Source organism: Panthera leo, chromosome A3 (assembly GCF_018350215.1).
Source record: "Panthera leo isolate Ple1 chromosome A3, P.leo_Ple1_pat1.1, whole genome shotgun sequence".
NCBI lineage: Eukaryota > Metazoa > Chordata > Mammalia > Carnivora > Felidae > Panthera > Panthera leo.
In genome coordinates this window covers 127,231,230-127,375,408 of record NC_056681.1, presented here as the reverse complement: position 1 = coordinate 127,375,408, position 144,179 = coordinate 127,231,230, and the positions used below count along the sequence as shown (strand labels likewise).

General features: G+C 46.0%; 1 protein-coding gene across 7 annotated transcripts; it reads right to left on the bottom strand.

Moving 5' to 3' along the window:
- Nucleotides 1-31,917: 31,917 nt before the first annotated feature.
- On the bottom strand, nt 31,918-138,925 carry CYRIA (CYFIP related Rac1 interactor A). Of its 7 annotated transcripts, none has more exons than XM_042933630.1 (14): nt 138,874-138,925; nt 96,308-96,349; nt 94,459-94,609; nt 83,497-83,593; nt 63,174-63,253; nt 48,026-48,147; nt 46,690-46,795; nt 44,716-44,852; nt 43,957-44,034; nt 43,659-43,775; nt 43,489-43,568; nt 41,916-42,042; nt 37,510-37,580; nt 31,918-35,234 (listed from the first exon to the last, which is right to left on the bottom strand). In XM_042933630.1, exons 5-14 carry the CDS (start codon nt 63,241-63,243, stop codon nt 35,171-35,173), a joined length of 972 nt encoding a protein of 323 aa, XP_042789564.1. In that variant the 5' UTR covers nt 63,244-63,253; nt 83,497-83,593; nt 94,459-94,609; nt 96,308-96,349; nt 138,874-138,925; the 3' UTR covers nt 31,918-35,170. The 7 variants fall into 7 exon arrangements, with proteins under 7 accessions (XP_042789564.1, XP_042789565.1, XP_042789566.1 ...); XM_042933631.1 differs by having other exon boundaries at nt 94,459-94,606; XM_042933632.1 differs by lacking the exon at nt 138,874-138,925 and adding an exon at nt 110,984-111,546.
- Nucleotides 138,926-144,179: the final 5,254 nt, after the last annotated feature.

Here is a 144,179-nt window from a genome sequence, read left to right as displayed (position 1 = left end):
CATCCGGCTCTGTTTTGACTCAGGTCATGTTCCCAGGGTTGTGGGATCAAACCCCTTGTCGAGCTCCAAACTCAGTGCGGATTTTCTCTCCTCTGCCCCTCCCCTGTGTGCTCTCTCTCTCTCTCTCTTTCTCTCTCTAAAATAAAAAAAAATGAAAATATCAACTAACATTCATATCTAAACTGTTGTTCATCACTAGCTATCATAGGTTGGTAACGGATACGGTAATTTGGCAAACGTCTATGAAAGCATTCTGTGAGAACGACTTGGCTGTGTGAAATGTACAATAAGGAACATTATATATTTTCTTATTATTTGTAAATTGTGTACTACAATATTTTACATTGGCAAAATTTATAATCAACTTATGTACGAATGCATATATTCATATATAGGCAACTTGTGTGTGTATATATACACACATATATATTTTATATACATATATTTTTTCCCTAGAGAACTTATTGGCAGATATTTATCAGCATACCACTGACTCTTGGAGTCATCACCTGACTGATTGGAAAACGGACACTCATACACAATGTCACAACATTTGTAACATTGGGCCCAGATAGCACTGAGCCCAGAGTAGATACTCTAGTTACATGACTTGGAGACTATATCAAGATTCCATAATGTTACTAGATTATATGAAAGTGCTCTATTCTTTTCATTTCCAATGCTTTCTGTTGACTTCCTAACATAGCCTTGCATTCCTTATCTCCAAATAAAACTTTATGACAGTAGTCTTGGACACGGAGGACTTCTAGCAGGGTAGAAACATGGCACGCAGGAGGACCCAGGGAGTACAGCCCGGGAAGGAGGGCGCAGGCTGGGAGCTTTCTCCTTTGAAAACTTGGGTGCCCAGGGAGGGAGAGTCCATGCCAGAACAAGCCGGCGGATGGTTTAAAAGATTAGATGCCTGGAAGTTCAGTCACACCCACCTGTTTACCTCTAGCTGAGTATACACTAAGCACTCCATAAATGCAGAGTTCACAAGAAGTCAACACAAAGTCGATCAACCCAAAGTAGCTACTATTTATGAAGAGTGTGCTCTGTTTATTCAGTGCTTGATGTTTTGTATCCGTTATCTTTCACTTTCGCTAGCCCCCTGCAGCCATTGGTATCATCCGATTCCATTTTATAGATAAGTAACCTGAGGAGCAAGGATGTTAAGTAATTTTTAACAACCAACTTTTGGCAGATCTGATTGCATTCCTTTGCGGGGCTCTCCAATCCCAATACCTATCTTCTTGCCCTGTACCAGGGTGAGGGAGGTAGGGAGGTAGTACGTGAGAGCTGGTGCGTGGGAAGGAAAGAGGAGCACACACACCCCGTGGTCTGTACTTGAGTATAAAAATGAAGTACAGAGTCCACGCCACCGGAGGCTCTTCTCAATGCGTCAGAATGACGTAAAGATCCTCCGGAAGGACTGTTTTCCGGGAAGCTTCCCTGGCAACACAGAAACAAGAGCTATCGGAGAAGCCTATGGGGCCACGACGTGTCTGAGGTTGCCAGGCTGTAAAACGGGGGAGTGTCCAGAAGCCTCCTAAATAATCCACTGCAGTGTTGGCTGGAAAGTCTAGGCGGGCTTCCCGGTTCGTATCTTTAATGAATTCTCTGAAGGACAAGAATGAGAATAAGAGTAAAAACGGCAAACATTTATGTAGTATTGATCAGGTGCCTGGCACTCAGGATTCACATATATTAAACTAACTTCATCCTCAAGACACCCTACAACGAAGGTCATACATGGCGACAAGATTGCTGGATGGTTCTGTGACCCGTTCCCTTCTTCCTGGTGCACAGCTGGGACTGTTTCTAGTTTTCCCTGGGTTAGGTGTCTCACACTGCTCGGCACTGGCCAACGGAAAGCGAATGGCCGGGACGTGTGCCTGTTCCAGATCAGGCCATGGGGTTCCTGTGTTCCTCTTCCTCATGGGGTCTTCGGAAACCAGATGTTGCAAACAGCAGAACAACTGTCAGACTGAGGCTTCTGAATGACTGGGACAGGATTCCCTGCGCATCTGAAACTACCCTATTTTGTGAATGAGAAACTTTTCTGTTGAGCTAATGCACGTTTGAGTTTGTTACCATTGCCGGGTCTACTCTAACGAGGTTGTATACTGTCCTCCTCCTCATCAGTATCCCCATTTTACAGATGAGGAAATTGAGGCACAGGTAGCTTGCCCAAGGTCGCACATCTAGACGGTGGTACAGCTGGAATGTAAACCCAGGCAGTCAGCTCCAGAGTTCACGCCCTTGGTCATCACATTAGTACGCCTCCTTCTGGACTGAAAGAAAGTGGTCTCTGAGAAATAGACTGAGTTGGGGTGGGGGGGGAGGCACTGGTCACCAGGTGGGCTCATGCCCCTTCTTTCAGCTTGCCTGGATGGGTAAATTGAATTCTTAGGAGAAGAGGCTTCCCCGAGATCCCCCACAAGGTAGTCAAATAGGTAGGATTAAGGTTCATGTCTCCAGATCCCCCAATCTGTCGGCCGCATCGCTCAGCCTGCCTACGACACGTAGTCTAACACTGTGCATTCCTACAAAGCTGCCCAGACTCCAGCAACATAGCTTAGCAAAACCTCCACATTTACGGATGGGGAATGGAGTCTTGGGAAGATGAACTGACCAGGTATTAATGGGGTAGGGCTGGGGTTCAAACTCAGTGAGACTTGGGACTATTTACTTAAGGAGCACCCCATGGGCCTAGTGGCACCAGGTGGCAGGGAGTGAGAGGCTGGGAATCGCCACCCTATCACTCAAAGTGAGATAATGGGAGTCGTGAACGGGGCTTTGAAAGCAAGTGTATTCACCCTCATTTATCGGTAATAACAACGTTCACAGCCTCCCCACGGTTTTCTGGCATGTCCACAAGCTTTACCCGACCTGCAGTCAGTCCCTCCTCTCACCGTCCTCTCTCAGGACACGTGTCTTTGGAGGTCTGTGGGTTTGGCATATCCAGGGCAGGCCTGTGTCACAGGCAGCAGGGAGCTGCCCGCCGGCACGAGCAGGAGCACGGGAAAGGTCTGCTGACCGTGGAAGTGAGCACGACGGGGTCGACGCCTGCACGCCCATTTTGCAGGTGGGCAGGATGAAGGTCACAGAGGTGACCTGCCAAAGCCCCCGGGCTGGCATGGCTTCTTAGCAGTTACCGGTCGTGTCCCTTGCAGCCCAGAATCTGGGGCAATGATCTGCGAATGAGTGACAGCGGAACCTGACCTGGCAAGTGGAACCACCGACGGGGCCTTGCCTGAAGGAGGGCCTCGTGCTCCAGGTCCCCAGAGACGCCCCGGAGCGCTCAGCCCACCTGCTTCCCTGCAGGGGTGGGTGGTAGCGCAGGTGGGCCGGCGGCGCGGCTCAGACTCCCGCACGCCCGGGCTCAACCGCTCCCGCCGAACGCGGGCGCACAGAGCAGCGGCTCCCCCTTCGGGGGAGCGAAGGTCCGCCTTGCAGGGGTCCCCGCGGGCGGCCCGCTCGACGCGCCGCCGCCCCAGCGGGTCCTTCCTTTGTCCCGGCCCGCCGTCTGCCGCAGCCGCGAGCTGGCTGCAGGCGGGGCGCGCCAAGGCGCTGCCTGGTGCACCAGCACCATCTAGGGGTGGTCCGGGTCGCTGGGGTGGTCCGGGTCTCTGAGCATCCCGGGGCGGGGGTTGGGGTCACCTCCAGGGCTTAGGCAAGTCGCCTCTCCGGCCCTGTCCTTGGTTTACCGCATTCCCGTAGAGGGGACACTGCTACCGACCCCGTCAGCTGTCACGTACTCTCATGCCATTGTACTCCCAGATCGTGTTGGATCATTTCAACAGCCACTGGCACGTAAGGAGAGACGCCGAGGCTCTGAGAGGTTAAGTACCTTGTCCCAGAGGGCACGGCAGGGTGAGGGAGCACCTAGAATCCAAGCCAGGTGCTTTTGCGCCCCACACCCGTGCTGTCGTACCGCCTGGCTGCGGGCAGTTTCTGTAGATACAAAAGTCCACGGGAAAGCTTATCTTGCGCCTTGTCCTCCACCGGCTACCTCCTGTGTGATCTTGGCCAAGCCACCTAACCCCTCTGAGACTCAACTGTGTCGTTCACCCTCAGGGACCATCCGCAGCCCTTCCTTTGCCCCTGCTCACAGGGGCGCATCTGCCTGCCACGGGAAGGTTCCTAAGTCAAAATGCACTCCGAACGGGAAAATCAGACGTTGTGAGTCATGTGAGGATCAAGAAGTCTCTCCGGAAAAAAAAAAAAAAAAAAAAAAAAAGCTAGCTCGCTCCATAAATACATGAATTACATTCCCACACACACAGGGCTCCAGAGCCGTCCAGCCGGAGGCAAACCTTTAGACCCTGGCTTGGAGGTCTGCAGCCTGTGTCATTATCTCCATTTTACAGCTGAGAAAATCGAGGCGCAAAGAGCTACAGACGTTTTCTCAGAGCTGCTGTCAGAGGTGAGCCAAGACTGAGGTCATTGCCTGCTGCCCGCTCAGGTCCCGTCTCCCAGGAGGGGGGGCGCCCCTCCGAGGATTCTCAGAAGGGCTGAAAGCACAGGCTCCCCTGAGGCCCCCGCTGGAGGGTGGAACCCCGAGGACACTCTGCGTCAGGAAGGAGGACGTGGGAGGGTCTGGTCTGGAAGAGAGAAGACCAAGAGGAACACGAAGGCTGGCTCTAAATAGCGGGAGGATTGACACACGGATGAGTAAGCAGAGGAGCGAGGCCGAGAAGGGATACACGGGGCGGGGGAGGGCGGGGGATGGGTGAAGGTTGTAGCAAAAGGAGGCGCAGAAGCAGAGACGGAGGGAGCCCTGCCACCGAGCGATCTGTGCGGTAACCTTCCTCCCAGAGCTGTCTGGAGCCCAGGCCATCTCCCTGAGGCCACAGCCCGCTGTTCCTGAGCTCCTGGGGCATTCTCTCTCACCTTATTCTCAAAGGTAACCTGACAATAAGCCTGCGATTGCCAAGAGCAGGTGCACGACTTCAGAAAGCATCTTTGTCCTCTGTCCTGAGAGGGCAGGTGTGCGGTGACGTGCAACATAGCCCAAGCCACCCTGGGAACTGCTGGGCCTGTCATTTGTGTAGGCTCCCCCGACTCTGGTCGGCTCCGCGTAGGATCGCCATCACGTCAGGGAAGCAGTGAGTTTCCGTCTTATCACCCAAGGGCCTAACTGATGCGGGTACCGCCATCCGTCTTTTCATGGAGCCACGGCCTGAGAGTGACTCTTGTTCGCTGGGACCGGGACCTCCAGACTATTTCCCTCATTCTCTGCCCCACACACCCCACTCCTACCCCAGCACGATGCCAGTGAAGAGAGAATTTTCTGGAAGCACTGTTGAAGCGATAGCACTTGAACCCCTCCCTGGCATCTGTTGTCACTCCAGCGGCTTCCTGCCACTGACACGGCCTGAGGATTTGCCAGACCTGGGTGGTGCACTGGCAGATGCCTCCGCCCCGCCCCCCATACAGGCCCGTTGCACTAACCCCACCACCCACGTGGCTGATAGGAGCTAGCTTGCCAGGAATGGGCACGGTCAAGTCTTTCTAATTTTCCTGGTCAATGTCCAAGCCCCACTTGCCCAGCTTAGCAGAAAGGTTTTCAACCCCTTTGACGGCCAACCCCTACCCCATCTCCAGTTGTCTACCAGCCTATGAAGGATCTTTAGGGCTTAGTCAGACTGAAAGGATAGGTCCTGTTAACACATGCGAGATGAAGAGACAGCTGGAGTATGGTAGGTTCAGAGTTCACTGTGGTGGAAACTGGTTCTGGACACGCTGATGAGTCCCTGGCCACTGTTTCTATGGTGCCCTTATTGGCCTCTGTCCTGCTCTAGCCCCCACACTCCCAAGGTTATAGCTCATGGAGTTTCTACTCACATACTCAGCCATTGTAAATAAACGCCATCATCTCCTGGGCCACGAAAGCTGGGTCTGCAGGGACTTCAATCCATCCTCAGCCAAGATCTCACCTTTCCATCATAAGGCACCTAGCTTTGACCCTGGCCCACCCAGACCCTTCTGCCTTCCTGTCAGTGGGCTGCATAGGTGCTCTCTCATTCTTCCAGAGAAGATCCAATAGCAGAACATCTCAAAAGAGGAGTTAAGACCCAGCTCCTTTCCAGAAGGTTCCTTGCCCCTCCTGCTTTCCTTTTAATCAACTCTCCTAACCAAGACATGTTATCATATATCAGAAGACAGTAGCTTTGTTGCACAAGGCCAGGGAAAACCTTATCACTCCTTTCTATCTGGGGTACAGACTAATGTTGCTAATTTGTAAACAAGGGGCTGGGGTCCAGATCGTTGAGATGTCTTGCTCAGGATCACTTGCTTGACGGTGGAGCCAGAACTAGGATCTAGACCTTGTTAACAGGGAGGTGTTTATTCCAGTTGCCTCTCCTGGCCAGGAGTGAAGTGCTAAGAAGGTTGTCCACCTTACAGACGGAGGCTGCTTTTCGACTCTTTCTGTGGAGGAAACGGTGACATTTTAGTACGATTTCAAAGAAGTTGAGACCTCTGGGCACTGGCTCAGCAAGAACCCAGCTTGCCTCCCACCCAACACCCCCTTGCCTTTTGACCACAGATTACAGCAAGGGGAAGTGGACTCAGGTGTCAGAAAAACTTAAATTAAATCCTGACCGTTTATCTTACCACTCATGTGATCTTAGCCATGATTCTTCAAACCAGAGTGCCATTTCCAGTTTCCAGAAGCTAATAAATGTCTCTGCTTCTTGGCCCTTGCTCCCTGATGCTAGCTGCATCGTCCGATGCAATTTTCGTGTCTATATTTAGGCCTGGGATTTGGATCGAACACTCAAGGTGCCTTCCTCTAGGTATGAAACTCGGGTTGGCATTGTTCCTGTCCGATTTTCACTGGGAACAGAGGTCTCTGAGTCCTGGCTGCCAGTACCTGGACCAGGCCTTCATTAATTTCCAGTTCCAAAGAGGCATATTAGAGTATCCCTGTGGAATAACCCCTGTGGTCCACACTTAGGATGATTGCTCAGCCAGAAATGACCGCCCGTGGCTGCAGTAGCTGCCGCCGATCTTTGGGGCCTTCTAGACTGTGATTTCCCTGGAGACTCTGCCCGGGTGGGGCTGAAGGCAGCTCCAGGATGCTTGCTCAGTGCTAGCTCATCCACCAGTCACAAAACATGTTATTGTGCACGCTTACATCAGAACAGGGATTGAGCCTATGCGCAAGGGAGACCATAAAGAGATCGAAGGCAAATTAAAAGGCGGAACTGCACTTGGACTTGAAGAAGGAAAGCAGAGCGGAGGAACGAAGTGAATGGAAACTAGTGATTATGCATAACTGAGCGACATTGTAACTTATTTTTTTAACTTTGCCTTGCAAGGTATCTGCATAAATAAGAGGCTTTTAAAAACGTTATAGTTAGCTAATCAAAAATATTGCACTTTTTAAAAGGAAAGGCAAGTAATCAGTTCTTTTGTTCTGATCTGAATCTCAGCTTGACGTCTATAAGCATAGCAGCCAATCAAGGTTGGTGGACCCTTCTGGACGTTGCACTAGCAACCATAAGCCCCTAAGTTCATTGCGTAACTGTTGCTAGCTTGTTTATTAAACATCTTCTAATATGATTTTTTAAAGGGGATGGGAGGCCGACTGCACTGTATATGCAATACCCTGGGCAGGGCCCGTCCCACTCTGGGGTATGAGGAATCAAAGAATAATTAGCAAAACCACTTACTGAGCCGATGTTCATGTTCCTTTGGGGAAGGGTCATCTTTCGTTAATTCAAGTAGAACATTTGATGTCTTGATCCTAAGTGTCAGTATCAGAAAGTCTTGGCTGAGCCTTGGTCCCTCTTGAGCAAGGCAGGATGTGTGAACTTCAAATACACATGTGCCCTGTCATCTTAGTCCCTCTATTGATTGTCCAGAAATGAGTTTAATGAAGACAGAATGTCTCCTGTAAACAAATCATTATCCCTGATCAAGGAAGTGTAAACAGAACCGGGCCTGGGAAGCAGGCTCTTTGTCTCTCCCTACCACAGACATGTGAAACGCCTGGGCTCTGGGGATTTACCGGAGTCTGGAGTCAATAATGGAACTTCCTGGAGCATAGGGGGAAGACCCAAAAGACAGACACACAGAGCTCCAACAGTGTCTTCAACATCAAATCTTATTCTAAAAAATTGAAAAGATGGAATTAAAGCAAGAATAGGTGAACTTTATTTAAAAAAAATTCAAATGACCTTCAATGTTTAAAATGCTGATATAAAGGGGATGGAAATATATCACAAAGCATTTTTTACAAGACTACTTTGAATGATAGAACCTAGAGTGAGATCGAATATACTTAATCTCACTAAAATCAACATTTACTTTCTCCATGCTCCTGGATAAATCATTAGAGCCTCTTGATTCTTCATTTATAATACATACTTCATCTTCTTTGTATTTTAATATGTACTCTAGGAACTTTGTTTTGTTTGTTTTGTTTTGTGATGAAGATAAAGCTGCTTAGATAATTGTGAAGGACGGGGTAAATATGAGGGGTTATATTTATACAATGCCCGGCACACTGGTCCTTAATAAGTGGTTGCTCTTGTAATTTTTATTCTAATTATCGTGATCACCATCCTTCTTACCATTTAATTACCTCTGTGCAAAGTGAAGGATATAAGCATGTTCGAATTAATAATGTAATAATGGATACCTCTTATTGATTGTAAAACTATATGCCAAGTCCGTATCCATACAAATTTTGCATGCGAATTAACGTTTTAGTGATCCCCAGAACATGGGGAGAACGGCATTGTGATCATCACTTTACTGAGGCTCAGAGAAGTCAGGCATCTTTTTTTTTTTTTTTTTCCAAGTTGCCCAAGTGATTCTCATTGTGTAGCCAAGGTTAGGAGCCATCGTTCCAGAAGTCCCGTGGTCATCAAAATGGCTTGTTAAAATGGATCTAGCTCGTGTTCTTCAGAAAAGGAAGCAAGAGAAAAAAACCCACCACCTGCTTTCTACAGGGCTGCTGTGGCAAGGAATAACTCTAGGACACTGGTACCCCAATGGGTGAGGGGTTCTGCACTTGGATCTTTTCATTACATCGCACTCACACCCAACCACTCAAGTCCCCTGATCACCCCTGCTCAAGATGAGTCTGCTGGCCATGCTGGGAGGTCTAGATACTTTTGAAAAGAGGAGGCTCGGATGTGACAGGCAGGTTATATTTCTTTAACTCACTGCCCGGTCCCGTCTGTGTCACTTCCAAACTCTGGGCCTCTGTGTCTTTTGTAAAATGCAGATCCTAGCTCCTGTCTCACTAGGGTGCTGTGAGGTTCAAAGCAGACCATGTGGATGGAGCCCCTCTGTGGTCTGTAATGGATAAAGTGCCTATCCCCACGAAGGCGGTGGCTGAGTGAGGGAGGAGGGAGACTGCTTTGCAATGCATCAGAGGGAGGGAGGCAGAGGGGACAGACTGAGGAGCCCAGGAGAAGCTGAGCTAACCTGGGTGGGCTTTCCTGAGATTCGCCCCTAATCCCCCTACCTGTGAGAACCCCATGCTTTCCCAGTTCCTCCAGATGGAGTCTGACCACATCAGAGCCTCCCTCTAGTGGTTTCGGTGCTAGGCAGCCAGACTTCCCGATCCCACACTGCCATCCGAATTCCTTACAGGTATTGGCCTCGCTTATAATTCCATCCGGGGGATCAGAATCTCCACTTTATCCCCTCTGCTGATTCCCTTTCTGTGAACTGGAAAAAACACCAACGTATGAAATCTACCAGCTCTCTATTTTCTTCTTCTCCTCTCCCCCACCCCCTTCAATCCCCTTCCTCCTCCTCCCCCCCCCCCCCTTTCAAAAACAGGTCTTCTTGTCCCACACCACAGCTAGGGGCATAACTCACAGTTTCTGTTCTTTCAGCTTCTATATCCCTCAAAATGGGAAGTTAAGGTCAAAGTGAGATGCCTGCGGTTATGTCTTTCAGAACCAGCATCTAGATCCCCCAGATCTGGTGCATCTGTTCATTGATTCCTTCATTCCTTCCTTCCTTCATTCATTGAATTTGTTGAATGAACATGCAGTTCCAGGAATATGGCAGCATTTGTTGAATGGGCACTTGCCTGGAGTCAAAGGACAGACAATTGGGAAGCCGAAGGGATCCTATCATACCTCAGCCCTCCCACCATTCCCATCCTGTTCCACTTCCTAAATCCTCTTAGTTTCCTTCTTTTCTCTTGCTCGCCTCCCAGGCTGGTGTCAACAAAGAAGTCAGTGTGTCCTTTTTAAAATGCAATTTATAATAAGTCACTCCTCGTTCAAAACTCAACAATGACTCACCATTTCACTCAAAGTGGAAACCCAGATCCTTACTATGACCTATAAAACTGCCAGATCTTCCTCTGCCCGACTCCTACTTAGCTTTCTGGCTTCTGTCTTCACATTCCCCTACCCTGGCTACCAGGCTTCTCACCCTCCTCCGACACAACAGGCACTCCTGTGCATGGGCTGTGAGGCTTCCCTGCTCTTCTCTCTCCTCTTTGCTCATTTCTTGCATCCTAATCCAGGGTTCTTGGCTGCCCAGCCCATTTAAGAATGCTGAATTCCCAGCAGCCCCAGCACAGGAGACAATGGAGCGGTCTGGAGGTTCAACATGTTAAGAAACACTAGTCTGTTCATTAAGGATTTCCTAGTCTGCTTCTACCTGAAGCCAAACATCTGGATGGAATATGCAAAAGCCAGACCACATAGTTGGGTGTTCTTCACATGTGAGTATTTGCCAGCAAAACGCAGACCATCTGGTGACTGCCGCTGTTTCATTCTGTATCCTTAAGTTCAGGTTCAGTGACTTTAAATTCAACAAACATTTGTTTACACCAACCCTTTGCTGGACCCTGTGCTGGTGGCGGGGGATCTAGAGAGGAATGATTCCCACTATGGACGAACTGGCAGGCCAGGAATGGGTGCCAAGGTCACAGTTGATTTTCTCCAAGGCAAAAAGTGCCACATGAAGGTTCCAGATCTGAATCAAGGGGCTGATCAAGGGGGTGGGGGGTGGGGTTCATAGACAACCAGTGAATTGGAACTTTGGAAGCTGCAGCCTGTCAAGGCAAGGAGAGAACCTCGCAGAGCTTCAGTTGTTTGATCTGTAGAATGGGGGAGACATCCTTGGGTTGCCCAAGGCTAGAGTGGACAGTGAAGAAAAGAATATGAGGTCCGTGGTGTAGGGGCACTGCCATCTTCTCTGCAAATGGGGGATGTGAGCATGTAATGTAATGTAATAAAAATTCTTCCCCATGTTTGAAAGTATAGGTTAAACTATGGACCAACCAAATACAGGAGTTTTGCCTCTTTTGAAAGTAGCTCCTCCCCCTCTCTTTACTGCGTAAACATTTACTCACTTAAGACACAGACGCTTGCTCCACCCTCCTGGAGAAGTCTTCTCTGACTGCGAGTACGTGAGCCACTTTTAACTGTCCACGGCCACCCCTCGCCTGAGTAAGCTCTGCCACAGTTCCTATCCCCCCGTGTTCTCATCGTCTGAGTCCGGGACTCATACAGACCAGATGGAAGGGAACACACGCCCTCCTCCCTGGACACTTCAGAGCTCACTGACTTTCACACGCCAGGGTGGTGCCTTCTCCAGACACTCTACAGGGAGCAGGTCCTGAAGGGACCATGAGGAGCGGACAGAAGGACCCTGGATGGCTGGGGTGGAGGATGATGGAGAAAACGGACGTTGCCCGGAGGCAAATAGTGCCCAGCCCTTTGCCTTTTTTTGTCAGCTGGGGACACAGAAGACATTTCCTGACATGCACAATTCTGCCATAAGTGGCTATGTCATGAGGCTGGTGTCAGGATGCTTGGGAGGGCTCCCTCTCCCTTCTTGCTCCCCTCCTATTCATTCCACATGGCTTTATGTTTTTCCTTTCTCTTGCGTCCTTTTTCCTTATTCCTCATTTACCTTTACCCCGCCTTTCTTTTCCTTTTCCTTTCTACCTACCCATCTTAATTCCCATGACTTAGGAAGGTTGGGGATCCCGTAACTGAGGAGGGACTAGGTCGGCAGAAGGGGAAGCCCTACTGAGTTGACTGTGGGCTCAGCCTACCTCGCCCGATTTCATGCTCATCATCACTCTGTCGGCAGATTTTTCTTGTTCCTCCTTTGCAGATGAGAAATCTGGGGCTGGAGAGATCAAAGGATGTTTCCGAAATCACACATCTAGGCCAAAACCACACGTCACCAGGCCACTCTCGGAGCACCAACTACACACCAGGTCCTGCGCAAGCCCTGGAGGGTGAAGATACACATGTCATTTTCTGTCAAGCTCTCCTACTCCGGCAGCAGCCGAGCGCCTGTGATTCTGCTGTGATTCTTCGTAACACGCTGCTTGGCATGATCAAATCACAGGTTGGGCAGAAACATACAAAATAAAAGTGGGTGGCAGTTACAGATGAAGCAAGAATGGGAAAATGTTGGTGCCTGTTGAAGTTGAGTGATGGGTATCTCGAGATTTATTGTACTGCTTTGTTATGCCTGGTTAATGTTTGAAAACGCCGTGTTAAGTGGCTCCTAATTATGTCTTCTCAAAACAGACAACCACCCCACCCCCAGCCCCGGAGAATCCCTTCTGGGAAGTTAAGACTCCTAAGTACAGACACCTTCCCAAAACAGATTTGTCCCTGTAAGCCCTTGTTCTTGCATAGGGTTGTCTGGGTAAAAATGGCCCTAGTTTGGAAAGGAGGAGCCAAATCACACGAACAACATATACCCCAGCTGTCTGTGGGCACAGGCAGGACAATCACGTGGACTGAGAAGCCTCTGTCCACCTGGGACATCATGGAGTGCATTATCCTCTGTTTTATAAGCCTTCTGTGATACACGCACTATTTATCACGATTGTTTAGAAGACACTAGAAAAAATTATGATCCTCCCAGACCCATGAACCTTTGTTCTTTTGTCTTACAGGAAACCATTCTCTTCAACATCAGAGTCTCCATTTCTGAGAAGGCAATAGAATAATCAATTTCCTACAATGTTGCTTTGCACAGGAAAGAGCTTGATTGAAAACCAAAGCCACTGATTGTATCTCCCGTCTACTCTGAGGAGGCTTTTCGTCCTGGTTCTTTGAGATCTTGGCCATGATGGCTTGTTGGCAGATGGGTCCATCTCTATATTGGGCGTGGTAAAAGGCAGGGTCCTGAGTTAATGGCACATCTCTTCCCACCCCAGAAGTGACCATGTAACAATCTCAGATAGCCGCTCCTCTGGTTCTTTCTGGATTTAGAAACTTGTGTGAGCTGCGGACGTGCTGCTTCTCCTGCATGTATAATCTGGATCCCGAGTGTGACCAAAACCCGTCTCTGCTGGTGGGTGAAATCTGTTAGGCTGTGGGGAACGTGGGGTGATTGTACCAATCTGTCAGTTCAGTGTTTTTCCCTGAGTACATTCTACATGCTGAGGCTTGTGCGAGGAGCCTGGGAGAAACAGAGGGGAACGTGATTGTGTCCTTTCATGTGGGAGCCGGGGAGACAAACAACGTAATTTAAACTGAACGTATTCCAAAGCAAGATTCTCTCATTTTACCCAAAAACTCACACCTATTTCTGTGAATGATCCCATTCACCCCCCACCCCCTGCCCCCATCACTCTTACCAGAGACATGGGATTCATCCTAGATTGTTTCCTCCTTCCCACCCTCCCACACCCCATATAACATCCTAAATCTTCTAGATTATTCTTCTGCTCCTCCTTTCCCATCTCATGAGCTCTACCCCATTGGCTGTCTTGCATGACCTCCCTCCCGAGTTTCCCCGGGCCACCCCTTCCCAGATGACAGATCATTGACAGGTTTACTTTTGAAAACCTGTCAATGGCTTTCCATCTCCTTTCAGGTCAAGCCTGTCAATCATCTGAAAACCAGGTGCTTCCCAAGATGCTGACTCACGAGACATTTCCCATCCAGTTTCCCACCGTTTTCCTTTGGGAGTCGCCCAGCCAGTTTTGTTTTTTTTGCTCCTTCTGGGATTCCATTCCATTTTCCTGATGGCGCCCCTTCTCCCTGACTTACATTCTGTCTGACACGTATCTCCCCCTATTTAAATGCTACCCATGCTTCCCGCTTACTCCAATGCCACCTCCTACATGAAGCCTTGCCTGATCTCCCAGTCTGAAGTCACTTTTCATCTCCAAATCTCTCAGAGAAGCATTGTGGCTAGACCAATGCTTGAGATACAACAGGCTTGGACTTGAAATTTGATTACGCCACTAAATAACCAGGTGCTATTAGGGAGTCAAACTCTCCAAGCCCCAGTCTTTCTGCCAGTGAAATGGGGACCAATCATTCCTCATATTTTTGTTGTGAGGATGAGAAACTACGGTCTTAGCACAATGCCCATAGCACGTGTTTGCTAAAGGGGGGGTATCCTTAACATCATTCATGGCCATTATTATGCTCTGTCTTTAAGTTGTGTGGGCATTGGCCAAAACTCCCACACTCTGAAGTGAAGTGGGTGAGGGTGATGGGTGAGGGCTGCATTTACCGTACGGTGGGGGTCTGCTCTGGCGGCCGAGGGCACTGAGCGGTCAGGTCACGGAATGCAGCAGGCTCGGGGCCGACACTACCAAAGCCCCTAGGCCCCGCAAGGACCAGCTTGTTTCATTAAAACAAAGGGAAGGGTTTCCTTGGAAATCCTATTTTTCCCCAGATTTCCCTCTTGGCTGCTTCTGTGGCCACACATGTTTCCGATGAGTCCACATTCAAATGAATTTCAGCCGACAAATAACTCGATACAGCTCTTTGGTGGGAGAGAATTCCTTCGGGATGAGGTCGTGGTTTGGCTACAGTAAAATTAAAAATAACCCAGAACCCCCCGCCGCCCAGGCTGGCATCAAACCAGGACAGTGCATTTGGGAACCATTATCGGGTTTATCGGGGTAACATATCGCAGAAAACCTGCTTCTGTTTATAGACCATTTTATTATTCCGTTTTGACATTTCCCTTTTTTCTTCAACCTTTTTCCCCCTTAAGCAAATATCTATTAGACTGAATTGAAATGTGATCCAACCAAATATACTGTTTTTCAACTTCAGGCTAAAGCAGGTCTGACTAGAAGCAGAAACGCTTAAGTGAAAAGTTATGATTTACTTTCTTTCTAAAGGGAAACAGTGTCAGAAGGAGAATTTTATGTGACAAGGGAGCTTATGGAGCACGGAGCAGGGGGCTGGCGGCTGACGGGGGGCCTGGGAAAGCCCTGGAGCTTAGAAGGCCAGGAACGACCCTGCCCGAGCACCCCTGGGGGGAACACTGGGAAGAGTGCACAGGCAGAACCTGCTTTTTCCAAATCGGCAAAATCCCCAGATTGGATGGTACGTATGTGAAGGGTCAGATCAGGAAGAAAACCTAGGGATGGTTGACCTCCCTCCACCCCTGTTATCTTACTATTGGGTAAACTGAGGCCCACAAGGCTGCAATGACTCGCCCAAGGTAACTACACTGAGCTCTGGAGCTCAGCACATGTGAGTTTGAGGACCAGCTCTACCACAAGACCCTGGGCAAGAGACTCAACTTTCTTGTGTCTCAAGTCCATTGTCTATGAAATGGGGTGATGACTGTTTGTGCCCTGCCTATGTCAGACAGTGATGGAAAGATCCAAGGGAGAAACAGCCAATAGAGCAATTACTTCCTGAGTGCTTTTTCTGTCCTGTGCGCCGTCCCAACCCTTCACACACCCACCTGCTACTCACAGCAATCCTACCAGGTAGATTCCAGGATGGTCCCAATCCTGAAATAAGAGAGCTGCGTGAGGCTCAGATAAGTTCAGTGACACGACCACAGTCAGGTCGTTGGAGGACAGTAGATGCTTGATTTGAACCAGGAGCAGATTCTGATACGAGAGTCTGTGCTCTTGACCTTGACGTGAGCGGGTCTCTGTGACCCCTTAAATCAGAACCCCGATTCAAGGGTGAAATGTGAAGTCCATGCTCAGCCGGGACAGAAGCCCAGGTCTTCTGAGTCTTGACCCTTTGTCCTGTGTCCTTTGCCAGGGCCCGAACTGTCCAGCTTCCATCTCCAACTGGGGAGAAGGCCAGGCTGCTTTCTTGCCCTTGTTGTCAGGCCTGGAGCAACAGATGAAATGATGGAATGGAAAGGTGATTTGGACTCTCCGCGAACGCAACAAAGTACAGACCCGGAAGGAATGTGTGCTGGCGAGTGCTGGGGGCTCCAGAGGCGGGCCTTCCCTGAAGACTGACATGCACGTAACAGCATTTCCTGGGTAAGGCTGTGAGGTTGTGAGGTCCCCGTGGTTGCTGAATCGCGCTCTGCCTTTGTGTCTGCTCTCCTCCCTCTTCCTCCTTCCCTTTGACTTCTGATTGTTCCCAGGCATGACTGCCTCCTGGCTCCCCTCTTCATAAGTGCCTGAAGGTCTGATGCTCTAACTTCCTCTATCATATCCATGTTCCTGTCCCGTTTGCTGTCTGTGTTCCAGCTCCACTGCTGTGTGTGTGTGTGTGTGTGTGTGTGTGTGTGTATTTTGTTCTGACTTCTTGGATGCACCAGGCTCTCCCTTCCCCCGGGGGCTGTTGCCTTGGCCCAGAATGCTCTGCCCTCCACTCTGCCCAGCTAACAACCCACCCTTCAGGCCGAGGTCCCAGTGTCCTTCCTCAGATATAACCTCCCTGATCCTCTGTCTTAATCTCTCCCTACATCTCCTTGTTTTTCTCTCTCATAGAACCATTCCTTTTCCTTTGTGCCTTTCTGACACTGCACTTATTTCGTTTTTTACCTATCTCTTTATCGAGACCGGAGCTCAACAAACTATCTATCACTGTAATAAACTATTGCAGCCTGTACAGCCTGAGTAGAAATGATTTTTACATTGTAAATGGCTATAGAAGCACCAATATAATATCCTTGATTTTGCTTCTTTGCCCTGCAAAGCCTAAAATATTATTACTTGTATTTATCTTTTAAGATAAAGTTAGCTTACCCTGCTCCAGACTGTAAACTCCATGAGAGCATAGACCATGTCTCTTTAATCTACTCCGTGTACCGATTACCTGATTCAGTGCCTGGCATATAGTGGATGTTCAGTCAAAATTGGTTTACTGAAATGATCAATGAATTCTCCCCTCTTTCCAGCTCCCCCAGTGGAAGGCCGTGGGTTTGGTAGGAAGAATTCACGTGGCATCCAAAAATCTCATTTGAACTCCAACGCTACTGTTTGTTAGCTGTGGGGCTCCGGGTCGGTCAACATCTTTGAACCACCATTTCTTCATCCTTTGAATGAAGTTAATAATGGGAGGGGTGAAATAAGGTTATAAACATAAAGGTGACTTGACAAAATGTAAAGACCATATAAAATGTTAACTATTGTCATACTAATTGATGCTATTGTGCCAAATATCAATTTATTGCCTGTTAGCTCCAAATTCACCTTTTGCTGCTTGCTCTGTGATGATGAAGGACCCTGGAAATATTTTCCCTTTGTCAGCTCATGCAATGTTTAGCTTTTCCAGTAGAGGGCGCAGAAGGGACAGGTCAAGAAGAAGGGACTTCACTCTGGTGGGCTGCTTCCTCCTCCTACCGTTCTGCTGCCAGGGTCACATTTAGGGGCATCTAGTGGGGCTCCCCCTATCAAGTTGTGGTGGCCACCCTATGGACAATTTCCCTTTGACTTTCAGTGCCACCTCTAAGGGCTCACAGGCTCTCCAGCGGCCAGCTCCCAGCTTTGCCTGCATCACGGTAGGTTTCCGGCTTGTCAGTCATGCCTGTGGTTTCTTGCCTCCCATCTTTGGCCCGCAAGCACCACGGAGGAGCCTTTCTTTCTTACCAATTCCAGCTGTGGGCCCCTGCCCATCTGTCTCAGCCTCCTTATACCTGGGAGGGGTATTTCAGCTGTAGTTCCCTGTCCACCACCCTCGTCCTGGTGTCTGGGCATCAGCTTTGACCTGGGACAAGCCACTGAGCTTCTCTGCTGTCCACAGAGTACAACCTACATCTTCTCCAATGAGGAGAGTCCCATCCTTGGAGAAAGCCCTCTGCCTTCCCAGTTTATTTCTCCCACAGATGCCTTCCATCAACCTTAGGGAATTCTTAGGTGACTCACCACTCCTTTATAGATGAACTGTGGCTATTGTCCTGGTTAGTCATTATTTAAGTTACATTTTCTCTGTTCAAATAACTGTATGCATTCTGTCTCCTGATCGTGCCCTGGCTGATGGAAAACTGTTGTGGCAAGTAGTCTCAGGAGATAGACCCACAAAGATGAGATTTAAGGATTGGTTTGGTTGTGTCTTTAAACTTGAATGTAGTGCTGGGTTTTTTGTTTTTGTTTCCTAATGGGAAATGAGAAGCTAGTGGTCCATGGCATGCAGTGGCCTGCTGGTTAGTCAAGCTGTCACCTGTGGTTGAATGTGGTGAGGTGCCAACTGAAGACATGCCTTGGGAGCCCAAGTGGCTCCTGCACATGACCATTTGGTAGTAATGATAACCACGGGAGCTGTGGTGTGGGAGGACTCTTCTGAGTACAAGCGAGCAATTACAGAAAAAAAAAAAAAGACAAACTCTAGTCCTTTAACTATCGACTCAAGTCATATGTTAAGGATCAGAAAGACCCTAAAATATGCCGTTTTTTCTTATAACCACAGGGCTACTATTAGGAAAATCAACAAAAAAATGTATTGGGCAGGTTGCTGAATTAAAATGGCAGTTGCATTCAAAGTCTTGTCAAGTTTATCCCGTGAAAGTCAGGGCATTTATTGGGAATTACGAAGATACGAAAATCTGGCATGAGAACAACTGGTTGGATGCAGATGATACTGACGATCTTGAGCCTCCAAGTTGCTCCGAGTCCATTTGTCACTGAAATTGACTTCTTGGAGACTAGCCTTCCTTTACCTGAAAACCTTCTCATAAATTTACCTGGGGTAGGTTATTCCTGTCCCCTGCCTTAATAGAGGCTGATTATTTTCTTCGAAATCTACCACAACCACGTCTGTTGCCCCTGGATCCATAGCCAAGGTCACATCTGTACCGGCTCCGGCAATAAAAATACCTACCAAAGCCCGGGTGGAAATAGTTTAAACCGAAAAGGATTTAAATTTCTGCTAATATATAAGTAGAAAGCAGGGCACATGAGTGGAAGCTGATTTGGTAGATGTTAGACCAAAGAAGGTAGAATATAACAATAGAGTGGGCCAAATTCATTTGATATTACTAAATATTCCAGATCATGTGCTAACTCCTACATCTAGCGGTGGCTCTCCTAGCTTACTTGGGAACTATGAACCTGCTGGAGAGGTGCAGTTTGTAGAGTGAGGAAATGCAGAGGATTTCCAGCCTCCTCTCTACCCTCCAAAAGACCAACTTTGCTGGGGAGAAAACCATATAGATCCATGTGAAAAGTGAGTCAGAAACAATCTCTTAGGAAGGCAGCCACCTGGGAACAGTGGGAAAACAAGCAGCATAAATAGCCACAACTGTGGTGTTCAGAAGGGTGGGCTGGAGGAGTCAGAAGCCATTCGTTGGAAGGGAAGGGCTTTTGTTGGAGGTGGAGGGATGCCTAGGTGTGGGGCGGTCATGACAATGGAGTGGGGTAGCTGAAAGAGAGAGGCAGGCTTTTAGATCAAGAGTGAAAGCATGGCCACAGAACAGGGTCTTCAGATCTGTGGAGTCTGACAAATGTCCCACAGATGCTTAGGGAAACTCAAGGTCCCAACAACAGACTGACTCCCATGTGTAAGTATGACCTATGACCTCAGCATCTTTGGCCTGTGTCTGGGGCTGTGGTGCTTCCTTTCTAGATCCAACTGGCTCATAACCACAGTAATAGCACTTTGATAAGATGCAATAGTATTGCGACTGGGATTTTGGTAAAAAAAAAAATATGGCTCAGTTCTTGGGCAAGTGGCTTCCCCTTGGTGAATTTGCCTTCCTGCCTAAACGATGAGCAACTTTCACTAGGCCATCCCTCAAGCTTTGAGAATTTAGGATTCTTGTCTTTATGTTTTTTAAAGTTAAGTCCATACAAAGTGTCCTATTTGAAGGTCTAGAAACCAGTAAGATAGGAACAGAGGTACCAGTTTCTCTGAGAAGAGACTATCCACATCAGCGTGGAAAGAAAAATCAATGGGCTCTACTTGTTCTGTCTTCCAGACTCTGATGTTCATAACGTTGCTTCACTTAAGGCTTCTGAGCATTTGTAGTAGTTGGTTAATCAAAAGCGCCATTAAAAGAACTACAATCCTATACTTTAGCTGAAGATAAAGAATATATTAAAAATCAATGTTAAATGGTTAATTGACCAGTGTTTCTTTAGAGGTATAAGCTCCCCAGCCCTGGGGTGTGCAGGTATCAGCAGAACGACTCTCTTCTAGGAGTGTCACAAAAGGGCGTTTCTGAATGACATAGAACCCAGAGAACACGTGCCAAGCTGTCACTGTCCAGATTTATGCTGATTAAGCTATGAGATAAATATGTGTGCTGGTCACTTGGGGTTGGCTTACTCCACCTATCACAGCAGAGAAGGAAACACTTCCTTTGTTCATGGGTCTATTTCTGAATTGCATGGATATTACAACCCTGATATATCGGTACCTTATGCTTTTTTCTTAACTAAGGAAGAGACTTGTGAAAAGAAATAAGAGAAGACACAGAAAGCTGGGTGACTGCCACAAGGCTAAATTGGATATGTCATGAATAATAAAATAAAGATGAAATATGCCTTATTATTTGCAAATTTAACTAAATCTATGAGAAATATTTAATTATAGCTATAAAAGTTGTCATCAAAATGACCTACCCTAATATGAACATAAAAAGAGTAGACAATGAAATCTTCATTAGTTAATTAAAATTTCTTAATTTAATGAAGTAAATGTCATTCAGATAGATGAAGTTAAACAAACATGGTATGCCCTGTAGTTTACAAATGAGACCCTGAAAATAAAAATGGTTAGAAAAGTAAAACTCTGTCTTTGTTTTGTGAACTTGTTCATTCAGTGCCCTCACTATAGTCTAATATAACATGCATGTTATCAAATGTCAGAGCTGGAAGGATCCAGGACAAAATGGATGGGACTCGGTAAACATTTCTTTTTTTTTTTTTTTTTAAATTTTTTTTTCAACGTTTTTTATTTATTTTTGGGACAGAGAGAGACAGAGCATGAACGGGGGAGGGGCAGAGAGAGAGGGAGACACAGAATCGGAAACAGGCTCCAGGCTCCGAGCCATCAGCCCAGAGCCTGACGCGGGGCTCGAACTCACGGACCGCGAGATCGTGACCTGGCTGAAGTCGGACGCTTAACCGACTGCGCCACCCAGGCGCCCCTAGACTCGGTAAACATTTCTGCATGCGTGGATAATCATCTGCTCCAGCACGCACAGGGAATTTAGAGGAAGAAACACCTGGTGCCAGAAGCACTGACATTGGACTAAGGATAAAATACCTCTTCTACAAGGATATAGCAGCAATGGTGGCTTTATAGACACTATCCGACATCTTCGGATGAATTGCTCAGTGTACATGCCAATGACGGTATTAGGTTGAGCTGGGGGTGAAAGAATGAGGACGATCGGATGTCTGTCTCTCCCACTACCGCGTGGCAATCATCCTTTGTAGATCGCGAAGTGAGTTTAAAAACTTCATTAACCGATCAAAGTCCCAGACCAGGACTTGTTGAGAGGAATGTATCAACGTTGGCTTCTGCAGGAAAAGCAGGCCAAGCTCAGGAACCCAAAGGAGACAATATTCTGGCACTGGGATGTGTGCTATGTTCACCAGCCAGTGTCTCCAGACCCGCTTGATAAAGGATTCCCTTGTCCCCTCTATGCAAATCTGTACTTTGAGGTGATAGTTGCACATACCTCCTAAGCTATCCTAGATCTAGTCTTTGAAAGATCAGAGATTGATTGAAGTCTCCATTCCCCGATGCTTCATTCATGTATTGTTACCCCCTCCTGAAGCTATCATTTCCTTTACTCCGTGACATATCAGTGCCTAGGCTGTGGAGTCCCCAAGTCCCGAGATTCAGCTTTGAAGTTTCTTAGGGCCAAAACAGCTGCCCCAAACCAGCACGTTGTGGAGAACCCCGGGAGAGGTGTGATGGGAGCCATGTAGAACTGGTGGCTTGGAGAGCAGTGGTATGACCCAAACCATCCCTTCCCATTGACAACAGGTGAATTGTCACTGATCTTGGCTTACTGGGGAACACTGTGACCTTTAAACCTTTGTACATATTAGCTGTGCAAACACTCGTATTCAAAATATTACCTATGTTTCCAGCCTCAGTTTATGCACCACAGCCCCTAGAGAGATAAGACTCATAATTCCATGTTCACATCATCTACCTTCTCGTTCTTTAGGGAATTAGACAGAACCTCAGAGCTCCTGGGAAACTCCCATAACTTCTGGACCAGAGTTTCCAAAATGTGCGTTTCAATATCCTTGGTCTTCAGTGTTCCATGAATGTCAGGCAGTGAGCAAGTAGGCATCCAGACCCACCGTCCCCACCTCTTCAACCAGCTCTGGTTGTCTGCGTTTCATGGTGTTCTAGGTAAGCTTTTGTTTAAACACAGGGATTTTTAGGCAAAAATGTTTAAATTACCTACCTACAGCCACTGTTGTGAAGAGGAACTGAAATAAACACTCCTGTGTGCTTAACACATGGCTTACGGGTATTGAGTGTGCAAGAAGGTTCACGTTTCTGAAGCACAGTGATTGAGAGCATGAGCCGTGGAACTCAGCTGCCTGGGTCAGAATTCTAGACCTGCCACGTACAGCTCCGCGAGCTTGGAGCATTTCCTTAGCACCTTTGTGTCTCAGTTTTCTTCGCTGTAAAAAATGAGGATAGAGAGGTTAATCTGCATAACATACCTTCTGGGCCCACCTCCTGGTAAGTGCTATTCATAAGCATTTATACTTACTTGTATCCTCACTATAATTGTCGGTTCCCTCTCCAGTTCCCTCCCTTCAGTCCATATTTTCCAAATCATCTTCCCATAGAGCCATCAAAATAATCTCTGGAAGGCATAAATTCAGCCATGTCGCTTCTTAGTTTAAAATCTTTCCCTCTCTTCCTATCAGCCTCATATATTTTTGCCTTCTTGTCCAGCCTCACCTTCTACTGGTCTCCCATCTTTTATACCCCCAGGGAAAAAACCCATGTGCACCAGTTATATGAAGTCCTTGATGGTGCCATGCTCTCCTGCCACATGCTGTCACTTCTGTCTGATATAGTCACCCTCTTCTTCCTGCCCCTATGTCTGTCTCCCTCTAGTCCTCAGAGCTCAGCTCAGCCACCATCACCAGGATGACTTTCATAATTATGTTCTTAGCAAGTAGCGCATGGTCTTACACTCAGTATAAGTCATCGGATAACTGAAAAATGGAATGAAAAAGGAGTTCAGAGAAGAGATGAAAAATGTTTTCATTTAGAATTTCCTCCCTTTACCCCTGGGCCAGTGCTCTTCCCTTATCACCTTGGGAATTCAGAGATGCTAACTTGAAAAATCTCTGAAAAAATCGTGCATGGGCAACTACAGTTCTATAGGTCCAGTCTAGCTATCTTGAGGGCACAAAATGAGTTAATAACAGGTAGTTCAAGTCAACATGCCATGCATGGCTGCTTCTCAAACAACCCAACTCACTCTAAGGCTAGAATGGGACATTTATTAAAAACACTGGCAAAATCTGTCAGAGTGAGACCTTTCATATCCGTAATTCCTACCATCTGTAACATCTTACGTTACATAAGATCCCCAATTACCAGTAGCCGTGTTAATCCATCATCTGTCCTAAATATTTTTAGCTGTTCTTTCTGTTTTTGTAAGTGTATGTGTTTTAGTCGCCACAATTAATTTTATGCTGACTTTATCAGATTATGCGACCATCCAAAATCTTTTGGGAGTGATTTTTCAGAAGTATTATAAAGTGCAATAACATCTTATATTGAAACCAAAGGAAGAAGGACAAGTCTCCTAATTAAGGAGAGGCAATCAAGATTTCCTCTCCTTTCATAGAATATTAAAAATATAATTTCTTACAGAGCTGTTATTTTTATCTAATAAGAAGGCACTCCATAAGGTCTGTGTTACTATTTTGTGAAAGTAATAAAAATGCATCTTCAGGAAATTATTCATGCTAATGAATCTAGAATGCATCTTTTATCTATTCTTCACGAGTACTAGAGTTATTTACTCTTCAAGTTCCAGTTGGACATAAAGAAAATCTTCCTCAAATAAATATGAGCAATGGTTTACCATTGGTTGATTAAGAGGACGATGTAGAGCTCTATCTCTATTTCTTTTGGAACGGTAGTACTCTTGTATGTCCCTAAATAGTATTGTCTGCTTTGTGAAGTATTGGGCTTCTTCTTTATACAAATATAGAAGCCAAGACTGGAAATCACACCTCAAAGAGGCTTAAAAATGTCACCTTATCGTTGGTGCACTTTGCAAATAGAGATCATTTTATGAGCACTAGACAATATGGGTCCCCACACCTGACCCCACGGGCCTACCCGTGATGTCAGAGGCCGCTCTGGCGAACAGTTCTGCTGCTCATTGTCAATGGTCTGCTCAGGGGCTGAACTCTCCCTTTCCCCATGTTTTTGTTTCCTGCTTTCTCTGATGTCAAGGAAGCTTGCTCAACCCGTGCACAGGTGCAGCCCAGGGATAAAGCTCAACTAATTGAGGGGTAGGGGGGAACTGTGGGTGAATGCTCCAGCATCCAGCCCTTCAGTGAGAGGCAACTGAGGAGTTTCCCCCACAGTTCTGTAGAGGGTTTTGACAGGACTGTGCCTCAGTTGCCCACATAAAGTAACTTGTTCAACAAGGGATCAATTGTCAGGTGCTCCTCTTTCCCTGTCTCCTTCTCCCTCTTTGCTTGCTCCTCCTGTCTGGTTTCATCTCCTCAGTAAACTAGCTGTGCCTAAGTGATGGGATCGAGCTCTGTTTTGGGGGGGAATTCAAACTAAGATTAGGCTACAAAGAAAAACTGGATGAATTCCAAGATGGTAGTGGTAGTATAATTTTTTTAAAAAAAATGTATCTTTATTTTTGAGAGAGAGAGAGAAAATGTGAGTGAATGGGGGGCAGAGAGAGATGGAGACACAGAATCTGAAGCAAGCTCCAGGCTCTGAGTTGTCAGCACAGAGCCCGATGCGGGGCTTGAACTCACAGACCACGAGATCATGACTTGAGCCAAAGTCAGACGCTTGACCGACTGAGTCACCCAGGGGCCCCGGTAGTGGTAGTATAGATCATACATTCTGGTCATGATACAATAATACCAATATCAATGACAAAATTAGAGCATGAAACCCAACAAAATCCTCAATTGCTTGGATATTTAAGATCACTCCTAAATAACACTTAAATGTATTAAAAATTATACCCAGAGCATAAAACAGCATAGTAAAAATGGTAATGAGATGCAGCTAAAGGTGTTGCCACAGGAAAATGCATTTCCTGAGTTTTTCCATACACTAAGAAAAAAGCACTAAATATTCCACACGTTATTTAAAAAATCAGTTAAAAAGTTAATAAATGAAAATAAGAAAGTTTAACCAAGAGAATACGAAATAATGAAGTAGTTGTAACTAAAAATTAATGATCGGTTGCCATATACAAAGCCCTTTGTTATTTTTAGTAATTAACGTCATTTCACAGGTGGCAAAACTGAGACACCAAACTGCCCAAGATCACGCATTTACTAGGTCATGAGAGCTGACTGAAAACCCAGGCTGCTGTCGGAATTTAGAGCTCTTCCTCCCCCTCTTAGGCCACGTGCTGCTACTCGGCAGCTAGGTCATACAGCGCACACACATACACGTACGCGGGCACACGTACAAACAGATAAGGCATGCGTTTGTCTAATCGAGGAAAAGAAGGAAGAAACACAAACTCAAAAACATTACTTCCACGGAAGTGTCTGTAACTACAGATAAAGAGAAAACAGTGAAACAATGTATAATTAATAAAAATTTTTGCAAAATGTTTTCAAATACAGACAAAACATATCCCTTTCTACAAAAACGTAAACTAAAAATCAAAAGAAATGTACATAGTACGTGAACAAGGCTCACACATATGGAAGAAATCAGTAATACTGAGTGCGAATGCCTCCCTAAAAACGTCAGTTGAGATAGTTTCTTGAGTAATTTGTTTCAGGTCGTCAAACAACACATAAGTCTTTCCTTTTTTTTTTTTTTTCAGTTCTAGAATTAATAGCAAAAAATAAACAAATCTCTCTGATCTTTTTAAAGATCCTAGAAGAAACTCTATATACGGATTGTGTACCTGCATACTTGTACACATACCCACACATAACAGACCAGTATCACTATTAATATTGAGAAAAATGCTAAATAAAACTAAACCGAAGAGAAGGCAGCTATAGACGATACCACACTATAAAAAAGTATACAGTATGACTATGTAGAGTTTAGCCCAGGATGTAAGGATGTAAGAAATTTGTCAATATTATTCCTGACACCATTTTATCTCACAGGAAAAAAATACAATCTTCTTACTAGATCCTTAATAGGGCATGTGTTTAAAAAATTAATGTACTTAACAAGGAAGTTGTTCAAGCCCACCACGAGCTACACAGTATTATTAGGCGATTGTGATAGAATTGTGAGCAAGCTGGAGAAAAACTCTGACTGCATGAAGCTTACATCTGGCCAAAAATTAATGGTAATAAAGCAAGTATAAACATAATACATGCTATGAAAGAGTAAATACAGTGGATTATGCTACATATACCTAGGAAAGATGCAAAAATCTAAGGATTTAGATAGGGCTCTGAAAAGAAAGTGATCCTTAAGCTAATATAAGAAGACTGGGAAAGAATTAAGTAGGTCAAGGAGTTTAAGGAGGGGTGAATTCTGTCCAAATTCCTCCAAAAATTGCAGAGGATGGAAGACTTCCTGACACATTTTATGAGGCCAGAATTATTCTGATATTAAAGTCAGGCAAAATCATTACAAGAAAAGTAAACTAAAAGCCAATATCCCTTATGACCATAGACACACAAATTTTGAACAGGTTTTTTTTTTTTTCAAATTTTGTTAATGTTTCATTTATTTTTGGGGGAGAGAGAGAGAGAGTGCAAGCAGGTGAGGGGCAGAGAGAGAGGGAGACACAGAATCCAAAGGAGGCTCCAGGCTCTGAGCTGTCAGCACAGAGCCTGACGCAGGGCTCCAACTCACAAACTGTGAGATCATGACCTGAGCCGAAGTCGAACACTTAACCCACTAAGCCAACCAGGCACCCCTCCACAAGTTTTTAAAAAAATCAAAAATAAAGATGTGTAAAAGGACAAAAAATCATGAATAAATGGAGTTTACCTCAGCAATGCAAAGTTGGTTTAACATTCAAAAACCAATCAATATAGTTCACCGTATTAATAGACTAAAAAGAAAAGCAAAGATGTGATTTTCTCAATAGATTCAGAGAAAGTATTTTCCAAAATCCAACAGTACTCTTTTTTTAACCCCTTAAACATATTATTAGTAGCTTTTAAAAAGTTTTTGTGTGCTAATTTTACCATCTTTGCCATTTATGGATATATTTCTATTGTACTGACAAATTTTCCTTGATTCTCTGCACATCAACTAAATTTACTAAATGTTGTACATTGTATATGCTATATTTTTGAGAAACTAGTGTGGTGAATTTGTGTGTGTGTGTGTGTGTGTGTGTGTGTGTGTTTTATTTCATTTTATTTATACATTATCCATCTATCTATTTATCTATCTTTTTAAATTTCAGTATAGTTAACGTATAGTGTTATATACGTTTCAGGTGTACAATATAGTGATTGAACAGTTGCACACATCACCCAGTGCTCATCATGACAAGTGCATTCGCTTATCCTTATCTTCTATTTCACCCATCCCGCCCCCCACCCCCACCCCTCTGGTAACCATCAATTGGTTCATTCTAGTTAAGAGTGTGTTTCTTGGTTTGTCTCTCTTTCTCCTTTGCTTTCTTGCCTTATTTCTTAAATTCCACATATGAGAGAAACCATATGATATTTGTCTTTCTCGACTGACTTATTTTGCTTGGCATAACACTCTCTAGTTCCATTCCATCCATGTCATTGCAAATGGTAAGATTTAATTCTTTTTTATAACTGATATTATTTCATTGTATATATATATACCACACCTTTATTCATTCATCAATAAGTAGATACCTGGGCTGTTTCCATAATTTGGATATTGTAAATGATGCTGCTATAAACATAGGGGTGCATGTATCCCTTTGAATTAGTGTCTTTGTCCAATATGTATTCTTAATAAAGTTTTTCAGCAATTAAAAGAGATTCTCAATCTGACTAAGGGCATGTACATATAACCTACAACTAACAGCACTCTTAATGTTGAAAGATTAGATGTTTCCTCTTAGGATCAGGAACTAGAGAGGAATATCCATTCTCACAGCTTTTATTCAACATTGTGCTAGAGGTTAATTAGTGTTATAGGGCAAGGAGAATATACAAAAAGGATTCATGTTGAGAAAGAAAAAGTAAAGCTATCTTTATTCACAGTTTATGTTAAACATCTTATGAAATCAAAGAAGACCTTACGGGGAAATTTACTATATTCACAGATCAGAAGACTCCCTATTTTAATATGTCCATTCTTCCAAATTGATGTGTAGATTCAAAGAAATCTCCATGAGATCCCAACAAGTTATTTTGTGTGTGTAGAAATCAACAAGCTGATTCCTATGCAGAATATGCTGTACCCTCCTGTGGAGATTTACAATGAATAAAAAAATCTGGTAGTAAAAAATAGGTAAGTAAAATACGTTTAACCGTGTTTCATAAGTACTTGAAAATTGAAAACTTTTTTTGATGCAACATCAATTAACATCTCTGAGAACATATTTTAGAACACGTGCTAAAGGTTAATAGTATTATATAAACATGGTAAGATATATGTCATGGAAAGAAGAACGTTGGCTGTTTAGAGAATGGTTTAGAGGGAAAGTAAAGGCTGGATGATCTTCTAGGGAAAAGATGATGAAAGTTGGAGGAAATAAAGAAAAATGAACTGGGGAGAAATTGATTTTGAGAGCTCCTTAGAAAGGATAATTGTTAGGACTTAACGATGAGCTGAAGGAATTAGGGTAAGGGATAAGGAAGGTCATTCCTATGAGTTTGGCTTGAATCTAAAAACACTATAAATATGAAAACTCAAGATGATACCTGGCCATTTCCAAAACTATCTTCTGCCCATCTTATGTGATATTCAGAAGTCCAAGGACAAATAAAAATGCTTTTCAGCTACCTAGCAACGTAATTTTTTAAATGAACATATTATCTTTTATAACCAGAGTTCTAGAGACAAAGATGAACCAAGTAATAGGACTTACAGGTTCCAGGATAAATGGCTATGGACTGACTGTTGGACATTCCTAGATTGCTATCCAAGGTGCTGAACTGATTTGTCTAGTTATTGGAAACTACTGCTGTTGCCCTCAAGCTTAGTTCTCTGATGGAGTATCAGCCTTGTCTCAGACCAAGCTAGACTTCATCTGATAGCATGCCTGCCCTGAGCAAGACTAACTGACTCTGACTTTTGATTGAGGCAACAGCTTGATTTCTCAGTTGGACTCCTGGCATATCAGCTGCAAGCTGCAAGCTCTATGTCCACAGACATTAAAAATATCCTGGCAGGTAGGTAAATATTTTCTCCAGGAATAAAATTGACCAGCCAATGGAGCAAGTAATTTGTTAGTGTGGATGGTTGTGAGCTATAGAAATTCTCAGGGTTTCATTTCAGCACATTCAGGTGTCAGAATCCTGAAGTTTTCCCTTTACAGGCAGCTTCTGTTGGCTGCCTGCCTATGTTGAACTTGACCCTATAAGGGACACATTCTCCTCCTTTAGGCACTTAACATCTAGTATAAAAAACAAATATATAAAGTACTGTTCAGTGGCCTATATTTAGCATCGAATAAATCAAATGCATTAGAGATCAAGACAGAGAGAATTAGCATGGATTGCAGTAGTTGGGGAAAGCTTCTGGAAGAGGAGGAGTAAAACACAAGCCTTGATGTACAGGTAAATTTTAGATAGGCAGTGAAGAAAAGGGGGTACAATATCACAGGGGTGGAAATGCCCATGGCACATGAAGGTAGTGAATACTCAACTGGTTCAACCTAGAGCTCCCTCTACTTTTATCTTCTCAACCCACATTCACGTATAACACTATCCCCTTTCTTTGTATCTCTCCCCATAGTGATGGCATTATTTCTCTTACACAAAAGGAAGAAAAACCATATATATTGACATTTGGAAGAAAATAATTCTATAATTTCCTTCAAGTGCTTTTGATATTTCCTAGTGACATGCTTCTTCAATGTGTAAGGAACCTTTTAAAACTCCTGGTCCTCAAGTCACAAGATTGAAGACTCTAGCTCTTAGGAAGAGTAGGAATGGCTAATAAAATGTAGCCCCTGGTTTGAAACAAAGCTGTCATGGTGCAAACAAGGACAATTTAAAAATGAACAGTAAGTGCAGGCAGAGAAAAGGAAGAATCTAGGAATATGCAACTTGTAGGGAAAACTGGAAGAATTCATAGGGAAAAGACATTCTTAAGTGAGTTTACAAGATCTTCCAGCCTACATGAGTCTAAACAAAATTCTGAGTCTTATATAGAATCTTTCTTACCACGATTTCAAAAAGTACTTTGATAGAACTTGGAACCTGATGTGACCAGGGCAGAAAAACTCCCTTCTTTGGAGTTTGACTTTGAGCTAAAGAGATAGAAGACTCAAGACCTCTATTTATAAGACGAGTGTGTGGTTGTAATCAGCAAGTTTTTGTTTGTTTTACCACTACACCAAGATTTTGGCATTGGATGGAACAATGTACTTAATGAACATGAATACTTTAAGTAAATTGATCAATATTATTTAGCATTACTTAATCACTTAAATTGTGATAACTGCATATAGTATAGACATTTCCAACAGCAATGTCTGCCTGTAAAATCGATCTACTCAATGTTACCCCAAAGCAAGAAGTTAGTGTGAATACAGATTGCACTGTACTCACACGTCACCAGGTTTCATGAATGTGGCCAGCTAAACTCTTCATCTCCATTCTTCCAAGAGAACCCCAATTAACAGCCAACTTCTTGACTATCATGAAGGGTATTCCTCACTAGCTATATTCCTCTGGACAATCACACACACTCATTTTTTCATTTCTCTTGACTCTCAACACTCATTTAATTAGGGTCTCTCTCTCTCTCTCTCTCTCTCACCTCTGGTCCCTTTCCTTCTTTCTCCTTCTGGCTTTTGTCCATTTATAATCTGTCAATGTTTCTATTTACAGAAAATTTCCCATTTCTACTCATTTCCCTTTGAGCTCCAAATCATCCTAATTATTGTGCCTTTGTCTTTGTATAGGGCACCATGGAAGGTCTTTTTCTGACCTATTGATAGCACACACAATTAGGTCTCAGGTGAAAAGCTTAAAAGGTGCAGGGATGTCCTAAAAATTTCCATATTCAATTTTTAAAAGAATTGCATTAGGGCTTAAGTTGCCTGAAAATTGTACTTATATAGAATAAGTTAATGGCTGACTTTGCTGAATCCATAAAGTGTTACTGCACTAAAAAAAATAGAATACATGGGTATTTATTAGGAATTCTTAGCATCCTTGAACAAGTAGGTCTCATGCATCTCTAGATATCAATCGTGTCTCTGTTTATTCTATGTCTTTTTTATAATGAATGATCTTTGCTGAAATGAATAAATATAGCTGGTACCAAGAGCAGAACATTGTAAGTATTTTATGTTGTATATGATGAAGGCGAAAGGCAGATGGTGTGATTTGCTGGTACCCAAAGCAGGTATTTAGCAAGTACAGATGTTCAGCAAATATCTATGATCATGTGCTTATTACCCACTCAAACTTGAACATCATAAAAATAGAGGTATATTTTTAAATATATGTACCAAACTTTAATTTTCATTTCACACTCAAAACTTCTGTACAAAAAGAGGCAAAGCAGGCGAAAAAAAATCACAATGACTTTAGCAAACAACATATGACAATTTTAAAACAGCTTTGTGTATGCAACAGCCTTGATAGATGTAATGGGGAAATTGGGTTCCAAAATTTTTGTCTCTTTAGGATAAAATTCCACTCTTTATCGTTAATATTTTTTTTTAAAGTTTGTTGCCGTTTGGGTACAGGATTGAATAAGAATTCTCTGAATTCTGCTGCACAGTTGGATTCCAAGATTGGGTAGGCTTCTTTTTTCTTTTGAGGAAGCATGATTTTTTTTTTTAACCTAAATGTGATGATGTATAAAAACCTCAGTTTACCATTAATGTCTTGATATAATGATGATGAGTAGAAGCAAATGATGAAGCATGATATTAACTAACAGTTAAGAGATAGTATCCAAGACTTTCTTTCTGGTTGTTAATCAATACTGCAGCCCTAATGGGCTACCACAATTCAAAACACTCACTGCCACTTGCTTTCTATTAGTAGTTGTTAGTGATGGATGAAAAATTTCTGCGAACATAGTTATGATGCCAAAGCAGCAGTGCATCCGAGAAATGTAATTTTCACCTGTTGCCTGCCCAAAAATAAATATCTGAGTAATGGCAAACACTGTTTACTTGAAAACTATGAAACATCAAATATGAAATAGAATGAACACTGACATGGATACTGTGGCTAGCACTTTCCCCTAAACCACCCCATGGATCTTGAACACATGTGCATGCAGCACACAAAAAAAATCATGATTGTTTAAGGACTCCTAATGCCTGGAGGACAGTCTGTTAAAAGAATTTGTCTCCCACAGTAGCTCTGGAGTGGACCGGAGATCCATCACCTCTTAGTGATCACAGACATTCAATTAACTTGTCCTCCTGATAATCATAGGCAATAGTTCAGGCCCTGGACTTTTGAGAATCCATGTACGGGTGAATCTTAGCTTTGAAACAAGGCAGCCTGGCTAAACTGGGGCAGGCCAGCAGCCCCTCCCATATGTTTGGTCCCACTTGATAAAAAGTCTAATTAAAAATTATAAATATGCTCAACTATTTACTCTGCAAGTCCTTTCCTCTCTCCAAGACTTAAGCTCCTCACCCGATAAAGGAAAAAAAATGGACTCCATGATGATAAACATTGAGCGCCTCTATAATTCTTGACAGTTGTTGCCCAAAGATAACACGTGGCTGCCAAATAGAAGATTTCTTAAGCTGAATAATCAATGAATTTGTTCATCCATTGTTACCCCATTTTCTGGCTTCCTCTAAGGTATTAAAATCCCTAGGCTTGAAAAGGTCGTGAAGGCCATCTAAGTGCATTTCTGTTCTGATGAGAGAATCCCCCCATCTAGGCAGCTGTACTTGTTCAGCTTGAAAAGCTCCAAGGAAAAAGGTCTTTTCTCTCTCTGTTGACTGATATGTAGATATAAACCAGAGAATCTTTTCTGCCGCTTGACTGGGTTTGTTGTTATTGTTAAAAATAAAATAAAATTAAAAAAAAGTATGTTTCCCTTTTTTTTTTTTTTTTTTTTTTGGAAGACTCAAGAGAATGCCATCTGGACACTAAAGTCTGGAAATCAATTGTGTCTACAAGTTATTCCTTGGAACATGGTGAATGAAACCCTGATGTACCCAGGCCCAATTTCTGGGATTATCGATCACTGGGCAACTCTCTCCTTCTATCAGAAATAGGCAAATAATAATATAAACCAGACTTAAGGCTGATTTAAAAGTGTCCAGTCTCATCTTATAGTATGTATGCATAGGCCACATGGTGAACAGGGGAAGATTCAGGAGTGAGGTATCCTGGGTTCTAGTCCTACATGGAGTTGATCCTCTTTGACTTCAGCCTTGTCTCATTTCTGTACCGGAGGTTGAGACGGGAGATTTCTAAGATTCCATTCCAAGCTCTGATCTGCAGAAAGGATGACTCTAGGCCTTGCCATATATTCAAATATATTCAATCATCAAGACAAGATGGGGTGATGCTTCCTGGCCTCTGTTTACTAAGGAAGCATGTAAGAGTCAGCCATTTTATTGGCTCATTGCCTTGTAGGGCTCTTGGAGATTGTTTTAATTGCCCATTTCATAGATGAGAAAAGTGAGACACAGAGCTTAAGTGTATTTTCAAAGCTCACACCATGGATCAGTAAGGCTGGGACTCAACCCAGGTACTCAGACCAAAGGTTTAAACATTCCAACCAGCCAGCAGTGTGGTCAGGGAGGAGCTGCCTTTTAAATATTAGGGAACTGGAAAATGCAGGGATTCCCCTCTCTGAATTCCCCAGTCTCCTGGTAATCAATGAAGTACCCTAGGCCTCTGTTGCCATATGGATGGTCCCCAGAGGACAGGGCTCATTTTAGGAGGGACTGTGTACCCAGCACCCCACAGACAACTGGAATGTCATCAAAATTACTACAGTTTCACAGCCAAAGGGTTGAAGCGGAGAGGTGACTGTCCTGTTGCCTGTGTGTCCTTCCTCCCAACCCGTCCCCCACTTCCCAGACAACCACTTTCACAGCTCAGCTATGACAGCACATCTGTCTATTCTCACTTCTCTCTCACAAACTGATTCAAGCACAGGTGATTTTCCTCTTGAAGGATCAAAAGGGAACGTTAGAGGAATATAAATCCAGAATAAATACGTGCAAACAAAAAAGCTGCACATGTGGTCTGCAGTCTGAGGAGAGAGAGGGGGCGTGCTGAATTCGAAACACTTGAATCTGTGTCTTCACATGCATTTTTCTTTTCTCGGATTCCTCTCTCCCTCTGTCAGGATAACAGTTGTGTTTCTTGTAGCCAAGCTGACACAGGAAATCAAATACTTCGTGTTTCTATAAGTATACTTCCCAGAGAGATTACACATCTAGATTTAAAACACTACCACAAACTATTAGGAATTTCAGATTGTTACAGGTGTAGTTAAAGGACTCCAGTAGTAAAGATCGAAATCTCCACATTTTGACTTTGGAGAAGGGGGTTTTGTTTTAGACATCAAAGGTAAGGCTCTCAAGTCAATTTATGCTCTGCTGGGTCGAGTCAGTCAGGATACAAATTAAGGTCCGTGTATTTCAGTGACAAGGAGAAAACGGTTATGTAAATACACAAGTATTAACATCAATCTGTATTAAATTATGTAAACATATACATCTTCTGAGGTCAGTACATAGATCCTCTTCTTTGAGCAGAGCTCTACTGAAGCATTGCTCGAATCTGTTTGGAAGTCGATTCATCATTCAAGTGCTTTGTAGTGAACCTGGATGGAGAGAAAACACTGGGGGTCAGTGTGTAAACAGCACCTGCCAGAGTGCCAGGGATGACTCTCAGCCCATCTTGACCTTGAGAGACACAACTGATATTTATAAATCAACCCGGGGCTTGTGCCTTAGACAACTAACCACACTTCAATGCCCAGAGTATTCTCAGACAGACTTAATATTTGATTCTTCTTTCCAAAGGAATTTTGTATTGTGGTTTATTCAACAAGTAGACTTTTGTCTAATCAAAGAATTACACGGGGGAGATATAAGCTATTCCATTTTCCGGGGAGGTAGATGTCACGTGAATGAGTGCAGGATCTCAACCATCTAGGCTAACCCTGCTGAGTTACAAATTTCAGCATATGGATCGGCTAGCAACATTACCCAAAACTCCAACGTCTATGGTTTTCTACTTTCCTGGGGACTCCTATGCTCACTGCCACCACAAGAGGGCACAAACGCAGGTCAACAAACAAAACCAGGCAGCACATCTGCACCCTCACATTAAGCTGGTATAGGAATGGTTTATGAAAAGGGAAGAAAAGGGAACTAAATTGGAATCAAACCTTGACCATGTCCTAGACATTTCATGTCAGTTTTCATTTCACTCACTAACTTTGCAGGAGAGGTTACTGCCTCCACTTTACCGACGAGAAAACTGAGATTCAGAGAGGTTTAAATGACCCATTTCAGACCCCAGATCTGACAACATGTGATTTGTGAACCATCCGTGGTTTCTGATTTGGACCCAAATGAGTCTGCCCCAAAAGCCTGTGCTCCTTTCCTTCACTGCACCATCTACAGAAGCCACAAATGCCAACACTCAGAGGCGACTGCCCTGCTTTTCACAAAACCCTGCTTGATTCAATGAAGCTGGAAAGCTAAAAAAAATAAGAAAACATCAGAGGCGCCCGGGTGGCTCAGACGGTCGAGTGTCTGACTTCGGCTCGGGTCATGATCTCGCAGTTCGTGGGTTCGAGCTCCACGTCGGGCTCTGTGCTGACGGCTCAGAGCCTGGAGCCTGCTTCTCATTCTGTGTCTCCCTCTCTCTCCGCCCCTCCCCCACTCATGCTCTGTCTCTCTGTGTCTCAAAAATAAATATAAACATTAAAAAAAATTTTTTAAAAATCAGACGTGAGAGTCTCACTGTGTATGGGAAGCCCTCCTGCTGTGAAGTGGGCACCAGTGGAGAAACGCTTGGTTCACGCACAGAATCTGGAAGGCTCCCGTGGTAATGTTGCATCTGCTCTGAAGAATGATGACCTAGCAACTCCACCAAATAACATCAACCTCAGTTTCATTCATTTCACGTGTGGCTGTTTCTTCATTTATTAAATGGGGATAATAGATCACCTTCCCTCTGAGTTGTGATGATGAACGTGCTCGGGAGTGGAGAATAAGACGTAAGTGTTGTATGTAGGTAGAAGATTATTGATCCATCCCACTTATACTTATTGAACATTTACTGCATGCACAACACTGAGTGGAACTCGGGAAAATCAAAGATGAATAAGGCAGCAAGGACCATAAACCTTCCAGATTGCAATCCGGCACAGGAATGATTTACACAGTAGTGTGATTGCACAGATTCCTGTAGATGTGTCATAGCTAAAAAATAAGCATCCCTTCTCTAGAGTGTATTAATAAGCACACGTATCCTTGGGAGAGAGACTGCTTGGGCATTAGTGGTTGGCAGGGAGAAGCTGAAAGGGGCCACCGCTGCCAAAAACTGGGTATTAAGATAGGGTAGAGCAGGGTTTTCATTCACAGCTGTGTATGCAAGGCTCCTAGGGAGCTTTAGAACAAACACAGAGTGGATGCCCGAGTCCCCACCCCGAAGACTCGAATTCATTCGGTCTGGGTTGGAAACTCTGCCTCAGTGTTTGCAAAAGTCCACCACAGTTCTCACGCGCAGCCAGGTGAAGGGGAGAGTGAGACTCGGGAAGCTTCTTCCGGTGAGTCCCCACTTACCATAAGGCAGCGCGGCGGCCCACAGTTAGGCCCATGACCCGTGGGGTCACACAGGCCCAGGGTTAGGTTCTAGCTTGGTGTTCGGCCGGGTGGCTTTTGGCAAGTTATCTGATTTCCCTACATCTCAGTTTCTTCCCTCTGTAGAAAGGCTATGATACAAACGATGCTGACTTCAGCTGGTTGTTGGAAAGATTAAACGTGTGAAGACATGCACGAGGTTCTGCCTGGTGCTCCAGTGCTGGGTCCCTAACAGCATCTAGATTCGCAGTCTCTCGGAAGGGGCGCAGGGTTGAGGCTCACCTGAGGGCATTCAGCAGCCCCTCCACACTGTCCGGGGCCTGTTCCTTCAAAACCTTTATGCAGCCTTTCATCTAGGAGGAGAAAGCACCGCATTTTGTTAATACTACAGCAATTGCGTCCATGACAGTATCTGTTCAAACAACCATGTGTGCATAATCAGATCACATTAGTTCTGCCTGGAGAAATCACACACAGAAACGACCAGCAGACCTTCCTAATCCCTCACGTTAGCGAGAGGTCACCTCTGGGCACTTCTAGAAGTTGTGTATCCCTTCTCACACTCTACTGCCATTGAACGTTTCACGTGTGTGGCATTGAGGCTGTGACCCTGGCATTGAGGCTGTGATCTTGGCATTGAGGCCGTGATCCTGGCATTGAGGCCGTGATCTTGGCATTGAGGCCGTGATCCTGGCTTGCACTCCAGAGCCACATGCAGGGCACTCCTCTCAGTGGTTGCTCGGTGCAGACTGACAGCCTGAAGGACAAACCTGATGATTTTTCTGCCATCCCACTTTCCACGGTGCTTTTCCTCCTTTAGCTGATGGACTGGCAAACACTTAATTTTTTTTTTTTTTTTTGCTTTCTTTTTCTCTTTTTTTTTCAAGGACACAGCTAAAGACCAACACCAGGAGGCCTCATCTCACCTCACGACCTTCACCAGGTAGAAGTAACCACCACCTCTTTGTGTTCCTAATAGTAGGCTGGCATTTATCAGGGAGCCTTGGAGACTGAAGCACCCAGATCAATCTGCCTCCCTCACTAGATCAGGGGAGGACTGGTGAAGGCCACAGGTTAAGAATGTGCGTGCTTGGAGGCAGGCTCCTTGGGGTTCCTCCATTCTTGCGTATTTAGTACCTGCGTGGACCTACACAAGTTTTTGGTTTTTTGTGTGCCCTTGGAATATAATTTATTCATAATTTGGGAAGTATAAGAAAGATACATATATAGAGATCACATTCCATTATGCATAGCCTAAAATTTTTTTTTGACAAAGGAAGTATCTCCCTGCAAAAAATACAATCACTCATCTTCAACTCAGATGTTCACACTCTGTATTAAATTTGGGGAGACTAAGGAGCTCTTTTATAATGGTTTCTTATAAATATTTTCTGTGGGTATGCTTCTGGTATGTAGGAAGCTTTATCTTATGGCCTAATGGACCCTGATAGCTTGATGGAGGTAGCCAGAAGCACAGGGTTGAGAATCATTTGGGAGTCACATATAGGCTCATCAGGAAAGAAATGCCATGGGCAATCAGAGATGTCTGTCACGGGTGCAGGGTGGGGGTAGGCTACAAACACGCCCGGTATGTGTCACTTGCAAGGATGGAATCAAGCTCAGGGATGCACAGATTTGGTCCCTCTCCCAGTGGAGTTCATGGTCTAGTGGAAGAAGGGAGAGAAATAGCTCATCAGCAGTGTGAAAAGTGTTCTTGTAAAACATGCCTGAAGAGTAATGATGACTTGAAAAGGGGAGAAGAGCAGTAGCTGCTCTTTGGGAATTTCTAGTTCTGTCTCAGCCTGATTATAAAGCCTTGGGTGTGAATACGACCCAACCAGGGATGTAGTCGGGCCCAGATCCAGTGAGAGTTTAATAGCATGTTAAGGAGTTGGCAGGCCTTTGCCTGTGGAAAACACCCCTGGCAGGTGTGAAACAATCTAGCAATGTCATCAATATAGGAAGGGATCAGAAGGATGCAAGTCTAAGGATGGAAGGGTCAGTGAGAGCCCCTGAGGCTGTCGAGCGTGAGAGCAGCAGTGACATGGGAATCATGGGGAGGCAGGAGTATGGATCCGAGGTCCGTCCAGTCCACGGGACCCGGTGACTGATAAGATATGGGGGCAAAGAAGAGGAAAGAAAATAATTCCAGGCTCCAAGGGACAATTCCTGGTTTCCAGCTTAGATGTCGGGTCAGAAGATGATGAAACACCTGAGGCAGGAACCCAGGAGAAAAGCAGGTTTGTAAGGGAAAGGATTGGCTTTGATTTGGTGCCCGCCATGTTTCAGGTGTGCAGAGGAGGTTGGGTCTGGAATTCTTGGTGAGCTTTGGGCTGGAGACTGGGGTTAAGGAGTGATTCCTTATCAGATTATTACAGAAGTCTAAGGAAATCAGCAGAAAACACCACCTCACTTCAGCCTGGCTTCCTGGAACCCAAGGATAGCATCTGTTCTCTCAATGACCCAACCCCTCTGGGCCTCGGTGACTTTTCTCTGATGATTCATTCCTCCAGAAGTACTCTTCCTTCCCTCTTTCTACTTGGGAAAATTCTACCCCTTTCCCAAGATCCACCTCAAACATCACCCTCTGTCTCTCCTCTAAGCGGAATCAGCTTCTCCCTCGTCTGGGTTTCCAGGGCATTTTCTTCGTAAGTGCATATAACAATATGCATCTCAGGGTTTCACAAATAAATGCTTGTCTTTTCACAGTTGATGATATCCTAAGGATTTATAAACCCAGTGCATGTAACTGCTGGCTTAGCAGCAGACTGGCATCTGAAGGAGCTCCTTTATGTCATCAAAGAAAATGGCCCATGTTGAACACATGTTGCGTTAGGTAAATCTGAAACTTTCTCGGAGAAACATGCAGACTTCAGTAGGAACAAAGCTTTCTTAGTGAGATCGAAGAACAAATACATTTCATGAAGACTATGTGTGGTTAGATTTAACATTATATCATATTTACGACCTCACCAGACTCAGTAAATGACAAGCAAGGACAAGCTATTTAAAGGTTAGGGTTACAAGACATAATTGTACCTAGTATATTTTTATTTTTTGACTCTGTGACAAGTTACCAAATGGCACTGGTAAATGAGAATGTCCCGTGAGTTACCACGTAATAAACTCCATCCACATTCAAATGATATTCATGGAGTTATTAAGAGTTATTTATACTCAGTCCATAGTATAAAAAATGTTAAGGCCTCACAAAGAATACAGTAAAAATATTTATTGGTATGAAAAAAAACCATGCTATACTGTTATGCAAATAAATGTTTTAAAAGAGCATTTATAGCAGGGTGCTAATTTGTTAGGTACACACATGCATCTACACAAACATCCATATAAAAAGAAGGGACGAAGATATGCTGCCATATCGACAATGGTCAGTGGTAAGGTTACTACAGATACATTTAACATTCTGTATTTTGATTTCCTAGATTTTCCTATTTTTTTATACTAAACACTTTTTTTCTTGGCAAACACAAATCACTGCCCTAAAAATAATACTCTATGAAGACCCATGACTAGCTGTGCTAGGAGGCGAGAACTGCAAAATGAGTAACCCAAGTTGCATTTCTAACTGATAAATTTCCTTACATCCTTCTGACTCGTGGTCCCTCTGGGCATGAAGACTTTCTGTTGGCACAGCACTAAAGCATCAGAGATGCTGCTCTGTGCAGATGAGTAAAAACAGAGTGTGCTGCCCAAACTTAGCATTGTCAGAATAAGTTAGTACCAAGAGGTCCCATTCTGACCTTAAAAGGCTTTATATGTATTTTTTGGTTTGTTTATTTGGTGGGGGGAGGGAAGTAAAGAGAGAGAGAAAGAGAGATAGAGAGAGAGAGGGAGAGAGAATCCCAAGCAGACTCTGTGCTGTCAGCACAGAGCTCGATGTGGAGCTCAAACTCACGAACATGTGATCGTGACCTGAGCTGAAATCAAGAGTTGGATGCTTAACCGACTGAGCCTCCCAGGTGCCCCCAAAAGGCTTTATATTAACACATGAGATACACTATTGGGTTGATGCTGCAGACAGAAAATCCAGAATGCTAAGTGCTCTGGGGCCAGAGGAGAAGGGAGGTTCTGAGCATGCAGGGCACAAGAGATGTGCTCCTGGATGAGGTGACATTCGTGGAGTGTCTTAAAAGAATCCCCACATCAGAAAGAAGGGACGGCACTCTGGGCAGGGCAAAGGGCTCAAGTATATCCCGATGACAAGAAAAGGCATGGCATTTGGGTGAAGCCACCAGTTGGGGGAGGCAGGACAGGAAGTTGGAATACTGTTTGAAATGTGACCATATCTTGCCATGTCTTGCAATGCAGTATCTCCCAATGCCGCTAACTTTAAGATGCCTATAACATATAAAAATATATTCATATGGCACATCGGATACGTTGAAGGGGAAGTTTGCAGCTAAGTGACTATTCATCTGCTCAGCTCCTCTACCGGCTGAGGGGATTAGTGTCTCTGTGCTCCTGCTGTGCTTTTTGATCGGATGTCTGGCTGTAAGCACATGAAAAAGATTGGGCTTCTTGCTATGAGGACGGCTGTCACGAGGGGGCTTGCCCCTGGGGAGAGATCCCTCTCAACGGGGAACGGAGGAGAGAGAGAGAGAAGCAAGGTCTGTTGTACAACACTCACGAGCTCTTATTTAGAAAGCAGAGTTCATAACTATTCTTACATCGATCTTGGATGTCTTGCAGAAAGCTCCCACGGGATGGACGTGGTCATAGAGGATGATTACTCCCACCATCACCCTCATGCAGAACATCAGCGTTTCTTCGCTTGTAAACCTACTCCTGTACTCCCTGGAAGAGAGAAGAAATGGCAGCTGTGTTTCTTCTTGCCAGAGCACGTTCATTTCTGGCTACTTTAGACTCCTCCAATCATCTCTTGAGAGCAATCCCATACCTGCAACAACCAGGTTAATACGCTCTTAAAGAAACCCATGATGATCATTCTCCTTGAATCTATCCAATCAGCAATTCAGTGTGAAAATAAGGTAAATTAGAGGGCAGTAAATTCTCTTCTCTTCTGCCCTTCAGCGGGCCAGCTCATCACGTACATCACTCCCCCCACCCATCAATCTTGAATATTTTATAGCAGGTCCCTCTGGCTGTCCAAGATTATAGAGAATAATGGCTTCATTATGGAGAGAAAGAATCAGGCTCATTGCTACAGAGCAGCGATCATGTCTCCAGTCAGAGTAACTTCCTTTGTTAAGACACAGGCTGCAGATTGAATTGGATTGGCAAAGATGCGTAAAAGAAATTATGTACCATTCACTGGGCCGGGAGTACTTGTGGAGTGTGAATTTTGTTCACTTACCTTGACAGGGTCCCTGATGATTCAGATAATTCAAGATAATTTTAGAGGCTTTCTTAACATCTCTCTCATTATGAATTAGGCCCGCAATGAAGATGATTACTATTTCTGTCTTGGAACAAGTCTTAACTTTGGTATAAGTGAAATATTTGAAATTAACACCATCTTACATCTGAACAGAGCATCACATTTTATAAGGTGCTTTTGATGTCTTTGGCCCTCCCAAGCCCTCTACAGCACAGATGACATTATGGGAACTTCATCGGAGGAGGAAACCGAGGTCCACACAGGCCATTTCGCTGGTCTGCCGGCACACAGAAGTAGCTAAAGAGATAGCTGGAGCCCTGACTTGTGGGTGTGTATTTCCTCATTACTGTGCTGCCTCACCATTAACGACCTCGGCCATTTCTAAAATCTAGCAACTGGTTTAAGCACAAAGAAACTAAGAGAGACAGACAGAGACAGAGAGGGAAGGGAAGGGACAGAATGAGAAGGATAGATGGAGAGAAATCTCCATTATCACCCTTGCCGCAGTCCTACCGCTCCTACCCTTTGTTCTAAATCTTCTGTCAAATCTTTTCTCCCACATACTCATAATAATACCCAGTCATTTAGGCCAACCCTCCACGTGGCCCTTCCACATCTTCCACAGCATCTTTGATTTGAGTCACAGTTCTGCCATCTAACAAGCTATGCAGCATTTGGGAAGTCAGTGAACCAATTTGGACCTCAGCTTCTTCAACTACAAATTGGGGCGACTTACACTTAGCATCCAGCGTTCTTTGTGAAATGGATTCAGATCATATACATGTCCATGTTAACGTGTTGACCCAAATGTTACCATCGTCGTCACCATCATAATCGTCAACATATGAACAGGCCCTCTCTAGGTGAACCCCGACCATGAATCCACCACCGATGGAACTTACGGTGTTTCCAGCATGACTTTACAAACACTTGTCATCGTACTGAGGCAGTCTGTGGTGTTCTCTATTGGCAGGGTTTTGTTCTAAGAGGGAGACACAGAAGTAGGTTAGTCCTGCTAGCAGCTTTTACGTGTAATTCAGAAAAAAGGACCTCGGTGCGTAGTTTCACTCACTTCGGAGACAAAGTGCATGGTGGCGTTGCTGAGGGTTTTCAGCATTGGCGTGGCTTCTGCGTAGAAGAGGGACATTCGATTGGCCATCTCATTATTGACTTCATTCTCAATGTCTAGCTGATGAAAGTAAGAAGAGAATATGCAATTGATAAACAGATGGTCAAAAATCCTGACACGATGTCTGCTGTAAACGGAATCACAGAAGAGGGCTGGCTTCTCCCTGTGCCCTGCCTGATGCAGAAATCAGAGGAAGACATGGGGAATGGGCACACACAGACCAGGGGACCCAGGGGCTCACATGCATGTTGTTGATGCGGTTGCGACTTATCGTCCTTCTGTAGTAGCTGAAGTCATTCTGAATGGCTGGGTTCCTCATCTGAAATTCAGAAGAAGGGAAAGAAGGTCATCTCTCCACATCAGATGGGGGATGCGCATTAGGAGCCCAGACACCAGACTATATAAACGTAATAGGACGTCTCTTGGTTGCAACAGTCAAAGCAACTTCTGATTAAAAATAAATACTCAGAGGGGTGCCTGGGTGGCTCAGTCAGTTGGGCGACCAACTTCAGCTCAGGTCATGATCTCACAGCTCGTGGGTTCGAGCCCCGCATCAGGCTCTGTGCTGACAGCTCGGAGCCTGGAGCCTGCTTCGGATTCTGTGTCTCCCTCTCTGTCCCTCCCCTGCTCACACACTGTCTCTCACAAAAAAATATACATTTAAGACAATTTTTAAAATCCTCAGAGCCTTATTATTTTATCGTATGGCTACACGCTAGATTTCAGGGAAAGAATCCTTGTTCTCCATCAAGATGGAGTCCTTCTCCACTTGAAAAGGATTCCTCTTATTGAATTTGGCAGATTTTGAATTTCTGTTTACAAACCACCGACCTACATCACTTTTACTGTAAGGAAGGCAAATTCTCAGCTTACATGTCTCTGTAGGGAAGGAGACACCTCTGACTCACTGATTCCCGACCCCACGGCATTAGCAGAGTGCCTGTACACGGTAGGTACTCAGGACAAGTTTGTTAAATTGTCTGAGCGTGTGCAGTCTAACCTTGAGCTCATCAAATCGAAGGGTAAAATGAAGAATTTCCGCAAACTCCTTCGCCAGGGCCTGCTCCCTCTCCAGGTGTTGGGTCGGTGTGTAGGGCGGACAGGTCAGAGATTCTAATAAACTCTGAAGAGCTTTTTCTGAAAGTCAAAGTGAGTAATACACATTTGAGGTGGCCCATGGAGATTCTTCAAAAAGCATAGTTCTTAGGTCTTGCAGACATTCTCAGAGATAACCTTTCTTCTCCATGCCTTTTGCCATTACTGTGTGCAGGGTGATGTGTGTGGATAAGAAGAGGGAGCCCATCAGCCTGAGCAGACTGCCTCCCCTGCGACCCCCAGGGCCACACAGATTCATCCGAGTCTCTCAAAGCTCGGCTGAACTCTCCAGTGCGCACAGTGCTAACTCCTGCCACTGTTCAGAAACCACAGATGCGTGTTTTTGGATCATGTGTAGGAGAGAGCCTTTCATGACAGGGGAGGAGATGAGGTGGCCCAGAAAACATGCCTAGATAACCTGCACTGCAGGGAAAGACTTGGGGTCCCTTTCCAGCTCGTCTCTGCCCCTATACTCCAACCTGATCCAGGGGAGCTTTCTTGCAAACCCATTGTGATACTGACCTCCATTATTGTCCCCGAAACAGTCTCATTAAATCCTCTTGTCCATTTCCAAACATTCCCTCCAGTTTTTCCTTCAACGTATATCTAACAATGCCAAGTCGTTTAACCAAGACTTGACAGCAAGGGTTGGAACCAAACTATGGCACACAGGCCAAATCTGGCCCACTGTCCACTTTTGCAAATAAAGTTTTATTAAAACACAGTCACACTTTGTTTCTGTTCCTTAATGTGTGGACCATGGCTACTAATGTCCTACGATGGCAGAGTTGAGCAGGTGCAACAAAGATAGGAGGGCCCAGGAGCCTAAAAGATTTATCATCCTCTCTTTACAGTAAGGTTTGCGGGCACCTGATCTACGGTTTTTAATGGTCTTTTACAGCATCTTTACAAGGACATCTCTTGCCGTTTCCGTTTATGGGAATGCCTGGCCTTCTGAGTCAGCCAGTTCTACCTTGGTGGTATCTTTTGCCTTCTGTTAAAAATCTGGCTCATTAAGATTTCAGTTCATGGGGTGTAGATACACACTTTGAAGAAACAGAAAAAGGAAACGGAGAAGAAGCTATCTGAGAGTCTTCAGAGGCTCTCTGTTCTTACAAAACTGTTTTCGCTCATTCAACCACTTCCTTTGGGTCTTAGCTTCAAGTTCTCTCGACACCATGGCTATCATTCTCCCCCAATTTTTTTTATTTCTCTGTTTAACTCTTAAAATATGGCATTCACTTACAGAAAAAGTAAAGTAGAACATGACTACCCGTTTCTTCTTTCTAGATATATTACATTAACTGATGGAACCTCAGAGAGCTGTATCCTGGGGGGAGTGGTTATATCACATAGGTGGACGCATCAAGCTTCCTGTCAACCAGACTTGACTTTACTCTTGCTTCTGCAAAGCCATTCTGAACCTGTACAGGTTGCTTTTCAGGCTAAAGAGCAGAATGTTGTTTGTTTTTCCTGTGTTTTACTATATTAAATTTATCACATGACTCTAACCAATCAAGTTCTTTTTTGGATTAGCCGGTGATCTGTTTGTTTCAACTCCCCTGTCATTTAGAAATGTGGTCAGACCACAACAAAACTGTGACGAGTGAGACTTAGCTGAGAACAAGACTAGAGGGACACCCAGGAGCAGAGACACCCCCAATGTGCCGAGAACCTCAGAGGAAGAAACTCTGAGATGAATTTAAGGGAATGAAAACCACACGTGTTGTTGTCCATGAGTGGCCTCTCCTAAGACATTGCAGATGGATGTGGGACATCTCTCAGGTCACTGAGCTAGCTCTTCCTGCTTCTTTCTCAAACTCTGTAACATAACACAACTCCGTCACACACAGGATAAAAACTACACGTACGTACTCACCTAGCCTTATGGAAAATTCATAAAATCTCTTTAGCCTCACAACCAGAGGACACACTGCATTCCAAGCTTTTTCTTGAAGCTGGATGTCGTTGGGATTTTGAATCGCCTACAAAAACGCGACAGCATTGTCTGTTTAAAAAAGAAGCAATAGCCTCCACATCAAAATGCCTCAAGACTGAGAAAGTATGGTAGTGGAAGAAAACACAAGTCCTGATCTATTTTGCTAGACATCGGTTCATGGGACTGTCCTCCAAGATGCTCAGTTACAATGAGATTTTAGCACTTGACCATAATGCAAATGACCCTACAATCAGATCCTATATCATCTCACTTGTTTCTCTTACTTTAAATGCAAAAAAAAAAAAAAAAATGTGAATCTGATTGGAAGCAATTCAGCCTTCCTCCATCACGTTTTGATTCTACTAAAGTCAAGCCAGTGCTTATTAGAAAGTGCAGGTCCTGAAGATGTCTTTCTTTCTCTACGATACGTATTACGTTCCTTCCGTTCTGTGATGTTACCTAAATTACCTAAATTAATGGGGACCACGACGTAGAATAACCACCTTTGAGAAGCTGTCACTTTCTCAGAAATGCTGTTTTGTCTGGGTTGCAGCAGCTTAAGGACTAGAGCGTTAGTGGTGTTTTTTCCAGAAGGATGGCGGCAGTGGCCGTAAACTGTGTGTGTTAAGTGAGCCTGTGTGCACATTTGTGTATGTGTTGATGCTGCCACCAAGCTAATTATTTCACATAAAAGGAGTATCAACTTTCTTGCCTTTAAGGCATTATGCAGCCTTAAGAGCCATGTTGGCAATTTTGTCTTTTGGTTGTTGTTTTTCAGGTATTTATTTTTTTTTTAATCTCAAGTCATTGCAAGATGATAGACCCCCAGGCTACTTAAAGCAAGGCAGCTCATGGCTGTTGTTTCTGATACTGTGGAACCTGCCAAAACTATTACAAAATGCTGGAAGTCTGTGCAAACCCAGACCTCACGACTTATGCTTCAACTGTTGTCCATAGGCTTTGTATGGACGTTTCCCTTAAATGAAGTAATATGCCGATCTATCGTTGTTTAAACGTCAGTCCTGTGATAACAAATGTATGACGGAGAAAAGAATGGCTAATATTTTACACGGTCTACCGCACCGTGTGTTCAGATTAATGTACTAGAATAAAAGGGGCCATTCATACTTTTTTAGAAAACACATTACCCTCCTTGTTCTTCCTAGTACACTAGGAAATACTAGGGCTATTACTTAATCTTGCTGGGTGTGTGTGCGTGTGTGGGTTTCCCTTCTCCTCCGAGGGTGCTGTCAGCTCAGTGTTATCATTGGCATACATCTCGGATCTCTGGCCCCGCGCCCTTGTAAGCTTGCAGGTCTGCGAGGATGCTCTCAGAATCCTGGAGGACGGCGCTGATCTGGTTCCATATTTCCCTCTCTCCTTCCGTGGGCTGGGCATCTGAGCAGAAGGGAAACCAAAAGACACAGACGGCTTGTGTTTACAGACAGCTTGGGAAGAAGATTAGCATTCAGTCTACCTGATAGACAGTCCTATTTGATTCCTACAGGTTTGGTCTTTACTCGTTGACATAATAAGCTTCTAGGAAAGGAAACTAACACAATTTCTGTATGTTACTTAGTTCGAAACAGTCATCGGTCTCTCTGCGCACGTCAAACCAAGCATGTTGGAATCACTGCGGGTACTGTATTTGTTTGTGTAGAACATGCTTTTTGCACACTGATTATCATGTGCCAAGCGGTTAACTGGGTGACAGAAGAAATAAATATTGCTTTTGGGGTCCACATTTAATAGGAGAAGCTACTGAATATTTCTGTTCTGACTAAAAGCCTGTGAATCTGAGTACAGATGGGAAAAGCAGTCCCCCTTACATTTCCATATAAAAAATAAGCTTAAAATATTAGATAATCCTTCAGAGCCATGACGGAGATGTATCTTTCTGGAACACAATGACACAGAGAAAGCATTGAGACTTCCCATTGAACATGAACTCAAGAAGTACGGGAGGTTTTTTTTAAAGAGACCTGTACTGTTCATCTTTGGTCTTGACTGTAAATGCTATTCACAAGAATAAGTGACACATTCAGGCTTACATAAATGAAGAGCATATTCTGATAACCACAGAAGCATTTCCCTTAGCTCTAAATTCCCACTTGATTACATTCCTGCAGGTAATACATGTTCTTGTCCCTTTGAGTATTTTGCGGGGGTTGGTGGGTGGATTTTGGTGGTAAATCTCACAATACCTATAAAATAGGTTGCGTGCCTGGGCTAGTGAGGAAAGTAGCCTCCATCCCAAACAAAGGCATTGCTAATCGAAGGGGGATAGATGTCACCTCTTAAAAATTTGTTTTCAAAAATCCCAGTCCTAAGGTAGTGAATTCTCTCAGGAGACCCCACTCATGAAAAGGTAAGTTAGAGTTATATCTGTTATAACATTCCCCAGATCAAATCCCAGTTTTGACAAGTCTTGGTGGGAGCACCAAGGGTTGATCCTGAGAAAGGTAATAATTCACAGGTGTTACTCTGGGAGTATAAGAGACGGAATTCCTGAGCTAGGTGACATTGAAGTAAGGTGCTGACCAAGCTGATGGGGCTTACAGGAGGGCTATCAGAGTAAGGGTTGGGCCAGATGAGGCTGCTTCTGCTTTGGCCGCCACCTGCTGGACCTACGCTAATCTGAGGCCAGAGCTTTGAGAAAAGATGCCCATTTTTAGATCATTTTCCTTACCATGTCTTGCTAAGACCTAAGAGATTGGTAGAGTTACCTGGGAAATGAAGGGTGAAACTCATCAGAGTATGAGAGTTCTCTTTAGAAAGAAAAATCCCAGGTCCCTATAGACTATTCAGATATTTTGCAAACTCTGCCTTTTAGGAAGGAGATGGATTTCAATGAGAGAAGGGGTAAGGACTGAAGTGCACGTGCACCAGGATTCAGAGAAGGAAGAGACAAGTGTGGTGTGGGAGGAGAGACAATCACTCAATATAAAGGATGGGCTTGAGCTGGCTGGCTGGCTGGAAGGCCGAAGGGAGTGCGACCTGAAGAACATGACAGAGATCTGGCAGGTTATGGTACAGATCCTAGCCTGGGAGGCAGAGGGGCAAGAGGAAATGTGTCATTCCTTTATCTTTTTCTGCCCTTCCACTGTTTCCATAAAATTCTTTGGTGCGATGATATGCACGTTATTAATCACTTTGTAGGCTATCCTTTCCTGCTTTCCCAAACTTTTCTCAAAGGATGTCCTAAATAGAAACCATTAAAACCTCATGAGCTAGGAAGCCTGTCCCTGAAGACAGCATTTCAGTGAACAGAATTCCAGGGCAATATCTGAGTAAGAAGAAAGTCAGGGAAGAGAACCATGTGACAAAAATGCAGCACAGAGGTCCCAGAAAACAAGGAAAAACAAAAGCTCATTCCCTCCAACCCTCTCCTCCTTTGGATGAATAAACTGAAAAATCATCAGCCAAAAAGGCAATTTCCTAGAAAGAGAGAGAGAGATATTTGAAGAGGAAGAAAAGAAAAATAGGCTGTGACCAAGATTCTGAGGGGTGAGTCTCTTTGAATGTAATTAGAAAGCAGTATGTAAAGAAGGCACTTGGAGACCAGAAAAGGAAGCCTTCTGAACTTGGCTGTCACGGTGACTCCATCTCAGCAAATCACCCCTCGGTAAGTTTTAGACAAAACCGAATTAAAGTGAAGTGGCTGGAAGAAGACAGCCGGACAAACACAAAAACCCATTCTTCTGGTGATTAACACAAAAGGAGAAAATTTTCAGTCAGTTTTTGAAAACAGAAGCCTTTCTTAGGCACTTCAAAAAGACTGTTTCTAATAGCGCGGCCCCAAAGGGGTCCTGGCTGCAGACGGGCAAGCTTCACTCTCGCTCCCACGGGAAGGGATTCTTGCTGATCCAACTCAACACTGACCCTGATGTGACCATAAAGAGCTGGACGAACAACTTGGGGCGGTGTCACCTCTCTCTCAGAGGCGGCAGATTTGGGGCTTCAGTGAAGCAGGTTCCATCATACAGTAACCCTCTCCCGGCACCGCAGTGACCTATGAAACAGGACCCCCGGTCACAGCCTCCCTCTCTGGGGAGATGTTTCTTTTGGCAGATGTCCTGGTGTCTTCATAAAAAACGTTTCTCATATGGCCCCATTTAGCAGGGGTGGGGTGGGATGGGAGAAATCCAATCCATCAGTCCTTCTTCATCCTGACTTAGAAATGTGTTGGCTCATTTTCTTCCGTAATTTGTTAGTCTTATCGGATGCCCTCTTTTTTTTCTCCTTCCCCTGTCATGGAACCGAAGTCCCCTCTTTCAGCTAACAATGAGGCCCTTGATGCTGGCAGCATGGTCCCTACCTTCTGGGGACTCGAATCACAAGTGGGGTCAACTTCCAGGGTGGAGAGTACGGACTGGGAGAAGCTCTAATCTGTGTATTTTGCTTTTTCAAATAGAAAGAGGATGGTGTAACCCTAAGTGACATTCGGCATCGGCTCATATAACCTATGGAAGTTCAGGATTCGTTCTACTTTGATCCCCCAGCTAAGTGATTCGACAGCCAGGACTAATGAACGAGAATCTGATCCATTAGGCTGCGGGACTCTAGCCTTATTTCTTTCATTAAACCTCCAGGACCTAGTGCAATGCCTGGTACATAATGTGTGCTCGAGAAAGATTTGCTGATTCAAAGAACTGAATGAATGATTTATCACTCACACTATGTCTTATGACGATTTTTCTGCTTGTCTTTGTATTTGGAGATCTTTGGAGACAGAGTCTATATTCTTATTCTCGGTGCCTCCATATGTCCTACCCATTGGAGACACTCAATGCGTATGTCATGACTCAATAAATAAATGAGGACGTTGACCAGTATATATCTCTATCTCTATACCTCTATCTCTATCTCTGTCTCTCTCTATATCCATCTACCTACAATCAAATTGGCTATTCGTACTTTCATTAACACTTGTGTTTTTAAATCATCCATCATTTAGCTACAGCCTCAATGTCTCTTCAGGGTGGTTAACACACTATTCGGATATTTGTTGAGTGAAAAACTGCACTGAAGTTGACCATCCCAAGTTTAAGGCTGTTAGCACTTGTTTTCCAGAATATCCCTTTAAGAGGCTTTGGGGTCTCCATATTCAGGTTCAGTTGGTACCCATGTTTTAAAAATGTATGGTGTCTTCAGATGTCAAAGAGAAACATCTTGCCAAATTGGTGATTGAAAAGGTCTGCTGATATTCAACCTACCAGCCACCTCCTAAAGCACTTGCTGAGTGAACAGGGACTCTGAATTATGGGTTTTTTTCTATTTTTAACACAAAGATTGACCTTTTGTCAAAGGTACACACACGTGCATATGCCCACCAATAACATTATTGATGGAAATGAGTCCTTATTGTCAGTGGTAGCCGGTGAATCTCTCGGTGATGTTTCTTCCGAGAATCACATTCTAAAATTCTAATCATTGTCAATTATTTCATTGCCATTGAGAAGAATAGTTACATCAGGCTGGACTGCTCTAGTCTAACAATAAAGCTGTTAAAAAAAAACCTGTGATTTACACAGGCAATTTCACAAACCAATACTTTGAGGGGCCCTGGAACAAGCCTATCCAGGCCATTCCCCAGGGAATGATTTAAACCCCTGTTCTGGACTTGCTATTGTGGAAGGTATGAAAATGTATCATGTGCACTGTGACCTTGAATACATTGTCAAGAAATCGCTGAATTCCAAGTGCCTAGAATTTTTAATGGAAAAATACCCTCTATCAATGAAGACAGTGAAGCAGTATTCTTTTTGTTTACAGGGGATCTATTTCTCCTCCTCGGGCTCAATTTGCTAGTAATTATGGATATTAACTGCCAGGATTCTGGTGTCACTGGGGTCAGGTGGAGGCCTTGCCATGGAGGACTGTGATGTTTACTGAGAGCAGAATGCCTAACATTCCACCGTGTGGATGGAGAGGAAGGTGGCTGAGTGCTATGCTTGTCAGGAAGGAACATCTTTGGTGAACATACCCCAGGGCACAAACCAGGCTGTCAAATCAAAGTGTTCTTATCTTTGTAAATCAGCCAACAACACACTCTTGTCTTCACAAGCATCGGGAACACACATACCTTCTCTTAACAACCTATTCAGGACTGTATGGAAAATCTGACAGAGAATCAAACAAATCAACTGAAGATAATGTGAGTAGAAGACACAATTTATTTGGAGATGTCTTTGGCTTTGAAGGAAGCTCTGGCCTTTCATCAATAGGATATATCGCTATCTCTGCACCTCGCCAGCTGTTGTATAAACAGTGAAGAAAGGTACAGCACAAAGATTTGCCAAAACCATAGATTAAATCCATAGCTCTTCTTTTCCACCACGTCCTTACTTCTCTGCCCCTCGCCCCTTCAGGATAAACGAAGATACACAGCTAATTATCTATGATTAACATTTGGGGATATAAAGCAGTCATGATTTATAGCAGAATGCTAACTGCTTACAGAAACCCCATAAAATTGCAAAGATCCATTGGAAAATGTGTGTAACTGGGCTGACATATTTATTTGTAGAGGAACATTAGTCGTCCTGCACCAGAGCCCAGAGCCCTCTCTTATGGAATTTCCGATGAGGTCCTGTATAAAGCAGGAAGGGTTGAAGCTTGAAGGCTCATCTACTTCAGCTCCATGCAGTGGGACCCCTGTGATGTCACAGGAGGAGGGAACTCAGAGGACAGAGATTTTTGAGGCTTAGTTCCTACTGTCACTTTCGCCACTCACTGCATATGAGACCTCAGGGCCAATCAGTTCATCTTTCTGGTCCTCAGGTTACTTCTTGGTAAAAGGAAGGACATTGACAAGAGCCCTGTCCCCTCTCTAACTGGTCTTGTTGGGATTATGACCTGTAGACCCGCAGAAGGATGTTGACAAAGATATAAAGCATTTAAAAAGCAAAAGTGCTAGGGATTTCATGAATTTAATGACCGAATTTCTATGTTGGCATAAGTAAATTTCTTTCCAGGTCTGCTCTGTTGGTTTTTGTTTGTTTGCTTCGCTTTTAAAGTGACCAGGAACATCTCCTATCTTCCCCCCTTTCCTCTCCCCAAGTTATCTAGCCTCTTCTGAACAGTCTTAGCAGAAGTGAGGGTACCAGAGATGGAGGTGTGAAACAAGAGCTCAGTAGTGGCAGGGGGTAGCCTGCATCAGCAAAATCGTCACAGATGAGCAGCTAATCTGACATCCCTCCTCATTTTGAAAAGTAGGAGACCATAGTCCCAATAGAGCAAAATATTCAGAGCCTTTCTGAGAGTATAATGGTTTGGAGGCTTTAGAATTGCCTTCCCAACTACTCCCACCCCCACCCCCACCCCATGACCACTGTTACTGTTCTCGGTATGCTCTTAAAGGTGGGTTTGTCTTCTAAGGAAATCATTTCTCGGTTACCGCCTGCCAAGAAACATTTCTTCAGCTCAGCCCTAGACTTCCTGTATTTTCTCTTTTGGCTGGCCCGTCACCTGCTCTCCATTCTTCCAGGTAGGCTTCTGTATGACCTGTACTATGACTGTCTATCCAGTGCGTCTGCATCTTCTCTCCTCAGGAAAATTATAATAGTTTTTGAAGAAGCGGGCATGTTCTCCCAATGTTCCTGTATTTATATGCCCTGTGTCATCCCTCCACGCCTCTCTGCCTCCTAAGATCTCATCCCCACTCCTGTTGTTCCTGCCTGACGCTACAATGCAGGAGATGCTCCGCATATAATTACTGAATTAGCATCAATAAAAAAAAAAAATCAAAGTTCCTAAGCTTAGACTTCAGGCCCAGCTCTCTGCTGGACACCGGATATGCAGTGATAGAAGCATAAGATACCATCCAAATCTTCTCTGCAGGGAAGTTCTTCATGCTGAAGTGAAATGATAGCAAAGACACCTAGTTATGTAAGAAGGAATTGGAGGGCGCAGGAACAAGTAAATATGTCAGTAAATACAAAAGATCTATTTAAATTACGCACACACGCGTGCGTGCACACACATATGTGCACGCGCGCACACACACACACACACACACACACACAGACTATTGAGAGTTTAAAATATAAGGAAAAACACCACCACCACACATGGCAAATGGGGAGTGCGTAGCAGATGTCGAAGCAAAACATAAAAGGCACAAGGGTGGAGGGAGGGTGATCGGATATGCTGTGACAAGATTATTGAATTCTTTATGAAATGAAGAAGACATTTTGAAGACAGATTGCAGTAACTTAAAGATGTATATTATAATCTCTACAATAAGCCCTAAGAGGCAGAACTAAAAAGCCAACAGAAAAGATAAATGAGAGTACCGAAATTATTCTATTTAATCAATCACGTTTGAAAAGATTCCGAGAAAAACAAAGAGCAAATACAACAAATAGAAATCAACATCAAGATAGGCTCAAGTACAAACATTAATTAAATGTAAATGGGCTGCTGACCCCAATGAAAAGGTAGATATTATCAGCATGGATGGACAGCTAGAGCCAACTAGCTTTTGTTGTTGACAAGAAGCACACTGTGAAGGTGAAGGCACAGATCAGATGGGGAAACATATGCCATACAGACCATAAGCATAAAAAAGCCGTTACGGTCAAAATATAAAATGCTTGAAGATACACTTAACAAAAGATATACAAGAGCTCTAGTAACTATAAAATAGTGCTGAGTGAAATTAAAGAAGATCTAAACAAATGGAAAGACATACCATACTCCTAGGTAAGAGAATCAATATCATCTAGATGTCAATTCACCTCAAATTGATCTATGGATTTAATACCATAATAGTCAGGGGCGCCTGGGTAGCTCAGTCGGTTAAGCGTCCCACGCTGACCAAGCATCCCACATGGCTCGGGTCATTATCTCTTGGTTCGTGAGTTCGAGCCCCGTGTCCAGCTCTGTGCTGACAGCTCAGAGCCTGGAGCCTGCTTTGGATTCTGTGTCTCCCTCTCTCTCTCTGCCCCTCCTCTGCTCATGCTCTGTCTCTGTCTCTGTCTCTCTCTCTCGCTCTCAAAAGTAAATAAACATTAAAAAAATTAATATCATTATAATCAGTATCTCAGCAAGATTATTTTGTAAGAATTGAAAACTTAATTTAAAATTTATTTAGAAAAGTAAAGGAGCTAGAGTAGTCAAGGCAATCTTGAAAAAGAACAACAAACCTGAGGGACTTACTCTTCTTGTCTTTGAGACTTATTATTTGTTATATTTGGGTAGTGAAAAAGATCAGTAAAGCAATAAGAGAGAAGAGAAGGTCCAAACATTACAGTTAACTGATTTCTGATAAGGGCATTCAAGCAATCTACTTGTGCTAGAAAAAGCTGATAACACACGAAAAAAAATAAACCTCTCTCACAAAATACACACAAATTAGTTCAAGACTGGCGACTGACCTAATTTAAAGCTTAAATTTCTAGAACTTCCAGAAGGAAGCAGTAGAATATCTTTAGGCCCGTCGGGTAGGCCATGATTTCTTAAAAAGGATATAGCGTGTCCTTCATACAAAAGAAAACAATCTTCAATCACACTTCATCAAAATTTAAAACTTCTGTTCACACAAAGTCAAGAAAATAAAGAAACGAGGCCCTGAATGAGTGAAAACATTTGCAAGCTATTAACTCCCAGATGACAGGTATCCAGATGTAAAGAAATCCTACAGTTTATTGATACAAAGAAAAAGAAACTCATTAAACATGGGAAGAAGACCTAAGTGGTCAATATGGTCTAAAAACGCTAAGCAAATATTCCATAAGCACGTGAAAAAGGTTCAACATTATCAGTTACCATGGAAATGCAAATTAGAACCACAAGTGAGAAAACATCCCACAACCACTAGACTAGCTAAAAGGAAAAGGTCGAGGATACTAAGTGTTGGGGAAGGTGTGGAACGTCCGAAGACTAAGCTGCTGGCAAGAATGGAAATGAGTACATCCCATTCGGAAAACTATCTGACATTGTCTTGAAAAGTTGCATAGAACTGACCCGGCAAATCTACTCTTAGGTATGGTAATACAAGAGAAATGATGCCCACGAAGATTCTACAAGAACGTTCACAGCATGTTTAGTCATAGTAGCCCAAATCTGGAAGCAGTCTAGGTGTTCATCAACAGGGAATGAACACACAGACTCTCCTACAACAAGAGTATTTAGCAAAAAGGGGGAACAAATTAGCACCACGTAATAACATGGTTGGATAGCAAAAATATTATGTTGAAGGAGAAGAAGATACAAAAAAGCATAGATTGTATAATTCCATTTATATGAAGTTCAAGACCTTATAGATTAGGTAAATTAGTCTTCGAGATAGAAATCAGATCTGACCGGTAGTTGTTTCTGGGTGTTTGTCAGGGGCAGGGGATTGCCAGAGAACAGGCATACTGGAACTCTCTGGAGTGAAACATCCTGTCTTGACAGAGTGTGGTATTTGTCAAAATTGACTGAAATATACACTTAAGACTTGTGCATTTCAGTGCATATAAATTATGCCTCAATAAAAATAAATGTTAAAAAGTGGAACAGTCGGGCAAAGAAGAGAAGTTATCTATTCTGAGCAGATGGAATGGCTTCAGAATTAACCAGAAGCAAGAAATCAGATTTTCCAAAAGATGCTTGTTATTATTATTACTATTATTATTATTATTGTAACAGCTTTATCGTGATATAATTTACTCATCCCAAGTATACATTTCAGTGATGTTTAGTATATTGCCATTGTTGTATGACCACCGACATCATTAATTTTAAAACATTTTCTCTATTCCTCAAGAAACTTTGAACCCATTAGCAATTCCCCATTTCTTCCCAACACCCCCAGGTCCAGACAACCACTAATGAACTTTTTATCTCTGTAGATTTGCCTAATCTAGACATCCCACATAAATGGAATTATACAATATGTGCTCTTTTGTAACTGTTTTTCTTTTAACTTAGCATAATTATTTCAATATATCCATCTATCAGTACTTTACTTTTTATTGCTTAAGAATATTTAAGTGAATGGACACATCACACTTTATTCGCCCATTCATGATTTGATGAGTACTTGGGTTGTTTCCACTTTTTGGCTATTATAAATAATGTTACTATGAGTATTTATGTACAAATTTCTGTGTGGATACATTTCTCTTGGGTATATACCTAGGAGTGGAATCATTGGGTGATAGGGTAACTTTATGTTTAGTGTTTGAGGAAATGCTAAACTGTTTTCCAAGCCATCTGTACCATTTTCCATTCACACCAGCAGTGTATGAGGGTTCCAATTTTTTCACAGCCTCACCAACGCTTTTATTTATTTTGAGAGAGACAGAGAGAGTGCAAGTGGGGAAGGTGCAGAGAGAGAGGGAGAATCTCAAACAAACTTCACAGCCCAATGCTGGGCTCTAATTCATGAAATTGTGAAATCGTGACCTGAGCTGAAATCTAGAGTCAGAAGCTCACCCAACTGAGCCACCCAGGCGCCCCACTCATCAACACTTTCTACTCTCTCTCTGGTGAAGTGCTATCTCATGGTTTTGATTTGCGTTTCCCTCTTGGCTAGTGAATGTTTTTTTTTTTTTCCTGTGCTTATTTGTCATTTGTTTATCTTTGGAGAAACATCGACTCAATCCCCATGGAATATTTTGATAGATCAAGTTGTTTACTGAAACAGAGTGTCTTTGAAGCAAGGTGACCTTGCATAGATTTCAGTCTACTTGAACTTTGACCTGTCTTAGAGACCTTCCACTCCAAGGCAGATACTGTATGAAGGACTGAAGAAGTGTGTCATTCTAGAGTCATAGGTGTGATTAACGGCTAACTCTCTACTGCCTATGTGGCAAGGGAAAAACAGGGCAACAAGAACTAAAAGGAGTTTTTGGTGACCAGTTCTGGAGACCTCAGCTCTGGATCTTGGAAAGGTTGCTTGGTTACATCCCCTGTCCCAAACCCTAGGGTGAGTTAATGCCTCATTTGGATGCATTAGTTAAATGTGGTTCCCAAACTGGTTAATCATCAGAACCACCTGGGAGATGTGGGCAAAAGCAGATCCCTGGAACTAGGCCACTGAATCAGAATTTTGGGAGACTTTCAGACAACTATGTAAAAACCGTATCTACCAGATGTTTCTAATGATCATTTCAGTCCGGGAATCACTGGAACGATTTCACTGAAAGGCTAATGTCTGCTGCCCACTTTGGGTGCCATTAACGAGTGGATTCAATTGAACAATCATCAACAGACCTTCAGGCATACGTCTTCTGTACAGTGTCTCCCAAACCATCACTCACGCAAGACTAGGTTGCATTTTACTCCCCCTCTGTCTCCCAGCCTTCAAAGAAGAAATGGAAATATGACAGTAGAGACGGAAAAGGGAAAAAAAAAAGTAGTGGGTTGAAAAATAAAACAATAAAAAAGATGTTAAGTGGTTGTGTAGAAATGTGAGCAAAGGGTATAGAACTCACTGCGAAGGTCAGACAAGAATTTAAATTAAATCTACACAACTAGAAAACCTTGGGACAGATGTGTCTAATTTTGTATTATATTTTGACCCAGCTTAATTATATCTATTTGACCCAGTTCAATTATATTCCATCACTGACTTCAAAAAGAATATTCAACACTCAAAGTAGAGGTGCCAAATTCATTTAAGCTGTTGCTACATGCTGTTTGGCCTTCCTTCCTCCCTCCCCTTCTTTCTCCTTAACTCTTTGCAATCCAGCCTCTATACTCAAAGGAGTAACTCTTGAATCTGTTTTTCCTGTGGCCACTAGTAGTGGGGTAGTCACTGCCCAACTTGCCATTCCCTTTCCAAGCCTTATCCATCCTGACTACTCTGCAACATGTGAATCCACTCACGTTCCCTCCTTCTTTACTGTCTGTGATCTCCTGACTGCCTCAATCTAACGTGTTCTATTCCTTTCCTTCACAGGGCCAGCATCTGTTACTGAGGCTTTGTTTGGCGATCAGTGTTCCATGGGGCTAAGTGCTGGGTTGCAAACCTGAGCGGTAGGGTCCAGGCCTAGTTTAGTCTCGGCTTAGTGAGATGTTCTCCTACCTTAATAGTGTAATCTCTTTTTCCTCTTTTCCAGGGAAAGTCCTCCAACTTAAACAACCTCCCTTGAAGCATGAGCACACCTAACATTCCTGCCTGCCGTGCTCTTGTCTGCTTTCTAGTTTTCCCTCAGGGAGTTCAGCTATTCTTTTTTGGTTTTGTTTTTTAATCTTGTTTCAATGTTTATTTATTTTGAAGGAGAGAGACGGTGTATGAGCAGGGGAGGGGCAGAGATAGAGGGAGACACAGAATCTAAAGTGGGCTCCAGGCTCCGAGCCATCAGCACAGAGCCCGATGCAGGGCTCGAAATCAGGAGCTGTGAGATCATGACCTGAGATGAAGTCAGACGCTCAGCCGACTGAGCAACCCAGCTCCCCTCAGCTATGCGTTTTGAGGACAAATCCAATTACAGACCCGATTACGGACTGTTAGCCCTGAGCTTCTGCAACCGCTGTGGTCTAGCCCAAGCCAGCCTTCCCTTTCTGCCCACATTTCCTTTCAGCAAGCACGTGCTATTCTCTCTAAATTGGGCTTCTTGTTCTTCAAACATGCCCTTTCCATTCCTATCCCTATTTCCACTGTTGGAAAACTCTTCTCCCTGTATGCCTATAGAAAAATCACTCATTCTTTAAAACCCATTCCAAAGGCCACCTTTTGCTGGAAGACTTCTCCAGTTCCTTCCGTTTCCTGAAACCAGATGCATTCTTTTTTCTCCTTCTTTACTCCCAGGGTGTGGTGCGCCCTTAAGCCCCTTAGTTTATCTTGTCTTGAACTATGGGCTGATATTATCTGCAAAGTAGCCTCAGACTCCATTAGGCAATGACTGTCCTTGTTTAGCTCTATCTCTCTGACATTGCCTGCCTTACATGGATACTTGTACCCATATTCCACATACCACTACTGAGTTGAGCTGAAATCTACAGACTTAAAGAAAAATCATGACCACAGCTGACCTTTCCTACCCTTCTGGTCCATCATCATTCTGTTTTGAAAATCACCGTTAGGAAATAGGGTTTTCAGGATTAAGAAAAAAGTATTTTTTCCATGAGATGTCTTGGTTCGCAGAGAAATAAGATGTCCCTCCCTAGTCAGAAATGGAGGTTGCTTGTGATAAGCACTTAAGGAGGATAAAAGCCAGAAACCTGTGTTCACGTTCCCATCTTCATGGTGAAGTCATCTTCACTATTGACTTCTGTCCAGTTATTTATCTTTTTAGAGTCTCAGTGAAATAATGTTAACCTTCTCCTTGGGATTGATGAGGAAATAAATAGTTTATATATTTTCTATAAATTGATAGTTTTATATTTTCCTTAAATACTATTGCTCTAGTCCTAATGAGCCACAAGGCATGAGAACCTATTCTACATGTTCCTTGTTGAAGAAATTGTTAACATATCTACAAATTGAGTTTCAGTACCATAAGCCACTATCAAAAATCAGGATGTTTAAATGTTTTTGTTTTTGTTTTTGTTTTAGCCACCATGACCTTTTTAAAAATAAGAAAAAGTTAAGGAACTATTCAAACTACAAGACTGAGCAGACCAGAGTACTGGGTCATAAGAAAGAAAGAGAGCAGTCCCTCTGCTATAGCCAGGGGCTGGGGATCCCCTGAGGAATAACCTCCGAACTCTGGTACTCCAGAGAACACCCTTTGAAAACCAGTGCTTTAAATCCCTGAAGATTTTTATTTTATCACTTGGAAGGCTTTTAAAATTAGACTTGACAAGGAACTCAATACTACTCTTTATAAAAGCATAGAAAGCCAAGAATCCCAAAACAGGTAAATAGACAAATGGGGGGCACTGAACCTGGTAGGCAATTATAAGCAGCATGTGCAGATGTGTGTAGAATTTAGAGCTTCAAAAAAAAGTGCAGACATTTGACTACCTTAGGTGTTCATATGCCCCCCAAGTTTTGAGTGAATGGGGTATTTTACCTTCACGTCTGTTTTGGACTTCGTACATGCTAGTTGCAACAGTGTAAAACGCGTGCGACAAGAAGTGGAAGGAATCAACTAAACATGCAAGTAGTAATATGAGGGGGTAGGATAAGAGGTGATTTATCTTGTAAAATTCTTTAAAGTGACTAACAAATTTTCATTTTAACAACAATAGTAACAACAACAAAGATATGTATGCGGGAGTTGCGAAAGTTACACCAGTAAAAAAGCCCATTCCTTTCAATGTGTCAAATCACTCTATTGTTGAGTTCCCACCTACACCCCTGGCCACCTATGCCACCTCACCAAACCTAGCCAAGCACAAACCAACCCAACTCAACCCAACTCAACCAGTCCAACCGAACCCAGCCCAACCCAATCAAAACCAACCAAACCGTCCAAGCAACGATACCAGCAAAATGAGTTAAATCAGAAGTGAGATATCCTCATGGAATATAATCTAGATTCAACACTTTTTTTAGGACCCATGAGTTTTGGGAGTACTTTTCCTTTCCAAGTAGCTATTTTAGACTCACGAAAGATTCGGAAAAGGCATATCTAGGGAGCAGTCATCTTTTGCTTTACTGTATCTTGAAAGGGTCTCCTAACATTTACTTAGAAAATCTCTGTTAGCAAGTTTAAAATATATGCCATGAAATTCTGACTTATTTTTTGATCTAAGTAGATACTTGAAAACTTAAAGTTTAAAGCATATTAAAGTTTGCAACAGTGAACACTGGGAATAGGAACATTTAATGTTCTTGCTATTGTAGAATTGTAATTTAGAAAAGGGGGAATACAGGAGTGAAGGTGGAACCATAAGCTTAGTTGATAAAACATGAATGTGTCACTCATTTGAAAATATATTCAACCAAGAAAATAAACAAGATAAGAATAATAGCCTCCATGTTTATTCAGTCATAATGCACAAGCCACTTTACTTTAGAAAAAATAATAAATTTTTCATAAGAGAAACATAACCTCCAAATTAAAGGGGGGTATCTCAAAATTTTGAAATAGTTTTGTGCAATCAAATAACATAAAAAACAGAGATGACTCAAAAATAATCTGTAAGCCTATTTTCTAGTTTTATAAATTTTTTTGTGTCTAGTGATATTTGTTATATTAATCTATATAAATTAGTATACATACTATTTTTCTTTAGAATATGACATAGCATTTCATAAAAATTATTAAGAAAAATACATGATGATGACTGATGCTAGCTGATGAAAGCTGACTGGTTGTAAAATCCAAGAAAACCCTACATACATTAAAAATTTTTCCTATTAGGTTTCTTAAAAAAATAACAGGAAAAGAAAGAAATAAAATGATCTTTGAAGACTCAGAACGAACGGTAACATTTGGATTTAAGTGTCATATAAAATCTTTATGTTATAACTTCTCTATCAACAAGCTATTAAGAAAGTAAAAGGTTCCCATCATTATCATTTGATTTTTGGAACTTACTTTCAAAATCCAGGAAAAAATGTGGATAGTTTTCAATTTCTCTGGTAAGGACTTTGAGCAGGTTTCCCATCCCAGCAAACCTAGGAGAGGCAATACAAAACCAAATACCATTAAAAGGATGAAAAATAGACTTTTTTTTAAGAAAAAAAATAGACTTTTTAAAGGGTTGGACATATTTTACTAATTTGTGTACATCACTCTGGACTTCCAATAGCTGCATCTGATATAAAATATCTCCACACCAGATGACTAGTAACTTAGCAACTCCTTCCTGAATCAGGGTAGGATAAACATCTGTGAGGTCCTGGCTTTCCAGAAGTTAGGGATATCCAGTGTAAAACATATAAAGTATGACAGTGAGAAGAACGTCACAAGCTGTCTCTGAAGAATACACTTGTATCTTGGGTCTCATTCATAATAATGACAATTAACCAAAGAACACTCTATTCTAAGAATCAGGTACTTTAGTTATAGGAGGGAGGGCTTAGGTGTATTTATGGGTTTCCCTTTGCCCTTCACCAAGTCCTTGAATCTTTACAGTTAATACTTCAGCATTGCTTTGTTTCCTTTCCACTGATGTGAGAATATACCATGTTAATGGACAAGCACAACAAGAGCATTATTAAAATATCTTTCCAGAAAGGTCAGTTTCTTAAAATTTCTGGAGAAAGGAGTTTAGAAAACACAGATTTACAGCTCCGGAGACCCCTCATGGCCTGTGGAGGAGGCCAGATTTCCCAGAGGTGCAACTAGCTGGAAAGTCAGAAGCTCTCATAATTTGACATTTCAGTGGTAACAAGATTGGGTACTTCATGAAGTGTAAACATGAAAAGGTATTCATATTAATCCAAAGAGTTATTTTCAGTGAAATTATAGCATAATTGCATGGGTGAATCAAACCAGCAGAGAAATACAAATTTGACACATATTTGCAATCCCAACTTAAACAAAGAAAGAATAGGGAAATAGTTATTATTGAGGTAGAACACAAAATTTCTACTTCTCTCAGCTCTAGACATTAAACTATTTTCTTCAGGAGGCCACTGGTCCATTCAATCATTCGGCACCTACTCATGGAGCCACAGTTTGATGCTGGATGCTGTGCTCTTTGGAAGGCATTTCTCTAACTCACGACTCAGACACCTCAGTTTGTAAAGGATCAACTTGAAAAATCATTGGACCAGTAAAAGAAAACCGCAAGGCTGCAGTTTTCTCTGCACAGGGCTTCCAACAGTGTTTATGCTGACACAGGAATTCCTAAAAATACACCACTGTAAGAAAGATGTGATGAGAGGAGAATGCTTTGTGTGAGACAGTATGCAGCCAGAAGTTCCCTTGGATGCAGAAGGTGGTAGTCTAGTCCCCATAATCCTCCCATGAGAAAACACCTGCACACATCATCCACAGTATAGGTCACTAATGTGGAGCCAGAAAAGAGACTGGGGAAGCCTGATTTCCATCCTAGTTCTGTTACCCAGGGCAAGCTGCCTTACTTCTCCAAACCTCGGTTTTCTCGTCCGTAAAATGAGTTTTTGAAATTTATCAATTTCAGGGCACTTAGGTGGCTCAGTTGGTTAAGCCTCCAACTCTTGATCTCGACTCAGGTCATGATCTCAGAGTCATGAGACCCCACATAGGGCTTACCATTGAGTATGGAGCCTGCTTGGGATTCTCTCTCTCCCTCTCTCTCTGTCCCTCCCCCACTCATTCTCTCTCTCTCTCTGTCTCTCTCTCAAAATAAAATAAAATAAGTGAAATGTTATCTATTTCATTGAGTCTTGAGGATTAATGAGATAGAAATATAAAATGCTTAGCACATCATGTACAGGAAGTGCTCAAGAAACGTTATGTACTACCAGTGTTATTAATGATGATGATGATACCACCATAATCATTATGATGATTATAACAGCCTTCAAATACTTATTTAGGATTATCCTATGGAAGGTGGATTAATAGGTTGCATGCAGCTCTAGGGAAGAGAGCTGGGTCACTGAAGAAATAATTGAAGAAGATCTTCATTCAGAGTCATGAAAAACAAAACATTAGAGTTGTCTGAGTATTGAGGGCTGTGCCTTGTGAAATAGTGAAGTTCCTGTAACTGGTGGTGTTTAAGTAGAAATGTGTTCTACCAGCCTGCAAAAATATTGCAAAAATGAATTATGTGTTGGGCAGAAGGTTGGACAAGATACTTCTTAGACTTTTCCCATCTCGTGGTATCTGAATATCTGGGCATGCACATACACGTGGGTGCACACACATACATACACGTGTATGCACACACTGGGAAGCAAACACCATGCTTTGCTCTTCCAAAAAGAATCTTCCTTATTCTTCCTGTCATTTTTCTCTTCCTCCCATGCACATTTCTTTTTAAGATACCTTTGAGCAAAAGCCCTGTATGAGGTAGATCCTGCCAAATTCAGAAGCTCAGAACTGGTATGGTCCATCCCTACTGCTGAGCAACATTCACAAACCCTCCTGGGGTCTCTTGGAAAGAATCTGTTTCCAGCTTAATGAACAGTTCCACTTCAGACCTGGAGACACTTCTGGTAGTAAGATGATTCTACAGTTTAATAGCAATCCCAGCTTCCACATAAAATGCCCTAATGGAAGTTAAATATTCTTGATTTTCCTGGTTTTGTGCTATTAATGTGTCGCAAGAGACCTGAATGGATTTAGCTGCCTCCTAAAACTCTGTCTTGTGTATGATTCTACTGTCAGACTACCTGGGTGGGAAATATGTCAATCCTTGGAAATTAGCAACAGCCTGAAAGGAATACACGTGGAGATACAATCAAATATCACTTGGCTACAGAATTCTAGATGTTCAAAAGAATAAAAGATGTTATTTAAGCTGGTTGGCTCATGTAGTCAAACATTTTGGAACATGATTCTAACATCAACTGGGGCCAATTAAGGAACTCCCAATATTCTAGATGTTTCATACCCCAAACAGGAAATGTCTACAACAATGACTGTGGAACATTATGTAGTATTAGGGGTCAAGCGCAGTCCTATGAAAGCTGCATTTCAATACACACTCTTTGAATAAGTACAGAACGATTTGAGGATTTCTATTCCTCTTCAAGGTCAACAAGAACCCACAGAAGTGTATGCTGGCTTAAGGTCTACAAAGTGAGTTAACATCACACAGACAGTCACTGAGAAGAGACCCCAGGTTCCACTTGGAAGGGATCCTCACCCATGGGGCTTGCACCACAGCCCCAGCCATGACCTTCATGGCAGTGACTGCTCTTTGCAAAGAGCTCCTCCATGCATACAAAATCCATTGCTATGCAGCGCGTTACTAATGAGATGGTTTAATTCATTAATACGATGATTATTTTTAATATTTCATCTTGTTCCATAAAAGAACATAAGATAAGTTATTACGCACTATTAGAAAATGCAAATACTTACATAGCACAAGTGGGGAGAAGAAAGAAAGAAAAGTGGAACAGGAAGATAAAGAGCAAGTAGTATGTGAATTATAGGTCATCTGGGCCATAAAGTCTTCATGTTTACTGGAGACAAGTGTTCAATTTGGACCTGAGCTTCTGCGGGCGGGCCAAAGCAAAGGAGAAAAATGTTCTCTTTCAAGATTTGGTGTCCGGAAAATAAAAGCAAATGGGTTATGCTAAAGAAGTAGAGCTTCTTGTTCTACTATTTTTTTTTTATTAAAAAGAAAAAAGGAAAAATTGATCATAGCTAAGAGACAGTTGAGACAAAGATAAGTTTCCTATGGCTAAGAGTAGACAGAGGAAGTCATGTCTGGGGAGAAGCCAAGTCTCAGGGCTCCTGTGGGTACAGAAGAGGTTTTGCGGCCAAACGGGTGGCAGGCAGGGAAGCTTGGTGGGCAGTACGGGGCTGATGAGAAAGCGCGAACTCTGGTTTCCACGTTGTATTTGGTTAACTCCATGGCTACAGTTCTAATGTGTCCTGCTGCTGGGTCTGTCCAAGGGATGCCAGCTACTTGTCATTCTCCCCTACAGCGTGGGGACATATGCCAGAGAGAAGAGAGAAACCCAGCAGGTGCTCTGGGTCTTGTAGGAGAGCCATAACCCGAGTCCCTTAAAACAAGGATGATGATTCTGATGATGATTCTTGGTGGTTTCTATGCTGTTTATGTAAGTTCAAGGGATAGGAAAGGTCTCCCCAGTAATATAAGAGGGGGAGGAGAACCCAGTTTGAAGGAGAGAAGTATATCAAAAAACACAGATGCTAAAGTACTAAAATAATAGAAACTGAAGTCACAAAGGAGGATGGTACGAGGGATTCCAGGCATAAAAGAGATGAAGCAACAAGGTCTAGAGCGTTTTTATTACTGAAAATAGAATGTGTCTGTATTGTGAGGTTTAGACTTACTTTAAACACACACACACACACACACACACACACACACACACACACACACAAATTCCTTTAACATCTTCAAAGATCATCTTAAAGTAAAGTCCTCCTGGGACTTGCTATAGCCACAGTGTGCACCTGAGTGTTGTGAGATCTGAATTCATTTCTGCAAGGAGAGTCTGGCAGGGGGACAGCAAGGGAAGAGTCCAAGGTCTTGGCTATCAGATGAAGAGAAAGGAAAAGGACATACCAGTTGGATAAGTACTTATGAAGGGGTGGGTCTTGCAAATACGTTCTCTGACTCTTTTACTTGGGATGTCTCCTGCTTTTGGAGAATACCATCGGAAGGTGGTTCTCTTTCCATCAGTTTCCACTCTGGATGGCCTTTTGCTCTTAGAGACATGAGTCTTCTTCCACGGCTGGATTTTCTAGGACTGTCCCTTCCCTACCAAAGCAAAGATGTGTGGGTATCTGCTTCACTGGGTCCTTGGCATGTTGGCCTTAGCTATTGGCTGGACCTATTTTCCCATGGCATTGCAAGCTGAGATTTACTGACAAAGAGTAAGACATAGTATTGAGAATCTGAAGCAGAGTAAGTCAAAAGAACAACATGGCCAACGGATGCTCTCAAAAGATATATAGTGTAAGGAGTAGATGAAGGAGATGACACAGAAAAAGTTGAAAAAGCTGCACAAACATAAATAACCATCCAATTCTCCCATTTTTCCGGAGCAAGTCATTTTGGCTGTGAGACCTGGGGTCCTCATCTGCACGACAGTCCTATAATAATATCTTCTGTGCAACGTTCTTGCAAGGACTAAATAAAATGGGTGTGAAAACATTGCATATAACTGTAAAATGCCATGCAAATATTAGTTACCATTATTCAGCATTACAACTCATGTTATGGCTTAAGATATGCAGAGAATCAAAGAAATGCAATGTCCTCTGACTCAAATAAGGTGCATTTTTCTTCATCCTTCATGTTTGGTCTTGGAAGATTAATTGTTTCTTTCTTTCTTTCTTAAGTTTATTTATTTCTTTTGAGAGAGAAAGAGAGCCTGAGTGAGAGAGGGACAGAGAGACAGGGAGAGAGAGAATCCCAAGCAGGCTCCAGGCTGCTGTCTCTGTGAGGCTCAAACTCACAAACTGTGAGATCATGACCTGAGCTGAAATCCAGAGTCAGAGACTTAACCGACTGAGCCACCCAGGTGCCCCAATCCATGTTTCTTCATGCAAAAAGCTTTCACTATCACCAGACCGAGATGGAAAGGCATTAAAAGCTAGCACTTTAAGATACCTTTCTACATGCCGAACTTTGTATTTTAGATAGATTCTTCTTATTTCATCTTCAAAATATACATAGGAGGAAGATATATTTTCTAGAAGTAGAAAATTTAGGAGTATTCAGATTAAATATAGAAACTGATTAAAAAATATATAAATACTTATTAAAAACCCCAAAATTCTCAGAAAACCAATATTTATGTAAGTCTGTAATAATTTGAGGCTGGGGTCTTCCGATAACTCTATAGATCATTACCTATTTCCATCACAAGAATTCCAAGCATACATAAACGCTTTTGAAAATAGGAATAAGTAGGACACTCTTTTAGTAAATGCTAGAAAAATCCTTGAAAATTGCAAATGTTAACCAAATGGTTATGTCTATGACTGTGTCCCATTTCATAAATATAGCAGGAAGTTTAAGGAAAACATGAACATCTAACGACACACCAAAGTGGCTTACGAAACACCTCCACGGACAAGAAATGGAATGCCAAAGGACAAAGCGGTGACATGCAGATTTGCCAGCAGTTTAAAGCAGAGGACGTTAGGATTACTGCCCACTCAGTCCCAGGAGGCTTGGTTCCCTCCAGTGTTAGCCTTCCTCAACACTGATTCTATGATAGTGACCTATCGAAAAAGAAGGAAAAGGCGAACTCCTATTCCAAGACAAGGGACTCTGACAGCAGTTCGGTGGGAAGTTTCTTTTTCCCCTTTGTTTTTTAAAATAAAAAAAGCCACCTTTAATAATGACCTGAGGGCAACGGTCAATGACTTGTTAAACGCCCTCAATACACAGGACACGTGGGGGTGAGGTATGCAATAATGGAAGGCATGGCCCCAGTACTCAGGGGATGCCCATTCTATTGGGCAGGGAGACCGTAACCGACTTAAGAATGTGATCTACCCAGGAAGCATATAACAAATTTCTGATTAAGTGGTAGGTGCTCAGAAATGTTAACTGAATGTGAAAGTCACAGTATGTACTTGGTACATCTTAAGAACCAATCAGAGACACTATAGCTTTTTATTACATTATTGTACCTAAGAGGGACAAGAGCATCCACAGTTTAAAAAAATTTTTTTTTAATATTTATTTTTGAAAGAGAGAGAGAAACAGCACGTGTGACAGAGTGCGAGGAAGGGAGGGGGCAGAGGAAGAGGAAGTCACAGAATCTGAAGAGGCTCCAGGCTCTGAGCTGTCAGCACAGAGCCCGACGCGGGGCTCGAACTCACGGACCGCGAGATCATGACCGGCAGGAGCTGAAGTCGGACGCTTAACGGACTGAGCCACCTAGACGCCCCAAGAAATCCACGTTTCGTTGAGTGCCCACTGTGTGCCTGGCACTATGTTTGAGCTTTCGCACGCTTTAGTTCACTCAAACCTCCCAGCAACCCTTGGGCTGGCTGTCATTATCTGTACGTTTATTGGAAGAAAAAGAGGCTCGGGCGGTTAAAGCATCTTCCTGAGGACTACAGGAGAATCAGAGAGAGAGTCTGGGACCCTGAAGTCTATGCTCTTTTCCCCATAGCAGAAGACCTGGAACTTCAGACCCCCAGGAGGTCTCCGTCTGGGGACCCTGGGAGGCCACGATCTGTGGAAAGTGCACGCAGGATGGGCAGTTATTGTACACATGCACTTTCTTTTTTTGGAAGAGGGTCTACTGCTCCTGTTCCCTTCCATTCCAAAGTGGCCTGTTCCACACTAGCACCACTCACTGGTGTAGACAGGGAGGGAACTGAACACCGCAGGGGGTGGAGTCTCCCTGAGAAGCTGGCACAAAAGAAGTGAGCTGCCCCAAGGGCAATCCTTCGGATCTGGACTGGCCCAGAGAAGCTCTCCAGCTGGGGGTGTGTGGGGCAGGGTGAGGGGAAGGGGGTTTAGAGAGGAGAGGAGAACAAAAGTCACAAGCTGGATGGTGACTCAGCAAGTCTTCCCGGTACCGAAGTCTGATTCCTCAAGGTTCTGTTACTGGTGTATAATTTTGAAGTGGGTGCTTTCATACTTTTTCCCCAAATAGTCTCGAAGGAGGAGGGTGTTTCTCCAGTCACTCTAGGTGTGTTAACAGTGCCTGTAGAGACGGCCCTCACGTTCCTGCCAAGGGAGGCTCTCATCTCCCAAGGGTGACAATTTGGGATGTGCACATGGTGTTTTCTACGACTACTTTCTTGGCTCTGAGCACAAAACCACTTCCACGGGACTTAGCTCTAAGCCTGCTCAGTGGAAAACAATGACCGTCTGGAAAAACAGTTCTCTGCTAACACACACACACACACACACACACACACACACACACACGTGTATTTTTTTTTTTTTAATTTGGAACTCTGTTTTCATTTGGAAGAAAAAATATTGAATAATAGTATTAGCTGTATTCCCGGAGTGTAAAACCAAATAAAACCAATCTGAGCTTGCTTTTAAAAAACGTGGTCGTAGTTTGTGAGGAAATTAATTTGTTTATTATAAGACATAACAAAGGACTCGAGCACAGGGTGCAAGCATTAGTGTGAATGCTGACTGTTCCCTGCATACAGCAGAACTTCAATACCAATCTTCATGAATAGGCACTTGGAAGATTTCTTGAGTAGCTAGGACTATCTGAAAAGAGAATTCCTAAGCCAAGACCACCTTGATCAATAAAGAATAGAAGATGAGAAAAAAAAAATAGATCAAACAGTAGTCCTACAGAGTTTTATTTTCTAACGTTTTTCCTTAGGGTCTAAGATGATAAATACCCAATACCTCTATCAGAAGGGATAGGTTCTGTTAGCATTTTAAGTGAGCCAATACCTTCAAGAATCTACAATACTTAGCATCCCTGGTAAGACAGGGATATTAATAAATCAAAGATATTACAAAGATATTAATAAATCAAAGACTTTGATTCTTTATAAATCAGTATTTGGGGGAATAAGAAGTTCTAGTCATCTTAATATTTTTCTGCAACATAGCATGTAATCCACAGACCAGTCATGAACACAACAATGACATATTTATATAACATCACATCTTTGTCAAAGATGCGTCTGGCCACATTCTTCCTCACCATGAGCATGTGTTAAATGTAGAAAAGGTATTATTGGACCCGTTTTACAGATCAGAACTCACGGGTCAGGTATAGAAAGTATCTTTCCCAATGTCTTCCAGTTGGATTCTGGGCTTCCTGATCCATAATCCCAAATGTCTTCACAATACATTCTACATTAGAACCGGGATCATCTTTTTAAAGCTCTTATTTAACAAAAAAGCACTTGCTCAAGGACACACAATACATTTGGGCCAAAGAAGGGTCCAGAATGGAGATGTCCTGCCTCTCAGTCTCACGCTCTGTCTACCCAAACAAAGAGTAAATGGGACATCAAATCCATTCTTCTTCTTTTTTTTTTTTTAATTTTTTTAATGTTTGTTTTTGAGAGAGAGAGAGAGAGACGGAGACAGAGAGCGTGAGCCACTGAGGGGCAGAGAGAGAGAGAGAGAGAGAGGGAGACACAGAATCCGAAGCAGGCTCCAGGATCCAAGCTGTCAGCACAGAGCCTGATGCGGGGCTCGAACTCACAAACTGCAGGATCATGACCTGAGCTGAAGTCGGAAGCCTAACTGACTGAGTCATCCAGTCACCCCTAAATCCATTCTTTAAGACATAAAAAGTACAGCTCAGTGTATTGTTGCCACTGGAGGGTTTCTGTTCCAGGCTGACCAGGTCTCACCAGAACATGCTAATCAGCTACCTAACAAGGACACCACCAGACACTTCATAAAACTGTGCACTTCTTTCTGTCTCTACCTTGGTCATCTTACTTCAGACCCTCAGCAGAGCCTACCTGCATCCAGAAACAGCTCCCAAACCGATCTTCCTGACGCCAGTCTCGTTACCCTTCCATTCATCTCCATACGACTGGCAGAGCCCTCTTCCTAAACACAAATCTGATTATGTTACTTCCTTGCTTAATATGCTTCCACTGCCCCGCAGTGCCTACAGGGAATAGCGCACCCAGATAACATGCCCCGGGCACAGAGACACCTGGCCCCTGGCCCCTATCTTCCTCCCCATCCCGGGACCCTTGACTCCACTCACACCCTGCCCTTCTCTAAAGGAGCCCCGCTCTTTAGTGCCTCAGGGCCCTTGCACATGTTCCTCCTTCTGTTTACAATTACAATGGCAACCAGCATTTCTTAATGCTTTGCAGGCCATAGTGATGACAGCTTCTCATGTATCACCATATCTTAAATTTTACAGCCACACATGAGGGAGGAATTGTTATTGTCTCAATTTTTAGAGATAAAGGAAGAATCTTAAAGACTTAGAGACTTGCTCAAGACCACAAGGAGCAGAGCGGGGTCTGGCATCCAATTCTGTCTGCTAAGCACCGGTCCTCGGCAAGGGCCTCCCTGGAATTCCCTTTCAAGTACGAGTTTGGAAACCAGAGCCTTCAGGAGTCCCCTGACTTCTCCCTACCCTTTGGCCTGACCTCAGAGAAAGGAAAACCCACCTACTTGAGTGAGCTCTGCCTCTCTCTGCTCACCTAACATGCTGTGATGACCATATCACCGTGTCTTCCAGCCTGGACTGTGACTCACGCCCGTTCCCTTATCTCTCTTGATGCAAGGTCTTCTGGGGCAGGGCCGTGTTTACACCTTACTGTGTCCCCAGCACTTAGCACAGGGCCTGGCCCGCGGGTGGCCCTGAAAACATAAGAAATCCTTAAAACTGTTCTGCCCAGTGGTTCCAAGGCATCGACGAGCCAAGGGCAAAATAAGAAAAACTAAAGTCTACGTCTTGGGCCACGCAGAAAGCTAAAGCTATTCAAACATTATCACGCAGCAGCGTTTTCATTCATTTTACAAAAGCAAGGTGATCGCCACACCCTAAGTCCCCAAGGTTTATTTCGAAATTTTACTGGTTGACGAAATTCAAAAATCTAGGAGCTGCTAACCTGGTCAGTTATTTGCTCAGGCAAGGAAGCAGAGCTCCAAGGGGAACCTGCTCTCTGGCCTCAGGCCAGTGCCTCCGGCTGGATCCTGCTACCAGCCTTACCATAAGTCTTCCCAGTTTTCCCAGAAGTCTAACTTCCTAACTGCAGTAGTGCCCTGAGATTTCTCTAAGCAGAACTGCGAAAAGCAGGCCAGTTCTGGCTTTGGGAATGTTTCCGGGGACTGTCCGTCTTTAGGAGGGCTATTAAGACGATGTAACTTCCAGCCTGATCGACAAGGTTCAGAGCTGCAGAAATCATGACAACAATCAGGAAGGCAGCTGCTGCCAGTGACACCAGAGGCCTGCGGACTCCCCACACCACCCTGCAAAGCAAACAACCCCTTTGGCTTGCCTTCCGCGAACCACCAGCGGCATCCAGGGAGATGTCCCAGGAGGAGAGTGCAGCTCTGAGAGTCTGCTATTCATACAGCTCACACACCCTTTCTCTGGTAGCCACAGAGCCCTCTCCCGCACGTACTGCTTTTCCACAACTTGACGGCTTTGAATTATAAGCAAAACCGGTTAACCATCAGCCTGTAATGTATCAGATACAAAAGAGGGGGCTTAAAAAAATAACTTCTCAACTAAAATCAAGGTACGCTGCCTAAACGAAATAAGCACCTGTTTTGCTGGAGGGAAAAATGCCCCGATGGAATGATGTTGGCTCAGCTTATAAATTCCGGGAGCTGAAATGTGCTAAGCCAGGTTAGCGATTTTAGATCGCTGGGCTGGGCTGCAAGGCGCTCCCCCATCTGCCGCTTCTGTAATGAAGTCATAAGGTTCTCTGTTGTGTTGCCGAATGGGTTGCCAAGAATCCAACAGATGATTTCATTCCGAGCCGAAGGAGGAAAACTGAAGTAGAGTGAGTCTATTAAAGCACTTTCATCTGACAATAAAAATGAGTTAATGGCTAAAATGTGTTTTCAAAACGTTTTAACACTACAAGTAATGGCACTCAAATGGGAAAATGCCTTGAATATTCTCATCGATCATTAATACCATGGTGTCCCTCAAAAGGGCTTGGCGTTCCCCAGGGAATTCAAACTGCTAGAGCCCAGTTGTAAGGCAATCCGTGGGAATTCTCAAAAAAAAAAAAAAAAAAAAAAAAAAAAGCCAAGAGACCATTATGGAACCAAACGATTAAGTGCAGTTTTAAAATAGCCCTTTCGATATCTGAGTTCAGTTTTCTAAAATAGACTATTACCTCATCATAGCTAATTTCCCCGTAAACATCAATATTATAGCAGCAAAAAGCCTCCAAGAAATGAGGGCAAAATCCAATTCTTTTTTAGGGATGCCAGTCAGCATGCCCCCCAGTTTCAAATGGTAGCGAATATGGAAACAATCAAACTGGGGTTTTGCGCTGGACCGGCCCACCACTGGGAAATCATTAGTGAATTTGTTCCCTTTCACTTGTGAAATCAAGAACACGGTTATGAGCAAACTGGTTGGTCAGCCTGTCCCTTAGCTCGAAGGAGGGCTGACGGTCTCAGCCCACCCAGGCCAGTTCTGCCTAATTTCAAAGGGAAAGTGACTCCCTGCAGAGCCAGCAGCTTAGGGACTGAGCTCTAGTCTTGGAAATGCCTTTCCCTGGGCAAGTTATTTATTCCCCTTCTCTGGGTTGGCCTCAGTTCAGCCTAGAAACCAAAAGGAAACACCAAAACACCAAGAAGTTACCCCAAATCTGGGCTGTTCTGACCATCAGTGTTTTAGATTAAACACTGGCAGTTCTCTTGGATTACAAATCTCCATTTTCCCAGAATTCCTTCTTAAGTAAGTGGGTCAACAGGCGCCCGGCAGCCCCTTCGTCAGAGGGAGGAGCTGCAGAGATGATCCTGGAAGATCTCTGTTCCTCTCTCTTCTCCCTGAATATCCCTTCTCAAGTTTCCAGTTCCTCCATGTAACCTTTAAGTGTTGGCCTCCAGTTGTCTTTCTTCATACCTTTCTCCCTCCTCTCAGGTGGGACCCTCCCGACTCCCAACTTTTGCCCATATGCTGAAGACTTCTCAACCTCCGGCCCCAAACTGGACCTCCCTCCTCAACTCCACGCCTGTAAATCTAAATGGATTTCCTGAAAGCATAGCGATTTGGAGGGAGGGGTTAATATCTTTCCCAAATATCCTCCCCCTTCCTTTGTTCAATAAAAGGCATCATCATTCAACTAATTACATGAGCCAGAAACCTGAGTGTCATCTGAGACATCCCCATCTACTATACTCCACAGATCCATTCTGTCACCAAACTCTATCCACTTAACTCTCCCATCTCCCCAAGATCCACCCCTCTCCATGCCTTCTCTTGGCTTCGGTATGGCCGATAGTCACTATCTCCACCTCTCTCACCCCCTCGAATGCAACCCCAGATACTCCAAGCACCTGAGATCATGTACCAGTCTCTCAGCATGTTATAGGAAATGCCATGTGCAGAATCAATGCTGCTGAATTAAATCTCTTCCATTTCTGGTCCATTTCTGTTATCTTACAATATAACACTAAAAAAAAAAAAAAAAAAAAAGCTTTTCCTTGTCTCTGCCTGGTTTTCATTCCATGGGCAGCTGTATCCCACATTTGTGCTTGAAGTTTCTTTGCCTCCACAGTTCACTGTCGCGTGGTAGGTGAAATATGACCTAGTGTGTTGAGGCACAGGGAGGTGTTATTGAAAGGAATTCTTCTGGGAAGTGAAGGCCCCTGAAGAATCCCACCCACCCCAGGGCCGTGGGTTGACTTGATTCGTAGGTCTAGATTTTCAGATGCTGAGTTTTCCTAAACTGGGGTCCACCTGTGTACCAAAGGTGACGTTTGGAATTGACAGGTCAAAACATTAGGGGTTTTACGTCCCAGGTCAAATTTATCTGTGGGGGGGGGGAATGTGGGATGTCAAAAATTATGTAAGTACCAAAAAGACCAACAAAAAACATTTCACATACTAAAAACCTGAAGAATTTGAAGCCCAGGGAGGTTGGCACGCTCCATTTCATCTCAAGCATTGAGGACATCGCAGGGGCTGCAAAGCTCCCTTGAAATGTCGGAGGCGGGAGTGGTTCTGCTTTTGTTTCCAGTTTCTGAAGTGAGCAACCGGCTGGCTTTCAACGTATTCTTCATGGCAGGTCAAACTAACGTTCTCAAATAAAATCCCTGGCTTGAACCCCAAGCACGTGATGAGGACCATCAACACAGGCTGGACAGGGAAGGGGCGGTGGGGTGGGTTTGCTGAGCACTTGGAGACCTGGCTCTTCCCAGGGGTTAGCTGCGTAGAAGGAAGGCGCGGTTTAGCATAAACGTTTCCAAGCTGGCTGTCAAATTAAGAGGAGGACAATTTTTTTACATGGTATTCAGGGCCATAAAATCTGGCCCAAAGCTCTCTTTCAAGTTTCAGCAACTTTGAACACTCTGTACTTTGGTCACACCAGAATCTGGACAGTACCAACAGCTCTGGCCTCCTTCTTCCTTCTGGGTTGTTGTTGTTGTTGTTGTTGTTGTTGTTTTGCTTATGTTATTCCCTTTGCCTGGAATGCCCTTCCCCTCTCCTCTGCCTCCAGATGTTCTGTCTGTCTTTCAGTACCCAAATCAAATAGCATTTTCTCCCAGAAACCTCCTATCTGGATTTCCAAGCTGAATGAACCACCTTTGCTGTGAATTCTTTTCAAGGGCTGTCTTCTTCGTTTTCAGAATGTCACCCATTTCACTTTATCCCCCCCGACTCCTCCCCACTGAGCACCAAACATGGGTCCAGCACACGGCCCTCTTCATCTATGTCTGCCAAAATGGATCGGAAGCGTTAGATGAGTAGTCACCGCATAGCAACAGTAAGATATCAGTTGTGAATAAACTGAACAGAGAAAATAGTCATTGGTAACAGGAAGAGGTCAGAGAAAATAAGCATTTCCCAAAATAGAAGTATTTTGGGGTGCTTGACTCTGTTGTTTTATGGTCACAGATGACTTTGAGAATCTGATGAAAATCAGCCTTTTCAGAAAAATGCACACATCCACAGACTCACATATATATATTTTTTTTTTTTGCATATAATTCCAGGAGGTACTAGAAACACACCAAAGCCCAGGAATGGCAACTCCTCATCTGTTTTAAAATCACCAATTCCAGTGTATGAGCAGCCCAACGGGATGAGGAAAGGCATCTTCAAGTGTGTGGACCAACAGACCACACTGAAGAAGAAAGGGAGTCAATTAATGGGAATAGCATGAGCTCTGGACACCTTGGGCAAGTCGTTCTACTCTTCTGAATCTGAGTTTTCCTCATCTGTAAAATGCAAATCATAATACTTCTTTACAATGTTGCTATTGAGTAAATAAGATATGCAGATTACGTAGCTAGTGTAGTATCTGGCATGCAATCAGCCCCTGACAACAAATACTAGCTTCTGCACCTCCTGTCACGCGTGGCAAAAACTGCAGCCACAGTGCAAACAAGTCATTTCCCTTTCAGCAATAAATACTGCACTGCTGCTTTGGGGCAAGGGAAGAAAGCCTACTCAGACCACCGTCTCCGTGAAGAGGTGAAGCCGGGTGCTGAACGGCTGCTGCAAGCTCATTCGCATGGCTATTAATCATACAAGAGCCCATTTATGACAAACACAGGTCCCTCCCTTTGCATGACAAGGCGTATGGGTCCACAGAGCCCCATTATCCAAAAAAAACAGAGCATTGTGGGCGACACAGGCGAAGCCGAGCGCACACACACAAGCGGACATTGTAAGGCTGTTTGCACAACCCCGCAGTGCTCCTCGAGGATTTCCTGCCAAGGAGACATTTAGATCTCATAGTCTGCTGCAGACATTTGCTCATTCAACATGGCTTCAGGCAGCCGGCTGCAGAAACCCAGGTGCGTGGTCCCCTCTGCTGGCCATCCCCAGGACTGCATGCCGGGGATCCTGGGATGATCCGGCACCCGAGGTGCTGTCAGGATCCCAGCCTCTTCTCTGCTGTCCTTTCTGGAGCAGTGCGGTGCAACAGGCATGAGCTTGGGGATCTGGAGAGCCTAGTTCACATCTCAACAGTATCCCGTACTAGCCGCAGACCTTGGACAAGTCACGTCACCCCTCAGACCTTACTCTCCCAGATGGGGTCCACAGCACTCATTTGCCTGTGACGAGACCTAATGGAGATGACAGCAGGGCAGAGTGCCTGCGGACGGCCAGTGTGGCAGGAACACCTGCCTCCAAGGAGGATGGGCGCTGTCCTCTGACAGTGAAACCAGGAAAGGAAATCAACAAGCACCTGCTGGTAATGTCTTTGCTTAAACTGTAGCCGGCGTTTAGAGGGGAAGTGTGACCCTGTCTTCTCATGTCTCATCTCTAACGCTTTTTCAAATTGTCCCCCCTTACTTCACATTGTGTGTCGTGTTGGTGTGGGTGGCACCGTGTGTCCCCTCAGGCTTTATTTCATCCGGCACCTGAAGCGCCCCATCTTCAGGACACACGTAACTTGAAGGCGGGGGGCGAACTGGCAGAAATTCTCGGCCGAAATGCGTTCTTCAAAGACGACAGAAGGACCACGCCCTTGAACTTCTTAAACTGAGCTGTGATCTGCTTCCTGATGTCCAGCATAGCAACAGCCACACGGACTTAATCAATGTATTTAACAACATTTACTTAACCTCCCCGAGTCTGACTTTCAATATGAGTAAAACAGAGATTACTTCAACCTCTCCAAGGGTGGCTTTTAGAAATAATGAGACAACATAGGTAAGCAGTCAGATGCATAAGTAAGTGGTAGTTGCCATCATCACTATTACCCTTGTTATTTTTATTGTCTCAGTTCTGTTGTCCCGGCCATGACCAAGAGCTCCTCTTTCCGACACAACTATTGATATCTGTGAAGGCTTTAAATATTATTTTAGAGATGTATGCCAATGACTTCCAAATTCACAACTGTTGCCCGACCCCCTCGTCTGAACCCCTGACTCATGTATCCAATTGACTACGTGACTTCTCATAAATAGCTGAAACTTAACTCACCCCAAATTAAAGTGTCGCTTTCTCCCCTCAAAAACTGCCCTGCTCCAGTCTTCCGCATCTCAGCCAATGACAATCCCATGTTTCCAGCAGCTCAGTCCCCAAAAGCTGGTGTTATCCTTGACTTTTCTCTTTCTCTCACACCCCATAACCAAGCTAACAAATCCCACCAGCAGTACTTTTAAGATGATGTCAATTCAATTGCTTCTCACACCGTCCCTCACCAGCACCCTAGACCAAGCCACCAGCCATCAACTCCTGCCCAGAGTATCATACTCACCCTTTACACAGATTTCCCAGCGCTGCTCTCATCCATTCCCAACCACCCAGTCAACTGCCTTTCTGGCAGCTTTGCTGATGTTTAAAAAGTTGCATTATGTCACTCCTCTACTTAAATTGTTTCAGTGGGGCCCTGTTTTACTTATAGTAGGGTACTAGATCCTTATCACGGTCAACAAGGCATCCTATGTGATGGTACCCCAAAGTGGTTCATCCCCTGCAACTTCTCCTTCACTACCAGGTGATTCAGCTACCTCTGCCTCCTTACGTTTTCTTTTTTGAATGTATGACATATCTTTCTGTCACAGGACCTTTGCACTTCCTAGTCCTTCTGCCCAGAATGCTTCCCCCCCACCCCCATATATCTACATGGTTTGCCTTTGGGCCTCTGTTCAAGGTTTACTTTTCAGTGGAGCTCAACCTAACCAACTGGCCCAAAATAGTATTTCTCCTCACCTCACATCACCCCACCCCACCTCACCCCACCCCGTGCCCAGTCACTGCCTTTATTCTTCTTTCAAATCTCTATTACCATTGACTTGTGTATCCTCAACTCCTAGACTACTGCCTCACACACAATGGGAATGCCACACATACATACATGTGGAATGAATTAAGTCATTCATTGTAAACAAAACTCCCATGACCCCATGGAGCTTCTCTGTCAACAAAACCTAAGATTTTTCTTCCATATCCCATGGGAGGAGAGGCTCTCAGGTCATCTGGTATTTGGGTCAGACACTGTCTTTTGGATAAGAATGAGGGAGAATTAGTCATTGCAGGGGATGGGGAAATGCATGGTCAGTGAGCATGGTCCTAAGGAGGGACAGTATGAAACCATAAAATAGAAAGTGCATCTTGGAGGGGAGGGGAAGGAGAGAAGGTCAGAAGAATCACTGAGGACTGATTATATACGAACTTTGCAACCAGAAAGTGGGAGCAGGGACATTCCTGGGCAGAAATGCAGCCTGGCACCTTGGATGGATCAAACGGCTATTGTGTAACTCAAGGCTCGAAGTACACAGGCGATACCATTGACTGTAATGCCTCTGTAATGCCACCAAGTGAACAGAGAGTCATGGGCTCTGTGCCCTACTCTCATTTTAGCCACTTATGTGCTACAGGACCTTGGGGAAGGTCATTCTCCTGCTCTGAGCCTCACTCTTATCATCTGTTGCCCACCAGGCCTGGCTCAGGGATCTGGAACTGCTCCATGTTCCAACCTCCTAGGGTTATACAGAGAGGATAGGCAACAATTTCCAAATATGTACCCAGGCAACCTAATGCCCAATCATGAGCTAAGCTAATTAGAAGGGGGATGCACCTTTCCTCCCAGCAACACCATTTCACACTGACAGCACCTTCCACATGCCGCCCGGGTCTTGTTTCTTGAAGCCGTGTGGATTGCAAGTTACACGGCAAGGAGAATGACGACAGAACCCCAGCACTTTCCAATGTCCCCCGCTATATCAAAATTGGCCCACTGCTGCCATCAGGGAGTGCTACAGAGTTAGTCTGTGAAAAAACAGTAATTCTGGTATCTGGTAGAATGCCTATACTACTACAGAGAAACTGTTCTCAAGCCCTTGTGTATGTTCGAGGCAGTAAATGTTGTGAAACGCAAAGGCATGCAAACTATAAATAATTTTCATACATTCAACAAAGTTTCCCCCAAGTACCTCTACTGGGCAGTGCTTGGATAGCCTAGTTTAATCCTCCATGTGTATTCAAAGGACTACTATGACATTCTCTAATGCAGACCCTTTTTCCTTGGGAATTCAAGAAGCAATTGAGGACCTGCCAGGTCCCAGCCCTAGAAGCCTCAATCAGGTCTCATTGCAATTATAATAATAGTACAACTGTAACATTAAGGCATTAGGTTGGCGATAATTTGCAAACACCAAAGGTCTACTCTTTGGCTTTCAAATTTCAAATTGGAAAAAACAAACCCCATGAGATGACAAAACAATGATGTCAATACAGATCCCAAGGCTTTGGGAGTCTCGTTACGTTGCCCAGGAAATGGCAGCATTTTGTTGGAATAAGTAATAAGCATTTTTCAAAACTTCTAGAAAGTACCACCATACCCGAAGATTTTGTTCAGTGGGCAAATTTCCACTGGCTCTGCTGGGCTCTCTACCAATTTATAGTCAATATAATTTAGCTGATCCCCCACTGGCAATGAAATCAAATACCTCGTCCTCACCCCACCCTGACACTTGCTCCCAAATTAAATGACCTCTTCCTTCCAATGACCCTAGTAGATATAGACATAGATGATATAGATATAGATATAGATATAGATATAGATATAGAAATAGATATACAGATACGGATATGGATATAGATATAGATATGGATATGGATATAGATACAGATAGGTTTTTTTTTTTAGTTTTCTAAAACATTTATTTATTATTAAGAGACAGAGACAGAGCATGAGCATGGGAGGGGCAGAGAGAGAAGGAGACACAGAATCCAAAGCAGGCTCCAGGCTCTGAGCTGTCAGCACAGAGCCTGACATGGGGCTTGAACTCACAAACTGTGAGATCATGACCTGAGCTGAAGTTGGATGTCTAACTGACTGAGACACCCAGCTGCCTCGAGATTTTCTGTATATAGACAACTCGATAGAATATCTATCTATCTACATACACACATCCTGTAAATCCTGTATGTATTTCTTCCAAAACTAAAATACTTATACATGTCTGTTGAGCTCCTTGAGGGCAGGTCTTAATTATCGCTCCATCCTCAATACCCAGCACAGTCCTTAACAGAGTATAGAAAGTTGGTGAATGGTTTAAGGAATAAATACATGAACATCTGCTCTTTTTAGGGACTAGTGCTCAGTAAGACTCGATCCCTGCAGTGGTCTGAGATAAGAGCACAACCCAGTGAGGGCAAGAAGCCATGTTCAAAGCCCACTGTAAAGGATGGAAGGTTCTAGTGAGGACTGCGATTGGGGTAAAGCGAAAGCGTTCTGGAAAAGGGGCGCAAGAGAAGAGGTAACTCATCTGGGCTGGAATAAGCTGGAAAGGTTTCAGGCAGAAGGAGGCTGTGGACTCGGGAGGGAGAAACTTGTTACTGAACATCCGGCAACCGGCGAGGCTCGGGAGCTGGATGGAAGGTAAGGCCAGATCACGCACTCTTGGTGGGTGGGTGGAGACGAGGGGCCTTGGGAGTGACAGCTGTCACAGGCTCACTTGGAGATCCTTCGGCAGATCCCAGTCTTCCGGTTACGATGAAGGGGCGGGACTGGTATTCCTATGCGCTTTTACACCTGCGTTAAACGTAGTTCTCTGCCAGGTAGACTGATATCCTCGGCTGGCCTGGGGCTTGCCTGGATGCCTGTCCCAGTCCTGGGGTGGGAGCGGTGTCCCCTGCTGTCCACCTCTTACCAGAGCCCCAGGAGTCCTCACGTGCCACCCTTCCACGTTCCAGTCACTCCTGCTTACCTGTCTGCCTCTCTTCCTAGAAGGTGAGCACCTCCAGGACAGGAGCTAGGACTTTATGCTTGAATCCACAGCAGGCCACTCAGGGAATACGGGTTTGCTAATAAAAGGGAAAAAAAAAAAAAATGAGTGCAGAAGTGACGGCGTGAATACCAAAATCTGTATCCAAGGATCTCGTGTCTGAGTCCCAGCCATTTGCTTAGAGAAAGAGGGAAGGAAGAATGGGCAGGCAGAAGAGGGGAAAAAATGTGACAGGGAGGAAGGAAGGAAGGAAGGAAGGAAGGAAGGAAGGAAGGAAGGAAGGAAGGAAGGAAATGTTTTTCCCCTTTCCACCGAGTTTAATGAAGCTATAACTGGTTTCTGGCATATGAAGAAGCAGACAGGGATCTCATGTTATAGTTGAAAATTAAAAGGAAGGAAACTCGAGCCATCTGAAAGCAATCTACACACTCAGCGATGCACAAATGAGCTGAAGACAGGCAGCAAGGGGCTTTGAGAAGAGTCTGCTTCACCCGCTTGGAGGAGACGGTCAGCGACTCATTCGCACAAAGGGAAGCCTGTGACTGTCCCTGCCTTTGGCCCTGCCAATCAGATTTGGAGGCTGAGCTGGGAGAAGCTCAAGGTCAGGGATAGGCATGACAAAATGACATGTCTCCGGGCTGTGGATTCGCATTTGCAGATGTCTCTTTGAATCGAAATTCCCTGTGCTGAAACCTGGGTGCTCTTGCAGAAGTGGGCTTCGCTGCCTCCAGGCTGGTGGGCCAGCTGTGAGAGCGTCCTGTCCCAGGTGACGACATGCTGGCATATCACCGCTGACACGGAGGACCTTGACCTAAAATCCTGGGGACTTGAAGATGACTTCACTCATTCCCTGCTTACCCACATTCTCCTTGTCAGACAACCACGGTCACAGCCACTGTCAGTCCTGTGCTCAATGCTATTTTAAGTGCTGCCCACGAATGATCTCACGTGATTCTCCCGATGACCCTCAAAAAATAGGTACCCTGTTGAGTTTTAAGAATTACGAAAGAGAGGTCGTTTGCTAAAAGAGCTTTTCTTTGGGCAAATGCAAAAGCTTGCAGTTATGTGTCTTCTCCACTAAGGGGCATTATCGTCTCACATTAAAAATGCCAGACCAGGTCAGGGTAGGGCCTTAGCACAAAAGCAGAAGTTTGTAAAAAGGACAAAGCAGAGGGATTGATTTCAATGACCTGGATATTTTCTAAACGCTATTCCTCTTAGTAGTAGAATGTTCAAATTCACAGCTGTAGTACCCAATGCTTACTTAACTCAGTAACTCCCTTAATTCCCGTTCAAGGTCATTTCAAAGGCACTGCCTGGTCTTCAAGAGTCAACCAGCAATGGGCCAAGGCAACTGGGGTGGGGAGAAAAGATTAATAGATTCAACCATTTGGCTAAGTAGTCATCCTCCCCAGCTGCTTTCGCTAATTTCTTATGTCACGTTTTCCACCAAGGGAAACACGGCTTGCGGCTGAATCACCTTGACTCCAGTTGGGAGTGTAAAGTGAAAGAAAAAAAATAGGAAAAAAAAAAAAAAGAAAGAAAAAAAAAGGCTGACTTTCTATCCCAAGCTTATCAAAATGAGTTTCTCTGGCTCACTTTGGCACAACTGGAAAACACTCTGGAAGTGTACATTAAGATAGGAGGAACTCCTCCATTCGTGGTCGTACCCCCACCCCTGTGCTTATAGACAGATAGGCTGTTTCTACACAGATGGGCTTCCGGACATGTGACGCTGCTTTCAGACATGCTCCTGCAGGAAACTCACAATACACAGAGAAGGCAGCAAAGTCACCGTGGGGCTTCCCTGTTTGGATGGATGCACCAAGACCGCAATTAAAGCAAACAAACAAAGTCATTGAGTTTATCTCCAAGTTTATTTTAAAGCCCAGCCCAGCTCTTGATGACTCAACCATACGCTATCCCGATTTAAACTTTACCCTGCAGCTGGGGTTCCCAGGCTGGTGTCCGTGGCCACCAATGACTAAATTTGAAAGCACTGCTCTCCATCTGCTGCGGAGCTCGCAGCCTCACAGACGGATCAAGTACTGTTTAGGCTGCGTCTTAATCCCACTTGAAGATTGCAAATTTTTACTCAAACACGAGGTCTGAGGCTACTCTGCTGTTCACACCAGCAGGAAAGCCCGCTATATGAAACAACCTCAAGTCACCTGGGCCCAGCGGCGTGTGGGAAACAACACCGGAGAGACTGTGGAGACAGCAACTCACCTTCACGGCGGCCGAGCCTGTGGCCTTGGCCATACATTTGAGAAGCGCTGCGCTAGACTAAGGATTTGAAGTCCCCTTTTTATTCTGCATCTCCAAAGGAAGCAGTTATTTTAGGACGAAGGAGATCAGGAGGCTCCCCTGTACTGATTCAACATGCATTTTGTTTTATGAGTGTTTCATTTATTGACCCCACTTGGCACGCATGAAAGTTCAGAAAATAATCAGGGATAGCATTTACGGAGCCCCACGGTGGACCCAGGTCTTGCGCTAAGTGCTTTACACACGGTATCCCGCTCCTGGAGCCCAGGACTAGATGGCTACAAAGCCTTTACGCTTCTCCCTGTTCAAATTGCCTCCTACTCCCCACTCAGCCAGCCTCAGTTTACTCACCTGAAAAAAGGATCAGCCAGAAGCTAGACCAGATGATCACACAGATCCCTCTGATCAGTAAGCTTTTATGAAACGTGGAAGGCAAAACTATATACACATCTTTGTTAAAATAGAAAACCCAGGTGTTTAAATGCAACACTTGCTTCCCTAAGGGGAAAAAAAGAAACCCAGAAAACAATCAACCCATTGTGTGTAGCAATACTTAATTTGACCCTCTACTAGTTTGTGTATTACTGACCCAGCAGCCAGCCTCTCTTAGGACTGACACCAGCAGCTCCTCCTGGGCCCGGACCAGGCACTCAGCAACTCAACACGGTCCCGGGCGTGACCGGGAAGGGACACAGGCGCACGTGCCGGGGGCGCCATCTTCCTGCCCCGGCTGGGGAGCAGGTTGGCATGGCAACGCCGGAGCCAGTCTTCACTTGCTCCCTCCCTTCCCTTTCACGCTATTATCACTGTGTGAGATCTTGCCCCAGAAGAACAGAGAAGTCCTGAGGGCGAGGTCTGATGTCAGGGGAGAACAAGCGAGGCTTTGTGGGGCCCTTCAAGGAGAGGAGGCCCGGCCAGGGCTCTTCGCGCACACAGAGGGGCCTGTGCTCTCTCAGCGTCGGGGGCAGAGAGGTCTGCTCCCGTCCTGCCTGCAGGGCGGGGCCTCCACCAGCACATGGGGGGCCCTGTCCCTCCCCTGACGGGGAGCTGGACAAGGTGGACGGATCTCCACCCGGTGCCCACAGGCTCGCCCACGCCAACCCCCATGACCACTGTCAAGCAATCTCTCTCTCCTTAGCCATTCTCCCACCTCCCGTTCAGAACGGCACCCCCACCCCTCCACCACCCTTGCAGACCTCTGCCTCCTTCTCACAACCCGTCATCTGCTCCCAGTCTCCTGTCTCCAACCCTCCTGGGCACCACCCCTACTCTGAGCCACCTCTGCCTCTGAGAAGCCTCCCGGGTCAGTGAGCTGCCCTGCTGCCTCTGGTCTCCTAAAATGCTTCAGTTGTTCTAATGGCACAGGAGGTGTCACACATCTGATGTTGGTCTGTTTATCACCATTGCTGACTTCGGCTTGGAAACCCCATCTTCTAGGACCAGTTCTGCACACCGAAGATGCTTACTACATAGCTTTAAAATGCTCGAACCCAGAGAGCATCCCGAAAACGTACTTTTTGCAATATGGTTTTTAAATTTATTTGAGGTGGGGGAGAGGAGCGGAGAGAGAGGGAGACAAAGAGAATCCCAAGCAGGCTCTGCACTGTTACGGCAGGGCCCGACACGGGGCTCGAACTCACAAACCATGAAATCAAGACCTGAGCCAAAACCAAGGGTCGGATGCTTAACCGACTTGAGCCACCCGGGTGCCCCCCAAAAACTTACTTTCAAGTAAAATATTCAACTGAGGCTTTAGATCAAAATAAGAAGAGCTAACGCTAATTGAGTCCTTACTATGTGCCCAGCACCACCGGGAGCAGGTGCACATGCTGGCTCATTTAATGAGCAAAGCAGCCTTACTTATGAAGAAGGTGCGATCGACTCTCACTTTACAGATGAGGGAACTGTTGGAGGAGGGATGTGCTGTCTGAACCCACCAGCTAGCGAGCGGGAGAGGAGGACTGTGACCCAGGCGGTCTGGGTCCAGTCTGTCCTCCTAACCATCATGTGACACAGTGTTTCATGATGACCACCACTGAACCAACCCCACCTAAAGTCCCCTCTAATGCACACTGTCACGTGTCATTCCCTGAAAGTAGGGACACACGCTTTTGCAAATGTCATCACATTGCCAGGCCCCTTTTGTCCCATGTAATGGCAACTGAATAATTCTGTCAGACGGCCATGTTCCCCTTCTTCCTGGGCCGGCAGCACGGTCAGGAGAGCAAGGTGGCCTGTTGGGAAGTGAGGTCTTTGGAGGAGACACGTTCGGAGCCCGATTTCCTCAGCAACGATTCTCTCCGCAGAACACGTCTGCCCATTTGCAGCCTGGGCCTAACTCTGCTGTGCAGGTCAGATGAAGTCCCCTCATCCTGCGACCACTAGGCTGGCAGCTTCCAAGTGCCAGAGAAAGGTGGGCTCGCCATCAGGGCTAAGCCAAGCACCCTAAGCTGATTCTCCTATCTTCCAGCACAGAGAAGAAGCACAGACAGAGCTTCAAGAAGCTGGAAAACTGGAAGAAAGGGGCAGAGCAAGGGCACCAGGGCTCACAGCATCAGGATGGGGGCAGGGTGCAGATTGAGCCCTTTTACTCTGAGAACCAGATCAGCCGTTCTGTGCTCCAGAGCTGATGGAGGCCCTTCCTGCCATGAAAAGGGGGGGGGGGTCCAGTTTCTCACCTTCCAGAGGTGCTTCCTGGTTCTGGTGGTGCAAAAGCGAACCCCACATCAGGGTCCTGCTGGACAACATGCGGGTTCAGCAGCCATGACTCTCTCTGGGGTCATGTTCGGAAAGGGAAAGCCCTGGACAGTCAGGCCCGACTCCCACATAGTGACGATAGAGAGGGGAAGGGGGTGTCCAAGGTCAAATGGTGAGTCCGTGCCACAGCTCGGGCCAGAACCCAAGTTAATCCCGACACCACAGCTGTCCTGTCCTTCCTTCCTTTTCTTTCTCATCTCTGCTCCTTCTTTCCAAACTTCACCTTATGTCAGTTAAAGGCATCCAAGAGAAATGCTTACTCGCCCTGGTACAGCCAGGCTTCTGGAGCAAAGAGGGTGAGAAGAAGCTCACGGTGAGGTTTTTCCTGAGAGGGAGAAGAGAAGAAACCCAGGTGCCATGTCGTCTCCTCTGCCTAGCCCGTCAGGAAGGACAAACAGACCCCCCAAGAGAAGAGTCAAGGAAGCCCTGACTGATTCTCCTGGTTCTCCAAGAGGAGAAATGGAGAGGAGGGTACGTCATGGGGCTATATCTACCGGAGACTCCAATCAGAGCAAAGCACTCATCCCTCAAGCTGCTTGCTATTGAGATGTTTAAGCCTACTAGAAATGAGGGTGAGCCTGGCTGGCTCAGTCAGTGGAACCCGCTGCTCTTCATCTCAGGGTCAGGAGTTTGAGCCCCACATTGGGTGCAGAGATTCCTTAAAGACAACAACAACAGCAATTGGAAGTAAGCCTACCAGAATGGGACAAGGTTAAGTTCAGAGACAGCTCTTCAAGGAGGGAAGGATCCCCAAGTGCCCACAAGCAGAACCAACTGTTGTTATCAAGTAGTGAGCTCCCCGTCCCTGGAAGCATGTAAACAGACACCCTTGGGGCAAGCTGTGGAGAGTCTGCTGGCATCGGAAGATCCGGAGAAGACTCCAAGACAGGATGTCACTGCTCTGTCCAGTGCTGCATTTCAGAGCTCTAGGTGAGGGCCACGTTCAGGGATGATCCTTAACTGCTCCTCATTGGTTTATCAGAAGGATAGCACGGCATGCAGAGCGGAAGGGGAGACAGTCACAAGTGAGTCTGAGTCCTGACCACCTAGGAGCGGGGGGCCTTGGGCAAGCTGCTTCATGTCTCTGAGCTGCAGTTTCCTCTTCTGTAACGGGCATCCTGGTGTGCTTGTGGACCTCTGGTGCCGGGAGCACAGACCTCAACACACCCAACACGCCCAAGGAAGTGGTGCAGGTCAGCGAGGCCAATTCTAACCCATCCGTTCGTCTTTCAGCCGCCACGAGTGGCTGGAGGGCGTCGGCACCAGGGTGCGTTAGGCTAGAATAGATTCTACATACTACATATGTGTGCGTGTCTGTGCGCATATGTATGTATATACACACACATACACGTATCTGAGTATATACAGACACACAAACATACATATAACTTTTTTCTTTTCATTTTTTTTGAGTTCATTTATTTTTGACAGAGGCAGAGTGCGAGCACGAGCTGGGGAGGGGCAGAGAGAGAGGGAGACACAGAATCCGAAGCAGGCACCAGGCTCTGAGCTGTCCGCACAGAGCCCGACGTGGGGCTCGAACCCACAAGCTGTGAGATCATGACCTGGGCTGAAGCCGGACGCTTAACCGACTGAGCCTCCCAGGCGCCCCACATAACTTTTTTCTAAGAGGAAGGGAGAGGAGCACAGTTCTAAACACCCCTTGCAGTTTCCACTTGGAAGAAGCAGACCCGGCTGTCTGTAAAGTTGAGTTTTGCTACCAGAGAGCCCTGGTGCAAGCTATACTGTTCCGTCAGTGTTTCTGGGTGATGGCGATGGCTCCCTCCTCCTCTTTCCACTTCTTTTCTTGGTCCCTCTCATCCGATTCCACTCACTAACACCTCCATGGGGTCAGAGAAGAGATCGACTCAAATTAGTCAATCTGATTATTTTTAGTCACTGTTGGGAACAAGGTGGGAGGCTAAGGAGGAGGCTACTAATGGATTCTAAAATGCAGAGTTGAGGCATTTTCTGTGCACGATGATCACTCCGGCTACTTCCTCTCCACCGCCACCACAGATGTTTGAACACTGGCCCTTATTTATAGAGTGCCATTCTGTACTAGGGGTGTCTCTCGCCCAGCTCCTAACTCCTACTCACCCTTCAATACCCAGCTCATTTGGCCCCTCTTGGAAACCTTTCCTGACTTCCCAGGGCAGAGGACATGCTCCCTTTCTGTACTTTGTGCACACAAGGGCCTCCTACCCACTATCTGCGTCTGTGGCTCCTTTGTCATCGTCACAAACATGATCTCCTTGGACGGATGAGCAGGCTTAATTTGTCTTGATGGTTTCCAGTCCTCATACAGTGTACAGAGCCACATGGTTGGGACTCAGGTATTGTCTGGCCAGTGAATGTGTACTTTCTAAAGAGAACATTCTTACTGTCCTATTCAACTAGGAGAGGATTAAGAGATAGATATTACCCGTTTGTTTTCTGACTAGAAAAAAAAGGTATCAAGACCTAAATTCCATCATTTCTACTAGAAAAGCTTGGGCTTTCGCCAGCTACTCCCTCCAGTCAGAAACAAGGCTCATGTTCTCACCGCTTTCCAGTAATTTGAGTGCCAAGACCCCACACGAAACCATCAATGTTCAACATTCACTAGGGCACCGGGCGGCAGAAAGGGCCATGAATTCATCAGCTCCAGAAGACCATCTCATTCATTCCAGAAGTCCATCTGCATGAACCTATTTCACATCTGAGGAAGCTATGATCTTATAATGTTACCAGGAGTAGGTATAAAATAAGCACTTTAAAAATGAAGCATTTTTTGATCAATCAGAACAAATTCAGGGTCAATAAAATTAGACCCTTAGTTTCATCTAACTCCAATCTCCTCAGGCCATCACTCTGGGCTTAAAAAACTCTTCCCGCTCTAGGCTGTCCTCAAGTGCACTCAACACCCTTGGCTGGGCATTCAAGGCTCCTGGTTAGCCTTCCATCTCCCCCCTCTGAAGGGGCCTCTCAGACTTGCCTCACCTCACACTCCAGTGACTGTCAGGCATGGTGACAGGCACCGGGCATCCCCTGCTTATGTCCTTCCTCTGCCTGGAAACTCCCAACACCCCTCCCTGATGTTCCCCACCCTCCTTGCCATTCACTGCTCCTCACTTCTAGGACTGAGTGGAGACGACATGCCCAAGGAGCTGCCCCGTCCTGCCCCTCTGTCTGCATCAGGAGCGTCCCCTTGGGCTCCCTCACAGCCACAGATCAGTTGTGTTGGTGGGTCACTAGCAAGTGTCCCACTAAAACCATAAACCCCTCGAGAGCAGGGTGTAAACCTAGTCGTCATCTGTACCCAGTGTCTACACTAGCACTGACACAGAATAGGCACTCAGATGTTTGCTGAGTGAATTCATCCTGTCTCTACCCTGAAGGCAAGACTTGGTAATACACTATGTGAATGCATTTCAAGAGAACCGGTAGGAGCGGCCTGTGCGAGGTGCCCGTGGAAAATGGCCACTCTAGCAAACTGGCTCCACAATGACCAAATCAGAACAACGACTCATTTCGACCTCATTTACCAATGCAACTTTCTCAAGCAGCTTGAACTAGCATTGGACCATGGGCACTAGAACAGGTCTGCGTCTCATTCATCTCCAGAGTCTTGTTACCAATACAGGTTTTTGAACGGATGGCTCGTACTCTACTGGGCAAGAGCATCCGTCCCTTTCTCTACTCAGGGAGGCTTCGGAGATGGGGCCTTTAGAGATGTTCTAGGGAAGAGGGAGGAAAAGTAGGAGAATCTCTGGAAAGGCCAGCCAGAACATAAAAGCCCACGTCCTTACAGTGGCTTATGAGGCCCTACATGATCTGACTGCTTCTCTCTGCCCTCACCCCCTTCCACTGTCCCCTGCTCCTTCTGCTCCAATCCTACTGGCTGCTTGCAGTTCCTTAAGCACATTCCCGCCTCAGGGCCTCTGCTCCTTCTAGCTCACTCCCTCCCTCTGTCTACATCCTACTCCAGTAAAACCTAGCCAGGGAGGCTTCCCCTGGACCCTGTATAGAACAGCAGTCCTGCTCTCCCCACATCCCATCTCTCTGGCTTGCTTTATTTATTTAGGTTTTCCTGTTTTACTTTTTTCCATAACACTGAACACTGCCTGATACAATGTACCAATGTTTATTTGTTGATGATCCCACAATTGGCGCTGTAGGCCTAACACCAAGATGGCACCTTCTCCGGAGCTAACGGACACACAAGGCACAAGGTTATGAAAGAACCCAATGGGGGATCAAAGCTACACTTAAGTAGCTCTAGATAAGACTGGGGAGGAAAAGGAGCTAACATCTGTTGAGGAAGAAACTATGTTAATGCATTTCAACTATATCCTTTGATCTTGACCACAAGTGGACAACATAGAGCATATTGTCCCCATCTTACCGATGGGGAAACAGAACCTCAGGAATTTGAAATGATCTCAGCAAAATCACTCAACTAAAGAAGCAGAACTGAGATTTGAAATCGGGTCTGTCTAATTCTAAAAGCTCTCCTCCTTCCTCTAAATTATGCTGTAGCCTGGCGGCCACTCTAGGGGAAGAAACCATAAGAGGAAGAAAAAGGAAGGGAGCACAAGACAATCCTATTCCCTCAAAGAATGAGAATTTGGTATAAGCAACAAGTCTAGGATGAAACCGGAAAACACCTTAGAGATCACCTGGTCTTGCTTTCTGTGCTACACTCAGCTGTATGAAATGTTTCTGCTTTTAGTTTTAAGGGAACTCAAGACATCTAGATGAAGAAGAAGAGCTTTTAGACAGAGAGCAGCAGAAGGTAACACCAGCAAGTGGAGAAAGATGAACAGGTGCATGGCCTTCTCAGTGTATTGGCATCTCCTTCGTGACTCCTGGTCTTGTCCTGGTGGGCGTCCTGGGCCAGCTTATGGAGATGTGTTAGAATACCAGAACCCAGGCTGCTGAGCCCTCAGTAGAACCTTAGTCATCTGGGAGGGGTGTCGGTTCATGTCACGTCCGAGTTCAACGAAGAAGTTCAGGCAGATGTGGCCCAGTCCTTGCAGATCCATAATGGATCAGGAGGAGGTGACAGAGGAGGAAAGCAGTAACAACAAAGAACCCATGTGCCTGGCAACCTGCAGCTGGTGCGTGGCAATGCTCCTGGATGAGAACTTCGCAAACTAAAAATGTCTCAAAAAATGTTACAGCCAGTGCGAGGCAAACCAGACCTCGGGCACGAGACCCGAATTCCAACCTGGGTTTGCTACTTAAGGACTTTCCTGCTCACCTGAGTCTGCACGGCAAGAATGGGCAAGAAAGGAACCCAGACTGTGCTTCAGAGGAAACGAATTCTGCAAGGACAAGTCACCTGGAGGTACAGTTCTAACCTGCTCTCTCCTGTATGCAGTTCTAAGCTACTCTACCTCATGCCTAAACACTCACAGCTCAGGACAGCTACAGCTCCCACTCAGAATGTACTAGTAGAACCCAGGGACCTTTAACCACTTTATGTATGTATGCATGTATGTTTATTTATTTCTTTTGAGAGACAGGGAGAGAGCACACAAGCAGGGGAGAAGCAAAGAGGGAAGCAGCAAGGGAATCCCAAGCAGGATCCGCACTGTTAGCACAGAGCCTGACGCAGGACTCGATCCCACAGACTGTGAGGTAGGTCATGACCCGAGCCGAAATCCAGAGTCGGACACTCCACTGACTGAGACTCCCAGGCACCCTCCCTTTAACCGTGTCAAAACTATAACCTTGGGGTGTTTTTTTTTTTTTTCCTTTTATGTGTATATGGTGTCAGGAGGCATGACTTTTAATCAAAGATGACAAATCTGGTGAAATGACCACCTTAATACTTTCCAGTATTCTATAAGCACACACAGCGCGCATCCTTTCCACTAAACAGGAAAGTTACCGTTGTGCTGTCTGCCATGGCCAAAGTCACTTATTTCTTACCCAGCACTGTGTCTTGTGATTCAGGCTCACCGATCCAGGCTGATGGGACAAACCCACTGAACAAGATGGCCGCGGCAAGTCTGGCTCCCAAGTCAGGGCCGTGCCCGCTGGAGTCCCGTGGCTTCTCTGTCCTTACGTGAGTGACAATCTGCTAAGAGGGAATGCAAGTCATGTTATTTTGAGAGGCCATTTCCTGTTCTCCTCTAGAAATAAGACATCTTTTAAGGAGAACAGAGAGAATATCAGAATCACAGATTACCAGGGCTGGAAGAAATCAATGCAATATAGCCTTCTCTAATGTTTTCATTTTGTAGCTGGGGAAACTGAGGCTCAGAGAAAACAGTGTCATTCAAGGATTCAGCAACTTGGAGAATTCAGATTAGAACATGTCTCTGACTCTCTCAGAATTTTTTTAAAGAGCAGCTTCATGGTCCGGCTGACTTCTCAATTGACCCTGAATGGGAAGGGTTTGTTTTTTTTATTTTTTTTTATTTTATTTTATTTTATTTTATTTTATTTTATTTTATTTTATTTTATTTTATTTTATTTTTTAAACGGGTATTCAAAAAGGGAGGTGGACTTTTTCCAGATCGCTGTTTTTGTAGTTTTGCCCCTGGGAGCTAAATTAGTGAAACAGTCTACCTCAGGCATGTGGTTGGGATTGTTCTGTTTCCCATTAGAAAAATATTGTTATGGAATAGAAGCGTCAGGAGCACAGTAGTGGGTGGGCTTTGTTTTCCAGTGATTTGTGCCCAGTCAGTAGGTCTCTCTGTCTCTCTGTCTTTCTCTCTCTCTCCATGTTTCAGGAAAACACAGTAACAGATACAGTCCCTCCTCCCATGGGTGTCATTTATTATGTGGCTTTTCTGGCTACTTTGGATTTGAACCGCCCCTCCTGTTTGCAGAAAACCAAAACCCAACAAGCGATCTCACGTTTATTAAGTAAATAATATCTACCAGGCATACCAAGTGAATCTTACAGTACATTTTCCTGATTTGTCCTCAGAAATTCCCCACAAGGTACCCTGAAGTCCATTTTCTCAAGAGGTGAGAGAACCGAGTTTCAGAGAACTACAATGATCCGTAAAGTCATAATGGGAAAAAGGCACAGAACCAGAAATAAATGCATGTCTAACTCCCACATCTATGTTTTGCCCATCTACTGTAGACCTCAGTTATTAGGCCAAAACACTAGGACTTGTCTTACTTATTTTTCCAGTGTTTTAGCTTGAATGCGGGAGAAAGTTCTTTGGAAACTATAAATTGTTGTAAGGACATGAAAGATTATTCTTGTTAGATTCTCTTTCAGCCGGGAGGCTCCAAGGCCCTGCTTCCTGCTGTGCTCCCAGCAGAGGCTCCTGTGTCCCAGAGAAGCTGCGCCTGGGCCCTGGCACTGAGAGGGCCCATCAGGAAATCATGATTATCTACGCTTGGCGCTTTGTTCCTGTTCTCAGACAACAAGGGACAAGGCTGGAGAGCCGGGCTAGGGGGGTGGAGAAAGAGGAAGAAAAAAACAGGAAGTGAAGGGGGGGGGGGGAAGGAGGAAGGAAGGAAACGATAGGGAAAACACAGCAACTTTGAAAAGTCCTTGGCCTGATGAGAAAGTGATTTCTGAACTGACATCATGTGGGGATGGCCCTGCATTTGGGGAAAGCAGGTCACGGAGGTAGAGGAGGAAGGAGGTTTGTTTCCTCTGGATTTGGGGTTGTGTTCGTCAATTCCCACCACAGAGCACAGCCAGAGGAAAAGGGTGCCCTGACACAGGGGCTGTTTTCTATGTGCTTGGGTGTAGACGATGAAGAATGTGAATTTCTGAAGAAGGATCCCGGGGTAAGACCGTGTCTCTCACCTCTTGGCTGTGGCTGAGAGGCCAGATGTGCCACAAAAGGACCTGGAAACAAGAGGGAAGGTGTTGAAGTGATTCAGTATTGGAGGAGCCTCCCTCCCCACCACTTTCTTTGTCAAACACCCTCGGAATTATAATACGTTTTCAGTGTATATGACAGAGACTTCATTCTCCCACTGGGGCCCAGCAAGAATCCCACTTTCTTCCACCAGAAAACTAAGAGGGCCAGGCCAGTAGAATGCTGAGCCTCTCCCAGACTATGACTCTCAGGTACTTCCGGAATGTTCTCCCACCCATGTTGACCCCTCTACTCATTTACAGACGCTCACAAGAGTATCCCAACTCCCAAAGTGCATCTTTAAGGATACAGTCACCTGGTTAAGTTGCACAAGAACACAAATAACCCTAATCATAACCTAATCATACATCAAAGCTAATACTATTAACTCTTTCCAGTCTTCTGATGGGGACAAGGAGGGGGCAGGGAATGCGGAGCTTCCTGACAGGCAAGTCCAGTCCCACCCACTCTAGCAGTTCCCAAACTCATTGTGCTCTGGAGAAGCTAACAAAAAGTACAATTCTGGCCTGGCGTAGCGGCCAAAGCTTCTGGAGAGTTTTGATGTCACCAACCTGGCTCTGTCCATGGACCAGCATTTGGGTAACTTGTGATCCTAATCCAGCCCTCAGCATGCCCCAACTCCTTCCATCTTATTGATTTGGTCACAGAGGCCCTACCAGGGAGGAGGGGCTCACTCTGAGGATCTGCCCTTGATTCTGTAAATTATTCCCCCAGGATCTGCCCTTGATTCTGTAAATGATTCCCCCCACCATCCAAACAAACACAGGACAACACAAAGTAAGCATATCCTTGAGAGGAGTCCAAGCTTTTCGAAGCGATGGCTGGTAGTTTCCTGACTGAGTCACCCATGGGCCAGATGTCCATCAGAGAGAACAGAGGTCAAGCAGGGAAGGACACTGACAACTCCCATCTCAGGTCCCCACGAGCACAGCCTCACACAGCAAACACCAACACTGATTTGCTCCTCTTGTCAGCAGCGTGGACTGTGGCCACAGCTGTTGCCACAAACCCTCTGCTCCATCCGAGACCAGTGGGAGTCCTCGCTTCTGTAGCACGTGGCAGCCAGGAGAACACTTCTCCAAATCTCATGTTTGGTCATTTTCAGAGAGGTACAGAGCAGAGGGGATAATGACCACCATTTTGAAAAGGGAGAAGCTGAAATCCGGAGACATGAAATGGCTTATCCAGGGTCATACAGCAGAAGCAGGACTACAACAGGCATCTCTTGCCCTCCAGTCCAGTGACCTGTCACATTGTCACTGTATCATGTGCCCCTGCCCGATTCAGTGGAGGGACTCAGAGCTTAGAACAGCTGCATGTCTTCCACTTTAGAATGTCTCTGGAAGTAGAAGGACAGGGCAGGGACAAACCAAAGAGAAGGCAGATGGATAGGGAGAAGACCAAGCATGGAGGACCTGTTCCCACCATCCAGTCTGAGCAGGTAAGGACTCACTCGAAAGCCCCCGGTGCGAGCATGGTCCATCAGAGTCCCAGCCTAGACTCGGAGTCAACAGACCTTGCTGCAGCCTCCTTCCTACCAAGAGCACCAGCCAACATGAAGAAATATGAACGGGCAGGTTTTTAGATAATGAAAATAGTTCCCCTTCTGCAAGTACCTACTGTACGTACATCAGGCATTGTTAAGCAGGGTACCTCTTAACTCCTGAAACCTCCCAGCAACCACACTAGGTAGGCATTATTCTTGCCCCTTTTTCATAGATAAGGACACTGACGTGGTCATCCAAGGGACTCAGCTTTTGAGCGGTAGGTAGAGCCAAGATTTCCATTCAGGCAATCCGGATGGAATTTCCGCTTTCAACCACTACCGTGAACCTCCCTAATAGGGCAGTCACGTCAAAAGAAAAAGGAAAAAAAAAACAAAAAAGAAAAAAAAAAAACAAGGAAAGAAAAGGGAGGCTTACAGGAAGGCAAATTAGTGGAAAGAGACAGGGAATAAAGCAAGGACACCGGGAACAGATGACACTTACATTCAAAAGGCAGAGGAAGGGAGGAAACTCCCCAGCCAGGGAACATTGAGAGGTGCCTCGCCGGCCCAGCCAGAAATCTGGACCCTTCCCACACTCGGGTGGCAGCCCCCGAGTCAGCCGGCACCAGTAAATGACATTCTGGCCTTGGTGTTTACACAGTACTGCTCATGGGAGGAGGAAGTAGGCTGGGCCGAGGAGGGCCAGCGACGGGAGAGTCCTCAGGGCGGGTAGAGGGATGATGTCTTGGGAACCTGTTTTCCATGTCACCCAGAGGGACGGATCCATTGGGCAGGTGGGCAAGCGAGACTCTGCCGAAAAGTCCTCACCTTAAACGGTGCACACGCTCCCAGCAACCCTAGGTGTTGAGGATACTACCTGCTTTCAGCCTCACAACAACCTGGGGAGCAGGGCAGGACAGGGATCATCCTTCACCATGTCACAGATGGAAAGACTAAGGCCAAAATAATACTAGTCATAAAATCATAAAATCATCATCATCATAATAAAAATAACAGCGGCAATGCTATTTGTTGGCAGCTTATCACGTGTCAAGAAATAAGCGAGATGCTTGACATGGGTGATTTCATAACAGCACCAACTGCTGAGGTCTGTATGATTATTCCCAATTTACAGTCGAGATAAGCTAAGTAATTTCCTCAAGGTCAAAAAACTAGTAAGCTACGAAGAAGGATCTAAGCTCCTATCTACTTGACATTTTGGCCCACGATCTCACCTCTCAGCAGCACATGCTATGAGACGGTGATGTGACTTAGCCACAGCTGTAGAACAATGCTACCCCTACAACCAACTTCTGAGAGGTTGAAGCACACAGGTATAGGCTTTTACCTAAACACATTATCTACTCTGCAACTTACTAAGTGCACATACAAAGTGACACACGATTAGGGTGACCATGCGATTTATCAGCCAAACCTGGATACTTCTAAGAGCGAAAGGGGGCATATTAATAACGCCCAGGGGACGACAGGCATAAAGCGGAATTGTCCCCGGCACACAAGACATATGGCCAACCCTAATATAATCCACAGCCCCATGGGGCTGGTTATTCTTACGCTTAGTTGTGTTGGACTCTCCTGGATGACCCCCTGCTTTCCAAGCCATGCAAATGCCCCTCTGCGACCATTCACTCTCCTTTGCTCAGCGGAAGGCCTTCTAAGTCTATTGGGCTCGTAGACCTTACATATAAAACAGGCTGACGTAACTTGATTAGGAAGCCGTCGTGCTATGATTCAAGAAGCAAGGAGGGACTAGTTTCAGCAGTATCTTTTAAAAGGACTGCTGGGTTCCTTGTGCCCTCACACCCAGAACCTGAACGTGAAGCTATTCGGATAACCAGCCAGTCCCCCAAATGTGAGGGCTCAGTGGCTCTTTGCGGCAGCCTACGGCAGCCAGACAGGCGACTGGCACGTGAGCAGCTGTCCAGCCCCACAGGAGAAATCAAGTGCACCGACAGCCCCAAGACCCGCTTCCTCAGGGTCAGCAAGCACGGACCCGGCCTGGAGAGGGCAGAGCTGGGATCTGGGGGGCGGGGAGTCCGGTCTGGTGGAGGGGAGAAGGACGCAGCACTCATAGCCTGCTTCTATTTTATTCCTTCCCCCAAGAATCTGCCTGCTTAAGAACCAGGCCAAGAGGAAAAAGAATCTGCCATTGTTTTGAAACCAGGAAATCAGTCTTGAATCAGACTCATACATCAACACAGGTAAAGTGAAATGTTAATGAAGGGCAATGAGCCTCAGTTGGTTCTCTGAAGAGATGTTGTGGCATTCATTTAATCAAGGAACATCACAGCACCAGTAGGCCAGTGACTTCTGACAGCTCTAGAGAAGCTTGCTGGCCTGAAGAGGCTTAGCGACGCCCGAAGAGGCTCGGGGAGGCACTGGCCTCATCCCGCTGGAACACAAAGGGCAACGCCTGCCATCTGCTTTGGTAGGAGCTTCTGAGAGTGATGAGATTTGATAAATAGGTGAGACCCTTCTTTCTGTTATAAAAAAAAATTTTAATGGTTCTTTATTTTTGAGAGAGAGACAGAGACAGAGACAGAGAGAGACAGAGCGTGAGTGGGGAGGGGCAGAGAGAGAGGGAGACACAGAATCGAAAGCAGGCTCCAGGCTCTGAGCTGTCAGCACAGAGCATGGGGCTTGAACTGGCACACCGCCAGATCATAACCTGAGCTGAAGCATGTCGCCTAACCAACTGAGCCACCCAGGCGCCCCAATACCCTTCTTTCTAAATTAGGTCATATTTATAGGTGGTAGGGGTGAGGGCATGGACTTTTTGGGGGGCCACCAATAAACCCACTACTGCTATTGGTATTATCATTACTACTCCTAATATGATTATTCATGTGATTCAGGGGGTCCCTGAGTTCTAGAGAACGGGATGGACTTATCCAATGCCACCCTGCTGCTGGTAGGCAGAAAAGCCATGACTAGACGCAGCTCTCCCGACTGATTCTGGTTTCTTCCGTCTTGGCATGTAGCTTCTTATCCTGGGAACCCAACCCGAGAGCAGCCCAGAGGCCAGATGGTGACTGCCCAGGGTGCCAGGGCTCGGGCAACCCTAGACCGACCATCAGAGGTCAACCAGTGGGTGATGGTGGTGGTATAAACGCAAGTCACTCTTTTGCACTGTGCACTGACTATGTGCCGGGTGCTGTGCTGCACATCACGTGGCCCTCGTATCAATCTTACTGCACACGGCTGTGCCCCCCCTTAACCTCATCATGCACATAAGGACTGGGAGAGCAGCTCCGAGAGAGGCCGAGCGAGCAGCCAAGGTTGATGGTGGGCGGGGGGTGGAGCACACCTCTGAACCCAAGTTCAATCTCTAACGTCCACAGCTGCCAGATCTGACGCTGTGCGCGAGGGCCATTGCCAGTGGCAGGCGGTAACAGAACCCGGACAAGAGCCCAGGTCTCTACTCCCGAGCTCACACCTGTTCCATTTCCCAGGGTCGTGGCTTCCCCATCTGTCCTCCTGGTCACACCCAGACAGCGAAAAGGTCACTCCCCCACGAGGATGGCAGACCACCTTCTCTGGCCGGAACCCATCGGAAAACTCTGCCCAGTCTTTCCAGAAGTTCAAATCTCACTCTCTGAACACAACTGCCACCATGGATTGCTGCTCTCTGAGAAGGTATTTCACAGGGTTGGTCACGCCAACCAGAGGTCCTCCTCTGGGGTGGGGGTGGGGGTGGGGGCAGGACACACTTTTGAAACTGAATGCGACCAGCGGTGCCTGGGTGGCTCAGTCGTTTAAGCATCTGACTCTTGATCTCAGCTCAGATCATGATCTCAGGGTTCACGGGATCAAGCCCCATGTCGGGCTCTGCGCACACAGTGTACAGCCTGCTTGGGATTCTCTCTCTCCCTCTCTCTGCCCCTCCGTCCCCCTCACAATAAATAAACTTAAAAAAAAAACTGAATGTGACCAGGCCCCTCTCCCTGACACCCCTGAGTGTCCTAGACAACAGGGGCATCTTCATCGTTTCTCCTCCCTTTCCAGGCTGCACCTATAGGAATGTCACCTTTCCAGAAGAAAAGGGGCACAACTTAACAGGTTTGAGGCGTCAGCAGCTGACAGCTGACTTGTCTCCATCAGGCAGGCAGCAGTAAGACAGACACAAACAGTCCAGACTACAGAGGCTGTCCTTAACCAACACTGGTGATGCAAGGCGGGACGAGGCCTTGATGCAGCAGGAACGCTATATAGGGCCACAAGGAAAACCGGGTCTGCTCCCAACCTGGCCTTGGCTGGGCTGTGTGACCTTAACTTGGTCTGATCTTGAGGTAGAAATTCTATTAAACGCAGATCTTTCAGCAACATACACCAGCAGCCTCTCTGGGCCACTTTGAAGATCAAATGAGCTTTCTCTTCTGAAGTATGAAAGCTACTTGTGTTCACGTTTTCTTTCTGCCACGGGATGGGGAGCCCCTAAGAGAGGGGGCACGTCTTCCTTATCTTTACAGGGTAGTCACACCTACTGCAACCAGCCCAGCGTCCCGCACAAATGCCAAGGGCTGATGGTCGAATCTGTAAATTGTGGCTTCCTTGAAGGCCGTGGATGGCTCAGAGTGGCTGGGGAAGAAGGAAGGAGGTAGCAGAGACAGTAGGAAATGAGGCTGGCATCAGGCTGTAATGGGCTTTACCTACATTGGCGCTTCCCGTGATGCCAGCAATGAATCAGCACATCAGATATTGTGTCAGCAGGGAGATGGGGCTACGGAAAGAGCCTGGGGTCTTGAGTCCAACAGCTGTGAGCCGTAACTTCTTTGCATCTTGGCCCCCCTGTCTGTCCATCTCAGGGTTGTTAGGGCTCCCAACGTTAAATGTGACCAATGCGGTACTCGGCCCCTACGTCAGCTTTAGCAAATACGCCCACTCCTGAATGAGGGGGCAAAGCTGACCTGGACTAGGAGAGTAAACGATTGCTATGGAAGTTCAACGCCCGGGCTGCCCAGGAGTAGGAAACTAAGAAATGGTGCCATGGCCAGACTGCACTGAGCACGATCCGAAAGCCAATCTGGCTGGAGTCATTGGCCGTCCAAATTCCTGACGACCGCGGCGGGCTCCAGCATACTGTGCAAACATCCGCGGCACTCGTCCTCCCCAAGACACAAGAATGTCACACGGCCAACGCCAGCTGTGAACTCCCCACCAGCCCCTGGCCTACAACAACAAAAGGCACTTTTCAGGTGGCTTATGCTGGGTTTTGTCTAGCGAGAGCACCATTGCCGTGAGGCCAGAGGGAGGCAAAGCACTGTGGGTAGAGAAGCTGGTGTTCTGGGCTGCAGTCTCTGCTTTGACCCTGAATCTCTAAGACATCGGGCAAGCCACTCGCTGCCTTCTGTATAATGAAGAGGTGCTTGGGACTTGGGACTCCTGATGTCTACAACAGCCCATCAAGGGAGCATTTCCGGAAAAAACCTAACCTAGGACATATACTGCCGTTTGAGAACGCAACTTTCTTACAAGGCCGACCTCTGCTGAAATGCCGTACAAACGGGACTCTAAATCCAACAGGGGTACGCTGAAGTCCAGAGGGTGTCTGCTTTCTGTCCTCACCCTACCAGCTCCCGATGGTGCAACGCTGGGTGAGTCATTTTCCCTTCTGAGCCTGTTAACTCACGTGAGCCTCAGAGGTGATGCTATCTAGCTCGTATCATTTCCCAGCCAAATCCATTTTTCTAACACGTCACAGGGAAACCCAGAGCGCATTTAACTGGGACGCTGTGAGACTGGCCATCCTTCGCCTTGTGGACAGGGACGGACACACGTTCACGAAACTGGCATGTGAGAAAATGGGGCATTTCCTTCATTCTCAGTAAGGGGAGAGAGTCAGAGCCAACAGGGGGAGGAACGATTGAGATCGTACCTGCGGCAGCTGCGAGACGGCTTATCGCGAGGGACAACGGTCACCCTGGCCTAGGCAGACAAATACTGGGGACACGCTCAGACAATAGCACAGCTGCTCCCTTCCTGGGCCCCCTGCTGTGAGGCAAGTCAGAAGCCACACATCAGCATTCAGTGCTGTATTCATCCTCAAGAGTCAGAGGCACTGTGCTTCCTCAACAGCAGGGGGCTGCAGGGGGTGAGTGCGTGCACCGGCTATTCAGGGCCCCAGGCACCCTACACCTCACCAAGGGAAAAAAGCAAGTGGCAGCTGCAGACAGGAAAAGGCCCGGGATAAGAGCTGCGCAGAAACTCACTGCATGAAAATGTGCGTTCCCTGTGAGGACCACCACCTTCTAACGGAAGCCACTTTCTTAATCCTAGGGTCGAAGTCGCTCCATCAAAGGGCCATTTACATAACCACCCTTTACATAAATTCTCAGTTTAAGCCCAACGTGATTTACTGCAGTGTTGCGGGTTTTTGCCCAGTTCTGCAGCCTAGACTTACACCTCCATACGCCTCCATCCTTCCAAGTCAGCAGCGGCCTCGCCTCCTCCGTGAAGTCTTCTCGGACACTCTTCTGACCTCTCCCATCTCCGAACTCTCACAGCATTTTCTGTCTGTGCCACTCAGCTAGTGCGCATGGGACGCCTCATCACTTTTTGACCGGGCTGCTGAACCACTCCCTAACTGGTTTCATCCTGCCTGGACTCTGGCCCTGTGCTCTGCAGAAAGAACGTTCTAAAGCACACATTTGATGATGTGTCTTCTCTTCAAGCACTTTCCACCGCCTTCAGGATAAAATCCAAATGCCACATCATGCTCCCACCCCTCCCATGGGGATACCCACATTCCTGTCACCATGAAGTACTTCCCAGGGTTATGTAACGGGGCGGTACCAAAGTTGGGACAAGAACCCAGGTCTTCTGATAACCAGCTAAGGGTTCTTCCCACAGTCCCAGCTCAAGTTCAGGTCTAAGGCTGGACCAGAGAAAAGCATTTGGCACTGAACCATGGCCAAGATGAAAAAGCCAAGACCAGCTGAGTCCTTAGGCCTGAGGAGCTTATACTAATTGTGACGACCAGCCAATCCTTCAAGTAACCGAGTGGGTGAGTACACGCCTGAAGCTCAGACATAAGCTGGCTCTCCTTTCACAGGTGTGGAAACTGAGCCTTACGGATGTCAAAGTTCACACCTGGATTAAAACGCTAGCCAAGATCCTACTCCTTACCCTCCAGAATGGTATCTCCAATAGCCCTGTAGCCATCAGCACCTTGTGATCACTCACTATGTCTGATGTTGACCCACAGCACTTAGTTCCTGCTCAGGAGCGGACTGTGTCCAGAAGACCCTATTGCTGACCTCTGTAAGGTCTCTGCTCTCAGATCAGAGCGTCCTACTCCTGCAACTCCTCAGGTGGAACGACTGGGAAACAAAATGCTGATTTAACAGAAGAGGGAGAAAATTCCACTCTAACTGCTGTGTACTTATCCAAAGAGGCGATCAATGCCCTCACCAGATGAATGCCTCCCCGTGGCACTTTCCAGTATATCTGTTTATGGGGGAAGAGGAAGAGGGGTGGAAGCACAAGGTCCGGAAGAGAGCGAGGCTACCGAAACAGAAGTACACGTGGGCCCAGTGGTGTCCTGGAGCCAGCCGGCACCTGCTGACCAGAACCAATCACACGTGTCTCTTCCCAACTTCACGTTCAATGACGTCTTTTGAGAAGGAACCAGCCACGGTGGGAGTACTTGTGCCATGAAATTGGCAACCTCTCCTAATCAGGTTTGTTCTGTTTTTGTTTTTCCCAGAGAATCAGTTACTAAACACTTGCGGGCACACCATTAAATGGATCCATAAGAAAGACACTGGGTTGGGAAGACGGGGGATTTAAATTGTTAACTTCGGCTCTTTCCCTGACCTACTGTTGGATAGGCAAGTTTCTTCCGTTCCTGACCCTCAATTCCTTTAGTCATAAAGGGGGAACAAAAATCCTTATGCGTAACTATATCAACTAAGACAACAGACATGAGGGTGTTTCGGTAAATGCAAAAGTCTGAGGACGTATTTGGCGATGTCGGTAGACATTTGTGGCTGTCACAGCTGGAGTGTGTGGGCTGCCACTGGCATCCAGGGTAGAGGCCAGGGATGCTCCAGAGAACCTGAGAGCCTCCCACGCTAAAGACTTCCTTTGCCCAAACTGTCAGGGGCGCCCAGGATGAAAAACCCAAACTAAAGATATGCCAACACAGTGGCCCATTCAAGTTCCATAAACACAACAGCATCCAGGAGAAAAATTAAGGGGACTTGGGTCAGTTCACAGGAACCCTAGACGGCGGATGGGTGCAGAGCATTGAGATGTAGGCGACAGGGAGAGAAGACAGGAAGAGGACACACTGCTGGACACAAAGTACGTGCCCATTAATGGCTTGTAGGAGGAAGAAATGGGTCTGAAACCACGGGGTGCTCTCTCGAGAAAGCCCACCCTCCAGTGCTCTCAGAAACACACCCCTCCCAAGGTGGACACCAGAAGGAAGAAAGTGACCAGCACAATTTCATCTCCTCTGGGAGGGAAATGGTGTCGAGTGCCAGCCCTGGAGACTCAGGTTAGACAAATCATCACCAGTCTGGCGATCAGAGCAGCAGTGGTCAGAAGAGCAACTTTATTTAAGTCACTTTCTAATAGGAGTTGAAACATCTTGAAAGGTGAGGTTTTCAACCCTCCTCTGGGGGAAGCAATTGTTAAAAACACACAGCAGGCAGCCTTGCTTTCCACACATCCAGAAACCACTTTTTTAAGACAATCCTTTTATCCCTTGTACCACATGGGACTGAAAATGCATTTAGCACAAGCCGCCCGAAGCGGAAACCGTGTTGGGTAAGAAATAATCCAGGCGTCACGGCAACCGTGGGGAGCCAAAAGCGAATCAGAGCAGGCGGGCACAGCTCAGACACTCGCAGGGAAAAAAGCGATGACGTGCGGTGTCAACGGTGCAAAGGCCTCTGGGGCCTGGAGTCAGCGGGGCCGTGGGGTAAGGATTAGCCACAGCCTCTCTTGGAAGTCCCCCTCGACACTCCCAACTTGCTGTCCCTGCACTGGGAGAGATGGCGGATTTCTCAAGGAGTAGATGACAGGACAGAGGACCTCCCTCCGTGTCTCCCTGAAGATCCGAATCTGACCATAAACCATCTGACTCACAAAGCCCTTTAATTAAAAGCCCAAGGGTCCAGAGATAATTCTAGATGTGGCAGGACCCAGTGGCTTCTCAGGCACCAGAGCTGCGAGCAGAATAATGAGGGTAATTTGGCCCTTCCTGGTCTGTGAATGACAACTCACTCAACCATAAATTAGACTCCCAGAATGCCAGAGCTGGAAGCCACCTGGGCAACTGTCTGCCCTCCCCCTGCACCCCCTGCACGAGGAGCTGGTGGCCCAGGGGAGGTGGCGGCCTGCCCCAGGCCTGCTGTTGAGTTTCTTACTGACTCTCAGTCAAATGCAGCTTTTCGAGCGCCCAGAAAACGCTTTTGTTCAGGTCTCTATGCTAGACTCCAAGGCTACTTGGAGCTCAGGAACAAGCTGGTTACAATCCAGGCAGAATTCATAGGATGGGAGTAGAGCAGCTTCAGGGAAAGAAATTTCAAAACCACTTACTGAGAACCAACTCTGCCCTTGGCGGAGCATGGCCTTTTCCACTCCTCGCCTCTCATTCATTTCTCACATCCACACCCTGGCAACATGGGTCTCATTATGCCCATAATGGAGATAAGGGAACCCAGGCTAAGAGAAATAAGGAAATGCGCCAAAGGCCAAAGAGCTAGTGATTTTTTTTTATTCTGATGTTTGTGCCTTGAACAAATTATCTCCTTTTTTTTTTAATTTAAAGTCGTAATATCTAAAGCAAAAATATGACGACTTACTTCTTCCGTAATGGTAAAATCATTTTGATATATGTATCTTTTTTTTTGAGAGAGAGAGCATTTGTGCAAGTGGGGAAGAGGGGGAGAGAGATAGAGACGAGAGAGAGAGAGAGAGAGAGAGAGGCAGAGAGAGAATCTTAAGGAGGATCCATGCTTAGCACAGAGCCCGATGCAGGACTCGATCCCACAACCCTGGGATTATGACCTGAGCTGAAACCAGAGTCAGATGCTCAAGCTCTGAGCCACCCAGGCACCCTCCATTTTGCTATATTTTTAATAATCTGATTTATTGGATTGGAAGCCGGACTTTTTTCATACTACTGATGCTCAATTTTATGAATATCCTTTAGGTACCAAGTACTTTACAAAACAATCTTTGTTATTAAAAGATAGCCTCAAACAACATCTCTCCCTCATTTTACTGAGACAGACACAAAGGCTCAGAGCATTTAGGTCAACTTCCTGAGGTCATGCGGATTACCCGTTAGTGGCAGAAATGGGATTCTCATGCAGGTCTGCCTGAACCCTGTGTTCCTTGTATCCTAACGGCCTGCTCCTACCCTAGTGACTTTATTGACTCAGTGCTGAGTCAGACACCAGAAATGCTGGAGACCAACCTTGTAAAGTGTGTTAGCTGGGCATAGCACCAAAGGCCTGGGTCAGTGGAGGTAATAAATGAGGGCAGCAGTGGTGACCTCATCTTGGGGTCTGAAAGCAGCCACGCACCTGAATGGTACACAGGACAGTCACCAAACCCTGCCTGGGAGGCTGACTCCCTGTTTAGGATTCATCCAGAGGGACCGTAATAGGGAGGAAGGATCCCACCAAGGCCCGCCCTGCAGCCTACTGGGGCCTTCCCGTATCTCTTCCACTCTGGGGGTGAAGCTTCTGAGAACAAAAGTGTGGTGCCTCACTCACGTTTGCCAGGAGCTCCCGAGCTACCAGAAAAGATAAATACATGAAAGAACAATTAAGAATATAGTGTGGCAGGGGCACCTGGGCTCAGTCGGTTAAGCGTCCGACTCTCCATTTTGGCTCAGGTCATGATCTCTCATGGTTTGTGAATTTGAGCCTCGCATCGGGCTTTGTGCTGACAGTTCGAAGTCTGCTTGGGATTCTCTGTCTCCCTCTCTCTCTGCCCCCATTGGCGCTCTCTCTCTCTCTCCCTCGCTTAAATATAAATAAACATTAAAAAAAATTTAAAAATACAGTATGGCAACTGCCACAACGGGGAGCGTGGGCTGATATGGGAGTGCCAGTAATGGGTGCCTAACCCACACGGTGGGAATCTGGGGGATAAATTAAGGCTTCATAGAAGGGCCTGAACGGAGCCTGGATCCATGCAGGTCTTAGTCACAAAAATGAGGAGCATGAGAAGGACAACGGGGAGGGTGCTTGGGCACACGTTCACGATGAGGCAATACATATGGACAGAGATGATGGAGCTTGTGAAGTAAGGAACGCCATGTGGTTACGTATGGCTGGGATGTAAGAACACGAGGTAGTGCAGCGGGAAGGAAGCCCGGATGGAAACTTGAGGCAGGGGCTGAGCTGGAGGACAGTGGGCCCGCGAAGCCTCATAAAGGAATCTACCCTCCAAATGGGAGCCGATCATAGGGTTCACTTTCTATTATTCAGCAGTGGCAGAGTAATAACCACCGGGTTTGTATTTTATATCATATACATGTGTGTTGAGATGCATGTATATTTCATGGCTCCAGTGACACAGACTCTACTCAATTACATCTCCACTCTAGCTTTTGATTATTTCACCTTCCAAGATGCTAAAAACATGGTATGCCCACCACATCCCAAAGCATAATAAGGACAAAGGGAGATAGTTAATAAAAGGATTATTAAAGATTAAAAAACGATGAGAAGTCTGTATAAAGAATTGTACCTGGCTTCTCTCACTACAGGAGAGCTCAGCACGGTAAAATGTCCACCCAGAAGAATGGATTGGGAGGGAGATTATGGGCTCCAGGGCAGAGAAGACCATTTCTGCAGCCACAGGAGTTCTTATCTGGACACCTCAGCCAGTACTGTGCCTGGGGGTGCATTGTGTTCTCGGTGACTATATTCCGAGCTAACGTTCTCCTCCCTTTAAGGGCTGTAAGGAGGCTAGAGAGCAAACACCAAGCACCCGCCTTTCCTATTTACCCAGTTAATGTCTCCAATTTCAGATAGAGTTATGTTCATAAAGCCCTCCTTGAATATTAGAAGATACACAGATGGGTAAAGCATATCAGATAGGCAGACGTCGGCAAGGTCTTTGTCATAAAGGGCGGATGCAGAAATGCCCAGTTCACGTCCTCGCTCATTCAGCCCTGGCTCTGTGGGTGTCTGACTCCTGCCGAAATCAGGCAGGACAAAGCCAGAGCAAGCTGCCCGCTTAAGCACCTGGAGTGCAGGATCAGTGTTGGGGGGACAAAAGCTTCCTTCCAAGGGAAAACAGAGCAGTTTCCAATCATTGCACAATTACCTTTATTAGCATAACGTCTCTTCATGCATTTCGTAAAATACTTTCCTTTTCCTTCTCAGGAAGAAGGCAGAGACAGAAATTGCTGCCACCGAGGGGGGAAAAAAAATGTCTGTAAAATTTAAACCATGGGGCATTTGTTCAAGACTCCTGGGTAATGATGTCTCTTGATATATAATTCATGATAGCCTTAAAGCTTGGCCTACTTCTGACACAGAGATCATATATTTTGGAGAAGTCAGGGAGGGGGAGGAAGAAAATCACTTTTAAATGGTTCTGCTATACTTTGCCTTTTGAGTAAAGCCAGACAATATTTTGGACCATTCTTTTCTACCATAAGGGCTTCCCTTTAAAGCTTTAATTTTTTTTTTCCTCTTGTAAATTGAAGAAGCAGCATATCATCCAGTTTCAGTTTTATCTTCTGTAACACTAGATAAAAGATGAGTCTGAATCCATCTGTTAGCACATACAGGCTGGAAACTGTGTGAAAGCTCGCTTTCTCTCTCTCTCTCTCCCTCTCCCTCTCTCTTTCTCTCTCTCCCCACCGCTTGCAGAAAGGGGGAAAAATCCACACTTTTAAAAAATTTATCATCAGCAATCCTACCCAACGCCGACCAGATAGCAGCACTTTTATCCTTTTATGGGCAGATTCAGGAGGAAGCCAGGCTTGCCACAAAGGCTCTTCCCCCTACGCTGCCACATGAATCGGGATGCTGGGGCTGGCTGCGGGCCAGCCCCTTCCCCCACAGCCTGGGGTTCCAACCTCCCCGAAATCAGCGATGATCCCCCCGGGTGCCATTACCTGCCCCGTCTGAGCCCACTCGAGCTGATGCTGGGAGAATCGCAGAACAGCGGGAGACTTTCTGTCCTCCGGTAGTAGGGAAAATGAGCAGGCAGGCTGCCTGGGCCCCATCTGGGTCACTTGGCATTTCCTATGACACTGCAGGTTGGGGTGACACCGTGTATTGCCCTCTCTGGGCTCTGAGAACTGCTTTGCCCGACAATGTGGGAAACGCCGTGTGCCACTGATCAGACCAGACGCAGCAGAAGATCAGAGACGGAAGGCCGGAGGTGGCCTGGATGGGCGCTTGCCAGCACTCATGTCTCAGCTCCAAAATCACCTCCTCCCAATCCATTCTTCTCCTCCCATTCCAGAGTCCTGGAATGCAGAGTTCCTTTGTTTCTTAAACGCAGAACCGGCGTTAATCACAGAGTTCCAAGCTCCATGCCATTAATGAGGTGAAGCTCAAGCACTCACGGTTCAGACGAGGATGGGGGTGGAGGTGACAAGTACAAGCGACCAGGGACTGCCTAGGCCACTGCCCTTCAGAAGGCTCACGTGTATTTTCTTTCTAAGTTTATTTATTTATTTTGAGAGAGACCTAGAGAGCAGGGGAGGGGCAGAGAGAGGGGAAGGGAGAATCGCAAGCAGGCTATGCGTTGTCTCCGTGGGACTTGAACTCACAAACCGTGAGATCATGACCTGAGCCGAAGTCAAGAGTCGGAGGCTTAACCGACGGAGCCACCCACGCTCCCCCAAAGGCCCACGTGGTTTTTAGGGAAGGCTTAGAGCCGCAGCTGCATGCCGTGCACCCCGCACTCTTCCGTGCTATGTCCTGCGGGTTCTTCCTCTGCTAAGGCTCACAGCACCCCTACCCCCACCTCCCACCGCCAGTGCCCTAATTTAGGTCCTTCTTATCTTTCTCCTGGACAGTTTTGCACACGCAGCCAGATGACTCTTCCTGAAGCAGCACGGCTATTGCGTCATTCCATGGCTCAAAAGCCTTTAATGATTTCCCCACTGACAAAGAGACACAGCCCAGCCTCTAATTTCTAAGACTCTCTTCACCAGGTCCTGGCCAGAATGCTAGCCCTCATCTCCCACTTCTCTCTCTCCTTCCCACACCCTGCCCTGCAGCTCTGTGCCCCCACTCCCTCTGCCTCCCTGCCACCCTTCTCCTCTAGTTCCCTGTGTCCGACAGAGTTTTCCTCTTCACTTTACCTTATTTCCAAATCCCGCTCATCCTTCAAGGCCACATTCAAAGGCCACTTCAGCCGTGGACTCAACCTTGACCCCCCCAGGGAAAATTTCTCTGTCCTCTCAACTTCCATAATTTTATCATACCTCAATCACTCCCTTTTGCTGTAACAGGACCCAGACACCTTGTTTTTCTCCCTAGACTGTAAGATATCTGAGGGCAGAGGAGGGCCCAGGTGACTTCAACACATCTGTTCTATCTAGATGCGTCCTGATGCATGATTGGTGTTCACCAATATCACCTAAGTAAATTAGTGAGGATGGCTCCAAGATTGCCGTCGTAAGCTACTTCGTGGGAGCACGGCTTTGAACAGATCACATGGGGGCCACGTACAGCATCACTAAAGGAGCACACGGCATGCAGAGGAGGCACGCTGGGTGGGCGGGGTCACAGTGGACCAGGCCCATGACCTCCAGGATGCTAAATCCAATGGTCAGTTCTCAGCCTTCACATTTACTAGCCCATCATCAACTAACTGTGACACCGCCGAGTCATCGTCCCTTCCAGAAAGTCTTGTTTCCTTGACCCCTAGTGACCCCTAGATCGCAGTCTCTTATTGCCCCTCCTTGCTAATGCCGCTCCTTCTTAGTCTCTTTGGCTCAGTCCTTGTCTTTCTTCAAAAACTCTTTATGTTGGCATTCTTTGGGACTCAGGTCTTCAGTCTCTCTGTTCTCTATCAGGATTCACACCTTCGGTGACCTTCCCCAGCATCATGGCTTTAAATGTCAGCTGTATTTTGATAAACCTCAAATCCGTATTTCCAGCTTGACCTCTCCCTTACTTGCAATAACCACAGCCTACTCAAAATCTACACTTGGACACCAACCTCGAACTTCTCGAGGCCCCAAACTGAACTCCCTGTCTCCTCCCCTAATGCCGCCCCCTCTCCCAGTCTTTCTCATCTCAGCTAATGACAATTCCATCAGTCCAGTCTCTGAGGACAAAATATTGAGTCATTCTAGCCTCCTCTCTTATTTCATGCCCCACATGCAATCCTTCCGAAAATCCTTCTGGCTTTACCTTTAAAATCTATCTGGCATAGATCAAAATGTATTCCCTTTACTCTGCTCCTTTTTTTCCATCACTTTTTTGACCTTCTAATGTACTAGAAGGTAATAAATATCACTTGATTACCTTTCCCTGATTTATTATGATTATTACTTTATTATCTACCTTTTCTTAAAAATATTTTAATGTTTATTTACTTTTGAGAGAGACAGACAGAGACAGGGACAGAGGCATGAGCAGGGGAGGGGCAGAGAGAGGGAGACACAGAATCCAAAGCAGGCTCCCGGTTCTGAGCTGTCAGCACAGAGCCCAACATGGGGCTGCAACTCACAGACCGTGAGATCACGACCTGAGCTAAAGTCGGACGCCCAACCTATTGAGCCACCCAGGCGCCCCACTTAGCTACCTTTTCCCTCACAGATGTAGCATATCCTCAGAGTTTAGAACTATGCCTGGCACAAAGTAGCCATTCAACAAATGTCTGTCCAATGCTTGAATGAATGACTTTAGCCGATGGTCTCTGAACTGTAGCTTAAAAAATAAACAGCATTTAGCCACAGAGAAAGTCATCTGTAGGCAGGGGAAATGCAAGCAGCAAGGGCCGACAGATACAACTTTCTTCAATGTTTTAAGACGTAGCAGTGTCCCTAAAGCCTGCCTGAATGATACAAAACCACAGAAGGAGCAGACGTGAATAGTCCAGGCCAGCCAAGGAAAGGCTCAAGGGACTTCAATGGATAATTATGCTTTTTTGTAAAATATATATACAGTTGGGGCACCTGGGGGGCTCAGTTGGTTAAGCGTCTGATGTTGATTTCAGCTCAGGTCATGATCTCACAGTTTATAAGTTTGAACCCATATTAGGCTCTGTGTTAATGGTGCAGGGCCTGCTTGGGATTCTCCCTCTTTTCCTCTCATTCTGCTCTCTCTCTCTCTCTCTCAAAATAAACAAATAAACTTAAATATATATATGTATATATATATATATATACATATATATAGTCAAACTGAAATGAAACACACCGAAGTTGGTAAATAATTGTGTATAAACATCCCTCTGCAATTTTATTTAGATTATACATTTTTTATATATCCCCCCCCCCAAGATATGACAAAGATAGTGTTCTTGGCTCTTCTGTATTTGCCCACAATTCGATGCCCTATAAATATGTTTTCAGGACCAGGCCCATGTCAGTCTTGCTCCCTGTCATTCCCTCAGTGCCCACCAGGAATAGTGTTTTCAACGTACTTGTTCGATTAACGAAGACATGAATAAATGCCTTCTGACTGTCTCCTGCCCGGACCAGTTCCACAATATAAGAATATATTCTGAGAGGGGCGCCTGGGTGGCGCAGTCGGTTAAGCGTCCGACTTCAGCCAGGTCACGATCTCACGGTCCGTGAGTTCGAGCCCCGCGTCAGGCTCTGGGCTGATGGCTTGGAGCCTGGAGCCTGTTTCCGATTCTGTGTCTCCCTCTCTCTCTGCCCCTCCCCCGTTCATGCTCTGTCTCTCTCTGTCCCAAAAAAAAAAAAAAAATGTTGAAAAAAAAATTTTAAAAAAGAATATATTCTGAGAAACAACTCTCCACCAGACTTGTCCTCAAGGCAGAAAATGCATTAGCCCTCACTTGCCCTCAGCGCCTAACACCGTGGCCAGCTCCCAGTAGACATTTGACGGACGTGATGCCTAAAAGTCAAGTTCACCTGCCTGCAGGACGGGAAGTGGTGAAGAGCACTGTCATACGTCCCTCTTGCTGAGTCTGTGTGCCAGCACCTCAGCGCTCTCTGCTCTGCTGCTGTGATCTGACCCAGGGTAGCGAGCGGGCACAGGGCAAAGTGGAACACTGGACCTGGCTGCCTGTGCACCTGGTCCACAGAGCGGTGATGGGAACCAGAAAGGCCCTGCGCTAGGACCAGCCGCTATAGTGGACGGGGTGAGTCACAGAGGTCTCAGTGATGCAAACATCTAGAGAAAGGACATCTTCACAGGCTGTGGTGAGGATTTGCAAGACCCTTTGAAGGTTGATCTCACTGATTTGACCTCGGATGACCATTTCTTCTATGGGAGCTGCCTGCCACATCCCCCAGTGAGATGTAGCTTATCACGCTATTCGAGAGGCATCTGTCAAGCGGGTGCTGTGGCTTAACCACTGCTCTCTGTGAAAAGCTTCCTATAAGCATGTTTTCTTCCCCAAGCAGACGTTTGTGAAGAGACTTGCCATTTCCAAACTCAGAAGCATGATTAGGGACTTTGGGGTCTGATTAGAGTCAGGAATGAATCGGGCTGGAGAAGCAAGTTCCTTGGAGGCCACACTTAGATAATCACACATAAGATGGATCCCACATTGCTGCACATGCTCTGTTCTACTTGTGGGGGTCTTTACCATGGAAGGGGGCGATTAGTTCTATGGAAAATAAGAAAGTAGAGCAGAAACCCAAAGCAGGACATTCACTGCCCTGCCACCCGCACACACACGTGCACACACACACACGCAAGCTGCAGCCACCAGGCCTCCCAGAGACCAGCAGCCGATTGGATTTCTCTCATAAATGCAGGACTTATCAAGGAAATCAATTAACATCAAAATGAAATGGTATAAATTCCAGTTTTCACTGTGGTAGAAATCAGGGGGGCAAGGCATTCTTGCATCCAAAAGTCACATTTCAATAGAACTTGCAGACGTTCCCCGGGGACACGGGGAAATAAGGAGAACATACCCATGAGAACAAACATTCTTTTCGTTTGTCGCCAGTACCAGGGCACCTTTATGACCAGTAGCAAAAATCACACGACTTATGTTCAGCATCTATCAGCCTCTAAGTTCATTAGCTCACTTCTTCTTGGCTTGTATATTTATTTGACAAAAAGCTAAGGTCTGAAGGATGTATCCTGGGCCAGTGCAAAGGGTATGGGACTTGGGTCAGAGGTTTTGACCTCAACTAAAACCGTCTTGAATGGGCACCTCTGCTCTTTAAGCGTCAGTTTCCTTGTCTCATACAATGAAGCATAAAAAATTGCCGCGTCCACCCCACAGGCCTGCCGAAGTCGAAATGAGCACCTGTGATGAGACTTTGTGCAGTGTCTGATAGGTAATAGGCCCTCCTCAAAATACGCTGACTCTGAATCGAATGCCACGCTGTTACATGAATCCTCTCCTCTCCAAGTGTCTGTATGATTGGAAAGGAAGATGGAATCCATTCACCTCTGACTCCAATATAAGGTAGAGACTAGTTAGAGCTCTAAGATGTCACAGAAAGACTGCTCTGGAAGGTCAAACAAAGCAGATGTTGTTTACAGCCAGGGACATCAGAGAACGCTTCCTGGAAGAACAGACACTTGATGTAGCCACATGCCACGGTTTATTTTAAAGGTTATGGATGATTATTCATTGATACTTTAAGACAGAAAACTCCAAGCCATTACACTTGCTAGTTTGGAGGGGATAGGAGAAGAAAGAGAACATGACAAAGACCTTGTCCCTAGGTCGTTTATAACCTAGTCGGGAAGAGGTCATGTGTGTGTACACATGTGCACACACATACACAAGTCCTTTGTCTCTGACAATTTGTGACAAATGATTAGGAACAGTTCAGAAGTTTGAGGCCATGCAGTGCGAGCAGCAGTGCGTAGGGAGGTCTCAAGGAGTAACCAGCTAACTCTGGCTTTTCCCCTCTCTGGGCATCAGTATCCCCATCTGTAAAATAGACGGCTTGGTCTAAATCAGACTTTTCTCAACCATGTGGCAAAGATGGGCTAATGTATGCCCACAGCCGTGGGAGACAGCTGGTGAGCTCCAGGTGGCCAGCGCCCCCCACCCCAGGCCACTCTCCTGTGGCCACAAGCAGCTTCATCCATTTCCTCTGTGTGCTGTACAAATGGTACCATTTTCCGTGTGACCATGACATGGACCATTTTAGAAAACCCTTATTCCAGATGATCTCAGAGAATCTTGACCGTCTGATCAACCTAGCAAGCGGAGCTTGAAAATTTTCCCGAAAATGCAGGACCCCGGAAGTGGCGAAAAGCAGTCTTAGGAATCGAGAGAAACTGATCCGTGCAAGGGGGGCCTGGCCCCGGCAAGTGAGGCCAGGCCTCCCTGCAAGACCAAAGAAGGCACGTCCACTACTGAAGCCTCCTCACTGCAGCTTTCAAGTTTCTTTATTTGTATTTATATTTATCAAAATGGCCTCTGTGATGGCTGGTACCATGTGTCAACTTGGCGGGACATGGGGTGCCCAAATACCTGGTTAAACATTATTCTGAGTGTATCTTTGAGGACGTCTCTGCATGAGACGAACATGTGAATCGGTCAGCTGAGCAAAGCAAATGTGGGTGGGCCTCATCCAACCCCTTAAAGGCCTGAATAGAACACAGGGCAGGGTAAGATAGAACTTGTACTCTCCAACGGTCTTTGAGCTAGCACATTGGTCTCCTGCTTTCCAGAAGCTCCATCATCTCTCCTGGTTCTCAGGTCTTTGTACTTGGACTAGAACCACACCATCAGCTCTGCGGGGTTTCCAGCTTGCCCAGTGCAGACCTTGGACTCCTTGGGTATGCGTGTGTACCTTCTGTTGGTCCTGTTTCTCTGGAAACACACTAATCCATACCAGGTGACAGGGGAGGTGTTAATTTGCTCAAGCTATGAAACCACATCTGATATAATCTCCCTTCCAAAAGATGCATTACAGCCATTAACTCAGTTCATGCAAGTTAGAGAGGAGAAATTGAGCCTTCCTGTATCATCAGGGTTGATATGAAGCAGAAACACTTAAATACAGTCAATGGAACAACATGGGTCTGAACTGGGCAAACCCACATCTATGTGGATTTTGTTACAGCACCGTACTGTACGTGTATTTTCTCAATAGCATCTTTTTTTTTTCTAGCTCACCCTGTTGGAAGAATATGATATATAAAGCATAACATACAAAATAGGCGTTGACTGCTTGTGTTATTGGTAGGGCTTCCAGTCAATGGTAAGCTATTTGTAGTTAAGTTTTGGGGGAGTCTAAAGTTATACAGGGACACAAACTCCTCAGGGGGTGGGGGCTTCTAACTCCCACTTTGTTTTTTTTTTTAACGTTTATTTTTGAGACAGAGAGACAGAGCGTGAACAGGGGAGGGGCAGAGAGAGAGAGGGAGACACAGAATCTGAAACAGGCTCCAGGCTCTGAGCAGTCAGCACAGAGCCCGACGCGGGGCTCGAACTCACGGACCGAACTCACTGAGATCATGACCTGAGCCGAAGTCGGACGCTTAACCGACCGAGCCACCCAGGCGCCCCCAACTCCCACTTTGTTTAAGGGTCAATTTTAATTAAGAGATGTCTAACTTTGAAGCGAGCCGGGGGTGCCTGGGTGGCTCAGTGGGTTGAGCGTCAGACTTCGGCTCAGCTCACGATCTCCTGGTTTGTGAGTCTGAGCCCTGCATCTGGCTCGCTGCTGGCAGCTCAGAGCCCGCTTCGGGTCCTCTGTCCCGCTCTCTCTCTGCCCTCCTCCTGCTCATGCTGTCTCTCCAAAACGAAGAACACATTAAAAAAAATTTTTTTTTAATTTATTTTTTAAATAAATTTTGAAATCCAAAGGACTTATGAGCGACCTGACTGCAGACCAGCACCTCAGCTTTCTCAGCTTCTCTTGCAGAGTTATTACAATAATCTTTGTAATAAAATTAGACCCGGCTCAGAGCTGAGTGCACAACGGGTGCTCAGTAAATGTTGGTTTCCGTTCTCCCTGTTACAAACCCATTCCACAAGGCCCTACAGGTCCTGCGCTACTTCCACCTCCCCCCTCGACCACTCCTGCTTCATTTAGTCCCCCCACATCCTGCCCGCCTTCTCCTCCTGTCTCTGAATCGGTAAAATATCCTCTGTCTTTTCCTTCTGCCTGGTCCAGTCCACCTCTCCCTGCAAACGCTGACAAGGCTCATCTCCCCCCTCCTTTCGGGAACCTGCTCATCAGACCGCCTTCTCCGAATCACGCATATAGAAGCCAACCTCGTTCACTCTGCCCTCCCCCCCACCCCCCACCGACCACCCAGCTCCATTTCTTCCCGTAGTGCTCACCACAGCCTACCAGAGTGCGCGTGTGTCGGGGTGTGGGTGTGTGCGTGCGTAATAGACAAAACCTGGGGTTTCATTGTCTTCAGCGGCAGGGAGATAATAGGTGCTCGGTAAATATTTCCGACGGAATTAGGGAATAAATGAATGAACGAACCTGGCTCGGTCAGCACGGTCCCGTTGCCAATGCACGCGAGCAGAAGTACAAAGGGAAAACATCCAGTCTCGGGGAGAGGCTGAGGACAGGGTGCTCATGGGAAGAGCTCACCCACCAGGCTCGACCACCCCGAGTTCTTCTCCCTCCCCCACCACCGCAGCGTTGCAGAGAAGGCCCTCTGCACAGGTGACCGCCTCTCCTAATCGCCAAAACCACCCTCACATACACGCTTTAAGCCACACCGTAAAGGTTTTTATAAACACAAATCCTCGCTCACTTTGGCCCAAGCAGCTAGGGCCGAAGTGCCCGCAGAAAGCTTGAGGTGATCCTCACGCAGTCGACGGCTACCCCCCCGCGGGGCCGAGGGCACACACTCCAGATCAGATCGGCTTCCGGGATCTGGCCAGAAGTCGTGGCCCCTCCATTCATCAGCTATTGTAACCGGAGCCCAACTGCTCACACGAGCCCCTGGACTTCAGTTCCCTCTTCCATAAAACGGGCATAAATAATAAGGTATAATTTCCACAGCTGCCGTGAAGAGTAAGGGAGACAGCGTAGGGGGGAACCAACCTGAAAATCAGGGCCGTGACCCTTGAACGACACACATCGGAGCTGCACGTAGAATGTCCTACCCCACTCATGCTCACGGAAGGGAAAAATGATCGCATTGTAACTAAGGCCTCTATTTTCCCGTTACTCCTAAAACACAGCCTTCTAAACGAGCTGTTTTCTCTGGCTAATACCTGTGAATCCTGGTGACCAAAGGGTTACATATTGAAACGGATTCCGAAATTTCTGGACCCTCAGGATGAAATCGTTTAAATTCAACATGTTAGAGACAGGTGGATCTCAATTACAGAATAAAAAGCAGGATGACACTGCATTTTTTTCAAGTTTCGTAATACAGTTCACGCTGGCCTCTTAGAACATTGTCTACTCAAGGGGCGCCTGGGTGGCTCAGTCGGTTAAGCGGCTGACTTCGGCTCGGGTCATGATCTCGCGGTTTGTGAGTTCGAGCCCCGTGTCGGGCTCTGTGCTGACAGCTCGGAGCCTGGAGCCCGCTTCGGATTCTGTGTCTCCTTCCCTCCCCCACTTGTGCTCTCTCTCTCGCTCTCTATCAAAAATAAATAAATTTCAAGAACATTGTCTACTCAAGGTCTTAGGGGGAAAGATGATGACGGTTTGCAATCTCCTGTGTGTGGGATGTGGCTCCTACTGTGTGGGGCAATGGGATAAGGAGCACCTGCCTGCATTTATATGGAGCCCCCTCACCTGAAACGGGCTCTGAGCGTTTCTCCAGCTGGGCCCCACGCCTTCCACCGACAAGCAGGCACTGCTTGACCCAGACCCGAGACAAAGATGAACAGTGTCCCTGTGGAAGTTCCTTGTGCCTCAAATGAACATTGTTTCGGAAAGCTCTCGGCCCGAGTCACCCTCACAGCGATTTGAGGCCCACAGCCCGAACTGACCAGAAGTCCTGCCCAAACAGGAAGCCTAGAGGGTCTCCCTGACCGCCCAGGCTCAGGTACAACAGTGGTGAAGGCCCCAGACCTGAAGAGTTTTCCAGTCTCTGCACCGTGTCATGAGATTGTTCAAGACAGGAGCGTGGCCACATCTGAGGCAGGACCCTCCCTTCCTCACCGCCCATCTCAGTCCCTCCATCCATGGGGTCCCACATCCCAGCCTCAATCCAAGACCTCGTTTCTGCTTTGGCTCTCCCTTTGGGGCCGAGACTGGACAGAGCTACTCATCAAAATGGATCATGAATGTCCTGCACTCACTATTGACAAGCATGGCTCCAAACCCTTCACGTATATCACCCCATTAGCTCCGCCCAGCACCCCAGGAGGACGATGCTATTATTATCCTTACTTTGCAGATGTGAACAATAAGACACAGAGAGGTTGAGTAACCAGCCCAAGCTCACACAGCTGGTGAATAAAGCAAGTGGTCCGTGCCCTCTGCACAGCCTCTTGCCCTGCCCTCACATCTTGGGGTCTTCGTTTTCTTCTCTATATTTAGGAGACTACCGGCAAGATAGGGTAAGGACAACAACAAAAGACAGGAATAATCACATGTGCTTTGGAAAGCCCCAAAGACACCACAGTGGTCAACAGCACTATTATTACTGTCCCTGACAAGGACAGTAGGTCAACAATGCTGGGGACCCTGAGTTATGTGCGCCCGAGAGTTCTCCGATGTAATGGCATGGGTTCCAACCTAAAGGAGTAAAAGGCTTCAGAGATGTGATTATGCTTGCATTTAAGAAATACACTGATAAACCTGTTTATCTAGTGCACAGTTACAATCCGTGCTTTGCCAGATTTTCTCATCTTAAACAGACTGTGGAAACTTTAATTATATTTGGCTTTTGAGTTCCCAGAGAATTAGAGCAGCTGTGACCTCACGCAGTTATCCAGAACACCCGGTCTGTACCGGTTACCTATTATTTTCCGGGCAAGGTGTGAGGCTTTACCCCGAGCACATGGGGGTAAACGATACAAAATTTCTTCCACCCTGGAGCTGCTATCTCCTGGTGCAACTGAATGTTGGCTAGGTCGCGGTATTTCAGTTCACTAAAATATCAACAGGAAATAGAGGCTCAATCCTATTTTCCTAAGAATCTGACATTCCCATGTTGTTTAATAGGTTTACGAGGCATGGGTTAGGCGGCATGATTTTCTCAACTGTAAAAAGATTATATTGCCTTTCTGGTTGCCGTGTGACTTGCGTGTACTAGTCCCCTCCCACGGGAGGGAGGCACAGTTGACAGAGGACTTGGCCACTCGCCCTGTTTAGCAAAGGGAATGTAAGCGGAATAAAGCAGAAGCTTCAAGAAGCATGTCAAGCTTCTGCCACTTTTTGCTCACTGTCTTCCCCGTGATGACCATGACGCATCCCCAGAAGTGCCTGCCCTGTCGGTCCGGGTGGCAGACAGAGAAATGTCGAGCGATGCCACGGAACCAGCCTGTAGCCCCTGACGTGTGGCACAAGAGAGACGCTTGTTGCTACCAACCACTGAAATTTTAGGACTGTTTCTTACCGCCACAAACCTGGCTGATACACCACATTATGGCATATAAAATCATGTCACATTCACCAGTATTAGGTTAAGGACAGCAAAAGGAATTATGTCCATTTTGTGGATGAGGGCCCCAAGACCTAAGCGTGGTTAAGTGATGGGGGAGAATCGAAGAGCAGAGAGAGGAAAATAATGGACACAAAACCAGAGGCATTATTCTAGCCCAGTGTGATTAAAAACAAGGCTGACACACCATTAGGGTAAAAATCTCTTTCACAAACTACACGTTGATTAAAAGACCAACAAACCACGCAGGTTTCCCTGGTCTCCGGGCCATTTCCTGGCATCGGGGATGATCTAGCCGAAGAGCAAGAGACAGGCAGTGCGAGAAATATGGAACCCGAGGGCGGAGCTCTCATCTGCTTGAACTGAGCGGGGGCTAGCCTCAGCTCTTCTGCTCCATGGCTGAGGGGCACCACTGAAACTTTTCAGGGACAATAGCTATTCTTCTCCGGCCATGGCAAGGCTTCGTGAGCTTCCAGAGTGGCCTCGCAGCAGCTACATGTCATGTAGCCCCAGGATGCCCATCACATGCCTGAAGCCAGCACTGGGAACAGTGTGTCATTTCACCAGGAAATCGGGCCAGAAAGACACCCTGACCTTAACACCTGGTCAGGGAGGTAGTAACTCAGGACAGAGGCTCACAGGATCTGTTCGGAGTGACTAATTCAGTTTTCTTGTTCCTATTGTTTTAAACCCAAACCTATTGTTCTTTGTCTTTGCTTTATTCTCTCCTTTCCCTCTTATTTTCACTTTTTAAAAAAGCTCCTTTCAACGGGAGTGAGTGAGTCACCCTAATTATTGATTTAGACACATTTCGGGCCGGCTTTACACGCGCCATCCCGGCGTACTGACATATATGGAAAGTATTCTTTAACAGCTAATCTCTTCACCAGAAAGCTCAGTTTCCAACAGCTATATTTGGGGGTCCGAGAGGGTTGGCACCCTGCATGTCGCTTTTCATTCACACTGTTGGTTTCCTACCCTTGACCCAAGCGAGGCTGACTTCTGACACGTCCCTCCCCGCTCTCTGCCCACAGATGCTATTTTCATACAGCACCCAAGGCTTTTCATATCCTGAGCGACATTCTGGCCTTTTTTTTCTTTAGTGTAATATGCACCAAAAATACAATCAGCCCCAAAGCATTTAGGTGCACATATACGTGTGCCTGTTTTTAAAAAAAAGTTTTGCGTTGAGTTGCAGAAACCAGACACTGATATAATGTCAGGAAAAGCCATTCCGGACGCTGGGAGAAAGCCCACACGGGCAGCCGGAGACATACCAGGAGAAGCAAAGCTTCTAACGATTGAGTTGTGAGCGAACTTTAGATTTCATCCAAACCTCTCACCGGGTACCACCTTGCTAATGGAGGTCGCTTACCAGGCATGTCAGTAACACTTTGAAATTTGTAGAGAGCTTTTTAACTTCTTTTCAAAGTGTGTTATGTTCATAATAACCCCAAGAGGGAGCATTACCAGGACAGAAGGTCAACTCCACCGGCGAGAGCCTGGCAAGGTTGTGACTTGTTTTAAACAGGTCATTGGTGTGTACAGAACTGACTCCCCATTCTTTCAATGTCACGTACTGTGAATTTTTATTCCCCTACTTTTATTTTTTTTAAGTTTTTAAAAAATGTTTATTTTTGAGAGAGAGAGAGAGAACAAGCTGGGGAGCAGAAGAGAGAGAGGGGGACAGAGGATCCGAATGAAGTGGGCTCCACGCTGACAGAGGCAAGCCCAATGTGGGGCTCGAACCCACGAACTGTAAGATTGTGACCTGAGCCAAATTCAAACGCTCAACCAGCTGGGCCACCCAGGGGCCCCATTCCCCACTTTTAAACATTTGCAACATGCATCTGAAGCCAGGACATTCAAGTGAGCTCATCTCAAACACCCTGAATAAAGCTCTTCTAGAAGTCCCCGTAGAATGCAGGCTCTATGAGGGCCAGGCTGATCTATCTACACAAGCACCCAGCACAGTGTTTGTCCACAGTCCTTTCTCAAAAAAACAAAAACAAAACAAAACAAAAACAAACCAAAACCAAAACCAAACAAAAACAAAAAAACATTGTCGAACAATTGCAAGACAAACTATTCTTCCTCCAACTTTTCTTGTTTTTAAGCAAACCCGCCACCTGACAGGCCGGCTATGAAGGAATTACTGTCCTTCCCAACTCTCATGAATGAACGCTCTGCAGCTCACAGCTATGTCAATGGCATACACACGTTGGCACACACGTACATCTGGTTGAAAATCCAATTTCATCACTGCCTTGTTGACATCCCCCAATGGCTACCCACGGAGTTTAGGACGTCCGGTTTCAATCCCACTGCCCCAGACCCCCTTACTCTGACCCTACTGGGCCACTTTTACCAAGTGCTATGATTGGGCCAAGTTGCTGTAAGTCTCCTTTGCCCTGAAGATGCAGGGTTGCAACCGGGAGCAGTTTCTGAAGGCAGGAGCAGACAGCCATGGGCAGCCCCTCATGCTGACAGTCACTGGAGGCCCCGTGCTTCTGCCTGGCCCTCTTCCCTTAGCCCATAGGCACTTCACACGTTCTTTCCCCACCTCAGAAGCAGCCCAAGCCTCTCAGAGACCGGTGTTCCACTCTGTGAGGGGAAACTCCCTACCGGGGAAAATGCTCTTTTCTCTCCAGAAAGGTCTCCAGAGTTGAGGCTTGCCCGGTCCCCGCCCCAGCAATCCTCTAAGAGAGCGAAGTGGTGAGTGGAAAGTCCTGGCAGGTCTACTGACACGCTTTGAGGGTTTCTTAAGGCTCCTGTTCTAGCCGGTGGTCACTTTTTGTAAACATCAGTCTCTAGCAGGGAACTGGGCCATCCTGCTAATCCCTGGGGATTTCTGGTGAGGCCCTCTTCCTCCTGACTCCAGTGAACCCCCTCCTCTCTGCAACTTTCACTTCCAGCTTTTTCCTGGCACCTTACTGTCTCCCTAGCAAGCCCATCCGTTTGATGGCTGTCCAAAAAGGAACTGCCTAATTGGAGTTTAGAAGCGGCATTCCTTCAAAATAACCTTTTTTTTTTTTTAATCAAAAGGATCACAAATAATCTTTAATTAGAACACTTGGCCTTAAAAAAAGAAGAAAAGGAGCAGTGTTATAAACACTGCCCTCTTCCTCTCCCCTAGGCCTGTGCTGAGGGCTCGGGACGTGAAAACTGTGGATAAGCGGCCTTCCCTCCAGGGTGCACAGGCCAGTGTGGGGACGGGTCAGGGGAAAAGGTGTTCATAAAAATACCGTGAAGGCTCGCGGTCAGAGGGAACACCAGGCGAGCACTGAAATCACAGGCCAGCTCCAGGCTGTCTCCCCAACCTCTCTGCCGGCCACTGCCCACCTGTCACTCTGCTATAGACCCCGGTCTTCTTGTGGCTCCTTCAACGGGCTGGGCACGACTACCCTGCTCACTCTCTTCCTGGAGCATGCTTTCTCTGGAAAGCTACGTGGTTCATTCTCTCACTTCCTACAGACCCTCCCTCATCTCACCCTTCGTGAGGACTTTGCTGACCCCCCCAAGTCCAAGTAGCAACTCTTCCCCTAAATTCCCCCACTCTCTCCTCACTCTGTATACCATCTCTACTCCATTTCTCTTCATGGAATATATGACATCTAACGTAATCATTTTACTTGTTGACATGCTTATGGCCCACCTTTCCTCAATAGAATAAAGCTTCATGGGGCAAATTTTGACTGCTTCACTGTGCATCTCCAGAAATTGACACAGAGGAGAGGTCACCAACTCCCTGTGAGTGCCCAATAAATGTTCATTGAATAAGTGGATGGATGGATGGATGGATGGATGGATGGATGGATGATGGACGGATGATGGATGGATGGATGGGTGGATGATGGATGGGTGGATGATGGATAGATGGATGGATAGATGGATGAGTGGATGGATGATGGATGGATGGATGGATGGATGATGGATGGATGGATGGATGATGGATGGATGGATAGATGGATGGATGGATGGACTTGGTGGGGAGTTGGGGGATGTATCCAGAAAAGGGTACTAAATCTTAAAGGACCTTTTGGGTTAATACAAAGCATTTAGAAAAGAGAACGCCTAGCCCATGCGTGATCTTGGGTAAATCATATTACCACTTTCTCCTCTGTAACATGAAGCTAATGCATTATATTGGCAAGTCTATGATGAGCAATGAAACTAAAACAGTTCAGACTAACTAAAATGAGCTACGGATGGCACAGGCTAATGCAACATGGGAAGAGACAAGAGGAACCATGCCTTTCTCCACAACCACCAAATCAAGTTCTAACCACAGGAGACAGAGACTGAAGAAGCCAGGCACAATGAGGGTGAGAGCTAGGTGGGTCGGCTGAACTTGATCCTGTTTTCAACAAGGGGTACTTTGGTCCTAGGCCAAAAGCAAAGCCCCCAGCACGCTATAGAACTATATTCTAAATTGTTAATTCAAAAAGCAAATCACTTTTCATATGCTACTTGCCTTTATGCAAATAACTGCATCTCTCTGAGCCTTCGTTTCGCCATAAAATGAAGCCCACATCTTCTCCTACTAAGCGCCATGTAAAAGTTTCTAGAACAGTGTCTGCCACTTTGAAAGTGCACAGTAAAATTTTTCTGTATGGAAATACAGTATTTGCACGCAGTTTACATGAAAGTAGGGAGATCCATGGGACTCCTTTCTGGAAAAAGGCAAAGAACTCCAACTGAGTGTATTTTCTGGGGCTTAAGTAGAGTCATGGCAGGGGAAAAAATTGTATTTTCTTAAAAAAATAAGATTGTGGCCTGGAAGCAGTGTGAACTATGTGGTGTGGGAAAGTGTAGGACTTTGAGAGCCAGGCAGATTTGAGCCAAAATCCCGGTGCCCCATTTTCAATCCTGTGTCTTAAAGCGAGTTTTTAAAACTCTTTTGCTGGGGCGCCTGGGTGGCTCAGTTGGTTAAGAGTCCAGCTTTAGCTCAGGTCATGACCTCACGGTTTATGGTTTATGGGTTTGAGCCCCGCTTCAGGCTCTGGGCTGAGAGTCTGGAGCCTGCTTCAGATCCTGTGTCCCCCTCTCTCTCTGCCCCCTCCCACTTGTGCTCTGTCTCTCTGTCTCTCAAAAATGAATAAACGTTAAAGGGAAAAAAACCCTCTCTTGACTTGATTGTCTTTATTTTCAAAACAGAAATAGGGGCACCTCCGTGGCTCAGTTGGTTAAGTGTCTGACTCTTGATTTTGGCTCAGGTCACGATCTCTGAAGTTTATGAGTTCAAGCCCCATGGAAACAGCACAGAGCCTGCTTTGCCTAGGATTCTCTCTCTCCCTCTCTCTCTCTCTCTCTCTGCCCCCCTCCCCAAATAAACACATAAACTTAAAAAGAAAGAGAGAGAGAGAAATAAATATATCTACCTTGCAAGGTTGTCTATAAGGTGAAAAATGTATATAAACAGATGAACAAAATAGAATTAATAGATGCAAAATGCATGTTGAAAAGCATAATTAATTTCTACTAATATAAATGAAAATTTGAGTGTACTTTGAACAATGAGGGGCCATGTCGGTCCTGGGTAACCTGTAAATCACTAGGCAGAAAAAATAATTCATGTTGCATATACCATGAAATATCAAACATACCATAGCTATTTTTGTTTATATGAGCTACTCAAAGTATTTCCTGAGGTTGAGGCTGAACAGATAAATTTATACAAGCCACAACCTCACTAGCAGGTTACCCAGTGAACAGTGTAAAAGGGAAGCAGGGGGTGGAGTCTTGACACAGTGTTTCAAAGGAGGAAAAAATAAGAGATGTGCACATAGCACTCCATTCATCGGGCACACGCTTACACAACCCTCTCCCTCTCCCAGAGGCAGCCTTGAGCCCGGGAATCCAGAGCCAGGCTTCCCTCATCGACCCAGACCCAGGATTCGCTTTACACTTCATCCAGTGAAACCCACTCTTTAAAGAGGGACTGGAATCCAGGGGGAAACTCAGTTCTCCAGAGACTCCCCAGGCAGTGCTCCCTCCACATCCCACTAGGTCTCCCTGCTCCTTGGAAGCGTAGGAAGCAAAACTGAGCAAGGATTCCTAGCTCTCTTCCTAGCTCCTAGCTCTTTCTCTGCCCTCACCTCCGGGCTCCCGACGCTGTTTTCCTTCAACGAGGGGACCATAAAACCATGTTTCCTGGGCAGAGGCAGCTGCCACAGTGTCTCTTCGGGGTTTCTCTTTCTCCTTCTCTTCTCTTTCTCTTTCATAACCTTTTCCTACGTCCCCCAACCAGTTAGTAAATAAAACTGAATATTTTCCTAGTCCTTTATTTTTTTTCAAACCTATATTAGGCTCTTCTTCCATTTATTTTTGTTTTTAAAGTAGTATGCTCAAATGATTTGAGTGTTTTCAAATATGTACAGAGTAAGATTTGACAGGGTCCTGTGTTTCCAAAGCAAAAGAGTTAGACATTTCTCCCTAAAAAAATGTGATCTGGTTGCTTCTTGCCAGGGAACGTCAGAATTGCCTATCTCAGTGGTGGTCCCCGGTCCTTGAAACACAAAAGGCCCCCTAGCCCCATGGGAGCCCCTCAGCGGTCAGTTCCTTAGTGAGCTACACAAAAACCAGGGTTCAAGTTGAGGGGGAGCCTTGCTCAGAGAGCACCTGGCAAGGCTCTGGCCTTGGTAACACCTCCCTGAAGTTGAAGGGACTCCCCATCTTGCACACACACACACACACACACACAGGAGTCCAGGCCTCTCAAATTTACGAGGACCAGCCAACCCCAGGAAGTACCCTGGGGAACTTCAGGACCAGGGTGCCCCGGTGTTGACCATGTTCACCACTCCCCAGTGGCTCCCACAGTCTGCAAACTGAAGGGCCTCAGGATCCTAAAACTCAAGGTCACTTCTCCGTTGTGGAAACCCCCTGTCCACAGTCAGGCCCCTGGTTCCTATCATGAAATACTGCCAAGTGAGAATCTCCTGGACGATCAGGGTGGGTGCTCAGATAGGAGCAGAGCGACCGATTTCTTATACGTCGTGAGATCCAGGAGGACATGCGAAACTTTCAACCTGGCAAAAGCCAGAGGTATGATACATCAACTGTAAACTTAAAGGGCAAAGAAATAGAGAAGGAGAGAGAGAATAAGGTTGGTCCCCAAAGCCCTGTACCTCCATGTTCTATAATCCATATTTAGCCCACAAAGGTGCACACTATTTCAGTTCCTTGGGTAGACCTCCCCTGGTTCCATGCTCTACAACAGGGAATTTTCACTCTCCTTCCCAACACCGCTTCAAGAATGCCTAGCCATGACCTTCACTACAACCCCAGTCACAAGAGCAGCTGCTGGGATGGCCACCTCCAGCAGGGCATCGGTCACCTGCCGCGCATGCTCAAGCATTGAGTGAGCCCTCGCTGGGCATCAGTGCAGGTGGATCCCACACAAACCAGCCCCCCACCCCCGAACCGGAGGATCAGAGTTGTGAGAAGTAAAGGAACAGCCGGAGGAAACCGACACACGGGGCAGGGAAGCCTCTTGCCTCCCCCCGGCCTGCACGGAGGCCCTACGGAGGACTGAAGCTTCAAGAACACAGCCAGCAAGCTGCTCAGTACTTTTCACTCTGATGGGGGCCCCCACCTCCACCCTAGCCATTCACAGCGGGGGAAGAAAGACTTAATTTACTTAGAAATAGAGTTCCTGGTGCCCAGAGAAGGGAAGCAACATGCCCAAGCTGACTCAACAAGTCAAAAGCAGACCCAAGATAAGAAGCGAGACCTTCTCACGCTCTGGTTACCGCTTTCACTTCCCCATGCTCCCTGGCCAGGCCCCGGTTCCCTCTCATATGGCTGAAATGATGAGTAAGATTTAAAAACTCCCTTCTACCTTCCTCCAACGGCCAATGATGAAACTTGCCTAGAAGCCACACTAGACCAAAAATTCCCAGCTTATTTTTAGTCCTATGGAATTTTTTTAAAAACTTACTTCGTCCCATTGAAACTCTGGAACCTATTCTTCAAAATTTTTGTTGTTATTGCTGCTGCTGTTGTTTTGTGTTTGTGCCAAGAATGGTCATTTATTTCCTATTACAGTTGACCCTTGAAAAACATGGTCCACTGACCCACAGATTTTTTCAATAAATGCAGGACAGTAGCGTAAATCTATTTTCTCTTCCTTATGATTTTTCTAAACATTTTCCTTTCTCTAGCTTACTGTATTGTAGGAATACAGTATATAATACATGTCACATACAAAATACGCATTAAGGCTTTTGACGAGCACCAGATGAGCCGTGTCACCAAACCATTTAGTATCAAAGGCAGGACACTTGAGGGGCGCCTGGGTGGCTCAGTCAGTTAAGTGTCCGACTTGATTTCGGCTCGGGTCATGATCTCACAGTTCACAAGATCGAGCCCCACATAAGGCTCTGCAGGGACAGTGAAGAGCCTGCTTGGGACTCTCTCATCCTCTGTCCTCTGTCCCTCCCAGTCCCTCACTCGTTCTCTCTCTCTCTCTCTCTCTCTCCAGGGAAGCTACGTGTTCTTTTGGGTTTATGAATAAGAGGTCCACAAACCCTTCTTTGATATTCTTTCCTTAGATGTACTTCTAAATTCAGAACCTTTCAGATTTTAGAACAATAATACAGTGCATGTACTATGTTATGTATACCCTGGCAGGCTCCTGGACACTCATCCTTCTAATGAAAAACTTATTCACCGAGAGTGGTATAAATGAAACCCATGAAGAGTCTCACGTACGATCAGGCCAGCTTTTGACTTCAAATGAGTTATGAAAAACAACACTTTAACTTTTCAGAGCATTTTGGATTTGGGACTTGCAAATAAGGGAATGTCAATCTTGCAACCTTATTCATTACATCTGAAGGTACCCAAGGGCCCAGATTTGAAACCTCAACACTTCAGAAAGAAAACACACATATGCACACTTACAAGATAAGAAAAAGACTAAGGGTAGGGAGACAGATTATAGATTAAGTTCAACACTTGTAATGCTCCAGCAAACAATACAGCCAGGTTCGATTCAAGTATAATATGAAGACTCACAGCTAGAAATATAAGCTCAGAGGAGTGGATCTGGGGGCTTTGTCGAGGGGCAATTCAGGAATATGTCCGTCAGAGAAAAGGGAAGCCCCGTGTCACTTTCTACCCCACACAACAAATAAAGAGGAGCCTAAAAGAAGGAGCAAAAAATTTTTCAAATTTTCTTCAAAGACCAGGCAAAAAAAGGAGGCTGACACATGGCTAATTAATTTCTTCTTTCCAATATTCCTGAGACACAAATATCATTAACTTCAGTTCATAAATTACAAAATTTAGCAAGTCTAAGGAATCTGCCTAGAGGAAGAGCCAGGATTTCAACCCAGGTTTGTTTGTTTCCAGGTGCACACTCGCCCTGTAGCCCCAGGGATATTCGCACAGAACTTCCATGTGTATATTTCACCCCTAGACATCTCAGAGAGTTACGGTCTGCTTGTAGCTTTCACAAGGCTGAATTCTGGTCCCAGCCTTGGAAAAGTCTCTGATATGGGTTCCCTATCTATCTATCTATCTATCTATCTATCTATCTATCTATGTCTTTCTCTTGACCTCAGTGTTTGTAAAATAGAGGAAGTAGACCAAAGGTGTCATTCTTGTTTTGACGACATGTGAATCTGTCATTCTGCAAGCTCAGTCCACGGTTTTCTTGTGCTCCCATGACCTCCAGCTGTCTCAGGGAGAAGTCTGAAAAATAAGTTATACACAACCTGCCTCAATTGGGTGGGCTCCACAGCTCAGCAAGGCCATATGCTGCACACACCAGAGGCTCAGCTCATTACTGCTGGATGGCATTCTCTGATGAAGTGGGCTAAGCAAAGGACACCCTCCAAGGACGTCAGTCCAATGCCGAGATGCCGGTCACAGGGAAGCACTGAAAACACAGCTATATTTTCTTTCCTCTTTTTTTTTTTTTTTTTTGCCAATTTCAAGGTGTGGAGGGAGGCCCATCTAGCTCTTTGAGATGAGGATTTTCCCCAAGACACATCTTTTTAATTCCACACTCCTCACACATGCACGGTTCTCATTTGTCCTACGGGTGGTGGAGAGAGCCCAGGCTTTGCAGGCACACAGATGTGGCTTTAGGCGCCAGCCCGCAACCTTCCTGAATGAAATGGCATTCTGCAAGTTCCTTAGCACCTCTCCATTTCAATTTCTCCACCCAGAATGGGGCTATCTGTTTCCAAAGCTCATCAAAAGATGACTAAAAGTGACAATAAGTGCTCATGATTCCTGCTGACAATATCTACATGGTTCAGAAGCTGCCACGGCCCACGTGTTACCGAAGGGACCACAAGACTCAGAAGATGAGAATTTAGGCTGCTAGGGAATGGGCAGTGTGGGTGGAAGACCCCGGGTCTTCTCTGACTCCCTGTTAGTTCGCCCCCTGGCCACAACATGCTGCCACCCTATTCTAGGCTACTGGGACCCAGCCCCATGGTTGCCCCTGGAAGGGCCTATGTTTGGTCAGCGGGAAGGACGGAACTTGATGGAACGTTGACGAAGTTGTGTGTTTCCCTCTGTTCCTCACCATCCTAAAATGATTGTGCATTTTCATTTATTCTAAGGCCTGGGAATCATCGAACCAAATTATTTTTTGAAAAACGTTAACTTAAGACAATTGCAGTAACCAAGGCATCTGTGAAGCCAAGCCCTCCATACCCATGTCAGCAGAGACCCTGGAATGTGGGAGGAAGCTGGTGACTCTGCTCCCCACCTCTGCTGAGTATCTGCAACCCTTTTGTCTCTCCCTGTCATCACTGGCTTTGACTTATTTCCCTGATGCTCGATCAGAACGTGGTTCCCTTTCTGTGAGGGAGAGCAAGGTTTCTTTGCTCCTTGAGAGGATTATTTGAAAACACACCAGCTCTGCCTCGGCAGCCTTGCTGACTAAGGCTGCCAGCCTTGCTTCCTTCCCCATCACTCAGGAAAAGGAGCCCAGGGGCTTATTATGATCATTAAGCTAGATGTGGAAGGGTCCTCTTAAGTCATCAAATCCAACCTTCCCATGTCACCAAGAGAGAAACCGACCCGGGCAGGGAGGAGCAGAGCTGAGAGCCACGCCCGGGTCATCAGCTGTCTACGCCACCGTGCTTCCCTATCCCAAGCCTCTCAACCTGCAACATGTCAGGTGTATTTCAGATGCTCCGCAAACAATACCATGTGGATGGAAATGGACTGCCTTGCAGCAAGAGTCAAAACAATTATATTTCCCTCTTTCTCCGGCACACGAATGCCAAGCTGCGTTTAGCAATGTGTCTCCTGCTCTGCTTCCCCACAGAATGAGAGCCAGCTGCGGGCAGGGATGATGCCACACTGATCACTACGTGCCATCTCTGGCAGCAGAGGGCAAGGGCCTGCCCTGTACGTATCTGTTAAATAAGTAAATGAGTGATCTCATCTTTACGCTTGATCCATCATAAAACTGCAATTAAATTCTTTGGGGGCACACCATTTCCCCGGTTTCATTTTAGAGATCTAATTATCTACACCATACAGAATTTTTATTGGAAAGTGAAGTCATTAAATAAGCAGACACCAGGGGCGCCTGGGTGGCGCAGTCGGTTAAGCGTCCGACTTCAGCCAGGTCGCGATCTCGCGGTCCGTGAGTTCGAGCCCCGCGTCGGGCTCTGGGCTGATGGCTCAGAGCCTGGAGCCTGCTTCTGATTCTGTGCCTCCCTCTCTCTCTGACCCTCCCCCGTTCATGCTCTGTGTCTCTCTCTGTCCCAAAAATAAATAAAAAACGTTGAAAAAAAAAATTTAAAAAAAAAAAAAAAATAAGCAGACACCAGACTCTGGCCCTGAGATAATTGCCAATAGGAGCACATCTGTCCGCAGCGCTAAGCTGGACCAGGTAAACACATTGCTGGGGAACACGGCACCATTTTCACACCTGATTCTCTGGGACAACGGGTTCTCAGGCCAGGGAAATCGGGCTTCTGAATTCCTGAGAAAGGCTAGCGGTGAGTAATTCCACAATTGCTTCTCAATACTTTCTTATTCCTAGAGGTGGGTTCTAATGACAGTTATACAATCAGTCCCATTTATTTCAGTGACAAACCGGTAACCCGTTCGTGTGCAGAGGACACTCCTTTCAGCATCATCGAACACTTCCTCTTAACTTGGACATGTCAGATTCCTCCTCCATTCATCACCTCTCAGAATGAAGCCTCGACCAGCTGCAGAGAGCTCCATTAATGCTACGCTGAGAGCAAAACTCTAATAAAGTCTCTAAATACTTACTATGAGTCTAAGTTACCGACCAGGTCCTCCCCGTTAAAATCTGCCCTTGTTCTCCAAACACAATTACTTTAGGTCACTGACACACCAGCCAACGAAATGACAAGACTGTATACCAACGCACAAACAGCGAGCAAGCAGGACCCAGTTTTAAATTCCGGCTGATGGGCTCTGTGTTGTTACCTTGCCCCTCCCGGTTTCCTTAACTGTGAAAAGGGGCCGATAATACTAATGCCACAGAATTCTGGGGAGGATTTGAGAAAATGTATATGTGGTAACTTTAAAAAAAAAAAAAAAAAAAAAGGAAGCTACACATGCCCAGAATAAAAAGCATGAAGCATTCATTTGCAAGTATCCTTTGACAAAGGAGCCAAGAAACACAAGAGGGAAAAATGGTCTCTTCAATAAAAGGTGCTGGGAAAACTGGACCCCTTTCTTACACCATACACACATATAAGCGCAAAATGGATTAAAACCTTGAAAGTAAAACCTGAATCCATAAAACTCCTAGAAAATACAGGCCATAAGCTCTCTGACACTGGTCGTGGCAATGAATTTTTGGATTTGACACCAAAATCAAAGGCAACAAAGAAAAAATCAACACGTGGGACTTTATCAAATCAAAGTACCCTCACAGATAGTAGCTTATCCTTGAAACTCAGAGTGTTCTTTGCCATTTCAAATAGGTTCCCCCTTGAGAAAACAAGTGTTGGGGGTTTGCATAGAGTCCCCGTGTGGTAAAGGATCATTTCTCTGGTGAGAGATAACTCAAAGATTAACCAGCAGTTGAGGGTCCCGAGCATGGGCAATTTGCAACCTTCCCAGATAATGAGTGGATCTCCAAAGGCCAGAATTAGTCCAAAGAGCTCCCCACCTCTGCTAAGAGGACCCAGAGGCCTAGTACCGGAGAACTCTTTCCTAATCAATCAGACTAAATACTGGCAAGTGCACTACGAGGTGGGCACCATGCCAGACCCCATAAAGACATTAAGATCGTTTACATCTCAGAAGGCAAGTAGCGTTATTGCCATTTTACGGATATAAGAACTGAGGCTCGGTGTGGTTATCTAGTCCAGGATCCTACAGCTACAGAGTTTGGATTTACAGCTGACTCCCAAATCCACTTCTTTCCAATCACCACGCTGCCCTGTGAGGGAATTCATGCAGCCTCTGAGAAAGGATTTTAACCAGGATGAAATAGGAGCCAAGCACACGATGCCCGATTCAGCCTTAACGGTGACCTGGTCAAATTGTCATCTCTGGGCCCTGCATCACCGTGACTTTGTCACACCACCTCTCTGACTGTATCCTAAGGATCTCTTTCCATGTCTGACTACATTCTTTGAAAAAAGGAATAATGTGCATGTTTTTTGAAATCCCCAGTTCCCACAATTATATTTGGTGCCGAGTAGATGCTCAATGAATGTCAAGTAGGTGAACTAAGTGAATGCAACATCAAGGGCAGACAAGATGGCTTTAAGGAATGCCTCTAACCCTGACATTTCACGGCTTAATTCTTTCTAGATCAGTTCTAATCTCTGGGCAGTAGTTCGGGGTCTCCAACACTGGGATTTCCCAACGGGATGAGGACATTCAGGTGCTTCAGGCTATCGACTGTTCAAAGCACCCCCTATAGGCTACTCCACGCCATCCTTCAAGAGCAAGCTAACATGGATAGACGCGTAAACCCCATTTTAAAGACTTGAAACTGAGGCCCATAGGAGTGACGGACGCCCCCAGGGCCAACTTCGACAACGAGGCTGCTGATTCCCTAGTCTTCTCATGTTACCATTTGCTTCTTCAGAGTATTATTAATAAGCCTGGAGCATAGGCAAAGTGAAGGGAGGAAGGGGAGGGGGTGAGAAAGGAAGGGAAAATAAAAGGGAAGAGAGGAAGAGACAGGGCAGCTTCTCTGGAGAGTGTCACTGACAGCTGGCAGTCGGTGACCCTATGGCCCTGGAGAACTCTGAACTCCTCACCCAGGGCTGGCTGGGGTGGGGAGCGTGGGTTTACTTGGCTATCCGTGCCCCTGACTTACCCAGTTGCAACTAGGCTCTGAGAGCAAAAGCAAACCGAATGTTTCTTGGTCTGAGTCAAAAACAGGAAGTCACAAGTGGCTTCTCTCCCCTCTCAACTTGGGTCTCCAACAGTTGGGGTCAAGGGTGCACCAAAGGACCTGACAGGGAGCTCCCTGGCAGCCGGCCTCTGTGGGAGTCCGCAGCACCTCTAAAACGTGGAGGTTGGGTTGCTCTGCTGCCCCGGGGAGTTGGGGGTTGGGGAGCAGGACCAGGAAGCCCACAGGGTGGGAAGGCAGGGAGATGGGCTTCACGATGCCAGCTCCATCCCTGAGTGCTAAAACCAGTGTGACCTGAGGGCAGTAGCTCACTGGAGCTTAGTTTCGTCATCTGCAAAGTGGGGACAGCCCCTATGGCGCGGGGTTGTCGTGAACAGCAGCAGTGAGCCCCTTACCATACACGGAGCCCAGTATTAGCACCGAGGCAGTCTGCCACCCACTGTGTGCTGCCCGCTTCCCAGAGATGCAGACGGGAGTGGGTGTGGACGGGTGGGTCCTCACCTCTCTCCCCTCACAGGAGCCCAGGGCCAGAAGGAGGTGAAGTTCTGCCAGCCCCCAGCCTGGGCCCAGTGCCCATGTTTATGACTGTTTATTTCAGACCAAGTAGAAAGGAGAAATTAGAGCCATAAAAGACAGGACAACAGACCAATAAAAACCAGCTCCCAGAAGAGTCAGAAGGAGGAAGAGAGGCAAAACTGTCACCATAGCAACACAAGACAGTCAGAAGCACGCAGGGAAAACAGCCCCTGTTCTGCCTCCTCTCTTCACAGCAAAGCCAGCCTGGGACCCCATTCGGAGCTCAAGGGAAAGCCAAGGACCCACCCTAAAGCCTGAGCCCCCAGGCCCAGATGCCCGGCCTGACCTGGCTGGCTGCCACCCTCCTCCTGCTGGCCCTCGTGCAGTACGGGGTCCCAGCCCTTCACAGTCCCAGCCCAGCTTGCTGTGCCCTGGGGACTCAATGATATGCAGATGGCACAGGCCCTATCCAGAGGGATGGTGATGGGGAAAGACCGGAGGAAAAGTTTCCAACAGAGTAAGGCAGGAGGCCCACAGAGCTGTGGGGGCTACTAAGGCCCCAAACACTTGCCCCATTACTCTGCCCCAAGTCCTTGGGGAGCAAGCAGGGAAGCCAGCACATGGGTGAAGAGGCCAAGCCCAGAACAGTGGCCTGTCAGCGGCTGGGGGAATTTGGAGGATCTGGGGGTGGGGTCAGCAAATACCTCTAGAGGTCTTAAATGACAAAGGTCTTGGTTCTGGTCTCTGGGGACACTGGCCAGCAAGTCAGAACAGCTTGGAGAAGGACCTAGGAACCCACTGGCACATTTTGACAGAGGCTTCTTGGTCCTTCAGCTGGCAAGCAAGACAGGTGTCTCCACCGAACAGCATGGCTGGCCTGGGACCAGCCTTTTGGGAAGTGGGTCAAATTGTTCTCAAAGCTCAGGATCTGTAAAGTCCCTCTTGCCAGCCTGGGATTCTGAGGAGAAGGAAGTGATCTAGAGAGGAGGCCTGGGTCCTAGGCACAGCAGTGTGCTGGCTGGCTAAGAACATCTGGGCCAGGTGGCAGCAGAAAAGTCCAGGTATGCAGGCACTGGGGAAGCGGTCATCCTTGCCTCTCAGGCTGTAGAGAAAGATGGGGAGCCCGGGCCTCTGGTGGTGGGAAGAGGGAAGCAGAAGGATGGGGTCTCCTGGAAGAATGGCTCTGGAGCTGATGATACCTGGCTGGGGGCCGGGGATTGAGCGGTTGAGGGGTGAGGGGGGTGATCTAGAACACAAGCAGGAGGCAGTCCCGGAGAGCAGGGCAACGGGCGCACAGACGGACATCTGGACGGCGATCGCAGGAGAAGGGCTGAAGGACTGGGTTCTCGGCTCTCCCTCCCTCCCTCCCCTGAAGGCTGCAGGGGCATCGGGGGCCGGGGAAGGATGGCACGGTTCTCCCGGCGCCTCCCGAACGCCCTTCCCCGCCGACCCCCACCCGTGCTCCCCGCCGCGTCCCCGCCGCGTCCCCGCCGCGCTCACCCGGGCTCGCCGCCGCCCTGCTTGGCCGCGCGTCCGCCGCTGCCCCAGCCGCCGCCGCTGTGGACGCCTCTCCCGCGGCCGCCGCAGCCTGCGAGACGGCCCCGGAGCCCCGCCCCGGCCCGCCCCGCCCCGGCCCGCCCCCAGCCCGGCCCGCCGCGGCCGCCCCGCCCCGCCCCGGCCCCCGGGGCTCCCCACCCCTGCCGGCACCCGCCTCGCCCCACGCTAGCGCGGCCACCCCTTCCACGTCCTGGGGCCGGTGCCGGCCCTCTCCACACAAGGCAGCCCCTGCCCTTCTTTTGGCCTTGGCCGTTTGGCTTTGCCCCCCAGGAGGAAGCCCGGACCAGCCCTTATTGCTTCTACACACTGAATTCCTCCATACCCATTATTCCTTCCAAGAAAACCCAAAAAAAAAAAAAAAAAAAAAAAAAAGGCCCTGCAATCAATCCCTAGATAGATGGGCACGCCCACCCTCAATTTAGTGCCCACGCCCCCCCACCAGACCACCCTAACCTCTACCCACACTCTCAAATTACTTTGGGTTCTGAACCAGCCTTCCTCCCTGTCCCTCCTTGCTCATACTATGAACAGATTCCCAGCCCTGGGGGCTGCGGTTATCTGATGGGACCACCAAAAAAGTCTTGCAGATTCTCAGTCCAAATAACGTAACTACCCTAAAGAGTAAGCCTGCAAAAACACTCTGAAAATTTCTATGATGCAAAGGGAATGTAAGGGATTACAGTGTCATTGTCATGATCATTGTTTTAAAACATCTGCCACGGAGGCTTTATGCATTAGAGAGAGAGGTTCAGGAAACCAGAGAGGTGCACAGTGCCAAACAGGTTGTGAGTCAGAGCTCCTCTTGGGGGTGGGAGGGCAGGCTTCTCCTGCTTCCTTTCCCAGTCAGTCAGCCAGAGCATCATGAAACATTTATTAACCCCCTTCAATGGGCCTAGCCATGTGCTTGCAGCCATGTCGGTTTCCCCAGGGAGGGGGGAGGGGTGCTGGGGGGGCAGTCTGGGAGCACAAGGAGCCCAGATCCCAGAGCGTGGGGAGCTTCCGGAGACTTTGGTCAACCTGTCTTCTTTCTGAGTTCCAGTGTCTCCACAAGGAACGTGATGCCGTCCCAGCCTCTTTCAGACTCCAGGAAGCTTCCTTGAGCTGCCTAGCATGCCACCCACTCTGAATTTTGGTAAGAATTCAGACAAGGCCCAGGAGAGCACAATCTAGTTAGAATAAAATAGTATCCCACTTGGAAGTGTCCTTAGAATGAACACGTTCCCCTTCTTTTGGTGGCCAAGCCCCCGCCCCCTCATGCCTGGCCCAACCCCTGTTGTCAATCCCTGCAAAGATAATCCATTTCCTCTTTGGGTAGCTCTATTCGAAGAGCCTTCTTACTCCACCCCCATACATACACACACCGAAACTTCTGGCTTATTCTCTCCATCTTGGACCTGGGAAGGACAAGGACGACCCACCCACAGATGCCATTCACCCCATAAAATGCTACCATTTCAGGGCATGGGGATACTCCTTACTTTACACCTGTCTGTCCCTAATAATATAGCTTAGGTTGGTGAGAAGAGACTATTTGATGTATGAGATTTCACTTCCACACACTTAAAAGACAGCTTCTGTTTCAGTAATTGAGGGATACCTGTATGGTATTGCCTAGCCCATTATGAAATAATAGGGTTTCTAATTATCAGTGTGGAATTTAATAATTAAATGTTTCCTAAGACACAATAATCAGATGAAATGGTCTTTCAACTTCATTAGTAATACTAATAACAGGTTTAGAAGTTACTATAATAAAGATTATAGTGAAATTAAACTGTCATTGAAGGGGCAGCTAGGTTAAGATTAAATTTCAGACGGTTTTCATTCACAATATAAGTTTGCTAAAATGAACCATAATGTCTTAATTAAATTAACTTTAAACCGAACTGTTCTAGTTTCAGGGGCATCCTCTTCGTGTATTTATTTCTTAAAAGAGATTTCTCAAGCTTTGACAAAGGGCTAGGTACTGTGCTAAATGATGGCATAAAGGTGCACGTTCCCGGCCCTAAAGAGTGCTCAGCCTGGTTTATGACAAGGCAGAATAGAAAGCAGACTAGAATAGAGGTATTTGCTGTATGGGCCCAAGACAAGAAGGAATTCAATGAGATTGGGGGGAAGCAGATTCTTTTTTTTTTTTTTTTTTAATGTTTATTTCAGAGAGAGAGAGAGAGAGAGCATGAGCATGAGCAGGGGAGGGGTAGAGACAGAGGGAGACACAGAATCTGAAGCAGGCTCCAGGCTCTGAGCTGTCAGCACAGAGCCTGATGAGGGGCTCGAACTGACAAACCGTGAGATCATGACCTGAGCCGAAGTCAGAAATTTAACCAACTGAGCCACCCAGGCACTCCAGAAGCAGATTCTTTTGAGCTGAACCCTGAGGGATGAGTTAGTCTTCAGTAGACAGGAAATGGGGTCAAGGACTCTCCAAGGAGAGGAACCAAAGGGACGCCCTGGTGGGAAGGGGTTCAGTGTGGCTGCAGTACCTGAGGGACAGCACAAAGTGGGCTGAGAGTGAAGAACCAGAACATGAGCCTAAGAAGGCTGCCTTTGACCCTGGGAGCTCCAGGGAACTGGGTGGCCTTGACTGGAGTGTCAAATAAAGAGGCTGAGGACAGGTGAAGTTGCTTGGGGACTGGGGCAGAGAAAGAAGAGGCCGCAGTGAGAATGGTCACTGAGATCTTCCATCATCACTGGGGGCCTGTGAGGCTGACCCCCACGGACCAGGTTCTGCTCTCTCACATTTGAAAACACATTCTCTAAAAAATCCTCACTGCTGAGAACAACGCTTGGCACAAACTCAGTGCCTGCTCATATTTACTGAATGAATGGCAGGGTCATGGAAGATGGACATCCTCTCTGGAGGCAAAGTCACAAGGGCTGATCCCACTTAGAGCTCCTCACCATCCACCGAGATCCATCCATTCTAGGGCTGGTAGAACATTCCCTCTAATCCCTGGACAAATTCTGTCTTGCTTTCTCCCCTCATTCACCCAAAAACTTCTGCTTCCAAACCTTTGCTTCTCTGTATACCTCGGGTGACTTCCTCTCCATCGCCAGTTACCAAAGACTGCATGTTCTGATGCTCATGATGTCTGGAGGGCGGTGGTGGCACTGTTGTGTCCATGCTTCTTTATTCTGAATTCCTCTGAAACTAACAACCTGAGCCACTTCTGATTCATCACATACACAAGTGTCTTGAGGACAAGGACCTTTTCCGAGACACGGATAAAACCTCCACTTGATTTGAAATCAAAGGTGAGCATAAGTCCCGATCCTGCCACTCACTGGCTGTATGAACTTAAGTTACTGAAGCCTTTGGAGTTTTGGTTTTCTCTTCTATAAAATGGAAGTAATAAAACCTACCTCAGAAGGTTGATGTAAAGGCTAATGTAAACTGCTTTATAGCAGTGAAGGAAAGAACAATTGTGTGTGTGTGTGTGTGTGTGCACGCGCACGTGTGTGTGTATGTTGCTTCCTTGTCCCTTGAATAATGCTGGGCATACAGTAAATGTTCACTGCAGATGAGCTGGTTATTGGGTTGATTCATAGATGAGGATGGGAAGCAGAGGCTGAATGATCCCGTGTTCTGAAGCGCTACAGTGCTCTCTGCTTGCGGGAAGACTCTTTCTCTTCGGGAAAGGACTCTTTCTCTTTGCCCTCCTCGTTTACTTTTCTCCAGCAGGAATTACACGGCACTTGCTTTCCCTCTGGCGTTACTATAATGGCTTCCAAAGGTGGTGGATGTTCTTGCCAATTACAGACCGGGGTTCCTTTATGTAACTAGGGGTTTCTACGGAAACATGGCCCAGGCTTCAGAGGGAGCATAATAGATCTGATTATGAATATTGAGCCAATTTTCACAGCTGACATACCGCACACTTCCTTGTTGCAAAAAAATCACAGTCCAAACTATGTAGAGAAACTTGGTAAAGGCTGAAAATTCTGCATGTGGATGAATTGGAGCTTGTGACTTAAAATATCTGACTTTAATCACTTTTTAAATCACTGAGCGTGTCAGGCTCTTTCAGATCTCCCTTCCTTTGCACGTGGTTCCGATCTGCCTTGAACGACCTTCCATCCTGGTCCATTCATTGCGTTTTTTACTTAGTTGTTTTGTTTGTTTGTTTGTTTTTTTGTTTTTAATCCCAGCTCATAAGCAACCCCTCTATAATGCCTCCTGCGGCTCTCCTGGGTGGAGTCCATTGTTCCTTCCTGCGTGTGCCCACAGTGTGGCATTCACACCTTTACCGTAGCATTCACCAGGCTGTGTCTTACATGTGTTTCTGTTTAAAACACCTTATTTAATGTGTACCTTATGTGGTTTCATTCATTACCATTGAACTCACAGCCAATAACACTGTAACGCACGCTTGAACGGAGCTTGTCTAACATGTGTTTTCTCGTAAGACACACCACAGCCTTTGCACACTTTGCAGCACAGACAGCACTTCAGTACGAGGCTTGGGGGCCATCTGAAACAGTGAAATCTCCAACATAAAGCACACAAACATGAAAAACATGGCACCAAGTAGACCATGGAAAGGGCACTTGTTTACAGCTGAAACTAGAAGACAGAATTTCGCCTCAGTCAACCTCAGCTAGAAACGTGTGTTGGCAACTTGGGTTTCTCAGTGCTTGGTGCACATTGGAAAATGACACATTGGAAAAGCACCAAGAGTATTGATTTTGAGGTTACAAATCCACTTCAGTGAGTGGGCAAATTCACAAACACAAAATCTGCAAATAATGAGCATAGACTCTATGTGCCTCCTGCCTAGACTGAACTCCTTGCAGCCAGTATCTGACTTTTATCTCCCTGTGTACCTTTCCAGCACCTTGAAGATACAAACCTGGCACTCCATTAATGACATCTGATGAGTGAGCCATTCAATCCTGTCTTGCATTTCTTTAGCACTTTTCCCAACAATTTATAAATTTACATTAATAAAGCGGCAAAATGTCTCTGGGCTTTCTCCCATGTTTGGTTCCTTGTGGCTATTCAAGAAGGGCCCTACCTTTGAGAGCAAGGAGCCTTATATATGGAAGATCCTTCTCATGTGAAAAATCTTCCAAGGTGGGTAAAAACATGATAAACGGCAACATCCACTCATATTCCCCTCCCCAAAGAGAAGAAGGAGCAATGAATTCCTAGGATCTGGAAAACCAGAGTCACATGATGGCCAACAACGGAGAAAGATTACAAAGCCCAGGAACTGAAAGGGAACACTGGCAGTAAAATATGGAGTGGT

What these genes read in the sequence shown, in the direction of transcription:
- CYRIA (XM_042933630.1), bottom strand. Translation starts at nt 63,243, where the DNA reads ATGGGAAACCTGCTCAAAGTCCTTACCAGAGAAATTGAAAACTATCCA. An exon ending in TTTTTTCCTGGATTTTGAAA is followed by an intron (nt 48,148 to 63,173) that starts GTAAGTTCCAAA and finishes CCTTCTGCTCAG; the next exon opens with ATGCCCAGCCCACGGAAGGA. An exon ending in AAAGTCATGCTGGAAACACC is followed by an intron (nt 42,043 to 43,488) that starts GTAAGTTCCATC and finishes TCTCTCTTCCAG; the next exon opens with GGAGTACAGGAGTAGGTTTA.